The sequence below is a fragment of the Callospermophilus lateralis genome, chromosome 16, assembly GCF_048772815.1.
Source record: "Callospermophilus lateralis isolate mCalLat2 chromosome 16, mCalLat2.hap1, whole genome shotgun sequence".
NCBI lineage: Eukaryota > Metazoa > Chordata > Mammalia > Rodentia > Sciuridae > Callospermophilus > Callospermophilus lateralis.
In genome coordinates, this window is record NC_135320.1 from 38,793,252 (window position 1) to 38,937,430 (window position 144,179).

Below are 144,179 nucleotides of genomic sequence, written 5' to 3' on the forward strand. Positions count from 1 at the left end.
CCTTCTTTAATAAAAGAGGAACATCCAGCTAAATTCCTCTCCCACATGAGTTTTGGAAATGCTACATTGAGGTTAAACTTCTTTAAAAAGATATATTCATTGTTGAGAGCAGCGACTTAATTATGGGTCCTGAACTGTCCTGTGACAGAGGCATGCCTCTCTAGAGAACTCTTGAGTGTGAAGCCATCCATTGAGATAGCCCAGTTGCTATGGTGATGTCCTGTTCAACTGGAGGTTCTGTGCCAACCATGAAGCTCTTCAGTTTTTATCCTTGAGTTTTAGATGCCCGCTTCTCAGGAGGTTGAAAGTTATGGGCACAAGCTGATACTCAGAATGAGGCTGCTCATACTCATGACCTTGATTCTGCTTGCTTTGAAGAAACTTTCTAACAATAAATCATTTTGATGTTTAAACATATATAATAAACATGCCTCGCTTGCTCATGGTTAGTCTTCCCCCATCAGAGGTTAACTGAAGTACTGTGTCCCAGCTTTTTCTCTATTTGTGTATTTGTTTGTCTTTTCTCAAGCCCTTTACCTCCTAGTTAGGCAACCTGAATAAACAGCTGTACAGATCATGACAACTAATAGTTTTATAGACCATTGCATATACTTTTATGAATTATGAATCTCTAAGAGAAAATTTATATGACTTTCATCCTCCTTCCTAGTTTTGTTTTGTTTTGTTTATCCTTTTTAGTAGCATCAATAATGAACATGACTTCTTGGGACAAACTGAGAAAATGCTGATTTAAATCCACCTACAGGGGAGCGTGCTACTGCTTGAGCTACATCCCCAGCCCCCCCAAAATCAATCAATTAATCAATCAATCAATCAATCCACCTACATACATATTTCAAAGAAAATTTTCACTGAGATGAATTTCTATAATTAGAGAATTAGAACTAATAAAAATTAAATAACCAAGATAATTATAAACTAGCCTTTCACCTATACCTACCTTTGCTGGTGGCTAAGACACAATGAGAAGGGAAATACAACCATAAATGTATGGGAAGGTTTTTTTCCAACCATTTAGTACAAACGTTTTTTGCATCTGAATTTTCTCTAAAATAAAAAAATTAGGAAGAAGATTATAACAACTCTTTTAATAAGTATTTTTTTAAAAAATATTGCCCCTTATTCTAAGGCCACAATCTGAAATAATTTTTTTCAGCACTGTTAGAGAACATTATAAATAGGCTGCAAGGTTTCAGAAGTTTACCCCTAGAAAAGTAAATGTCTTCTTCCATACTTGATGGCTTAACAATAACACTAGTTCATCAAGATAGAAGAATACGACATGGTTAGTTAGATTTACCATGTTTTATTGTGGCTACAGCCTTGTTAGGGTCATCTGTAAAAGAAAGTTTTGTGAGGAATTCTAGCAAGTTTAGTGCAGTCCCTTTTCTGGAGTAAACAGTGATAATTGAACAGAAAAAATAAAGACTCAAAATTCTGTATATGGGGCAGTACAGCAAATTATGTACAAGGGACTATACAATTCTCTTCAGCTATTTGTTTTATGGAGCATGAAACTCCTTATAGGCTGGAGAAAATGAGGAACAAGAAGGTGTCACCACACATTGAAAGTGTCACAGGAGAATCTTCTGTACATCCAACAGTCTCAGTCAGCACATAACCAGATGGCAATTAAGCTATAAAAGGTCACAAAGGGTGTGAATTTAGCAAAATGCATAATGTCAGTTGTTTGGGGGCCTTGGCTGCATGAGGTTTTCATTTCCCTTTATAATTAGTTGAAGACTGATTGCAGCCTTTTCTAAACAGGATCTAAACAGGATACAAAATGTTTCTTTTAAAAGACTACAATTTAACATAAAAACTGGTGTTCCTACTTATAGTTTTGGGATTAGTTCTCATGATGATTCTTAGAAATAAGGTATTAAAGGTCATGCATTCATGAAAGTAGGGAAAGATCAGATAGTTGTGGAGTATTACAAATTTTCTAGGAATTAATTAAATCTGACAGTTTTAACACATAGGTTATTTATTATCAAAGGAGAAATGTCATCCAAAGTAAGCACAAAGTAAGAAATTTGCAATACTGTATGAAAATATTTTATATACAGAAATAATGTCAAAATTAAATATATACAATCCATTATTTAAAAGCCTAACATATATTATTCTCTTAAAATATACTCCCTAAATTGGAAACTCTTTAAGACAAGTTTTATTATACATAAATGATAAAAGTATCTCAGTACTAAGTGAATTTCTATTTTTTGAAAGTATCCTTTGTTTTCATTTAAGAATATTTGCTATACTGTTATTTTTAAAAATATTTTTTGTTGTAGATGGACACAATACCTTTATTATTTAACTTATTTTATTTTTATGTGGTGCTGAGGATCGGACTCAGTGTCTCACATGTGCTAGGCAAGCACTCTACCACTGAACCACAAGCCCAGCCCCTGTTATACTGTTATTGAAGGCACTGTATTATACATTCATATTTAATTACAATCTCTTCAGATCTCTCTTAAGTATCTTGGACTTCTTTATGATGCTGTTTTTCAAGGTATAGAATACTTTTGTTCTCTGAGCATTATCCATATATCCCTGTTAACTCTAACACATCTCCAGTATAGAAGCTGACAATTTCCACTCATAATACAGTACACATATGCACAGTGGGCCATAGAATTGCTTTAATAATAAAAAATTTTAATTTTGAATCTTTATAAACTTTATATACTTCATAGATTTGATGTTTTCTCCTGAAATATTCATACAGGTTTAGAAAGTATTATTGCAGCCAATACCTTACATGATTGTCTTACAAAATCAGTACAGTCTCAGTATCAAATGACATATGTCCACATACATATGAAATAGTTTGTTGATTGCAGCATTCAGCTTCCATTGTTTATGCACATCTTCTGGTACTACAATATGGATTTCTCAGTCCTTTCGATCATTCTTATCAGAATGCATTCAGTAACTTCTAGGAGGCTTTCTATCCTGAAAAATTGCATTAGCAGATCCATTCTTGAAATATTTTTATGTTTCTATATTGCCACTCCATACTTTTCAGTGTTCTTTATTGCCCCTCAAAATTTTATTCCAACAAGTTTTTATCTTTTGTAGTAATGTCTTTAGAAAACATGGGTCATTCTTTTTCTGTTCCTTTAATTTTTTTTCTTCCTAGAGAAATAAATGAAAAGTTTAATTTTATATTTTTGTAAAAGTATATGCTTTAAAATATTCAATCTTTAATTTCCATCATATTAGGTCATACTTAAAATTTGGTGTAATGTAAAAGGAGAATCTTGCCTGATATTTTCAAAACTACCATCATATCCATAATTGTGATAGTAAATGTAGGAAATTCAAGGTTGTTGTGCTTTCAGATTCAGTTATCATTTTCACAATTGCAATACTGAACAAAATAATACTGTTTAAACTTTCATTAAAAATTTGTAGACTAGTCAATTGAATTTTTAATGTGGAAAAAATGTATTTTTAGTAGAAGAAATACATAACACTAAAACTATTTAGATTATTTTAGCAAAGACGATCAATAAGAATATGCCTGTTGAACTTATGTCCTAGAGTCTACTCCAAAAATCTGGCCATCATTAGAGAATGGCAGATGTCTGCTTCAAAGGTAGGTTTTATTACCTGCTGAGACCCTTATAAAAGGGCTACCTGCACAATGCAGAGAAAAATGAAGACAGAGATACCTTACATGAAGCAGACACACAGCTCTGTGTGGGCTCATTACTCTGAGCCCTCCAACATGGTAGGATAATTTTTCATTTAGATAATAACTAGTTATTGCATATTTTCTAGGCCAGATATTGTACTCAGTCCTTTACATATATTACTTTATCTGCTTAATAACCCTATGAACTTTCTAATTTTACCATATTTCCCAGATGAGAAAATTGAGCCACAAAGAGTATACATAAGCACCAAGGTCACATGTCAAGTAACTATAATGGCTAAATATTAAGTTCATCTGTACTATTTTTAGTTTAGTCACAAATTCAGATCTCTTTTAATTATATAGTTAGTAACACCAGCACATGCCATTAATAGTTTCAAAGATTAGCAACAGATTTTGAGGATAAACAGGAGGGAAAATTTTTCATCCTCTTTTTAGTAAGGTTCTAGGACATGTTTTGAAAGTACAAGTTGAAGTTTACTTAAGTAAGAGGATATAATTGAGTAGTAAAAATACAGTTGCTTTCCATATCCACAGGTTTCACATTCTCAGATTCCGTCTGTTGCAAAATAAAAATATATGGGGAAAGAATGCACCTGTACTGGACACATATAGACATTTTTCCTGTCATTACTCCCCAAACAATATAGTATAAAAATATTTACATTGTATTAGGCATTATAAGTAACCTGCAGATTATCTAAAGTATACTGCAAGACATGCATAAGTTACAACAAATGCTGTGACATTTTATTAAGGGACTTGAGCATCCACAGATTTGATAAGTAGGGGAAGGTACTGAAACCAATTTATCATCAATACTAAGGGACAAGTATATATAGGTATGAAAAAAGTACAGAAACAAGAAAGTTTGATTTTACCTCTCCATTCCTGAGAACATATCACCTTTCTAAACTTTCCAATTTCTCTTAAAGACCTCAGTATTTTTGTATTACCTCTAGCTCATGTATTCATTTCATTTGTCTAACATTTTCTACTTCTGTTTGAATGCCTAAGTGTTTCCTAACTCCCAGGGTATGCAGACTCTCTCTGATTCTCTAAGAATTGTATGGAATTTCCATGCTCCCATGTATATATTTGTCAAACAACATAATAACAAGGGAAATGTGAAAGAACCTTTCACTCTCATGAACTAGTATGCTGATTTTTCTTTGTCCCACCCTAGTCAATACATCTTTTAAAAGTTGGCTTTTTTTTTAGTTGTGGATGGACCTTTATTTTTAATTATTTATATGTAGTGCTAAGAATCAAACCTCCTGGGGCTGGGGATGTGGCTCAAGCGGTAGCGCGCTCGCCTGGCGTGCGTGCGGCCCAGGTTCGATCCTTAGCACCACATACAAACAAAGATGTTGTGCCCGCCGAAAACTAAAAAATAAATATTAGATATTCTCTCTCTCTCTCTCTCTCTCTCTCTCTCTCTCTCTCTCTTTAAAAAAAAAAAGAATCAAACCTCCTTTCTTACACATGCTAGGCAAGCACTCTACCACTGAGCTTACAACCTCAGCCCTATATTTTTAAAGTTTAATCAGATTTAATTAAGTATTCTGCCTTTTAGATTCAGAAATATTTTCTATACTGCTATATAATTTTCTATAATAATACCTAATATATTTATAGATATAAAAATAGAGAAGTATATATAAGTATATATAAATATGTTATATATATTGTTAATCTATCCTAAAAATAGGTATAAGATGGGTACTCATTTAATTGTTGCTTATTTACAAAGGTGGCTTTTAAAAAACAGCATAAGCAAGCACAGAATATTGGAAATAAACTTGTCAAATCTTGGACACCAAGAGGACACTGTCTTCTATCAAGTAGATAAAGCAATAATAAACAAAACTGTCCAAGTTATATAATCTCTATTTCCACTAGTGCCAATAGGGTTCAGAGGTAATCTTACCATTTTACTTTCTATGGGAAACTTCTGGTACTCAAACAAAAAAAATTGTTTTTTTATGTCATCAAATATTTTTTAAAAACTTTAAGAAATTTAAGAAACCTTGACTTTGTATGTCAGATAGTAAAATTCCTAAAGGGAAATAATAATGACAGTAATGAATATTATATTACATTTTGAATGCTTTTTAGTACTAAGCACTTAACATGAATTAATGCCATTTAATAATTTCAACATCCTACAATGTGGATACTATTATTTTTCCATTGTGCAGATGAGGAAATTGTTGTCTAGAAGTGTCAAGATAATGTCTTCTAAACTTTGTTGATTGTTCTTAGTCCCTAATTCTAAGTGAAAAAGTAAAGGGAAATTAGCCTTAGCTTGTATCACAGTTGTTAATGGCAAAAATTAAAGAAAAAATTGACAGGCCTATATACCCCCAGTTTTAACGCATATCTGTCAAACACATGTTAGTTGCTGTTTTACTGACTAGGAATCATATGATTTTGGACATATCTGGATCAAAGTTATTAAGTTTGGGAGATAAAAATTGATCATACCCCATGCAATTTATCATCCTAATCTCCTTGCAAGTAATTATGGCAATGAAGTATTCTTTTTTAGTCCCCTTTCACAAACTATTAGTTCCCTTGCAACAAATCAATAGGCACTTTCCAAGTGGAGACTTGCTCCCAGAATGAAGTAAATATATCTCAATATTAGGTAGCCATAGCACTTTCAATTCTATGATATTGAATGGGATGGTGAGAGAATAATAGTATCCAAGTACAGAAGTAATTTATATTTTTGTTCAGACTAAACACTCTCAGCTTACCTTGCTGGGGCAGCTCAACAATTTTAATGTACCTTCTGAAATTCTTGATAAGTGGAGTTCGAAATCCTCACTCATATTCATTTTAAGAAATTGGTTCAACTTGCGAGTAGCACGATTTAGAAAAGCAGCTTCCTATTATAGGAAAAAGTTACAAGGGCTGTGGTTCAAATAAAATATTAGAACCTGCAGCATTCTTAAGGAGCCTAAAGTCAGAGCAAGTTATTAAGTAATACCCCACCTCCACCCCAGCTTTCTCTTCCTGTTAATCACGTGACTGACAAGTACAGGACTGAAACTGTTTAGCTCCTAGGTGACAGCATAAAATGCCCAGAACTTGGTTTAATGATTATCTGACTCTTAAAGTCTCTTTACTCTGTTATATGTGACCTTATCATTTATAGGTGAACGCATTATAAGATTACTCAGTTTTAAACAGAATAACTAAATGAGAAGGCTTCTGGAAGCAGTAATGATGAAAGAGGTATGTGTGTTTTTTTCTTACTGATACTACTTTCTAACCTTTGAGCTATGTATGAATAGCTAGCTGCTAATAAATAAAAAGTTCCACAGTCATGTAAAACACATTTTTTAGATACTTAAAGAAATTAAAAAATAAAGAATTTATGGGTATAATATGAGAAGCCATGAGATTAGTTTAGATACTGTGATTTAAAAAAAATTAACAAATAGTACAAGAGAGTCTGTAGCAAGAAACGATACAAACTTTTAGAGATTTTGTATATTGTAATATTACACCAAGTAGAGGTGGTATTGATTTAAAGTTAAGCAAATATTGAAAGAAAAAAATTTTCGAAATGTCTACACCTAAGTTATATCCATGACTTATGTTTGTCTATTTGCAAGCAAGCAAACACTTTAAAAAGTCTTTTCCCAAATAAGAAATTTAGAAAAAAGAGATATGTGAATTCAATAGTTTTAATATTTTGAAGGTGAAAAATAGGATGGTATATAAAAATTATTATCTATTAAGCCCAGGGCTACTTGTAAAATAATAGCATAAAAAGCATAATATAATTTAATTGAATAATGGACTTGTGTGGATAGAACCAAAAGAACATGCCATTAATATAATTGTCTAACAGGGGCACACAAAATTGGAGCTTCTATAAAATCAAGAACGACAAACTCTAAATAATTATCATTACCTTTGAATCACCACATGAATGTCTTTTAAAAAAGTTAGATTCATTGTTTACACAGTTGCTATCAACTTCTATCATTTTGTCCTGTAATAAATAAAATAATATGGTTAAACTGAGGACTTTTCTAATATTTAGTAATTATAAAAATATCCATCTTATAATATATATAATACCTGGTATTTATATGTTCTTTTTAAGGAGAATAATTTTTGCGTGGTTTAACTTACTAGGCATAAACAGTAGTTTTCTATAGCTAAAGGATAAACAAGTATTTATGCAATCCCCTCACATATTTAAAGTACTTCTTACATTCAATAATTTAATTCCAGAATTCACTAAGAGAATTTGGCTCATTTAGGGAAATAAACAACCTATTTTAGAGGTCACACTATGTAGACAAAATACTATAAAATTTGAAATCAAAAAATTTGATGAATTTAAGAGGTCACATCCCATTCAATAGCTTGATATTGATCAAACAGGGAAGGGAATTTACATTAGAATGAAGAGAAAAATTTCTTGACACCAGAGTTAAGGTTGAAATCCATTCTATAGCATTTTTAACAAGACAATTTGGTATTGTTGATATAGAATTTTGCTGAGAAATAGTGAGATTGAATATGTGTGTGTTTGTTATAAACATAGAGTGGAAAAACACTGGCACTTGCTCACTTTTCATTTCTAAGAAATGCAGTTTAAGAAGTCAGGATTATCTGAATCAAGGATTTAGTTGACATACTTGAAAGAACAAGATTTCAGATTCTCTTATGCACAAGATTGGCCTAGCTCTGTCCAGCAAACTAGCAATTTCATGCAAACAGAGCTTCTAGAAGGACTTCATGCAGTCTTAGACTACATGACATCATCAAAGAAAGAGGATAAAAGTACAACAAGGACAGGACTTAGTTGTAGGATTCTGATCTTCATCTGCCCCTCAGAAAGTGTCTATTCCTTGTCACTCTTATCATGTATAGAAGCATAAACGGTCTCTGTGTTTGTCCTGACTTTAAAATGTATACACTGTCTGTTTTACCCACAGGATATCATGTCTGAATACACAATGTTTTTATTTACCCATTCAACACATACTAAAGCCCAATGTGCAGCGTTTTCTACAAAATTCTGGAAAATACAGTCCTGGTTTCTTGTGCCATTTGATAAAAAGGGTGATTCTGCATCTCTCGGGCACATTTACATCACTTCTTATCTTTAGAAAAATATACTTTTGAAAATAGAAGATTTATTTCTGTCAATTACAAACATACTGCAAAGATCTCAAGTACAAAACGTATATTTTCTTTAACTGTCTTCAAGTTGCCATTATGCACATTCCTGAAAGGTAGTGAAGAATTAATATTTTCCTGTTAAGCTATTTTCCTATTGATTTTCATTAAATTCCAAGAAGGATAATAAATCATATATAAATTTTTCTTTGGTTAAACATTGAACATTTAATTTTTGCCATGCCACGCTTCAAGAAAAAAAGTAAACCAACATATAGCCATTAGTTATGATATTTTCCAAATTCACCAAATATATTGTATGAAAATGTGCCACATAAATTGTGATAATTTCTTGGCACATTTTAACAAATTGCATGACACATTGTGTGGATATTTGAAAAACATTAGTGCTTAGGCCAATGTTCCATGTAACTAATAAAAATTGTTTTTGGCAGATCTTCAGAAAGGTAATGTTATACCAGTTGATTTGTTGGCCAAATGTTTGATATAGATGTAAGGGTGTTACTAGAACCTTAAAATATGAACTTATATAAAGGTCACAATTATTATTAATAATTTGACTTTAGCAAAATTTATGAATATATTTAACATAGGTTTGCATGGGTGCCAATTACAATTGCTTTCTAAAACTGTTTTTAATTCAAGTCCTATCAGAGAGCACTTCAGAGTAAGACTGTATAACTGTAGAACAGAATCATAGGTCCTCATCTCTTGATTTAACAAAAAGTAGAATTATTTGACCAGTACCACAATAAGTTTCTTATACATATCTTAACATATGTAAAGATTACTTCAAATTTGTTGTGAATGTGGAAAATCAAAGAGAAAGGCCAAGATTACATTGACTGTAAGCTGCATTATTTTCCAGTATCAAATATGATGCCACGTTATTTCTAAAATACATAGTATCTTTTCAATTTGTAGAATTAGATCTTTGAATTCAGCAGTTTTATTTTATCTTTGAAATTTTTTCTATTACATATTTAAGTTTCTTCTATTGTAAAATATATCTATATCACTTCTTCTTTTATGTATTTATCACTTAAGAATTTTTTTTTCATTTTGTGTGGTTTTCTTTACTATGTATTACACATGCATGTTTTAATGGTGCATTCATTTCAGGTCTATGTTTTAATGTTCATTTATTTCCCCTGAAATCAAATCTAATCTCTTCTCTGACATTGTATTTTTTAAAATGTTTTTACTTTGTTTCTTAAAGAGTACTGATAAAAATGTTAGCTGTTTTTCCCCTGCTTCCATGGATAATTAATCTTTTGATATATATTCTTCCTTTTCCTTTTGCTTGCTTATATATTTGTGTGTTCTTTTATTTATTTTGGTAGAATCATAGTGCTTTGTTTTTTGTTTTCTGAAGAGATGCTAAAGCAGAATACTGTTCAGCTAGTATTCGACATCTGTACCCATTTCATGGAAGAATGTATTAGTTTCCCAGGGCTGCTGTAATAAATGACCAAAAATTTGGTGGCTCAAAACAGTAAAAATTTACTCATAATTCTGTAGGTCAGAAATCCAGAATCAGGTTGTCAGTTGAAGGCTCTGGGGAGGATCCACTTTTGTGTGTCTCTTCTATATTCTGATGGCTGACAACATGCTTTGGAGTCCCTTGCCTTAATGATCACACAGTTAATCTCTGTCTCTATATTCACAGTCCCCTCTTTGTATGTGTCTAGAATCTCCCTATGACTCTATAAAGCCAATTGTGAGAGCAGTGGATCATGCAGGTTAATCTCCCTGTATCAAAATTCTTGACTTCAATTTGTAGATTCCTTTATCTTATAAATATTCAGGGATCAGAATTCAATATCTTTGGGTGGCTATTAGCATACTAAAGACACAGATGTTCATCTGACCATTGATGTTGGGTTTGACCAAAAGATACACTTTTGGTAGTGGATGTTAGCAGACTGTACTGGAACAAACAAACTAGAAATGTACTTGCACTACAGATTTTGGTTCCCTTGTACTCTTAACTTTTAACATAAAGGTAAGTATCTGATAGTATTCATATCTATTACTGTATAATTAACTACTACAAAGGTAGCATAAGACAATAAAAATTTGCTGTGGTACAGTCTGTGGGTGAGAGATTTGGGAAGCATTTCTGAATCTGGGAGCTTCTGGATCTGCACATTCCATGAGGATGCAGTAAAGATGTAGGCCTTGTGTGTGGTCACCTGGGCTTGAGGAGGACAGGAGGATGCATTTGCAAGACATCTTGTGTGTATGGATATTAAAGGAGGCTTCAGTGGCTCATCACATGAGCCCAGCCATAGACTTTCTTCAGTGTCCTTACAGAATGATGCCTAGTTTTCTCCAAGTGTGCATTGCACAAGAGAGGAAGGAGGAGGCTCTATATCTTTTGCAACCGAGTCTCACACTGCCATATCTACCTTATTATATGTGTAGGGGAAGAGTCACTAACTCCAGTCCACACTTAGTGGTAAGGAATGAAACTCACCCTTTTAAAAGAAAGCATGTAAAGGAATTTGGGGGCATATACTAACACAACCACACAGTTACTCCTCCATCTTTTGATCTTTTGACTTAGAATAAAATATGTGGAGATCATCAACTCCAGTCAACCTGAATGCCTGTGAATCTGAGATATGTGTGTGTGTGTGTGTGTGTGTGTGTGTGTTGTCATATACTCTTTTGGTTAATTTTTATACAGCAAATGCTGGCAGATAGAGAAATCCTGCTTTGGGGATCAATCAGTTGTTCAAAAATAAAGATGGAAGGGCAAAGACAATGAACAGGGTGAGCTGCTCATTCTTATCCAATTGCTATATTCTTTGTTATAAGATAGTTCTATTCTTAATTTTTCCATGTTACTCTCTTCAGTAGAGAAATTCAATATGGCTCACAGTGCATCTTCAGCATCACATGTGCTAAGATGACTAAAGTCTATCAATTGCTCATAGCTGATTCTGGTCAGCAGCTACATAACTCGTTGTTGCTTCTTTTCCTCCCACATTTCATTTATTTTGTGGTGGTCTTTGTAAGGATTGGAAAGTTTTAACATAGAGAAGAAATCTTCAACCTTAAGTTTCTTGCCATATTTTTAGCATAAACATGGTCCCTATATAAAGATTCATCATTTCTGATCATACTTATCACACTACATCCATGGACAAAATATTGTGCCATAAAAAGACTCATTTGAGGCACATTACAAAACGTACTATTTATTTTAGAGAATCCATACTCTGTATAAAATTGCAAAAGTTTGCACAATTTTTGGAACACATTCAACTGGAACAAATTTTACCTACCATTTGTTAAGTAGCTTATCAGTTTATAACATTAATTGGTATTTAATTCCTGGTTAAAATGAAATCATTTATTCTTCATTAAAATACTTGTTGAGCATCTACCATGTGCCACTTAGTAGTGGAAATACTACTGATAAAATTATATATGGTTTCTTCTCAAAGTTTGGTGGGAAAGACAAATATTAATCCAGTAACCACAATCAATTCCCAACTTTATACTTTTTGTAAATAAATATGCTACCATGGAAATATATGCAAACAGATTTTTTACATAGGGACCTCAAAGGAGACTTTTTCTAGAAGAAAACACTTCAACTGGGATGTGAAGCAAGAGTATTCTAGGGGAAAAGGGAATGAGAAAATTCAAGATGTATAAACAGTTTGCATGGCTGTCTTTGAACTTAAAGGGAACATGGCGTGTAGGTGGCTCAATATAAGGCAGAAAAGGAAAGAAGGGTTGTGTCTGGCAGAGCTAGTGAAGCTCTGGCTCCTAATTAAAGCTAGAAGGTCTAGAAGAGACCAAGTAATGCATGGTCTTAAAGGCATTTTAAAGGAGTTTTTCTTAAATCCCCAAAGCAATAGAGGAATGAGTCTCACACTGCCATATCTACCTTATTCTATTTGTAGGGGATGAAATATACCTTTTCCAAGGATCATATTTATAGCAGTATGCTAGAAAGTATGGATTCAAGAAAGAGTTTCCAGATGGCTCTTTACCAGGCTATTATATAATTTATTTTTGAACAATTTTTTATTGGAGATGGTAATAGGAGAGAATCCAGAGAAAGGTTAATAGATTCAAAAAAACATTTAGGAAGCAAATTTAACATGATTTTTAGATGAAAATTGAGGAAGATTGATATATCAAGATGACTTTGGGTTTTCTGATGTACATAATAGAATAAACTATGCTGCCATTCACTGAGATAAATAACAGTAAAATAGATGGAATAGATAAAAATATGTGGTTGGTTTTAAACACATGATGTTTTAGCTGATTTCAAAGATCAGAGAGCAGTTACATATATAGATACAAAATGAATCTAGAGTGTTAGAAGAAAAACCAAGGGAATAAATTGTTTGAAGGAGTGGCAATTCATAATATAAATGTTAGCCAGAAGGTCAAATTGAGTTGTGTACAAAATTTATCTGCATATGGAAAACAAAACTAAAAAGGAAAAAAAAAGGCTAAGATAGGATGGCAAAGTAATGAGAGAATATAAAATGCAAAATTAAGCCAATATAATATTTATTTTGAGGTAGCATTTATAAATAAGTATTTATAATAAAACATTCAAATAAAAGATACTTAGAAGCATATATGGGAATGTGTATGTATGTGTATATATATATATATATATATGCACATGCACACAAACATCCGGAACTACCCTTAATGGACTTCTTCTGCTTTGCTGATGCTATCATGATCAATATTCTTTATCTTTCTATAAAAATGTTGACTACTGCCCACAAAACATAGCACTCTTGACTTGTAGTCTAATTTTCTCAAAATGTGCATGGTATTTTAACTCTAACCATTTCAGCTGTATATTTACTAAGCAAATTCCTTAATATTGTTATGCTTATTATTTAACTATAAAAATATAAAAAATGAAATGTTAGTTATGCAAATAGAGTTATTTTGAGGACTTCTAGCCCCTAGTCTGGCATGTAAGGAATCTAGAAGTTGCTACTCCATACTAACAGCACAAAGGTGAATCCATTGAAAAATCAGCTCTTCATAGATCACAGTACACATATCAGGTAAAATATAATATCTGCTTAATATTTCATTTTATGTTCTATTATGACTTTTACCATTCTATTATCACTTTCTTTTTTCCATTTCAGTTTGTTTTTATTATGCAGGTAAATTTTGTTCAAGACTCAACATGACCTTTTAGTTGGCATTTGCATAATGAACTACCTTAAAGCAATGAATTCTCTTGATTTTTCTTTCTCCGATTTAACCAAGTAGATGAGCAGTGAGGGCGAACTGCTGCCTCTAAAATTGAGAGAAACCGGCAGATACAAAGATGTGGAGATGAGAGTATATATAAATATAGTAAATATACAACTGAAATGGTTAGAGTCAAAATACCATGCACATTTTGAGAAATTGTAATTCCTTCATCAAATTGGAGAAAGAATTACAAATTACTGAAGCAAAGACTCATGAGCAGAAACCTCCGGAGGAATCAGTGTGAGAGTAGAGATATCTAAACTGTAATAGATGAATTTCTAGACACACACTATGGAACACCTCTGAGAGAAGTCTCACATTTCATGAGTTCAAATCCAGTGTTTCTAGCCACAAGATTCTCACAATGAATATCAGAGAAAAAACAAAACAAAACAAAACAAAAACCCTTATGTTTCTGGCAGGAGGAGGGGAAAAGGAACTACTATGATATAAGTCAGAGCATTCTGTTCTCTTTACCAATTCCTACTTGGGAGAAACAATTTTTACTAAAGCCTAAATTTTTAGGGCCTTCTCAGAGCCTGACCTTCCTAAAAGAAGGGAAAGACACAACTCCAGTTCTTTCTATACTCTCATGCGTTGGAATGCCATACTGTACCACCCACAGAAGAAGAAGAAAAAAAAAAAAAACTGGTAAAGTTCACAGTCCAGGAAGGAAGGCTGATCAAAAAAAGACCTAATCACAGGCCCAGAGAGATATTCTTACCATGACATCATTATCAGCCTATTTAGCATTTTCTTTCATCCAGAACATTCATGATCAGATATTGATAAACAATTACAAAGCACATTAAAAGGCAAAAGCCATAGTTTGAAGAGACATAAGAAACATTAGAACCAGACTCATCTATGACAGTGATGTTTAAATTTTCAGGCCAGGAATTTTTAAAACTCTGCAATTAACATGCTAAGGGAGTTAGTGGAAAAAGTCAGATCACAGGCTACTTAAAATTGCCGGAAACTAGGACTCTACAAAGAATGGAAAAGTATTAGAGAATAAATGAAGATAAAATGGACTTTTAGTTTTCTTCTTAACTGATATAACAGATAATACTTCAAATAATAGTGTCCAATTATATATATGTGTATGTGTGTATAGGTGCTTATGATTTTTATGTATAAGTAAAGTGAATGACAGCAATAATAGAAATAAAAGGTAGGAATTGGTAAATTTTATTATTGAAATGTCCCTGCACTACCTCTGCAGCAGTACAGTGTTCTTTGGAAGTAGATTTGGGTGAGTTGTATAGATGTATATTACTATTTTAGTCAGCTTTTTCACCTTCGTGACCAAAAGACCTGGTGAGAACAATATAAAAGGAGGAAAAGTTTACTTGTGTCTCATGGTTCCAGAGATCACAGTCATAGATGGCCAACTCCATTGATCTGAGCCCAAGGTGAAGCAGAACATTATGGTAGAAGAGTGTGGTGGAGGAAAGTGGCTCAGGACATGACAATCAGGAAGAGAGAGAGAGAGAGAGAGAGAGAGACAGACAGACAGACAGACAGACACTGACTCTGCTTACCAGGGGAAAAAATATAAATCCCAAAGTTATGCCCTCAGTGACCCACCTCCTCCATCCAAACCCTTCATGCCTACAGTTGTTACTCAGTTAATACCTACCAGGGCCCATCAGGGGATTAATGTACAGAGTAAATTAAGATTCTCCAATCATTTCATCTCTAAACTCTGATGCATCATCTCACATATGAGCTTTTCAAAGGACACCTAATATCTAAACCATAACAATTATAAATTCTAGGAAAACAACTGAAAGGGGTGAAAAAAGAAATATTATATTTGGTATTATATATAATATTATAATTGGTATTCCAAGAAAAGAGAAAAAATAGAATATAAAATGCTCAATGAAAAGAAACAAACAAAATTATGGAAGATAAAAATAACAGAACAAAGTCAATAAATAGAAAACAGTAACAAATATGGTAGGTATGGATATTAATTCAACTATGTCAATAATCATTAAGAAAATCAATGATCTAAATGCATAAAATAAAGGACAGATTCTCATATTGGGTAAAAATAAGGCTTAAGTGTGTGTTGTGAAGAAGCCAATTTTTAAATAGAAAAATGTATTAATTTCAAATAAAAGGAAGGAGATATACCTTGCTCGTGCCAATAAAGAAAACATAAGTAGCCATATTGATATGCAAAAAAAATCAGAACAAGGAAAGTTATAAGGGATAAATATAGGCATTACATATTGATGAGGGCTCAATATTCATTAATATAACAGTCCTTGATATGTGCGTGCCTAACAGCATAGTGCCAAAATCTGTGAGGCAAAAACTGATAAAACTATAAGGAGAAATTGAAGAATTTAATAATATGGTTGGATACCATGATACCTATCTACCAGAAATGGACAGATTAGCAGGAAGTAAATCAGTAATGACATAGTTGAATTCCACAGCACCATCAATCGATAGATATAATTGACATCAATAGACTACTTAATCCATCAACAGTGTAATACATATTTTTCCTAAGCTTACATGGAACATTCATCAAGATGGATCACATTCTGGACCACAGATATACCTCAACGAATTAAAGAATATAAGTTACCTAGTGTATGCTTTCAGACTGCAATGGGATTATAGTAAAAATCAATGATGGAAAGAGCTAGAAAATTCTCAAACACAGATTAAGCAACACATATGTCAAAGAAGAAGCTGGAAGAAAATTGAAAAAATTGTGACTAAATGAAATTATGAATTATCAAAATTTGTAGGATCCAGGGTAATTGATAGCTGTAGTATCAAATGCATATATTAGAATAAATGTCTAAAATCAATAACTTCAACTTTTGAATGAGAAAACAATAAAATAAAAACAAATACAAAGTGTGCAGAGCTAAAGATTGATCAGAAATCAATCAAGTTAAAAATAGGAAATCAATAGAGAAAATTGAAAAAAGAAAAGACTTTAGCCAAGCTAAGAAAAAAGAGAATATAAATATTGCTAATATAAAAAATGAAAAAGGGGACATAATTGAGGTCCCATGGAGATTAAAAGTATCATAAAAATATTATGAACAAAATTCTATGTCCAAACTTTTCACCTGATGTTACTTGAAAGACTATGCCAAATTTCACACACAAAAAAACAAATAGAAAATCTGAATAAGACTGTTTATTAAAGATATTGAATGAACAATTTATAATGTTACTAAAAAAATTTACTAAGCCCAGGTGTGTTCACTGATGAATTCTATCAGACATTTAAGGGAAAAATTCTTCAATTCTATATAATATCTTTCAGAAGATGGAAGCAGAAAGATGCTTTCTAAGTCATTTTATAAGACCACCATTATCCTAATACCAAAACTAGACCAAGATATTACAAGAAAAAAAAATAACTACAGACCAGTATCGGACCAAGATATTACAAGAAAAAAAAATAACTACAGACCAGTATCTCTCATGAACATTGATGAAAAACCCTCAACAAAATATTAGCACATTGAATACAATAAAGTACAAGAGTGTACACTTAACCAAGGATATTATGACAGGTATATAAAGATGATTCAATATTCAAATGTTAATTAATGTTATTGATCATATCCTTAGGTCAATGAAGAAGTATTTCGTGATCATATTAATATATGCAAAAACAGTTCTTGACAAAATCCAACCTCCATTTTTAATAAAAATACAACAAACAAGAAATAGAAAGTAACTTTCTTAACTAATTTTTTAAAATCTACAAAATCTATACAACTAACATTATATTTAGTGGTATGAAATTCAAAGTTTTTCTGCTAACAAAATATTTACTCTCTCACTACACATTTCAACATATTAAAATGCAATAAGACAATAAAAGGAAATAAATGTATACAGATTGTGAAGGAAAGAATAATACAGTCTTTTTAGATGACACAATTGTCTATGTAGGAAATCTAAAAGAATAAACAAAATATCTCCGAACTAATATATGATTATTCTAATATTGCAGGGTACAAGGTAAATAACCAAAATAAATTGTTTTCCTACATATAGTTCACTGGTCCACCACACATTTGTTTCAAATCTGCATAGTTATCAACAGCAGATTGAAACTATTCAGGAAATTATAAATTTGAGTTGCTGATGTGTATGATGTAGTTAGGCCTACAATGCAGTGTTTGTACTGAATATGTACAGACTTCAGTTTATTGTCATTATTCCCTAAATAAGAAAATATAACAATAATAATACATACCATTTATATTATATTAAATATCATAAGTAACTAGAAATTATTTAATGTATATGAGAGAATGTGCAGAAATATATGCAAATACTACATCATCTTATGTAAGGAATTTGAGTAGCCATAGATTTTGATATCTGTGTGTGTCCTGGAACCAGTCCCCCATGGGTATTGAGGGATGACTATACCAGTAATGAACAATTAAATTTGAAATAAAATATGTATTGCCATCTAGCTTAGCATCACTCAACGGATGTATTTAGACATAAATTTAGCAAAATATGTATAAGATCTGTATAAGGAAAGCTAAAAGACTTTAATGAAAGACATCAAAGGAGAAAAAAGAAAGGAGAGATATTTTATGTTAATGGATAGGAAGACACTGTAGTGTCAACATGTCAGTACTTTTCAACTTTATCTACTGATTAAATGCAATCCTAATTAAAATCCGATAAATTACTGTATGAACATTAACAAACTGATTGTAAAGTTTATGCTGAGGAGAAAAGACCCAACATAGCAAACTTAATATTGAGAACAGAACTAATTGGGCTGGGGATGTGGCTCAAGCGGTAGCGCGCTCGCCTGGCATGCGTGCGGCCTGGGTTCGATCCTCAGCACCACATATAAACAACGATGTTGTATCCACCGAAAAAACTAAAATAAATAAATAAATAAAAATTCTCTCTCTCTCTTTAAAAAAAAGAAATAGTCCCACATAAATATAAGTAACTGATATTCAAAAAAAAAATGATTAGAGGCAATACAATCGAGTAAATGACATTTTCAGCAAGTAGTTTTGGAACAAGTGAATATCCATGCCCCAAAACAAAAATATACACACAAAGCTTACACTTCTCATAGAAATTAACTCAAAATGAGTTATGCATCTAAATACAAAATTAAAAAACTCTTAGATGATGACCTAGGAGAAAATTAGATTATCTTGTGCATAGTGATGATTTAAAAAACAAACAAAACAACAACAACAGCAACAAAAAACCCCAAAGGCACAATCTATGAACAAAATAATTGATAAATTAGATGTCAAAAACTTCTGCTTTGCAAAAAATAATAAAGAGAATGAGAAGGCAAGTCATAGTCTAGGAGAAAATATTCATAAAAGATACATCAGGTTAAGGACCATTATTTTTATCTCAATTCTAAGTGGATCAGGGACCTAGGCATTAGACTAGAGATCGTGCACCTACTGAAGAAAGAGTAGGCCCAACTCTCCATCATGTCAGCTTAGGAACCCACTTCCTCAACAAGACTCCTAAAGCACAAGGAGTAAAATCAAGAAACAATAAATGGGATGGTATCAAACTAAATAACTTCTTCACAGCCAAGGAAACAATCAAGAATATGGAGAGATAGCCTACAGAATGGGAGAAAATCTTTGCCTACACTTAGATACAGCATTAACCTCCAGGTTATACAAAGAATTCAAAACACTTGACACCAAAAACTCCCCAAATAATCCAGTCAATAAATGGGCATAGGAACTGAATGGACGCTTCACACACACACACACATACACACACACACACACACACACAAAAAGAAAGAAAGAAAGAAAGAGAAAAGAAATGTGATTGGTCAACAAATATGTGAAAAAAAAATTAACATCTCTAGCAATTAGAGAAATGCAAATTAAAAGTACACTGAGACTCCATCTCACTCCAGTCAGAATGGCAATTATCAAGAATACAGTAACAATAATTAAGTGTTGTTGAGGATATAGGGAAAAAGGTACACTTCTACATTGCTGGTGGGACTGCAAATTGGTGTAACCACTATGGAAAGCAGTGTGGAAATACCTCAGAAAACTTAGAATGGAACCACCATTTGACCTAACTATCCCACATCTCAGTTTATACCCAAAGGACTTAAAATCAGCATACTACAGTGATGCAGCCACATAAATGTTTATAGTCATTCAATTCACAATAACAAAGCTAAGGAACCAACCTAAGTGCCTCTTACCACATACACAATGGAATATTACTCAGCCATGAGGAAAATTAAATTATGGCATGTGGATGAAACCAGTCCAAAGAATCAAAGCTGAATGGTTTCTCTGATATGTGGATGCTAGCACACAATAAGTGGGGGTGAAGGATGGGAAGAATAGAAATTTATTGGCATAGACAAAGGAGAATGAAGGGAAGGGAGGGGCGATGGGTTTAGGAAAGACAGTAGAAGGAATGAATTAGACATACTTTCCTATGTTCATATATGAATACATGACCAGCAAAACCCCACATCATGAACAATAAAAAATGGGATCCTAATTAGAATAAGTTATGTCCTATGTATATATAATATTTTGAAATACACTCTTCTGTCATGTATATCTAAAAAGAACAAATAAAATATTTAAATTAAGAAGAATAAAAAAATTATTTGTACACAGAAATCCTAAAAGTCAACAAAATAAGCAACATAGTAAAAATAATGTACCAAAGACTTGTGTAGAGAACTCACTAAAGAAGACGAATGCCACCAGTCTTTACATTTGCACTAAAGAAAATAGGCAGATGACAAAGCATATGAAATAATGCTTAACATCATGTATCATCAGAGAAATACAAACTAAAACAATGAGCTGCTATGGCACACCCATTAAAGAAAGGACAAAATCCAAAATACCACACCAAATATTCTCAAGAATATTAGTCAGTAAGAACTCTCATTCATTTCTGGTGGGAATGAAAAATGCTATATAGCCATTTTAGAAGACACATTGATGATTTCTTAAAATGTTAAGCAAACTCTTACTATACAACCCAGCAATCTTGATCCTTGGTATTTACACAAAGGATTTGAAAACTTATGCTCACACAATACATGCAAATGGATGCTTATAGTGGTTTTATTCATTGTTTCCAGAATGTAGAAGCAATGAAAATGTCCTTTGATAGACAAATGAACAAATAAACTATAGAACTTCCAGACAATGGAATGTTTTAAGTGCTAAAAGAAGCAGTCTGTCAAACCACAAGAACAGCTGGAGAAAATTTAAATGCATATTACTAAATGAAAGAAGCCAATTTGCAAAGGCTACATATTGCTTGATTTTGATAATAGGACATTCTGGAAAAGGAAAAACTATGGGTACAGTAAGAACTTTAGATAGGGAAGAGGGGTGGGAGGGGAAAGGAGGGGGCAGGGGGTTAGCAAGGATGGTGGAATGTGATAGACATTATTATCCAAAGTACATGTATGAAGACATGAATTGGTGTCAACATACTTTATATACAACCAGAGATATGAAATTGTGCTGTATATGTGTAATAAGAATTGTAATGCATTTTACTGTCATTTAAAAATCAATTAAAAATTTTTAAAAAAGAAAATTAACCAAGTAATATATCTTTTAACTGACATCCTCCAAAACTTTTTCTGTTATTTTAACAATGACCAGTTCCAACGAAGTTAGGAATATGACAAGTTTCAGCAAGGGTGCTTTTGCTTCTCAAGCTTCAAGGTCTACTTTTTTATTGTCACATAACCCTAGGTGCTGAAGAGTACAATTCCTTTACCTATGTCTTATGCACACACAACACAATGTCCTTCTTGCTCACAAAGCCTACACATGTGTGTATGAGGCATATAGCATACAAAATATAGATATGCCTGCAAATGCAGTATTTACAAGGGCATTTTCCTCTCTTGTTTTATTAAAAAATAGAATAATAGTTTTATATATATATAAGTATATCTTCAACTTGTTTTCTATTATTTTAATTTTGCTCTATATGATTACTCTTATTCTACATAAAACACATTGAGAACAATTTTTCATAACTATGTAATAATACACATTAAGTGTATTCCACCGTTTATTTAATACTTCCCACATTGATGAGTAAACAAGTATTTGCTCCTATAAACAATGCTGTAATAGACATCTTTGTATATGCAGTTGTATATGCACACATAATATCTCCTATATTAAGGCCTCCCTAGAATTGTTTTTCAAAAGTGAGATATGCTGAATAAAATGGTGTACCCATTTTTAAAGTGATCACACTTTTACCACACTTCTGCCAGCAAACAATGGATTTCTTTTGTTATGTTCTTGCCAATGCCAGATGCCATCAGTCTTTAACACTTACCAGTCTTGATAAGTGAAAAATTATACCTCATTATAGTTTTAATTGGCATTTCCTTGACAAACTTAAAAGATGAGTATCATTTCATATTAATCGACAATTTGCATTTCCTTTGCTGTAAATACTCTGTTTCTTATTGATGTTTTTATGCTGCTTGTCTTTAAGTGATCAATTTTTACATTTTATATTTTAAAAAGTTTCAAGGCTTTCCATTTTATTTTAGCTGTATTTATTATATAGCATACTCTGTGGTGTGTGTGTGTGTGTGTGTGTGTGTGTGTGTGTGTTTGTGTGTATGATCTTATTTTCAAAGTCTAAACTATATTGTCAGATATTCATTATATTTATGTTTTATAATTTTGGTATATAAATATGTTTTATTTTCCTTTTCCTATAGTGACTTGAACAGATTACAATTTTTTAAAGAGAGAGAGAGAGAAGAGATAGAGAGAGAGAATTTTTTTAATATTTATTTTTAGTTTTCAGTGGACACAACATCTTTATTTTATTTGTATGTGGTGCCGAGGATCGAAACCAGCACCCCGAGCATGCCAGGCAAACGCGCTACCACTTGAGCCACATCCCGGGTCCAAGATTATAATTCTTTTAAGCATTTTTTTTTCAAACAATTATTAATATTGTATTCTCCATCAGTTTATTTGAATACAAATATCTACTAATCATTCTTGTATAAGAGGAGGGGTTTACTCCTTTTTTACTTTCATCCCTTCTATAACCAAGTAATTTGTAGATTATTAATCTTTAGGTGAAACATGTCACTGTAGTCTTTCTGTATTTACAACCCCTATCTAAACATCACCAAATATTTCAGTATTTAATACTGATTGTGTTATATCACCATGTTTTTTTAAACAATTTTTTATTTCTATCTTTTTCAATTGGAATAATCTTAGAGTCAGGGTTTGTGGTTATTTTTCAGATAAAAATGAAGATCAGATTAAAAAAAAAAGATCTTGGGATCTTATTTTCCTTGGCATAGTGAATAAAATTTGCCTGGGTGTGGGATTATGGACCCACAGTTAGAACTCTTAGTAGTTCTCACAAAACTCAGTAGACATTAGAGGTAAACATGGTGAAAATTGATAAGTAGTCTAATTTTATTTTCTTTTGTTGTAACTCTCCTCCAGGAGAGACGTTTTCTTGAAAAAAGAAAAAATCATCTTGCTATAACTTATTGTTTGTTTTCTCTTATTGTTTTTGAGAAATAATCAATACATGACTATATATATATATATATATATATATATATATATATATATATATATATTAAAAATTAGTCTTTTCAATTTCAGAATGTTTTCTTTTATTTCATTGGTTATTTTTTTCATCAGAAAAATTTATTAGTCATAGGTTAGTTCTAATGGAGATAAACTCCCCTCATAGTGCCTGTGATTTCTGAAATTCCCATAGTATTATCTATTGAATTATCTGTAATAAACTCTGTAGGATCTTATACTTGACCTCCACAACTTCCTGCCAAAAATCTAGAGATGATGACCTTCATGAAATCACTACTTCCCTGAGCAAAGCTGTTTCTCTAGTGAAAACCACTGATAATCACACTCCATTTGTGGAGATGGAGAGACTTATTATGCCAAAAGATTTTCCTGACTTTTGTCTGATTTGGGAACTTGAAAAAACACATTGTACTAGATGTGTGGTTATCATTCCATATCGTATCTATTTCTCCCTCTTTATTCTTTCATTATCTTGTGTTTTTTTCATGAAAGTTCATCTCACTCGAAGATCTGGGTTGGGTTTTTAAAAAATTTATTACTTTTTTTTAAAATTTGAGGTTTTATGTTTTTGTTTTGTGAGATGGGGTCTCCTTATATTGCCCATACTGGTCACAAACTAGGATCAAGTGATTCTCCTGCTTAGGGCTCCAGATTAGCTGGGACTACAGACCTGAGCCACCACACCCAGCTTTGGACTTTATCTAAGATGTGTATATTAAGTCAAGAAGAGTTATTCCACTTCTCCGGCCAGAGCAATTTGCTCAACTACCCATGGTCTAAAGTGTCAGAGTTTTGTTCTTCAACTGACATAAGAATTGTCTCACATGGAATACAACCAGAATATACTTAATTTTAGGTAAGGAAATGATCATTTTTCTGGATTAAAAAAAAAAAGCAAGAAAACCTGGTTGCTCCTGGCAAGCCATAGCATGAAGCTAAATGACACAAGGAGAAATGCAGAGCCAAAAGAACTCAACTTTAGTTCTGACTGAGTCACAACTGACAGCAATCACCTGTGGGACTTTTGAATTATTACAGGCTAATAAATGCTCTTCCATGTTCTGTTTTCTTCTTGTATGGGAAATCATACCAACCCAATTACTTAAGCATCCCAGAGAAGCAAAGCTTCTTTATCCTGGAGGCTTTCATAACTGATTCCCAGGCTATTATAAAAACTGCCCTTCCCTTTTGAATGCAACCACTGGCACCAGTGAAAATATATGGCTTGCTCCTACCACACATTCATGTGTCTAGGGGGAATTTGTTCAAAACATCAGATCAGATCTAGTCCTCTTTCAACAGATTTCTAGAGCAATGTATTTCCAGTCCCAAAGAGAAGATTAAGTTTCCTCTCCTGTTTAAAAAAAAAAAAATGTCACTTTCCTATCCCAGGAATTCCTCTTTCTAGAATGACTGACAGTGCAAATAATGCCTAACAGTCATTACCACAACCATTATACTGCACGATCCAGACAGAACAGATTCATAAACAGATGAAGTGGGAAAACTAATGACTGTCAGAACTAGCTTGCAGACACAAGATTACAAAGCTCACGAGTTTTCAACTACATTAGGTTTGCCATATCAGTGATGTAAGCATGACTTTTAGTTTCAGTCAACAAAGTTTAGTAGAAGAATTGAGGATACAAATTCTAGTAAAAAAAAAATATCAGGACAAAACACATTCTTTTTTAAATTCTGAAACCTGCCCTATGTGGTAGTGTTTGTGATAATTTTTATTTTTTTTAAATTCATGAATGTGTTTACTTTAAAACATTTATTTGATATATATGCATGTTTAGATTTTATGCATAAAATATATAATGATTTCATTCTTAGTAATAATCAAGATAAACTGCTACAAAAAGCAAAAGTATTTTTGACTTCCTTCCAAATACAGTAGAACCCAAGCTTAATCTTAAATAGAACTTAGATTTCTGTACGTGATTAACTGGAAAGACAGGGTAAGGAGGAAATTCCAGAATGGGAAACACAGAGCAAAGGTACTGTGGTACAAAAATATTGAATCCAGTAATAAATCCAGTTTGGTTGTGGTATTCTGAGTGTAAGGGACAATACAGAGTGAAATACATCAGAACAGATTATGTTTCTGAAAAGCCCCCAGTTAGAGGTGAATCCTGCATTCAGTAGACAATGAGTAACAACCTCTGGGAGGTTGTTGCACAGGGATTAGGCATCATTTCAACCCTGTTTTATGATGTTAAATCTGTATGTGGGAAGTATTCATAATGTATGTCTGACTATGAAGCTTATCTACTTTGCCCAGAGCAGCAAATTTGGGGCTGGGTAGAGGTGAATGATGGGAGAAATAGAGCATGAGGAGGAGAGAAGGCAGAAGAATCAGAAGCAAGCCTGCTGGTGAGAATTGAGCTCACTGGAAGGGTACAACTGGTTAAATGAAGTCACTAGCTCCAATTTGACAATATTATTCTTAGGTAAATAGGCATTCTTTAGTTTGGAATGTCCACTGTGAAACAAATTCTAAAGTAAACAACTTCAAATTTATAAATCATGTTCTACCCAAAAAGTAGGGGAAAGAAAGAAAACACGTATAGATATTTGTGAGCTTAACTGTGTTTACTTTGCTTAATATTTTAAATTTCCCTATTTATAATACATCATCCTCTGTTAATAATTTTTTGAGAAGGTAACAGATACCAATTATTTGCAAAGACTATAACAGTAGATACTTATCAAACCTTATATACCTTGTCTCTTCTTCATTTACTGCCCAACATTGCAATTTTAATAAGAAGGAGGGGATTGTGAAGACAGTAGCTGGAAAGTTTTGGCTTTAGAATGATTTCATTGTTATGATCATAAATAAACACTATTTTCTGACATACAAAACACAGAAGATATGTAATATGGTAGTTTAATACTCAAAAGGTGTTTCCTGCTAAGTTTCATTCTCCATTCTAAGGTGAATACATACTACAATTAATTAATTAATTAATTGATTAAAGCTTTGAGTATACAAAATGTGATCTTGTTAATTTCCCAGTTCATTTTATGACAAGAGTAAGTCAGTGAAGCAGTTCTCAAAGCAATTTATTTTACCATGCTTTTCATTTAACTTATAGTTCTAAAATAGCATATTTCATATTGCCTGTCTCTATAGTACAAAAAAGTTTAAATATTTAAACATTTAACATTGATGGTAATGCACTGTAGAGGACAACAACAATAAAAGCAAAGAATACCAGTCTAAAAATGATGTTGAAAACAATTATATTCTTAATTATGGTGTTTCTGAATAGCATTATCATGAAGTGACCCTCCCCCATTTATTTAATTAAAAAAAATTTTTTTAGTTGTCGATGGACACACACCTTTATTTCATTTATTTAAATCTATGAGGTGCTGAGGATCGAAACCAGTGCCTCACATGTGCCAGGTGAGAGCTCTACCACTGAGCCACAACCCCAGCCCCCCATTTTTTTTTAACCAGAAGAATGAGAAAAGAAAACTTGAGATTGTGAGTTTCTGCTTGTGAAAATACCTGTAAAGAATTTCTTTGATAAAGTTTAACTTAAAAAAAATAATCTGCCAAATTTATTGGAAACACTAGTAGTGCTGAATACAGGAGCAAAGTAGTTTCTCACAAAAGGGTAATTAATGAGTATTAAATTCATTCTTTGTCTTATGTAAATTTACATATTCATTGGATTCCATTTTCTGGAGGTGAATGTATGTTTTCTTTTTGTGGGAAACCTTCTCCACTTTATCAAAGCACCTTAGAAACCCCTTGTGGTATTTTATTAGTTGTATTAGTTAAGATGTGGTTATGTAAGACTGGGGATAAGAAACGGTGTTCCAGGAACTATATGATTCAACAGTTGGCAGATTTCCCTAGATAGCAATGTTTGTGTAAAATACAGACACTGCATAATTATTGAGAAGCTGGCTGCATATCCACCTGCACTTGGTACAGAGCCACATATTATAAAAGTATGTGTAGTATCCTTCTGTGGGTGTGTAGAAGTGTTATTATAGGATTCATCCAGGGCATCCATGCACAGGGCCCTCTAAATAACTGCAAGCACACAGCAGTACATTGGGAAGAACCCTGAACTGAAGGTACAAACTGTGTCTGCAATTGGAATTAAAGTAATTTTATAACAGGGATAGACTTCAGAGATTACACAACTCAAAATTATTATAATAAATTAGGAAAGTGAGGCTCTAAAGTGATGAATAGGTTTGTCCAAAGTCTCATAGCTGAAGTGGCAAAGCTCTGACCCAAGCATTTTTTGTTTTCTAGTCCAATGTTCTTCCCGTGGCATTGTGCTGACTTGTGCAACATTTCCTTGGTTTTCCTCAGATGTAAAATGAGAATACTGGACTAAAGCAGAGGCTTTCACACAAAGTAGTCCATTGGAGTCCTGGGGTTTCTCAAGGCCAACTGAGAGCCACTTGCTAGTGTACATATGACAATGTAGGATAGTCAGAGTTCAGGGCCTCATTGGAGTTCTCTGTAGTATTTTATTAAAAAATAACTAAATAAAAATTTCATGACTAAATAAAAATTTGAAAACAGTTAATATTAATCCACTTCTAAATTCTAAAAATGCAAATTATCTTGTATATTTGAATTTTATTAGAATTTTAGTTTCACAAGTCCAGCAATTTATAGTCATTTTTATTATAGGTTTTTATTTTCATCTGTTTTTATGGATGTGAGATAGCAAATTTAGAAAGCATTGTTTTCAGACATATTATTTCTAAAATAGATAATATTATAAGAACTGTCACTTTTTGAAAGCTTACTAAGTTCCAGGAACTGTTCAATGAGACTTACATATAGTAACTCATTTCATCATAATAGTAACTCCCATGAAGTATGGGTACTAACATTGTCCTCATTCTAGATATAAGGAAACTAAGGTACAGAAAGATGAAATAATTTACCTAGTGTCATATAGCTAGAAAATGGCAGATTCAGGGGGTCCAGTGAGTCATGACACCAATAAGTACAATTTAAATTAATTATTCACTGACAGAATAAAACATATCTGTAGTCATTGTAGTACACAGAAAACTTACTTTTCTGTATAATAAATTTGTACTCTCATATTTATCCATACCAATGATGATCTTTGAATTAGTAACTTGCATAAATAACTATCAATAGTAGAAAAACAACTGCAGCACAAATATTATCATGCAATCTACAATGTCTTGATCAGTTGTCTGTCTGAGATTTACCTTTATAAACACAGAATAAAGAAGCCAGGTTAAAAACAACTTACAATGTCTAATGCTAATGTAGGTGTGGCTCATTACTCATATAAGAATTTTATGAAATAGCTATTAAATCATAGGGGCATTAGACATAATATTGTCTTCCAAGATGAATGCACTGACTTAAGAGAAGCCTGGCCAGATTGAGTAAAATAAGCCCTTTACAATAAAAATCAAGACTATTCAAAAAGGAGTTTTGAAGGCGTCTTTTTCATCACTAGGGATAGACTGTAATCATGGGGCCTTTGCATATTGCTCCAACTTAGAAAAGCTTCTGCTTCCTATCGTGGCACTAGAGTGATTTGAGTCCCACACTCCTTTTGGGAAATGTCTTTAAAAACTCCATTTATTTAATGAGTATCTACTGCATTTTATTTACTTTTTCCTACTGTAAGAACTATTTTGTTTTATCAATCTTCAAGATCTCCATTGTATTTTCATATAATAAAAAATTGCTGATGGAATGACAATGTCAGTAGTCACACACTCCCAAACTTTCAGTGGATGTTGGATGCCATCTGTAAATTTTACTAATGCTTTCAAAAAGTAACATCGGGGCTGTGGCTGTGGCTCAGTGGTAGAGCACTTGCCTTGCACTGGATTTGATCCTCAGCACCACATAAAAATAAATAAACAAATAACAAAAAAAGTAACATGCCCTAAGCAACTTAGCAAGACTCTGTCTCAAAATAAAAAATAAAAAGGGCTGGAGATGTGGCTCAGTGGTTAAGCACCTGTAGGTTCAATTCAGTATCATACAAACAAAAAACAACTATGTTAAATTGTGAATGATGAGATAACCTTTCTTTCAGAATGCTTCTTATCTCCGTTTATTTTATATGAGTTCTGTTAGTTATCTTTCTAAAGTCCAGATCTAATTCTACTGCCAATTAGAAATGACGGTGGATTGTGATGGACATTATTATCCAAAGTACTTGTATGAAGACACAAATTGGTGTGAATATACTTTGTATACAACCAGAGATATGATAAATTATGCTCTATATGTGTAATAAGAATTGTAATTCATTCTACTGTCATATATAAATTTAAAAATCAATTTAAAAATTATGACATTAAAAAAAAGGGCCTTCACATAAGACCTTCCAAGATCAGATCATACCCTGACTTCCAAAATTTCCATACTCTAATCTCTACCTAAGCTCAAGCCATGGGCACCACTGACTTCCGAATCTAACTACCAAGCCCCTCGGGTCAAACTATTCCCTAAACATTTACAACTACAATTATCATTATTCCATTGTGTTGCAATCCTATATTTTGAGTCTGTGCCTCCTTTAAAACTGTGAACTTCACAGGATTGTGACCAGTGTATAGACTGGTCTTTTTAATATTTGTGTTCATTATTTAACAGTTTGCATACTACAAACCACTAACACGTATTTCATAAATACATGCAAAACTGCATTAAAAGTCAAGGTTACAGGTTTTGAGTCAAGTAGTCCTTTCTGATGAAAAAGAATTCTCTTTCATTTTAGTCTTCTAAAACCTACTCATTCTTCAGTGTTCTACTAAAATTGTAATTCTCCCCCTCATTACTAGAGTTCTTGGAAAGCAGGTCATATCATTCACATTTGAACCGGTAAATTACTACTAGGAGATACCTAATAAATATTTAATTAACTGACCTATTAAGAAACAGAAGTTGAGATTTTTTTATTTATTTTTTAATTGAAAGCAGAAATAAAGTTGTGATCAGATTGGTGGAGCTGGCAGTAAAATTGTTTTGGCTATTTATTTATTTAATTATTTTTGTTCCCATTTTATTTTATTTATTTTTTTATTGGTTGTTCAAAACATTACAAAGCTCATGACATATCATCTTTCATACATTTGATTCAAGTGGGTTATGAACTCCCATTTTTACCCCAAATACAAATTGCAGAATCACATCAGTTACACATTCACATTTTTACATAATGCCATATTAGTGATTGTTGTATTCTGCTACCTTTCCTATCCCCTACTATCCCCCCAGAAGTTGAGATTTTATAGAGGTCTCGAAAAACTGATTGGAAACCTACCAACTTCTAAATGTTAATCATTTCAGAAGATTGTAATTGCTCATCAGTCTTAAGGTTAATGTGCAGTAATGGTTGTATATTATCTTAAAACTGGCAATCTAATCAGCAATTAACAAATGTGCAAAATGTGATTTTATAATCACAAGTATTTATACGCTTTACTCTCTAACTGCTTTACTATTTGCCTGAATTTTGTATATTGATTTCAACTCTAGGAACCTTGGGTTTTATTAATGAGAAAATGTGAGGATCTCAGTATAACTAGTCTGAATATATTAAAAGATCTGGTAAAATGACATGGGGTGGTCACAGGTAGAAGAAAAATATTTACTATAAAGAGATGGCAAGCAAAGCAATTAATCAAGTTTGGTAGGCCAAAGTGTCATCCAGAATGAGGAGGGAATGTTTTGTTCTGAGAGCCTAACTAAAAATTACTGACTTGTCCAGCAACAATCAGCAAGCCATTGGGTAGGCTGAAAGGGTTTGTGTCAGTAATACACAAGCCAATAGCTGTGAGAAGTCACTAATATAACCAATATGGTAAAAACTCCAAGTCATGTAATGATTTTAAATGTCACTGTTATGTTCTGAATGTTTGTGACCCCTCCAATTCATATGTTGAAATCTTGACACCCCACCCCCCACAAAGTGATGGCATTAGGAGTTGGGCCTTTGGGAGTGAATTAAGTCATGAGAGTGGAGCTCTCATGAACAGAATTAACACCCTTATGAAAGAGATATCAGAGAGCTCTCTAACTCTCTTTCCGCCTCCACATGAGGATATATGCAGTCAGCAGTATGCAATTAGGAAGAGGGCTCTCACCAGGATCCAGACATGCTGCCACCCAGCACGAGGGGCAGCTTTATCATTTCTATTGCTTATGAACTACCCAGTCTGTGTTGCCTTGAAATGGCCATCAGAAATAATCACAGTTTTAACTCATATATACCAACATCTTTACACTATAATTTAAAAATAACCTTTAACTCTTTTTAATGTAAATATATTAAAGTATGCTAATTCATTCAGTCTATCCATATTTCTTTAAGGAGACTAGACTGTCCCAGGTAATATTCTATATGCTGGGGATACAGTGACTAACAAGACAGAGTCTCTACCCTCACAGATAAAATAATTTCAGATGGCAATTAAGAGCCATGAGGAAAACAAAAGAATAAAAATGTAGGGCAGGGAGGGAAGAGGCTGCTCTGATTCTAGAAAGACATGAGCTTTAGGTTATCAATTAACCTTTCACTGCATTTCTTCATTTTGTTTTCATTTGGTTGCATTTTATGTCTAGAATTTCCTTCCTTCCTCCCTCCCTCCTTCCCTCCTTCTCTCCCTCCCTCTCCTTCCTCCCTCTTTTTGTTCTCCTTTTCCTTCTTCTTCATCCAAAGAAGGTTCATTGTTGTTCTAGTCTCTACATCCTGACACATATAATTTCCCACCTGTGCAATTCATACTAGAACAATGACTTGACTGGATATAAAATTCTTGAGATATTTTGTTTCCCTCAGAATTTTGTAAACATTCCATTATATTTTGCAGTTAGCTGTGGAAAATCTGAACCACCTTGATCTTCCCCAAAATGATTTGCCATTTCTACATTTCTCTTGAAATTTAGTTATTTCACCAGTATACAAGTTAATGGCAATCATTATATATCATTTTTTTAATATTTCATAATATGTCTTTTTACCTGTTATTTTCCTTTTTTCCATAAAAAATTCACTTATTATAAGTCATTTTACAGTTCCATTTGATAGGTTCTCTTTTGTAAAAATCATAATGCATAAATTGGGTTTTTAAAAAATTTTTATTTGTCAGTTTTCAGTGGACACATCTTTTTATTTTATTTTTATGTGGTGCCGAGGATCGAACCCAGAACCCCACGCATGCCAGGTGAGCGAGTTACCATATGAGCCACATCCCCAGCCCATAAATTGGTTTATTATTGTCTCTGTATATCTGATTGTTTTGGCAACTACTTCGTGTTTGTTTTATTACATTCATGGTGAATATAGAGAATTTATTTTACTTTGTTTTGTTTTTTATTATTTGTATTACTTCTAATGCATTTGTTTTTTCTGAAGTGAGGAAAGGGTATATGTGGGGATTTTAATGTGTTTCCTTGTTTCTGCAATACTTTCTTCTCATTCTGTTCTTGGGCTGTGCCACCTTTCACTGAATCCATATGAACTTTAAAAAACTATGGTGAGAAATATTAAAGAATATCTTTATTCTGTTTCTTGGAATCTATCTCCTTCCATAGCGGATTGTTCTACATGTTAGGTTTCTTGCATTTTTTTTTTTTACTTGGCTGTGGTGTATCTGTGTGGTTGCCATGTTTTTTTCACCTAAAAGTGGAACCATACTGTGCTGTTATTTGACTCCAAATCTTACGGGTTCCTATCTATCAGAATCTTCCTTTGGAAATTTTCAAATTTTTAAAATCTTAAACAGATGACATTATATGTATTTATTATGTACAACCTAATGTTTTTTTGGGAAAAAAAAAATATATATATATATATAAAATAGCACTGTGATTAAATATAGCTACTTAACAACTGTAGTACCTCCCATCATGATTTCTGTGGTGAGAACATTTAACTTTGTATTTTTCCAGACCACAATACATCATCAATAACTTCAGTCATCTTGCTGTAAGAAAACAAAAACATCTTTTGAATTTATTCCTCTTATTTAACTGTAATTAGGTATCCTTGGTCAATGGCTCCCAAGCCTCCTCTCTTCTACCCTCCCCAGCCTCTGGTAAGCACCATTTTACTCTCTACTTCTATTATATCAACTGTTTTAGTTTTCCCATATGAGTGAGATTATACATTACTGTGTTTCTATACATTACATCCTGTCTAAGTTCATCCAAGTTGTCAGAAATGACAAGATTTCATTCTTTTTTTTTTAAATTAATGAATAGCATTCCATGTGTATATATACCACATTTTCTTTATTCCATGTATTTGTTAATGGACATTTAGGTTGATTCCATTTCTTGGCTACTGTGAACAGTGCTAAAATAAACATGGAGTGTAGATATCTCTTCAACATACTGATTTATTTTCCTTTGATATAATATACTCAGTAATGGGATTTCTGGATCATAGGATAGTTCTATTTTTAATTTTTTTAAATGAAAACTCCACATAGTTTTCAGTAATGACTGTACTAATTTCCATTCCCATCAACAGTCAGTGTGAGGGTTCCCTTTTCTTCACATCCTCACCAGTGCTGTAGTTTTTTTATCTTTTTGAAATTAATTATTGTAACTGGATTCAGGTGACCTCTCAATGTGGTTTTGACTGGCATTTCCCTGATAATCAGTGATATTGAACAAATTTTTTCTGTACTTATTACTATTTATATATCTGCTTTTGAGAAACATTTCTTCAAATCTTTTCCCATTTTTTTTTTCATTGAGTTGTTTGTGCTTTGTTAAGTGAGCAACAGTGTTATGTACTCTGCTTGTTAGAAAGTCTGGGCACTCAGGCTATGGAAAATGGGTATATGGCACTAGTGTGCTGCACTGGGAAGTGGGTAAAGCCATGGGTGATCACATTGCTGGATGAAGACTCTCTCTCAGACTTATTTTTAGAGAAGCTTCCATTTCACAGTAAAATTGAGAGGAAGGTACAGAGATTTCCTGCGTACTCCCTGTCCCAATACATGCATACCCTGCCTTGTTATCTATACTATGCCCTCTTTTGACAATCCATTTCTTGTTAAAGTGAGTCATGAGTGTGGTGAACTGACTCCCTTGGTGAGACCAGGGTCACTTTGCTTTTGAATTTCCTTGCAGTTGAGACTGAAGTGTTTGCTTCAGAGAGAGACCATCACTTCTGAGCATCCCCTCACTTCACCTGCCTTTCCCCAGCAGGCATTTCCACCGACTCTGTGCAAAATGGAATATCAGAGAGCCATTTTTCAGAATGTCATCCATTTTTGGCACCATCTGTATGAGTTTCCATGGTTGATATAACAAATTCTTACAAAGTGGGTGGCTTAGAACAAAATAAATTTATTCCTTCACAGTTCTGGAGGTCACACTTCCAAAGTCAAGGTATTGGCAGGGTTGGTTCCTTCTGGAGGCTCCCAGGGAGAGCTCATTCCGTGTCTTTCTCCTAGCTTTCAGTGGCTGCAGTAGCATTCTCTGGCATTCTTTGGTTTGCAACTTTGTAACTCCAGTCTCTGTCTTTGTCTTCACCTGACCCTTTCCTGTGTGTCTTGTTTCTTTTAAGAAAACTAGTTATTAGATCTAGGATCCACTTAATCCAGAATGACCTCAACTAGAGAGGCTTGATTATATGTGCAAAGGCCCTTTTTCCAAATAAGGTGACACTGGCAGATTCCAGGTGGACATAACTTTTGGGGTACCATTGTTCAAACCATCGTGCTATCTATATCATTACCTTGGGAGGAGTGATGTTTTAGGAGATACTGTTATTTGGAACATTTTTCTTCATTCTGTGGCTATCACTTTTCAATGACTTTTTAGATAAGGAAGTATCTTTTCTTTAGTTTGAATTTCTATTTTGTACTTCTTTTAGGTTTAAGCTTCCAATTTTGACTCATTGTAATATTTCCTTCAAACATCCCAGAAATACATTTTAAATAATGAGTAACAGTGGCACATGTAATTTTAGTATCATCCCTAAAGCAAAGGGGGATGGTAAACCATCATGTCCCTGAATGCCTCTTTTCAAATTCCAAAAACCTAGCCAAGCCAAGGGAACAATGAGAGCAAGCCTGGGATGCAAAGTCCAGGTACATATTATCTTGAAGGACACTTGCTTTCTCTTATGCACACTGGGAACTAGGACACTTGCTTTCTCTTATGCACACTGGGAACTAGGACAAGTTAGTGTTATCTGTAGAAAGTTACTTTCTTGCATGTGTACCCAGACAGTTGCTTCTTGGAGTATTGATCAGACAAGCAAACTAAGCCAGCTGATACTGACGATGTTACCAGTTCTTTCGATCTAATCTATAAAACCCCTGTAGGCAAAGGGGCAGAGGCAGAACTGAGGGCACTATGGAAAGGATATGTGTCACTTGTCTAGTGAACTACCATAGAACAAAACACCATGAGGAAAAGGAGGTGATGCAAGGCAAAGCCCGTGAGGGGTGGAGGTGCTCTCTGTCAGCCTGACCCGAACTCTTCTTGGAGCAGTCTTGATCTCTTATAAGTTTTCCCCCAATGAACCAAATATCTCCCATGCCATCTCCAGGCACTTTCTTTGTCCTGCCTGCAATTTACCCCTCTGCCCTATAACCAGGCACCTTTGTACTATTGTGTGACCATGTAATGCAGCACGGTAAGGTCCATTACGAAGTTTAGAATCTGTCTTGTTATCTTTATGTTGTAATCAGATCATACTACTCTATAAATATAAACAGGTATGTCATGCTCCAGCAGATTGAGAGTCCACAACTTCAGATCTTCTCCGTTTTTCATTTAGACTAACTTTATCACCAGGTAGACTAGTAGAAATCTCTCATCACAGTCTTCTGAATTGCCCAAGAATGTACAGAGTTTATTTAGTTCAAAATGAGGAGGTTTCCTTCCAAATAGAGAAAATGGGACTATTTTACCTATCCATATTTTGTTTTATGTTTTTTCTTTCTGCTGTAGCCACAAAGTATCAACACAGAAATACAGCACAGTGTGGACACATATTCTTGCTGGATTCAGTTATCTGTACAAACTCCAATATTGCATAGACCTGAGTACAAGTTTTATAATTATTAATTCATATTTATATGTAAAGCATTCTCTCCAAAGAGATTTGTAATGGAAGAGTACTTGGATCAGAAAGGGAGGCTAATCCTAACATTCTTTTCCAGTTTAAATAACCAATTTGAACCTGTTGTTCAGTTCATGAAACCAACCAAGAATCCTTTTCCCCAAGAGGAACTCCTCTCTCTTATCAGTGGATACTAGTTAGGAACAGTTCAGTCTTCCCTAAAGATTCAAGTATTTTGGAGACTCAAAAAATAAGGGTTGGGTTCTTCAATTCATTCTTCATGGAAAACTATCTATGGAAATATAATTACTTCCTCCCTAGCAACTAGCTGTGCATGCCAACAGATGCTGCATGTGGAGAATTTATATAGCTACAAAATAAATACTGCTTGTTTCCTTTAAACTTATTTTGTTTCCTAAAAATATATTCAGTTTATGTTCATTTTTATACATATATTTTAAAAACAAGGTTAGCTTTCCAGAACAGTTTTCCTGTCCTTATAGAAAAAAGTTCAGAATTTATATATAAATTCCTATCCTTACGCCCCAGTTTCCCCTGGTTTTAATGTCTTACATTAGTGAGGTACCTTGGCTACAATTTATAAACCAATACTAAAACACTACTTACTGAAGTTCTTGATTGTATTAGGGTTCATTCTTTGTGTCATAAAGTTCTATGAGTTTTTTAAAATGTATTGCTATTATCTAGATATGAAGTGTTCCCCCAAATCCCATGTGTTAGACAATGAAAAAATTTTAAGAGGTAAAAAAATCAGATTATGAGAGCCCTAATCCAATCAGTGGATTAATCCCCTGAATTGGATTAACTGGGCAGTAACTGTAGGCAGTGGGGTGTGGCTGAGGAAGTAGGAGGCAAGCCTTTGGGCTTTATATTTGGTCCCTGGTAAGCAGAGCTCTTTCTCTGCTTCCTGATTGCCATATTCTGAGGTGCTTTCCATTCTGCCATGATGTTCTGTTTTACCTTGGTCGCAGTGCAATGGAGTGGCCATCTATAGTTTGAGACTTCAGAAACTGTGAGTGCCAAATAAACTTTTCCTCCTCTATAATTGTTCTTGTCAGGTCTTTTATGCACAGTGGTGAAAAGCTGACTAAAACGTGTATGAAGTCATGTATCCACTAGGACAGTGTTACAGAGAGAGTTTCACTGACCTGACATTACCCTGTGTTCGACTTATTCGTTTCTTCTTCTTTCCTTCTGAAACCCTAGCAACCACTGCTTGTTTTAGTGTCTCTACAGTTTGCCATTCTAGAATGTCATATAGTTAGAATCACAGTAAGTAGCCCCTTCAGACTGGATACTTTCACACACTATGTATTTAAAATTCCCTCCATATCCCTTTATGGCTTGATAGCTCATTTCTTTTTATCATTGCTTTTACTGCATAGAATGAATATATCAGTTTGCTTATCTGTTCAATTATTGAAAGATGTTTTGGGTCTTCCATTTTTGGAAGTTTTGAAAAAAAAACCTTCCTATGAAGGTAACTATGAAAATTTTAGTATATATGTGAGTTTCAAACCCATTTGGGTTGCATGGTTGCGACATTACGTGATTATGTTGAGATGTGTAAGAAACTGCCAAACTGTGTTCCAAATCGGCTGTGTGATTTTGTGTTCCTACCAAAAATGAATGAGAATTCCTGTTGCTTTACATGCCAGGATTTAGTGTTGTCAGTGATTTAGATTGTAGACGTTTTAATAGTTGTGTAGAGTTAGTTCACGTGTTAGTTTGCAATTCCCTCATGAAATGATAATTGAGCATTTTTTCATAGTCTACTTGCTATGTATGTTTCTTTTTTGGTGAAATGTTTGTTCATATCTTCTGCTCAGTTTTATTGCATTTTTTAAGTGTTGAGTTTAACAGTTCTTTGGATATGTTGAATACAAATCTTTCATCAAATATTCATTTTACAAATATTTCCTACCAGTTTCTGGTTTATCTTTTCACTCTACTCACAGTGTCTCAGAGCATAGTTTTAATTTAATGAATACCAATTTATCCTTTTTTTTTAAATTTTTGGTGCCGGGAATTGAACTCAGGGGCACTCAACCACTGAGCCACATCCCAGTCCTGTTTTGTACTTTATGTAGAGACAGGGTCTCACTGAGTTGTTCAGCGCTTTGCTTTTGCTGAGGTTGGCTTTGAACTCACAATCCTCCTGCCTCACATCCCCAGCCACTGAGATTACAGGTGTGCGCCACCATATCCAGTAATTGTTTTCTTTAAATGGTTTGTACGATTTGGTAATGTTTTCAAGAAGTCATTATCAAATGAAAGGTCCCTGAAATTTTTTTTTACATTATCATCTATTGCAAAGTTTTGCATTTAGGTCTATGATCCATTTTGGGTCCACTTTTATAAAAATTATAAGATCTGTTTTGTATGTGGATATTCAGTAGCAGTGTTACCCACTGAAAGAGTTATCCTTTCATCATTGAATTGCCTTTGCTCCTTTGTCAAAGAAAATGTGGTCTATATACACCATGAAGTATTACTCAGACATGAAGAAGAATGAATTTATGGCATTTGCTGGAAAATGATGGAACAGGAGATTATATTGCTACGTGAAATAAATCAGATCCAGAAAGTCAAGGTTTGAACGTTTTCTGTGATATACTGAAGCTACACCAAAATCAAAGGGACAAAAGACAAGAAAAAGTTGGCAGTGATTCCAAATTCCATGAAAATAGAAAAGAGGTCAGTGGAATGGGGAAGGGACCTGAGAGGGAAGGAAGAGGGATGGGAAAAGGAAAGAACAGAAGAATGAATCTGACCAAACTTTCCTTTGTATGTATATATGAACATATCACAGTTAATCTCACTTTTATATGTATCCAAAGGGCATGAATTTTATACATATATAAATAAATAGAAGAAAGATCAGTGCATTAGAAAAGGGAACAGGGAAGGGGGAGGGAAGGACAAGGGAAATTACTGGGGTCTGAATTAGAGCAAATTATATTCCATGCTTATATGTCAGAATGAACCATAATATTATGTATAACTACAATGAACTAACAAAAATGCAAAAAAAGAAACAAAAAATAGATTAATTTCTCTTGCTATTTGATCCTTCTATTCTTTCATCAATAACACATTACATAGTTATTGTAACTTTATAATAGATTTTAATCTTAGGACTTTATTCTCCTTCAGTATTGTGTTAGTTATTTGAGGTCTTTTTATATTCTGTTTGATACTTTAAAAATCAGATTTTAGAAATCCATAAAATAACTTGAAGATTTTGACTGGAGTTAAACAGAATCTGTAAATCACATTGGAAAGAATAGGTGTCAATATTTGATCTTCCTTTCCATGAGCATGCAATATCTCCTGTTTTCAATTTCATCTCCAATTTTTATTATCTTTTTCATTCTACTTAGTTTAGTTTTGACTTTCTCTATTTTACAAAGGTGGAAGCATTTATTGATTTTATATTTTTCCTCTTTCCTAACACATGCATTCAGTGTTCTAAGTGCTTTAATTCTTTTGTTCAAAATAGTTATTAAATTTCATTTGAGAACTTGTATTGGACTCATATATATATTTATAGGTCTGTTGTTTAATCTAAAACTCTTGAAATTTTCATCTATTTTTCTGATTTTATAGATTTTCAGTTTAATTGGTTTGAGACCACACTCTACATGACTTATACATTTTTAAGAATTTAATATGTTTAAGGCCCAAGATCTAATCAATTTGGTGTGTTTCCCATGTGCAAACTTGTGAAAAATGTGTATTAAAGTAGTTTTGGATGAAATATTTTATAAATGCAATTAGATCATGCTGATTTATGGTTCATTTTAGTTCAACTATGTCCTTACTGATTTTCTGTCTGCAGAATCTGTCAATAACTGACAAAGACTATTGAAGTTTACCACTTTAATGGTGGATTTATTTATTTCTCCATGCAATTTATCAGTGTTTACATTACAGATTTTAATGCTGATATTAGGCACATACACATTAAGGATTCTTATTCCTTATTAGAGAATTGACCATTTTATTATTATGTAATGTTCTGCTTTATCCCTGATAATCTTCTTTACCCTGAGGTCAGCTTGTCTGAAAAAAAAATATGGCTACTTCAAATTTGATTAGTATTAACATGGTATATCATTTTCCATTTCTTATTTTTAATCTATATATACCTTAGTATTTGAAGTGAGTTTCTTACAGACAACATCTACTTAGGGTCTTTTTTTTAATCCACTCAGATAGTCTCTTTTAATTGGTGTAGTTCCCTTCATTTTTATACCTAAAATATTCATAAAGCAAAAAGACTCAGCTCTTAAAAGGCAACATACTTTGTGAAATTGCAACATATGTTCCTATACTTTATATACAGGAAACATGTATATACTTAGCATAACTTGATGTAATAATAATTTAATTTTTTATTTTAGTCAACTTAAATCTTTTCTCTGTTAATTACACATATTTGAACATAGAATATTCAGACATTTTAAAAATTGTATTTTACAAGATTTTTATCTTTTCCTCAGTCACTTCTGTTCATAAACCAATTAAACGCAAGACAAAATCCTCACAGGTATTAAGGAAGAGAGATTTCAAGGTACAAGAGAGCTTTTTCTCCCTGTTTTTAAATTTTTTTTAATAAGTACATTATAGTTGTACACGATATTGGGGTTCATTTCACATGGAATATAATTGGCTTCACTTCAGTTTCTGGTACTTCCTCTTTCTCTTCTGTCTTCCCTCTATTTATTTTATAGATTTTTAAGAATTTGTGCTTTATAGATATACATAAAGTTGAAATATACTACAGTATATTCATACATACACACAGCATTATTTGGTGAATTTCATTCCTCCATTCCTCCCTTTTTCTATCTCTCCTTCCTCCCCCTCTGTCCTCTTCTTCTACTCCACTAATCTCTCTTCTATTTTCATGGGCTCCCCCATCTTTTCTTCTTAATATTATTTTGGTAGAGCTTCAGCATAGGAGAGAAAATATTCAACCCTTGACTTTGTGAGTCTGGCTTATTTCACTTACCATGATGTTCTCTAGTTCCATCTATTTACCAGAAAATGCCAAAATTCATTCTTTCTTATGACTGAGTAAAATTTCATTGTGTATATCTGCCACATTTTCTTTATCTAAAGGTGCCTGTCGGCAGGCGCCTGGTCTGGTTACATAACTTGACTATTATATATTATGCTAATAGAAACATTGATGTGCCTGTATCACTATAGTAGGCTTATTCTAGTTTTTGGATAAATACCAAGGAGTGGTACATCTGGGTTACATGGTAGTTCCTTTCCTAATCTTTTAAGGAATTTCCATACAGTTTTCCAAAGTGATTTTACTAATTTGTAGTCCCACCAACAATATATGAGGATACCTTTTCCCCCACATCCCTGCCAGAATTTATTATTATTAGCATTCTCATTACCTTAGAGAATAAAAAAGCAAGGACAGTCTAAAAGCGATGAAGACATTATTTCACCATTATGAGTGGTATGCCGCAATACAATTGGGTAGATATTTCTAGATGTTATTTGAAATAAATGATTCTTGAGTTCACGGGGAAAGTGTAAACCTGAGGCTATTTGAACCCATCAGAGAAAAGATGGAAGTTGAATCTGTAAGGGCCCTAGAATAGAGAAAAAGCCAGAAGTTTAAAATATGGGATATTTTACAAGTCTATTATAACCTATCAGTAATTAGATCATATAACAAGACAATCTTTCATGTGACTGTAATTGGACTGTCATTCCTAGAAAATGACCACATCTAGCAGCCATTATATTTTGAAACAGCCTCTGTTTTGGTGACTGAGTTACATAATGCAGTCGTATTAGCTAGGCTTAGACCAAATAAAATATAACATCGTAAATATTGTAAAATAACATTATATAACATTCAAATAAGTTAACATAAAAAACTACCTGACATTTGACTCATAACACATTTTCAAAGAAACATGTTCAAGAAAAAATACTTTCTAACCTATTTTAAACAAATTCTAGGTCCTTGTTAATTTATGTTAACGATTTTCAATGCTTATAAGATTTGAAAAAAAAAAAAAAACCTGAAAATACTGTGCTGGGCATTCTGAGAGATTAAAAACAAATCAAACATATAATTTGTTCTTACAGATTCTGGTAGGGTAGTATGGAGAAAAAGATACATAGGTACATAAGTATGCAAATATGTACAGAAGTAGGAATCACGGGTTATGTTAAAATAAAATTATGAAAGCATAATATAGGATGTAATAAAATTCTTAGAAATAAATATAAGAAGAGATGTATAAGTCTTATAGTCTGAAAAAAACAAAAGATTGTTAAAAAGAAATTTGAAAGGGCCTACAAAAATGAAAAACATCCTGTGTTCACAGATCATAAGCAGTTTTAAGAATTATTCAGAAGACAATGCTCCCCAAATTTCTTTACAGTTGCAACACTATCCCTACCAGCTTCCCAGCTGACTGCTTTGTAGGAAGCAAATGAGGCAATGAAGGAAAAGAGGGTAGAAAGAGAAAGGAAGAAATTAGTGTAATTTTTTTCATTCTCACAACATTTGAACACTAGGAAGGGCTTTAGAAATCATCCCTCTTCCATATTTTATAGGAGATTCAAGAGTCCCAAAGAGCTTAAATGAGATATTCAAGATTCAAACAGATTGTAAAATTCACTTGAAATCACAAGGCAACTGAAATAACTAAAACAATCTTGGAAACAAAGAACAAAGCATAAGGATTCACACTTTCTAATTTCAAAACTTTGTGGCTTAATGGAATAGAACTTGGGAATCTAGAAATAAACCTATGTATTTCTGGTCAATTGATGTTTGGGGAAGGTGCCACAAGTATTTAAGGAGGAAGGGAACAGTCATTTCTTTTCAAAATATGGCTTTTGTTTTTTAGCCTTATAAGACAAGTATTTCTGAGTAGATTTCACATTGGCTCCTTGAATATATCCACTGAAGATACATTACGAAGTCCTCCTTCTCTTTCTTCTTCTCTTCCTCTTGACACAGAGCAATGCACACAGCAGAGTATCATAAGAAAGGAGGTAAATGAGACAATAAAGGAAGGGAGGGTAGAAAGAAGGAAAAAAATAAAGTAATTGTTTTCATTCTCAAAATATTGGAGCACCAAAAAGGACCTTAGAAAGAGTCTCTGTTCCATATTTCATAGAAGATAGAAGAGTCCCAAAGAGGTTATATGAGATATTCAAGATTACAGTGATTGTTAATAACAAAGCTAATAACAATTTAGGTCTTCTGATCCTTTACTAATGTCACTTACACTATGCTTCAATGTATGTTGTTTCACAGAAAGTAATCTAATCGAGACTATCATTGCAAATATAATACTTATTGTAAAATATTGCTTTACTGATCTTTAATGGATATGTAATCATATATTCTAAAAGAAAATGTATCATTTCAAAGAATTCTTAATTGAATTTATGGTTTGGGCAGTTTTTTCTTCTGTATTATTTATACTTTGTTACTGTAGTGGAAATAAATACTGAAAAACTGAAAAACAAAATAAAACAGCTAATACCCACAGTATGCAATAAATGGTTTTGTAGATCTGATGCAGAAGAATTCAGAAATTAGACTTCAATTAGAGGCTGTTTGAGTATTTCCTCTACATTTATGAATTCTTTTCATATGAGGAAGGGAAGATGAAATGTGACCTAGTGTGCCTCCAAGACCGTAGAAATTCCTCAAAAGTAGGACACTCTGAGGGTGGAGCCCAGCCATCTGTTTTAAGAAGGCTTTTAGTTCATTCAGAAGCATCCTACAGATATGAGTCTTGCTCCAGGCCCAGCGACAAATTTTACTTAAATTACTTCAGCTGCTTACTATTGTTTTTAGTCCTGCTCCACAAATTATCTACAAGTTTTCCAGAAAAAGTTATAAGATGAAAATCTTGATGATATCATTATGTTCTTTATCATTCATCATTTATTAAAACTTTTAGAGACCTCAGAGTATAGCAGTGAACACAAAAGACAAAAATTTCCATTCCTATGGTGCTTGTATTCAGTATCTTCTCTTTATCCTCCCACCGAACTCCTCCATGACTCTCTGATACCTAAGGAAGTGTTCAAATTCCTTTATATGGTAGGAGTAGCACTGAGAGGTCCAGGCCTCCTCTGAGGTCTTGGTTCTTCTATTCTACAATCCAGTGGCACCCTGCCAGTATACTTCCTGGTTTCATTCCTTCTATCTCCTTTCCCTTTTTGTAACACCCATGTGTATTTTAAGATTTAAGAATTGTGTCCACAGTGTAGTTTTATCTGGCCTCTTTCCTAAATGGGAAGACCTCTCTCACCTTGGTGCCCATTTTGCATCCTGTGTTATTCTATCACATAAATGTGATTACATGAAAAAAATGTGTATATCAAAAGTGAGAGAAAAAAGGTGAATAACTGGAAAAATTGTCAACAATTATGGAGATATAAAGTAATATATGTTGCACTTACCAAATAATGGGACTAATCAGTGAAAGTCAATGGGAGAATGAAGAAGGATCTTGAGCACTATAAGGGAAAAAATATTCTTAAGCTTCCCTTCTCTTTTCTATATTCTGTCCTTGCTTCTGTCCATGTTAGTGGTTGAGCATTGCTTACTTATGGGTAGTGGCTGTGGTTTAATGCTTGCACAGGGACATAACATCACTAGGGTGCTTTATATTGCATTTAAATTATAAAAATTTGCACGAAAGCATATATTAAAAAGTAGGTAATACAGAGAATAAATATGAGAAATTGCATCTATAAACACAACAAGCAAACATAATAGTCAAAACAACCTCAAGAACAACAACAAAAAGCATTGTTGGAAGAAAATCTTCTGAACTGAAAAAGTACAAAGCTACAGTGATTAAGTTTGTGTCATAAAGCTAGACTGTGTCACAAGGCTAGACATGTAGATCACGGAAATAGAATTAAGAGTCCATAAGTTAACCCAGATATTTAAGTTCAATTATTTTCAACAACAGTGCCAAGACAATTCAATGGGGAAATTAATTTTTTCAATAAATGATACATGTACAACTGGATAGCCACATGAAAAATCATCTGTTTGGTCCACTACATCCCACAACGTATAAAAATTAACTCAAAATGATCAAAGACTTAAATGTGAGACTAAAACTATAAAACTCTTAGAAAATTTAAAAAAGCAAAGGATCTTTGTGACCTTGGGTTAGGCAATTTTTTTTGAATGACATCAAATACATGAACAATAGAAAGAATAGATGAATTGACCGTATCAAAATAAAATAGCTTCTGCTTCAAAGGACACCATCATGGAAGTGAAAAGACAGCACATGTGATGAGAGAAATGTTTTAAAATTTAAAATAGCTTATAAGGTTCTCAACTCCAGAATGTATACATAATTCTTAGAACCAAAAAATAAAAAACAAAAATAATCTGGCTTAAAACTGAGCCAAAGGATTTATATAAACATCTGGTAATAAGGAACAGATTATTTAGACTGTGCCTCTAAATAAAGGATGTGTGACATCATTAATCATTAAGGAAAGAAAAATCACTGTCAGATACCACTTACCATCTAGAAAAAAATGGCTAGAATAACAAATTCACAACAAGAAGTTGTGGTGAAAATGTTGGTAAATTGTAACCTAACACACTGGTGGGTAAGATTGAAGTGGTGCAACAACTTTGAAAACAGTTTGATAGTTATTCAAAAAGTTTGACATAAAGGAGTTGAATACAAAATGGCTGAAGAGAAGTGCCAGGAACTCCAAACAGCAGAGTCAGAAAGGCAGCACAGAAAGAAGGACAAATCATACTGCAAAACCTGGTCCCCTGGCTGTAGTGAAGCTTCATATTTCTGAGATAAGGTAAAAGGAAAGGTATACATGATTCCCACAATAGCAGCAGATCAGCAGTTTGGACAGCAGAATTCTACAGTTCTCAGAGGTTTCAAAGCTAGTTTGGGGAGCTAGCTGGGGTCTGAATTACTGCTTTGTATCAGAGAAGCAACTTACATTGCCCTACTTTCTAGTCCTCAGAATCCTAGTTGCTACAACCCACTGCTAGATGCCATTCTGCCTTAGGGGCCAGTAGCCAACTCTCTGATGTCAACAGAAGCCTTAGTCCAGAGAATACCCCATAAAGTGAAGGACAGAACCCTCAGTGTTTTATAGCTACAGGACCTCAGCTACCAGTGTCACAGCCAGGTGCAACTCATACTTGCTCTGAGGGGCATACTTCTATCCACATTCTTCAGCTCCAGGACTAAGACAACCAGCGCTACAAACTCTGGAGTCACCTGCACTCATCCTGTGGGACCCATGAAAATCTCCATAGCCCATTTCTTTGGGACTGCAATTCCTGGGGCCAGATAACTCCAGAATCACCCACACTTGTTTCTCAGAACTGGGGAAGTTTGCATCATGTCCTACAGCTTCAGGACCATTGCTGAAGTCCAAGCATCAACTATACATACCATGTTGGTCCTAGGGAAGACCCAATGTATATATATCCTGCAGTAAAGAATATAAAAACTCACAGCATCAAACTGCACTTGTTCTGTGAGACCTTGTGTAGGACTTTTCAATATCCCATGGCATTGGGACTATGGATGCTGGTGTCAAATTCCTTGAGTTACCTTTGCCTGTCCCATGTAATATGGAGAAGTCCTCTTTGTGTTCCACAATCCCAAGACCACAGTTGCCTGTGCCATGAACACATACCAGCATTAGCTATGTTCATCCCACAGGATATGGGAATGTTCCCTTCTATATTCTGTGGCTCTAGGACCACAAACGAAGGTTGCACAACACCAGGCATCAACAATAGTTGCCCTGTTAGACCTGGGGAAAGTTATCTCCATATCCCATGCCACCAGGACCATGGCTGTTGCTATCATAATCACAGAATTACTGACACTTAACTCTGTAGGACTAAGGATGTGCACCTTTGGAAGCCCACATTAACTGCAAAGTCACACAATTATCTTCATGAATAGGTGCAACCTACATTATTGCATCACTAGTAGACACTGGTGACATTGTCTATACTTGAAAAATCACATGGAGGCTATATTGTTGAGCTCACCTAGAACTAAAGTCAAAATATCTTTTCAGTTGACACCCTGTATCTCAGGTAAATAAAGTTATTTCCCTACAAAAGCTATTCCGGGAACAGGGGTACATGCCTGTAATCTTAGCCGCTTGGGAGGCTGAGGCAGGAGGATTATGAGTTTAAAGCCAGCCTCAACCAAAGTGAGGTGCTAAGCAACTCAGGGAGACTGTGTCTTAAATAAAATACAAAATAGGGCCGGGGATGTGGCTCATTGCCCCTGAATTCAATCCCTGGTACCAAATAAAATAAAACAAAATAAAATAGAAAGAAGTGACTATTCCACCAGATGTGTAGACATCAACATATGGACCCAAGACACATAAGAAAGAATGGCATCTCTAAGGAAACACAGTTGTTCTCCAGAAATAGATCCAAATTTGCAGGAAATCTATGAAATGCCTGAAAAAGAATTCAAACTAATGATCCTAAGGAAACTCAGTAAGATATAAGAAAATATAGAGAGGCAATGTAATAGAATGAGAGAAACCATTAATGATATGAATTAGAAATTTAACAAAGATAGAAATCATAAAAATAATCAGAAATCAGAGCTGAAAGCTTCAATTAATTAAATTAAAAAATACAATTGAGAGTTTCCACATCAGGCCAAACAGAAGAATGAATGTCTGAACTAGAGTATACAGTAGCTTAGACAATTAAAGAAAAAAGATGAATAAGAGAACTGAAGAGAAACAAAGAATAAAAAAGAAAAATAAAATTCCCTTGAATGTAAGTTGATTAAATTTAGCAATCAAAAGACATAAATTGACAAAATGGATTAAAAATAGCAAGACCCAACCATATGCTGCCTACAAGAAACTCCCTTCATTAGTATATACACAGATTTAAAACTAAGGGTTAGAAAAAGTTATGCTAGGTAAATAGCAACTAAAAATAAGCTGGAGTAGCTATGCTGATGTCAGGTAAAATAAATTTTATATCAGAAACTGTAAAAAGATTCAAAGACACTCATATATGATAAAAGTTTCAATTCAGCAAAAGACATAACCATTATAAACATATATGCACCCAACATTGTATCACCCACTTATATAACGCAACTATTATGAGATGTAAAGGGACAGGCAGATTTCAATACAGTAATAGTTGGGGATTTCAACACCCATTTTCATCAGTGAACAGATGGTCTAGACAAAATTAACAAAGAACATAGGAGTTTAACCATACTATAGAGTAAATGGATTTAACAGACATTTACAGAACATTTCATTCAATAGCAGCAAAATACATATTCTTCTCATCATCACATGGATTTTCCAGGATAGCCCATATGTTAGGTCACAAGTGAAGTCTCAAGTTTTAAAAATCCAAATCATGTAGTATATTTTCTCAGACAACAATGGAATAAAACTACAACTCAGTGAAAAGAGGAACAATGAAAAATATGTAAATATATGAAAACTTAACAACATTCCTAAATCAATGAGGAATTTATTACTGTAAAAGGGAAAAATTCATAAAACAAAGGAAAACCCAACACATCAAAAATTTGGGAATCTAGAAAAAGCATCATTTAGAGTTTATAGCAATGAATGTATGCATGGAAAATTCTTTTTCAAATATTATAGATATTTTAAATAAACAACCTAGTAACACATCTCAAAGCAAAAAGAAAAGAAAAAAAAAAAAAACCAAGAACAAACAAAACTCCACATTAGCAGGAGGACAGAAATAATGAAGATCAGAGAAGAAATAAATGAAATCAAAACCAAAACACAATACAAAAGATCAAAGAAAAGGTTGCTTTTTTTAAAGATAACAAATCTTAGACTAGCTAAGAAAAACAGAGAATATCCAAGTCCATAATATCAGACAAGACAAAGGAAATATTAAAAGGGATGCCATGGAAACATAAAAAAAATCATAAGAAACTGCTATGAGCAATTATATACTAACAAAGTGGCACACTTAGAAGAAAGTGATAAATTTCTGAATATATACAACCTACCAAGACTGAATCAAGAAGAAATAGATAATCTCAACAGACAAATAATGCATAATGAGATCAAAGCAGTAATTGAAAAATCTCCAAACAACAAAGGCCAGCTGCAATATGACCCAGCAATTCCACTCCTAGGTACAAATTAAAACAAAAAAACTATATCAAAATTTGCATACCAGTATTTACAGTAGCATTACATATTACAGCAAAGAAAAAGAAACAAATGTCCAGGAGCAGATATGTCATATCCATACAAGATACTTTTATTGAGCTATAAAGATAAATGAATTTTAGATACCTGTTATAACATGAATAAATCTTAAAAACATGTTCCATCAAAGAATCTCAATTAAAGAGCTTCATATTGTATGACTCCATTTCTATGAAGTATCCAGAAAAGAGAAATCCATAGACAGAAAGCATACTAATGGCTGCCAGTGGCTAATGAGGAGGAATAAAAAATTACTGGTAATGGGTACAGGATTTCTTTTTGGGTGATTAAAATATATTGGAATCAGTAATGATGATTATACAACTTCTGAATATACTAAAAGCCACCGAATCGGGATTTTTTTAAAAGGATGAATTTTATCTCAATGCCAAATAATTTTATTAGTGCCTTATGGCTGGTTGTATATCATATTGGAATTCTTTTTTACATGATCATACAAGCATGAGATATAATTTATTCCAATTCAGTCTCCTGTACTTCCCTTTTCTCTCCCCTTCCCCCATTCCCTTTCATCTGTTCTACTGTTCTTCCTTCTATTTATTTATAGTTTTTAAATTAGAAGTTTATAGATATAAAGAAAAAAACTTTAAAAATATTCAATGCACTAACACTGGAAGAAAAATAAATTCAAACAAGAGGTGAATTTTCTATTGCCTTGGCAGGTGGTTTTAAAAATAAAAATAATAAAAACTGACAAGAGTGATGATCTCATATGCAGGATGTATAAGAATTATAAACTTGTCCATACTTTCCATAAAATAATTTGGCAACATGTATCAAGAAACCTAAAATGCTGATTTTATTTAATTTAGTCACTCCAATTCTATGAATCTGCACTCCATGCTTGGCAGATCATATAGAGTAAGGTACCTTATCATATATTATGAACCTTTCTTTCCCTCTGCATTAAGTAGAAAGAATGAATCTCATTCTGTTCCCTGTTTGGACTTCAGATTAGAGTTAGAATAATTTCCATATTTTTACTACTATAACTCTATTCTATGTCCACTTGAAGAAAATGTTAGCAATTTTATCTAGTTTTTTTACTTCATTTTATATAAATTTTTATTTCTGTGTATATCATTATTAATGTACATAGAAGTTACCATGAGAATATTATACTAAATAAACAAATACTTAATTTGTATGGGAAGTGCAGGCTCAACAAATTTTACTTAAAAGGTATACTATCTAAATATATTGGAGATCAGCTCAGTATGCATCAACATGCACTTTCCCTTCAGCTGAAACTGATCTGTGTTATACCACAATGTATGTCTATTCATTTCCAAATGTGGCTTACAATCAGTATGTTTGAAATAATAGGGTGGTGGTTGCTCTTCCTCCTTTTAAAGCTATTATTTGCATTCTTTACCACCAAAACTTACGCACCACCCAAATGCAAGCTTCTTAAAAGGAGGATCTATCCCTGGTTCACACATATAGTAATTTGTAAATGTGGTTGAAATAATGCTTTTTGATCCTCTGCCCAGCTAATAAAATTGAATGGGAAATGTTACTTTAAATCAAAATATTACTAAGAACACTTAATACAATGTCAAAAATAGTATGAGATATAAATTGCATGTGTATTGTTTAGTGTGTACATTTTTTTCTTGTCAATGGGCAAAATCAGGGATCTTCGTGGTACAGCATTCAGCATTACCTTGAATTCCCCAAACTCTTCCAAGAGGCAGAATTCTCAATTTCCCAGAACATCAAACTATTTCAATATAAGTATGTGGAAGAGAAAGTGTAAGGAAAAGACAGATAAGACAATTTGTGCCATTTTATGAATATTTGAGAGAAGGTTTATCTTTGTTATGCAGGGATTCAATCTAATTGTAAAAGAGTGATTATATATGAAATCAATATATCACATTGTATTGATGTATCTCTTAAACCATAAAATAAAATTAACTTTTGCAAATGGCATGATTGTCAATGTAGGAAATCTCAAAGACCATCATTAATAAACTTCTGGAACTAATAAACAATTGTAACATGATTTCATGTTACAAAATTAATATAAAAAACCATCGCTTTTCTACACATCAGAAATAAACAATTGGAACTTGAAATTAAAAACACAACATCATATTTCAAAAGCCTTAGAATATGAAATAGGTATAAGTCTATCAAAATAAATACAGGACCTATATAAAAAAGTACAAAATTCTGATCAAATAAATCAAAGAAAGATATAAACAAATGCAGAGCTGTTATAGGATATGGCTAGAATACTCAGTATTGTTGAGATGCCAGTTCAGATGTGAGTTCATATACATTACCCATAAAGATACATAGATTGAAGTAAGAATCTGAAAAGATGTTCAACATCATATTACTAGGTAACTGTAAATTAAAACAACAATGGCAAAAGTCCCAGACTCTACAATACCAGATGCTGGCATGGGTGAACAACCTTAGGATTTTATTCACTTCTGGGAGAATGGTACAGTCACTTTAGAAGGCACTTTGGCAGTTATATACAGAGCTAAGCATAATTTTATAATCTGTTATAGTTTGGCTCTGGAAGGCCCCTCCAGAGTTCCATAGTAATGTCCAGAGATGGGGCTTCTGAGAAGTGATTGAATCTGAGGCTCTCACACTATCAGTTGATTAATCCATTTCATGAATTAATAATTTGAATGGACTACTGGAAGGAGGTGGAACCTATAGGTTGGTGGGGCATGGTTGGAGGAAGTAGGTCACTATGGGCATGCCCTTGGGGACTATATCTTGTCCCTGGCCCCTTCTCTGTCTTCTGTCTCCTCCATCCCTCCCTTCCTTTCTTCCTCTCTTTCTCCCTCCCTTCCTCCCCTCCTTTTTTCTCCTCTTCCTAGCCACCAAGAGCTAGGCAGCTTTCCTCTGCCACACCCTTCCACCATGATTTTCAGCCTTGTCTCAGGCCCAAGCCAAAGAAGCCAGCTAAGCATTGACTGAAACATCTGGAACCATGAGCCAAAATAAATCTGTCCTCCTCTAAGTTGTTCTTGTCAGGTATTTTGGTCACAGTGAGGAAAAGCTGAGTAACACACCATATGATTCAGCAATCAGACTCCTAGATACTTATCCAAATGAATAGAAAACTAATGTTCTCACCAAACACTGCACATGTATGTTTACAGAAGCCTTTATTTATAATTGCCAAAACTTGAAAGCAACCGGGATACATCCTTACATCTGTGAATAGATAAACTGTAGCCTATCGATTGAATGGAATATTATTCTACAATGAGAAAATAAATGAGCTATCAAGCCACAAAAAGCATGGAAGAACTTTTGATGCACATTTCTAAGTAAAGGAATCCAGCCTAAACAGGCTACAGACTGCATGATTCCAACTACATAACGTTCTAGAAAGGGAAAAACTAGAGAGACAGTAAACAGATCAGCGGTTGCCAGGAGTGCAGAGGGAGAAAGGGAAGGATGAGTCAGTGGAGCATAGGCAATTTTTAGAACAGTGAAATGAATTCTATGTGATACAATACTCATGGATACATGATATTATACCTCTACTAAAATCTACAGAACTGAATAAAACAGTGAATCCTAATGTCAGCTATGAGCTTTGATTCAATAATGTATTAATAATAATTCCTCAGTTTTAACAAATGTACCACACTAATGCAAAGTGATAATAATAATAAGGAAAACGGTGCAGAGGGAGAAGTACATGGAAATTCTCTAATTTTTGTTCAAATATTCCATAAATCAAAATCTGTTCTAAAATATAAAATCGATTAATTAAAAACAGTGTTTATAGAAAATAAAAATTAACTTTCAGGATATTATATATAATACATACGTACAAAGTATATATGCATAAATATGCATGTATACATATTCTGATAAAATAACTACACACTTTTTTACACCTTGACTTTTAGATGTTGTACTCTGTTATTCAACCTCTCTTTATGTAATGTGTCTACAAAGACTAACACCATAAAGGTGAGATGGGGAAATGCAGGTAGTAATAATGAATTATGCTAGTGAGAAATTTGGTCATAAAGGGTAACAAGACTGAAATGGATAGTGAGAGTCTCAGGGTCTAGGAAAGATTTATTTTTAAAGGACATTAAAATATAATGATGGAACTAATAAAATATATAGTTATTGGTACATTACATTTTATTTAGTAGTTTTTGTCCATAAATATAGATGGATAATTGATTATAAAATGGCATGCCAAAAATATATATGATATTTTTCCAATGAGCAAAAAGGTAAGAAAAACAAAAAAAGCACATACCAATTCATTGAAGCTGATCATTAGAACATGCTCAAATTCTTTACCTTCTTTACCTTTAATATCACAATCAGATGAAGTTACTGGTAACAGAGCAAGGATCAAGGGAGGAATTCCAAAGATATACCTAAAAGAAACTAAATTCAACAGTAAATAAGAATGAGCTAAATGTTATGTCATGTTATATTTGATCGTGGTTTTACAATGAGCTTGACCACTTATTTTTAATAATTTTAAATATGTATCTCAATTCCTGACTAATGGGGGAAGAACTCTAGACACTGAAATTATATAGCAACCAAACTAGAAATACATTTTGGAATTTAGGTTTCATTCTTTGTTTTTTTTTTTTTGTAGCATGCATTGAACTCAGGGGCACGCAATCACCAAGACACATCCCCAGCCCTATTTTATATTTTATTTGGAGGCAGAGTCTCTCTGAGTTGCTTAGTGCCGCGCTTTGGCTGAGACTAGCTTTGAACTTGAGATCCTCCTGCCTCAGCCTCCAAACCACTGGGATTACAGGCGTGTGCCACCACACTGGGCTTCATTCACTTTGTTAACATAGAAATTTCTGTTAGGAAGTGTAGAACAGGTGTGATGAGATCAAAGAACACTTCAGAAAGACACTTTAGGGGTAATGATGATTTAGTAAATGTGGATTTATGTTGAACATCCTTGTAAGAGAAGGTATCTGCAGGCAAAGAGGTATGCTACAGTTTTAAAAAGCTACACATTATTAAAATTTTATGATGTATGGCATGTGATTGTTTATGTGAAAACTTGAACATGGTACACTTAAAGGAATATTCATTCACTTCTCCTTGGAGGGCAACACTGTGGAAGGTTCATCTCCACAACACTATACTGTGATCCTGTTCTTTCTTTTTAGTGATGGAACTTAAAGGGTTTACCCTGCCCCCAATTCTTACAGAATTACACTTGTATTTTGATACTCCCTTTTCTTCTTTTCATTATTTTCTGAATTTATGAACTCAGAGATCCACATTTTATTCAAACACATCTTTTCTCAAATTCTTGCCATGTTAGAAAAACCCAACAAATGAATTCACAACCTGTGAATTCATTATGTCTGTCTGTTTTAGATAAGTCTTCCCCATTAGAAGCAGCTATACAATAAAAAGAAATGAAATTTTTAATGGTGTGATTTGGGGCTGTAAAAATACACAAACTGGAAATTCAGTGATTCCCAGAAACATTAAATTTGATCTATTTCTTCACCAGCCTGCCATAGTGTCTTGTTTGCATTGTTCCATGAACTCTGAGTTATATTGAGTTCTTGGGAGTTTCACAAAAGAACTTTAATTGTGCTTGTTCAGTGCAAGGCATTTCCACATGTGTACCTTCCTTAATTAAGAGTTCAATTAACATTCCTTCCACTCAATGAACTAATATTGTGACAACTGCCTAAAAACTGTTAAGGATATCATAAAATTTCCAATAACTGTATTATGTTATCATCTGTCTTTAAAAAATCAGTAACTCTCCCTAATAAATTATGCTTTTAGTGACTGATATTTTTACAAATACAGAAAGTAGACTAGGCAAAAGTTAAGGAACACGTGTAAATCATACTTCTTATCTTCCTGTGACACTTGATATAAAGAAATATAATGCAGGAGTGAGACACAAAATCTGTTCATTGATCTAATACTAACTACCTGTATGCACTGTAACTAAGAATACATTTAGGAGACAAGTGATTATTACCCTACTTACTTATAATCAAATATCTACCAGATGCTGGTTGCTGGTGCTAAGGACTATTAGCAGTATTTATATATATATATTCCTGCAAGTAGCACAGAGGTAGTAGGTGTCAAGTTTGGACATTCACCTAAGTTTACTGTCTTACCAGAATTTGATAAAAAAAAAAAAACCATAAAATTTTGATAACATGTAATTTTATTGGCCTTCTGCATAAAAACTGCTTCCATGTGATAATATTCAGTTCAACCTTTCTCTTCTTCTATCATTTCTTCCTCCTGAAGATCTTCAAACAGTAATTAATTGCTCATTAATTACTGGCAAATAATTCTGACCTGGTATTGGATATGTACAGATCGTAGAGAAACATACTTTTAATTTCTCTTTTCATTTCCAGGTATCCTAAAGTTATGCTTTTGGAGAAATAGACAAAGAAGGAAAAATTATAAAGCCCATAATTTAGAATGAACTTTAAGGAGACTATAGTAAAATAATTAAATACTAGAGTGAAAGGGAGATATGTTTACCATTATACTTAAATGTTATTTCAGAGGCCCATATTTTATATATTAAAAATGAGGTGTTTTATTTTCCATAAGCACCGTCTTTTTCACCCCAATTTTCAGTTATAACTACTCCCAAAACTCATATCAACCTACTATTTCATTGAATGGCATTTTATCAATTCTTTCCAATGAGGTTGGATGGATGGAAAGTTCAGTCTTTGGGATGCTACAACTAATTTCTCAATGCTAAAACATCATTTATCTTGCCTGTAAAGAGAGTCTTCTGTTACTACAGATGTTGTGAAAAAGCTAGCCCCATACACTAGGACAATATAAAGCATGAGACTTTGGAAACACAGAGACCTGGGACTTCTGTCCTCATAGGATAGTGGGTTGTGTTACTGAGTGAATGGCTTCATCTACCTGATTTTTAAATGAAAACATTAGACTAAATGATGTTTTAAATCTTTTTCAGCTCTTAAGCCCCTTCATTCTGTCTTACCTGGCCATTCAAATAGAGAAACTCTTCAGGTTTAAAATTGCTTTCAGGACAATTCTGCAAAACTATCTCAGGCCTAAGATCCACATCTCAATGATTCTCAGCTCTCTCAAGATCTGGTTTGTTTTACAATGGAAATCTTTTCTTCCATACTATATACTTAAGTAATATATGAAGATTGTTTGGCTTGAGGGGACTTTGAACAGTGTCACAATGGGAAAGAGACTCAGCTTTATTTTATTTTGTTTGCATTTGTTTCATACTATATAGGTCTCTGCCCTTCTCCCTCCCCCTGAACTTTTCATTCAATTACAGAAAAGACAAACCCTAAGGAACAATGCAAGGCAAGTGTGGGCTTGTGGAATTGTCTTCAAATCTCCTGAAGGGACTGAAATTGGAGAATTTGTTTTCAGTAGGGAATTTGGTTAAACAGAATGATAGCAGTTTAAGAATTCTTGTTGGTTTTTAATTTAAGCCAAATAATACATTCAATTCTTAGCTGCTCAAGTTATGGGGTCAAAGTGAAGATAAATAAATTGTTTCTACACCCCTCCAAATCCAGTCTTTTATAAGAATTCAAGAACAATAATGTTTATTGAATGCCTATTACACAAACCTCTTTTCACTGGGAATATAATTCCAAAATCATTTCATGAAGTACTTAGAAATTATTTACATTTTTCTGGGTGCAGTGGCACAGGCCTGTAATTCAGAAGCTGGGGAGGCTGAGGTAGGAGGATCACAAGTTCAAAGCCAGCCTCAGCAAAAGCAAGATGCTAAGCAACTCAGTGAGATCTTGTCTCTGAATAAAATACAAAATAGGGCTGGGATATGGCTCAATGGTCTAGCGCCTCTGAGTTCAATTCTTGGCCCAACCCTCCCAGAAAAAGAAATCATTTACATTTTACAGGTGTAGAATCTAGGGCCCGTAGAACATTTTTCCTATATAGAATGTGCCTAGGAAGAGCCAAGATTCAAATCTGTTTTGTTCAGGTTAAGGAATCTAGAAACTCAGCTTTTAGCTACTGTGGCACCCGACTCCCTATAAAAATGTATACATGGGTTTAAGAGGAAGGCAAAAGAACTCATTTCCTTTTCTGCAAAAACTTCACCAAGGTAATTTCTGGCCAAGCTCAGAAACTGTGTCCATATACCCTTATTTCAAAAAAACATTAATATTTGCTTTTATTTGAGTAGGTAATGTGAGTGAGACTAGGAGAAAAAAAGATCTCAACACATAAATATGATTAGACATCTGAGTTGGTCCTACAAAATAATCTTTTCTATTTTTAAGTTATTTAAACACTGAAATGGTTCAATTTGTAAATTCTCTTTGTACCTATTCTAATCATTTTGGTTTTCTGCTTTTATTACGATTCCATTTTTTTTTTGTCCTCAAATATGAAGAATTCACCCAAATCCAATTCCATAGTTGAGGATCACATAGTGAGTCATCATCTACTTAGAAACTGAGCTGTTTCCATGTTTTATTTGCAATGCCCTTGGTTCTAATGCAATTACTTTTTTCTGGTTCTCCTCCTCATTCTAACACATCTTGGGGTGTTTCTTCTTATTATTTTTTTTTCTTGGTACTGAGGTTTGAACCCAGGATTGCTTTACCATTGAGCTACATCTCCAGTCGTTTTTATTTTAATTTTTTTAAATTTTGAGACAGGATTTCCCTAAGTTGCTTAGGATGGCCTTGAACATGCAGTCCTCCTGCTTCAGCCTTTCAAATGGCTAGAATCACAGGTGGGCATCACCACACTGGGCTTATCTACTTCACCTCTCAAAAGAAAGAGCAAAGAAAGAGATGTAAAGGGTATTCCTATGTACAGTCTTGGAGTTTGAACTTCTCATAAAATCACTTGGAACCAAGATGTAGAAAACCACTCAATATAATAATTACATTATAACACATTAGAAGTTTAGAATTTTAATATTTTGTTTGCTATTAGTAGTTTATGATGGATGTATATTCAGAAATAAAGTTTCCTTACTAGAAGTATACACCCTGAGTTTCTTTTGTCTTTTTATGTCTCTACTTTTGATAAGAGGTAATACAAGGATTAGAATCAGGAGAGAACCAGAAAGAAGTAATTGCAGGTGAAACCAAGGGCATTGCATAGAAAGCACAGACACAGCTCCATTTCTAATTCTAACTTATGGAGCACTTTTCTAACAAATCATAATTGTCTTGGATATTATCTCACGCTCCTCCTCTCCTCTTTTTTTTTTTTTTTTTTTTTGTTACTGAGCTATTTCCCCTAGTTATGTCAATTCTAGGTGTTTTAATATCTATGAGAGGGGAAATGAATCTTGATCTAACAGAATAGTCACGGAAGTACACAGACCATCAAAAGGAAGAGCAGAAAGCTGGCTCCCTATTCTTCCACCCTCTCCCACAGGTCTTCTAGCTTAATGAAGTGCTTATAGTAAAACATGCCAATTTCCCTAAGTAGATCCTCTCCCCTCACATATCTTTCTCCTCTGTTCACTTCCAGTATTTTTAATTTATTTATGTTAGCTCCTTACATTAGCCACATGGCTGCCAAATGGGATCCAACCCACGTTAATTCTGTCCTTCTCCGTCTTAAGTCCTTATTCCGCGGAAATAAAAATCTAGCAGATATCATCAGGGGTTTAGAATTTAGAAGGAAATCTATTTAATCCTGCCTCTATCAAGGATCGAGCATATAGGACAAAGCAACGTCTGGCTATTTTCAATGCAAATTGCAGGACAAGAGTTCCCAGAAAACAGCGCAGGGTACAACCCCAGATGGAAACTCCCAGCCCTACTGAGGGGGAAAAACGGGGTTTTACGGAGACCTGTCCCTTAGGGCTTAAAAGCGCGTCCCCAGGGAGCTTCGCTTTCAGTTCTCTAGGAAGTTCGGAGCTGCAAGAACCCAGCTCCTCACTCGCTGAGCCCAGGCTGCCTGTAAGTAACTTCGCGCTGCCTGGAGCACGGGTAGGGCTAGTTTGGCTCAGTGTTCGCCCAGGGCAACGCTGGCTAGGGACAGACAGACTTTCGTTGGAAGTCACAGACTACCTCTGAGATCTGACTGTAGGTTGCCCCTGCTGAGCGACGCGGAGGTTGCAGCGCTTAGTCTCGGGACAGAAGGTAAGCCTCGGGACTGCTTTTCACAGCTCGCTAGGGACAGCAAACCCAGATGCAAATGACTAGGGACCATTGTACTCAGGAGTGGGTAGCGGCTGACCACGGGAGAGGCAGTGTTCTCTGCAGGTCCAAAGTGCAAGCCGGGCTATTCCCGGACGTGCCTTGGCTCTGGGGGGTGGGGAGAATCGCAGCGCGTCCGGGAGTCCCCAGGCGCGCTTGGCGCGCGAACTTGTGCGCCCGGGAGAAGAGCGCTTACCATGGAACATTGTCTGCGGGAGGTGGGCGTAGTCATGATGACCGCAACTGCAGCAGGAGCACGCTCTCACCCATAATCATTCCCAGGACCATGGTCTTCCGCGGAGTTGACACAAGTCCGCGCTGGATAGGCCAGTCTCTGCAGCTGGTTTCTTTCACTCGCGGCGCGCCTGTTGTTTCATCCATCCCAGGAGGGGCGGCACACATCACAGCCTGGCTCTGTGCTTTGCCTTTTCCATAACTTCCGTAGGATCAGCTGGCAGTGTACTTTCAGTTTCTTCTTTCGGCTTGGTCTGTAGGATCAATATTTAAGTTTATCCTCTGGTCGCCTTTACCATCTCCTCACTGTTGGGCGCCCGTGTTCTTCCTTAGCACTTCCCATGCAGCTGGACCAGGACCAGAGGGCGGTGCAAATTTGCCAAGTACCGCAGGAGAAATCAGGTGGCCTTCTGATTCAGAGCGATTCAGGGTAAAAGACTTTTCAGATGACTCTTAACCGCCTTGGCAACTCTTGGGCCACCGAGAGCTAAAACCATTGGTTGCTAATGTGTCCCCGAAAACCACAAATGTGCAGGGCGAAAGCTGGGCAATTGCAAGCGGACGCCACAGAGGAGGCGTCGCCGCTTCTGCCGCGGATGTGACAAACGTTGCCAAGTCATCTTATAAAAAAAGGAAGTGAAGAATGATTAAGAGGATCACGCCCTCTGCCTCTCCAATCTCTCTAATCAGTTTCTTTCTCTCTCTTTTGTACATGTACATGCTCAGGTGGGACCTTAAGGAAAAACAATTCTGCGGCCCCACTAGTCGGGTAGGTAAGTGCTACCTTTAGATAATCAAAACTCAACTAAAGTGGAGGACATGGAAAATTACTATAACTTCCACATGTGTATCTGACATGGATGGCTAATAATTCCAACTATCCATTTTGATTGTGTGTCATTGAGGAGTTAATTTCTTCTTAGACCTGAATTACCTAAGTATTTCCTGCTATAGTTTTGTTTCTGATAGTATTTTGCAGAAATCCTGCTTAAATGAAGGTGGGTTATGTAAACCAGTAATGATAGGGATAAAGGTTATTGTTTATTTAGCATTTGCTCTGTGCCAAATATTGTGTTAAGCATTTTACATATATTGTCCCATGCAAACCTTTCTATGAGGTAGGATATTTTCTTATTTGCACTTCACATATGTGAATCAGACACTTCCTTAAGTGATATGCCAGTTTACTTGGAGAGAATCAAGACAAAGAAAACCTGCTACATTCTGGCTCCAAAGTTCATGTTTCCAATCCTTGTGTTAGAAGGAAGACCTTGCTAACAGTACAAGTAAATAGAAATTGATGCTGGGAGGGTGATGACATCATGTGGGCGTGCCCCTGCCCCACAGTGGGGAACTCAGGAGAGGTTTCTGGAGAGTTGTGACTTCTAAATTGACACTTGAGCAGGAATGAACTTGGATTTGGTAAAGAGCTTCTGCAATAGTGTAGCAAGGAAAAGAGGCAAAGAATAAGGAGGGAGATAAAGAAAAGAGCAATGAATTAGAGAGTTAGACAAGTGACTCAAGCCTGAAACTTGGATCTTTTGATTCCTCTTATCTTTTTTCCCACAGCCAATTTATTGGCAAGTCCTGTCAGTGCCACCTCCAAAATAAACCCTTCCAGATGACTACAAAGGCTGTCCAGGGAATCTTCCAGCTTTCTCTCTCTCCCAAAACCCCTTCTCAGAGAGGCAAGATACCTGATTGCACTTCTCACCCTCTGACCACTTCCCACTGTGTACCAGGTCCTCAAGGCCCTGTGTGATGGGATCCTATCACACTCTCTGTTACCCATTTCCACCTCATTATGCTGCAGTCATATGGGCCTTTTCTTCCCTGTGCCCGGGGAAGCTTGCTTCCATTTAAAGCAGTGTGTAAGCACATGGTTGGCATTCAGTATTGCTAACTGACAACATGAGAGAGAATGATGGCATGAAAATTGCTCTGTGGCAATATTGTGCTAAGCATTTTACATATATTGCCCCAAATATGCAAAACTTCCTGTGAGGTAGAACATTTTCTCATTTGGCTTCACAGGGGTGGAATCAGAGACTTCCTTAAGTAAATGTGAGAGTTTACCTAGCAGAATTAGGACAAAAATAGAGAATGTATAATGAAGGCAGAAAGGAACTAGAAGAGAAGTAGAAGAGACAAGGGAAACAAATGAGACCAGGAAACAGAACTGAATGGGAAAAGCCAACTATTTCCATTTTTTTTGGGGGGGGGGGGAACTAAATGAGGAGTAGGGAGTAGGGAGAGATGAAGCTGAAGTGACTGTTGAAGATAAATTCTATAACAAAGCATGCCTGGGTTACTAATTAGTTATTTAAATCTCTGACAGAAGCATGGAGGCATGTAATGACTCATGGCTTGCTCTTCCCCCCCCCCCCCCTTCTTCTGTTTTCAAACATTTCAGGGACAGAATACAAGAGCATCCATCAACAACTTGCACAGGAGGAAATCTGTCTTCCTTTTTGCAATCACCATAAAGCCTGGCAGAATAAGGGCCTTTGCATAAGCAAACTTTAGGGGAAAATATTTAGAGTTCCAGGAGAGATGTAAATTTATCACTGGACACTGCCTTTTGAAGAGAATATTCTGAAAACGTTTGGGATTTTTATGATTATGTTAATAGATGCACCTTCTAACTACATCAAATTATAGAGAATTCTATCACAAAATCAATATCATTTGTAAAAATTCCCAAAGTCTTAAGTTAGCTATTGTAATTTTGATTAACTGAATACAATTATTTATCTGACAGGTGGGAAAGGATAAAGGGTTTTTTTAAAATTGCTAAATTGCTAATGATTTATGATTAAAGAAATGGAGCAGTTATTATTATGCTTGCTCATAGAACCAATGAATTGTGCAAAAAAGCCAAAAAGGAGACAAATATAAATTTTATGAGTTATTATCATTAGATTTTAAAAGGGAAGATAATATTCTTATAATACAAAAATATTGAAATGAAATGATGTCAACCTAAAGAGAAAATAGTTGTAAGTTAACCAATTTCTTTTTAATGTTCTACAATCTGCAGTCAAAATGGTCAATTATTATTTTTAACCTGAAAATATTTTCCTATTAACTGTACTATCTTTGTCCAACTTAGTATGACTACTTTTTTAGGCTGGAATCTGAATTCTACATATTGTACTAACCCTAGATATTTTTGAAGTTCCTGTGATTTAATTTTCCAACCAAATATTAAACTTGTTTCAAATACACACATGAATGTACACAGGCATGCTCACGCAAAGACAATGTTAGGGACATGGGCTCTATGTAGTTCTGCAGGGTCCTGTGCTTTGAAGGACTCCTCTTTTGTTTACTGCTCTGCTGTCACTGTGTTGAAATTCTCAATTATTTTTTAACATTTTCACTTTGCACTGGGTCTCACAAATTTTGTAACTGGTCATGCACTCTACAAATGTTGTTACACATGAATAACGATGTATGTCTTTAAGGTGGCTTCAGTCTGGTGTGAAAAACAAATGTTAAATTTGTAATTCCAAAAATGAAAAATGTTTGACAAGGAAAAGATGGCATGTTATTTTAAACCAGAGATTTAAGATAATTTTAATCCATTCTGTATTGAAATAAGGGCCCAGAAAAAGTTAATTGACCTGTTCAATGGAAACAAAGCAACTATGGGAGTGAATAACCTTTAACTCTAGATCTGCTGTGTTTGATTTCCAAGTCTGAGCTTGGGAGAAAATTTGGAATCTTATCAAATGACTACTAGGCATTTATTTACATGGTCATGTTTTTTTCTTGTAGCATTACTGAACAATCCATACATTTAACATAATGCTGAATTTAAATTGCTCATATTGGGATTTTGCAATTCTACTTAGAGTCAGGGTATGTTTGTACTTCATATTCAACTTGAATTGGTCTAGTTTTGTCAGATTTTGCTAACTTCATAGTAGGAATTGGAGTATCATTGTTTGTAAAAGTTGCATTAAAGCTTTCTATAAACTATTTTTCTCTGGAAGACTTACTGGAGAATTCCAAAATAAATCATACTTCATTTTATGGAACAAAATTCAGCTATAGGATGGGACTGTCAGTTTTGAGTATTATAAGAGTCAAAATGAAAAGGTTTGTTCTCAAGGCTTAATCAAAATGGCCGTGTCAGAATGTCAGGAACTCTGTTGGAGATGTACATGTCAGCATACTGGTGATGGCCAGAGTCATGGAAATGAATGAAATTACTCAAACTGAATGTTAGAAAAAGAAAACTTGTGCCTGGAGGAATATTGAAATACAGCACCACAGGGTAGATGGGGACAGTGCCTACTGGCAAGTAGTGGCAGAAAAGTCTGAAAGTCAGGAGTCAGCACCCCAGAAGGCAAGGGAGGACAGAATTTCAAAACAGAGTAAGCAGTTAGTGTTTCCAGAAGTCACAGAGAGGTTGAGCAAGATAAATGTTGAAAAGTATGTCTACTAAATTTGGCAGAGCAGAGATTATCCATGATCCTCATGACAACAGTTTGAGAAGAGCAGTGTACATAGATTTGTGGGGAGCGAGGGAAGAAGGAAATAAAGTGAGAGGGAACAACTTTTTCAAGATGTATGGTAACAATAAAAGGAAGAGAACAATGGTTTGAAAGGTGAGTAAGGCATAATGGAAGCTTTAGTTATCAAGGAGTACTTGAGAATACTTACTAATTAATTAATAAAAAGGTTTAGTCCAAGTAGGAGAGGATGACTTTCTTTTCTTATATTCTCTTCATTTTTGGTTCCTTTTTAATTTTTTCCCTTAAACTTTATAATTCTAAAGTTCTACCCAGTGTCTAATTTTATACTCTTTTAAAGTGATCCTTATGATAATCACTTGTATATTGCTGGAATAATTGTCTAAAAGAGAAATCTAATATTTCCCAAGTTGCCTATCTGAGTGAACAGTAGCTATAGCTTATGTAGTTTGCATTATGTGACCCTTTTGTATGTCAGTAATGTGTTGTTGGCAATCAAAGCTTTCTTTTATATGCCAGATTTTAGAGGAACTATGCTCTTAACATTTATAAAAAAAAATAAGTAGAGAAGATTACACCTACAACAATTTTCTTCATGCATAGTATTTGAAATAAATGGAAAAACATTTTGCTTAAGTGCATGGACAAACCCCTTTATATTATAAATTCACTATGTGAGAACGTTGGGTTGTTTTGGGGAGACAGCAGTGACTATCTCACTCAACTTAAAATTCTCTGAAATCAGCAGGATGCCTTTCAAGTTACAGACTCTATCCAGGTATGACCTGTGGAAAACAGAGACATCAAATACACAGATCTTGGCACGCTTCCCTTATAGATAATCAGTATCTCAGTGATGTTAACATCAAAGAATATTACAGTACCAATTACTGACTGACATGGATATGGCAAAATTCTAATATTTAATAGAAATTTAGAGTATTTGTTCAATGTGGAAAGTCATCTTTTTTGAATCCCTTTATTGTTAGATTAGAAAATTAGTGCAGTCTTCTTCCCCTTCCAGCAGATTTGTTCCAGCATATTTCCTATTACCTTGGACTCTTAGTTACATCCATTAACTCATTTTTATGACATGGAATGATTCGATGTTTTGCAGAAGTAATGAAGTTAACAAACATCAACCTAAGTGGGATGTGGTGGTACATGTCTGTAATCCCAGCTATTCTTGAGGCTAAGGCAGGAGGATCATAAGTTCAATATCAGACTAGGCAATTTAGGGAGACCCTGTCTCAAATTAAAAATAAAATTTTAAAAAGGGACTGGGGTGTAGCTCAGTGGTAGAGTGCCTCTAGTTCAATTCCCAGTACTATAAAAATAAATAAGTAAATAAGTAGATAAATAACAATCTAGAAAGATTTTTGTACCTTCCTGAGTTCCTGGGGTACTGGTTTTGCTCTGTGCCAATTATGTTTTAATTAACTAGCAACTGAAAAACCTGGAACTACATTCACATGAGCACAAAAATTGTCAAGAGACTTAAATACTAAGCCATTGAATACGGTGTGTCAGACAATGATTTCTTCAAACAAGGGAGTAGAATGTCATTATTTCTTGAGTAACATGTCCTATTAAATGGTAGCGGTATCCTGTGATTTTTCTTATTCCTTTTACCTTGTCAGCAATTCTCCCTAATTTTTGACCCAGACATTTTCTTCTCATGTCTCTTTATAAGATTTTTTATGACCAATTAGTATTTTTTGATTTTCTTTTGTAAGACATTACTTCAAACAGTGAAATGTGAACTTTTCTATTTCTTCTTATTTGTGTTTTTCAAAATAATACACCATTTTCATTCTCTGAGACCTTTAAACTTTTATCTAGATTGGATAAATAGAATCACTTTGATTCTAATTCTAAATTAACCCAGATTATAACTTTTCAATTCTAAAGTAAATTCCATGAAATTAAGGACCACTTACTAAATACAAATAATGTTTTTACACATTTATCTAATAGGTTTTCTTTTTAAGCTTTTCAGTATATATATTTTTTTCTCTTTGTTTTCTTGCTCTTTTGGCCTAAAATGACACCTAATCAATAAATAAAACGAAACTGAATATTTTTGCATGCACTGTGTATGCATTCAAAAATGATCTAACAATTGGGACTAGAGGTATTTTGCAGGCATTCTTCAATAACAACCATATTTAAATCAGCAACTTTAAAATCCAAATGCATCCAAACCAAATCAAAACAAAACATCAAAATTGAGGATTTCTAACAGTCACAAAGATCAGTATCCAAGTACAAAAAGAAAAAAAAGTTTGCAAAGTTCAAAGAAATCTCATGATATTGAATCTATAAAAGCACCAGGAAATATCAATTAATCAGGTCAAATTCAGTTTTGTCCCTGTGCTGCTTTAATCTCTGTAGAAACTACTGTCTTTTTACTTTAGATTTCCCTAAATCTTTTAGGCTCTTGATACCCTTAATAAACTCTTGTTTCATTGAATTGATTTTTATTTATTTTAGTGTGAGGCAAGCACTCTACCACTGAGCTGCATCCCCAGCTATTTTGACTTGAAAGTGACTTAATACAAATCCTTTTTTTATTTTTCATATAATGTCTTTATTGAATATTAAATTGCAAAAGGAGATAAGCTTTATGGCAAATCTGTTCTTGCAAATAGACCTTTTTGGCAGATCATTTTGCTAATTTCCATTGTTTAAGTGCAGCTAAGTCACTATACCATATCAGTAAATGGAATTATCTGAAACTTTGCTTTTCCATGACAATAAGTTCTGACTCAAACAATATGTATCACCTCTCCCACAAAAGCTAATGTGTTTTAAGCATGATCCCCAGTACAGCAAGGTCAGAGGTCAGAGCTCTAATCACTGTAAAAGCCTCACCTTTGGAACTTACTGCACTGGGGATCATGTTCTCATAAAAGGAGCTTTTCAGGGGACACTTCATATCTAATCCATAACAGTCCCCTGTGTGAAATAGGTTGACTGTGTTGAAACTATGTTGTAATTGTTTGTACAGTTTTATCCCCCACAATGTGAAATCATTGAAGGCACAAGTGACTCTTCTGTGTGATGTGGTTTGAGCCTTGCACAGTGCTTGTCTTGCCTCAGATGTTTGCTGTGTGGTTTCAGGATAAGTGGATGGCTTCTTGTGTTATCATATGAGTCATGTGACTAAGCTTTCTGATTCCTAATGACAGATACCTATCTTGGTAGTTTTATTCTTAAGCAATGTCCCCAGACATCAGGGACACTCACTAAGAAAATGACCAATATCACATTAGAGGGGAACACATTTATGATTCTGATTTCATCAACTGGTAAAGAAGATATAGATTAATTAGAATACCTCACTCTTCAGAAATTCAAGTTGTGAACTGACTCCACCTTTTAGATACATTCAATCTAGTCATATATTTAAAAAACAAACCCACCATTAGGATTATATCATTCATATTCTATATCAACAATGGTTAAGTAGCATATAGGGATATGTTCAAAACATAGTTCTAAGTATGTGGAACACCCTATCATAAGTTGTTTAATATTCACAAACCTCATAAAATCTTGATAGAACAACACCATATAGATGAGGCTTTCTTTTTTTTCTAACATGGTCTTCAGATGGATCTAATATTAGCCAGACGTGCTTGTGTATGTGTTCTACATTGAGAAATAGATATGCTAAAATAGGACCATGAAGAAGAAGGTTATTTAGTTAAATATAGATAGCCTCTTACATGAAACATTTATATCAACCTTTCCCTTTAAATAATACGATTAAATTGAAAATGTTTTAATTTTTATTGTAAGATCAGCTTTAGTTGCTTTGTGTTCCTCTGATACTTCCCCCAAACAAACAAGACATTTCAAATTGAGGAAAGTGACTCTAAATAGTATTCCAGAATTGCTTGGCTTTATTTGCAACATTTGGTTGATGGGAATTATTTGGTAACAGCAATATTTCTGATGACTAATAGTGGTTTCTAGGTGGCATTGTAAATAAAATTTGTAAGTGTCTTGGAGATGGAAGGTTATGTTGCATAAATTGAGTCCATAAAATATGCTTTGTACACTAGTGTAGGTGTCAGTTTTCTTGTTAATTTTGAAGTTTATTTGTGCTTTGTAATTGTGAATTTGAAATACATTTTCTATAAATTGGATGAACAATAATTTAATGACTTCCATACTATATGAATGGACAAATAAATATTTGTACTTATTTGTAATTCATGTTTTAACTCCTCCATGTTATTCAATATATTTTTAATACTTTAAAGTATACCCTGAATATGAAATATGAAATATTTCAGTAATGCTGATAGGGTAGAGGGTCACAGGAGGAAACTGTGCTCTAAAACTAACAATTTATGTTGGGCCAGGTACACACTGAACAGCAGTATGAGTATTTGTATATTATGTATCTCACTTATTAATATAAGATGTTATGAATATTTAACAAGGTGGAAATTTTATTTTCTGATTTTTTTTTCATTTCAACATTACCTAGGGAGTTTATGTACCTATTTTATAATCATGCTAACATTCCTCAAAATGTTCCTTGGAAAGTTCTCTTACAGTAGGTTTCAAGAGTCTCCTGCACACTGTATTTAGAATTATTGTAGTTTAATAAGGTGTTTGATTTTTGAAAACATGAGGAAACAATTTTGAAACAAAAAATAGATTTTAGAATTGGAGAAAAAATTATGACCCAATTTGGACAGTTTCCCAAGTTCAAATGCCTCCAAAAGACAGGTAGGTAATACAAACCGAGTGCCTTGAGCCTTCTGGGGACTATAGTGGCTAGAGAGCTCAGGCCTTGTGTAAAGGTCACTAGAATGCAAGATCAGCATTACCCAACTTTCCAGTCTGGCAGGCTAGGCTGAAAATTGGCATATTTTACTGGACCTTCCCAATTGTCAAACGTTGGCTCAGTTCTTTAAGTACTTGATTTGTAATCTCTGCTTTACAATAATCCCTTTTCATAGAGTTTATACCCTGCACAGGTTCTACTTGAACTTTCCATGCATTCAAATTTCTGTGCAGAGAGTGTTTTTCTCACTAGTTTATTTATAGCATATGACAAAGAGTGAGAGCAGAGTACACAGAAATCATATGGTCTCCCCCAAATGAAATAGCATTTGCTCTCTATCTTAAACTCAAATGATTTTCTTTATAGCATTTATCAACATTTGATACACTGTATCTTTACATATTCATTTATTGTTTTTTTTTCCTAACACTATGGCATAAATTCCAGAAGAAATTTTAACTGTTTTTTTTAGTTCCTAGAACATAAATGAGCAAATAACAGACCATTAAAAGTCTATTGAGTGTGGAATATGAATATTCCACAGATAACCAACTATAGGTGAGAAGTAACCAAAGAATTATGCATGCTGAAACTGACTCACCCTGGCTTGTGAGAAATGATTTTATGAATATATTCTCAGCTCTGCACGTAGAAATGTCCCATTGGTTGCTAAGGTCATCATAGTGTGATTAATTTCACCAACGAAATTAGCAAATGATACAAATATTTTATCATGTACAGCATAACACTGGATACAAAAGTTGTGAAATACTGATCAAAAGAAGCCCTTTCTAATATTTAAAGCTTTCCAGTAAAGGGATGACCTGTCTGACAAGGAGTATTTATCCTGGTGAAAGAGTCACTTTTTTGAGACTACACATGGTAAAACTTTTTCAGGCAGTAGAATTGCTGGATCATAGGATATGTTGCTCTGCCTCTCTTCCTTTGAAAATAACCAGCCCCTCTTCCTGTGGCTACTTTGAAGAATTTTCCAACTGTCAATGGTTTTTCTAAAGTTTTACTATGGTATTTCTTTTTGTTTTTTTTAATATTTATGTTTTAGTTGTAGTTGGACACAATATTTTTATTTTATTTATTTATTTTTATGTGGTGCTAAGGATCAAACCCAGAGCCTCGCACGTGCTAGGCATGTGCTCTACCACTGAGCCACAGACCCAGCCCTTAGTATGGTATTTCTAACTATGGATTTCTTTCTATTTATACTGCTTAAAATTTATAGACCTTCTTAAATCTATGGTTCAATATCTTTTAAAAGTTCAGAAAATCTTAGCTATTATTCTTTAGATATTTTCTCTACCACATTCTTTGTGTTCTGTTCCTGGATTTGTCCTCTTTCATTGTTCCATCAAAGTCTCCTATGTGTCCCATATTTCTATTTCTTTGTTTTCTAATACTTCACACTATTTAGTTTCTTCTAATCTTTCGTCCAGTATTATCATTTTTTACCATGTCTAATCAAGTAATAAATACTATAGACACTTTTTTCAAAGTTACATTTTTTTTGTCTTTGATTTTGATTTGGTTCTTTTATCAAATCTTCTGTTAATTTTAATAGTTTTAAAGTATCCTGTTGAAATATTTAAACTTTAAAAATAATTTTATTGAATAAAATAAACTTATGCTTCATCATGTTAAATTTTATTTATTATAAGATTAGGGTATCCAATGTCTGTGGATGTTTCTTTCTGCTTTTGTTTCTGTTTGGTTTCACTCACAGGTTCTTGTTTCTTTGTATGCCTGGTAGTGTTTGCATGCTGGACATTGATTTTGAAAAATTATTTGTAAAATTAATTAGAGTTTCTAGGATGATGGGTATCTTCCTCCAGAGAGGAATTTTGTTTGCTTTTTCTGTGTTACTGGAGGCACTTCCAGTCTGAGGCCATCTTAATCTGAATTCATGCTTTAGTATTTCTCAGAATGTCCGGAGGATGGAAAGGAAGCTAAGTTTATACAAGCATTGGTTTATTTGGTTACTTCTTACAATGAAGGTATAGCTTTTTGGTGTCTCTGTTTAAAACAGTGAATAATTAGTCATTTTTGGTAGGATCAGACTTCAACTTTAATTCTATAGGCTCATGAGATCAAAAAAAGTTCAGCTGAACTTTAGAGCTTTTCCTTTGTATTGTTAGCCTTACCACTTTAGCTCTTGTCTTCTCTCTCAATTTATCCACTTTCTTGTTAGTGTAAAGGTGCTTTGAAGATTTTATTTTTATTTCATTTAATGTTTATATATTTCTACATTTGGAAGATTTTTGTGGACTCATTTTCTCCATTACCCTAAGTAAGAGATCAATATTTTGAGAATTTCCCTTAATATATTCTTATCCTTATTTTGCCCTTATACTTATAAAGAATAGTTTGCTTGGGTATAGAACTCCTTGTGAAAATAATTTTCCTTAGAGATTTTTACCTTAAGGCATTTTCCCAGGTCTTCTAGACAAAATATTCTTGAGAAGTTTAATTCTGATCTTATTTTCAGATGTGACCATTTCTTGTCAGTAATTCAGTAAAAATTACTAGAATCATCTCTTTATCCCCAGTATTCTGGATTTCAAATAATGTGCTTTTCCATGTGTTTTACTTTATTTGTTGTATGTTAGTCTATCAAGCCTGGAGACTTATGTCTTATAATTGTGGCAGACTTTCTTTTATAATTACTTATCCTTAATTTTCTTCCTCTCTGACCCTTGATCTCCCATTAATCAGATAATGGACTTTCTGAGATAATTTTCTGACTTTCTCATACTTTGTCTTTCATTATCCACTCTTTTTTGTTTTAATATATGAGAAACTTTTTAATTTAATTTTCCTAGCCTTCTACTGAATTTTAAATTACAACTTATATTTTTTATTTCCAAGAGTTTTTATTCTTTGTTCATTCTTTTATATAGGGCCCTGCTCCTTTTTGGTGGCTATAATGTTTGTTTTTTTATGTTGAGAAGATTAAAATGTTCATTTAAATGACAGATTTAATGTTCATTTTCTGCATGGATTATCTTCATTTATTTGAGTCCTCCCCTTTTAAAAATTGTGTTGTCTGTTCCTCTTGTTAAAAGAAGAGAAGGTTCTTCCAGTTGCTATAAGCCTGGGTAACCAGAGGGAGGTATAGAGGTCTAACCTTCAAGTGCTCAGACTTCTCCTTAACCCCTTAAATTTCTGCCTTCCACTATTGTCCTTCTTCCTCTTTGCTTTCTGTTCCAAAGTTTACTACCTCATTTTCTGGTTCTCCAAAAATTAAAATTTCAGACCCTTGGAAGGGGATGGGAAGATGAATGAAATAGTCTTGGCATATTTCTGTGTGATAAGGCTGTGCGACTGGGCTCAAAATAAGCTATGAATACAGTGTCTGGACTTTTAGCTACACCCTTTACTCCTACCTTCCACAGAACTTGAGAAAAGGCCTTCTATTAAGGAGAACCTATTCTCTTCTAATTTCTATCATCTCTCCAGGTACTCTTCTGCTTATAGTTTCCTTCACTCTGCTAAGTCAGTTAGCATGTCCGATATTTCAAAAATTTGTCGACATGTCTCAGGTGTTATGTTTCCTCCTGCTTTCAATATTTTTGTGGAATTTTTGTAATTTTTTTAAAAGAAATTTTTAAAAAATTTAGTTTAGTTGTTGATAGACCTTTTATTTATTTATTTATATATGGTGCTGAGAATCAAACCCAGTGCCTCACATAATGCCAGGCAAGTGTGCTACTGCTGAGCCACAGCCCCAGCCTGAATTTTGTAATTTTTATGTCTATAAATTTTGGGAAATTTTTAGTCAGTCATAGCAGAAATAAATGCATGCTTCTACCTGTCATACTTAAGAAAGCAGGTGAAATTATAGGTTTCTAAATGCTGAGATCTCCCAAACTTTGTCATGTTCTTTTATAGCCACTTTATGCTTATTTTTAGATCCACATTTACAATTCAATTTCAGTTCTGCTACTACTACTACTACCACCAACACCACTAGAAATGATTAAAGGAAAACATTTAAATAGCACTTATTAAATGCCTGCCTTCTTTTAAGCACTTGGCATGTTGTCTCATTTAAGCCTTCACCCTCTGAAATAGTGTAATAGTTATCTATTGCCACAATAATGCTGTGTAATAAACCACTCTAAAACTTAAAATACATGTAAAAATTGCAAATTACAAAAGTCATTGTGCTGATCTGAGCCAGGTTCAAAAGACATCGACTGGGTTCCCTCCCCGGTCCACTGACTTGTTGGGTGGGAGTGGGGTCTGTAGGATGCTTTGTAAACTATGTGACCCATCTGTGTATGGTCCATTTTTCAGAAGGCTGTACTGGGTTTACCACATGGTTATAGCAAGGTTCCAAGGAGAAAGAGTGGAAGCACACAATGCCTCTTGAAGCCCAGCCTCAGGTCACCTAACTCATTTCTTACATATTCATTTTTTTTCAATGTCTATTTTTATTTATTATCTTGCAAACATATTATACAAAAAGGAGTTAATCTGAATGTCCTATGTACAGAAGTCACAGTTCTTACCCTCTAGAACTTTACATACCACTTGGGATATAACAAAGTTAGAAACTAAAACTGCACATGAGAAAAAAAATGTGACTAATCCTTTAAGTAATTTAACTCAAGACTCCCATTTTAACACTGCATGATTTTCACATATAATATTGTTTTAAAGATTCAATAATATGAAAAAAAACATAAGAATTCAATTCTATTAGAGAAATGGTGGAATAATAAAGAAAGGAAGATGATGAAAGTGGCAAAAGAATATACCGGAATTCACAAAGGTAAAAGGTATATGAACATCTTATTGACATATAAGAGTACATAAATCATTATACAATCTCTTCAAAAGTTACTAAGACAATCCAATATCACAACATTATTTTCCCTAAAATTACAGGATGTTGATTTTTATTTTACACTCATACAACTCTTCTTACAAGATAGTGCAAATTTTAACATTTTAACCACAACTGGTAATTCTACTCCCCCTCAAGAATTATAATAGGTACTATTTCACATAATTTAAAAGAGGAAAACTGCACTATTTATTGAATAGTTTTATATCTCTGATAGCCACTATCTGAGTGATTACACTACTGAAATTTAACTTCTAATGTAGTGTAGGCTTCTTTTATCAGTAAAAGTACTTCCTGATCTATTTTCCCTCAGTGACTTATAGCTCTGTAATAACTTGAGTAATATTGCTGCCATTATCTTCTATGCTTTTGTATGTCATTTCTCACATATTCTATTGGAAAAAGCAAGTCAAAACACTAGCCCAAGTTCAAGGGGGTGGGGGAAAGACTGCTTCTTAATAAGAAATTCTACAAAGTCAATATACTAAGTATAGGAGTAAAGAACTAGGGCCACTTTTTACATTTCTCCCCACGATGGGTATTATTTTTAACCTCCTTTTAAAGATAAGGAGACATTAAGATAAGAAGACATGACTTCAAGGTCATGAACTAATGAAGTTGTGCCAGTCCAGTGTCAGCATGTGTTCTTCACTCCTTAGCTGTATCTTTTCCCTCTCTCAATTCAGATATCAAATCAGTTCAAAGAGTGATAGAGGAAAGGCAAAAGATGGTAAAAATGTTTTGAAGTTACTCTGCAGAAAGAATAAAAAGATCCACACAAAGAAGGAAAAACAGTGTCACTACCAAAAGATGATACTAACAATCCTACTCCCTTTGTGAAACCAGGCTTGGTCTGCATGTAGCCTGTACATGTCTGAAAGAGAAGTTCTACTATTGAAGGTGGTTGACTTACTGGAGGCTGCAGCTTGTGGGAACCCATCTCATCACTTTAACTGGAAGGAGGCCACAGTATAGAAAGAATTTGCTTACATGGATAAGATCTTGGTGGTATGAAAAGCTAAGAAAAGGGCATTTGCAATTTCTTCTACCAGCTGTAATAATAGCTTTAAATTCTGCAGCTTGGATGAATAAGTTGGTTTATGATACTTAGTTTTTATAAGATGTGCACATGATATAAAGCACTTCCCCTCCTGAGTGAAATAAGAGATTTTCTCAAATGTGTTATGTGGTTGGTATTCTTTATATTTAACATTTTTCCAAAATTCTACTTTCATTATAGTCTGTAATAGCATCTTCCTTGAACCCTCACTTCCCAATTTTTCTACCTTCATTTCTTTACAGCAGCCATAGTAATCTGACAAAATGCATATGTGATCATAGTACTCTTTTTGCTTAAACATCTTCAGAAATTTCCATATGTTCAGAAAATATTATTTCACTATTATTTTGAATATTCATTCTTGGCATTATTAGTGAATTGGAACTTTCATATATTTATTGATCATTTATTTTGTTACTTATGATATTTAGTATTTCTTCAATAAAATGGCTATTCAAAGGCTGCCTATTTTTGTATGAGGCTATTCATATTCATGTTCAGTGAGAAACTTCAGAACCTTAAGGACTTTTTCCAGATGGCTTCTTTTTATCTTTCTTATAGTTTCCCATCCTTTCTCTTCCATATAATTACCTTGCAAAATTCCAAATGCCTCATACACTCACAGGTCTTTCTGCCTTTGCTCACCTGATGTTTTTATAAGAAATATCTTAACCCAGTACATTTTTGCTCTCTCCCTGCTCCTTCCCCTCCTCCCTTCTCCTTCCATCCTTTATTCCTTATTCTCTCTCTTCCTCCTTCTCTTTCTTTCTTTATTTCTTTTTCTTCCTTTCTTTCTTATTTTTCTTTCTCTTTCATGTTTGTCAGTTTGAGAGCTGGGAAGAGAGAGCAGTGCTACAATTGGAAAAACATGTGACTAGTGTCAGCCAAAGTGACTGGGAACAAAATGACATGTCATTTCTGTACTAAGGGCAGAGAAATGATTATGTGACCTTTTGGTCTTCTCTCATACCTCATAGCTGAAAAGGTTGCAGATTCCAACTGGAAAATCTATAACTTGGTAGGATACTCCCTCAGTTTGTATCCCTTTTTGACTCTGAAGCAAATTCCTCCACCATTCCTGCGATAAACTTGTAATATGAATAAAAAGTCAATTTTCTTGATTTGGGAAATGATGTAGTGCCACATCATAACCTAAACTATCATAAAATATTATGTCACTATTATTTTGAATATCCATTCTTGGCATTATTAGTGAGTTGGAACTTTCATATATTTACTGAGCATTTATTTTGTTACTTTTGATATTTAGTATTTCTTCAATAAAATGGCCATTCAAAGGCTGCCTATTTTTATTTGAGGCTATTCATATTGATTTAAGTTATATTAAACTTTTATACCATTGATGATAAAATAATATTTCCAATTTATTAGTTGCCTTTTAATTTTTTGATATATTTCAATACTCAAATATTTTAAAATAATCTATAAGTGTTAAAAGTATTTTGGTTTTCTCATTTTTATAATAAAATGATAGAATGATGTTTCTGTTTTTTTTAATTTCCTCTTTTTAAAGCATGAAATTCTGCAGTCTATTTTGATTTGTCTGTTTTTGATTGTTTTCTTTTTTAATTTTTATTTTTTCTAATATACATAACAGCAGGATATATTTTGATTCATTTTGCAAAAATGGACCACAAGTTTTCATCTCTCTGGCTGTACATGATGTAGAGTCACACCTTTTGTGCAATCATGCATGTACCTAGGATAATGACATCCATCTCATTCCACCATCATTCCCACTTCCATGCCCCCTCCCCTCACCTCACTCCCCTCTGCTCAATCCAAAGTTCCTCCATTCTTCCCTTGCCCATCTCACCACCTTGCATTATGGGATCAGCATCCATATATCAGAAAAAAAAATTGGCCTTTGGTTTTTAGGGATTGGCTTATTTCACTTAGCATGATATTCTCCAACTGTATCCATTTACCTGCAAATGCCAGAATTTTATTCTCTTTTAATGGTGAGTAGTTTTCCATTGTGTATATATACCACAGTTTCTTTATTTATTCATCTATTGAAAAGCATCTAGGTTGGTTCCACAGTTTGGCTATTGTGGATGGAGGTGCTATAAACATTGATGTGGCTGCATCACTGTAGTATGCTGATTTTAAGTCTTTTGGTTATAGACAGAGGAGTGGGATAGTTGGGTCAAATGGTGATTCCATTCCAAGTTTTTAAAGGGATCTCCATACTGCTTTCCAGAGTGGTTGCACCAATTTGCAATCCCATATTGTGATTTAACTTGGTGCATGCTGTTTAGTAGGGACATAGTAATGAATATGTTCATCTTAAAATTTAACTTGACTCCTCTTCCTAATTAAAAGACAGTTTTAGTGGTGCATTTCTGAATTATTTTTTAATCTGCCTTCTTGGGATATTATTTCACTTGGTTAAGTGAAATAATCTAATAATTTACAATTGTGGAGACTTTCATTATGCTTTGACATAAATGGTACAGTTAGTGAAAATTTCTCACTATGTTTTCAGTTACATGGTACAGGTTCTAATATTTATACTAGGATGTATAATGTTCAGTTCTTTCACCAACACATGTAGATGCTCCTCCTTTGCCACAAAGATCTGATAAGGACCACAAGATCTAAAGAGTCTACAAGACAGATTTTACACATTGTAATCAGAAGTGTGTCTGAGTAGTGATGTCTATGTGTGAATGGAGGGGAGAAAACAGAGAAACAGAGATGCAGGGGGTGGGTTTACTTACCAAATCAATAGTCTTCTGCTTTAATAGAAGGTATTTCTCTTTTTTAAGATAGATCACCCATCCTGCTTTTCCCAAACTCACCTTGAAAGAATTTTTAGTGCTTCTGGGTTGTAATGGTTCTGGAAAGAAGGTATATGGGTCTACCTACTATTAACAACAAAGAAAGCTGGTAAGAGCAGCCATATTATCAGTTTTCTATATCTGTAGAAAATACCAAATCCTATAGTGCTAGCTCAAAATCCTTCTAATCATTTGAATTTCCCAGGAAAGCATGGTTGAAACTATACCGGGAATTGGTCAATTGGTTTAATATAAAACCTTTAAGGACAAATTCTTTATGCTTTAAAGATAGGTCTTCTGAATATTGACAGGGTAACATTTCTAAACTTCTCAAGACTTAGAACATTTCTTTAAATAATCTATTTACATTTCTTTAATTTACATGTTTGAAGATTATTTATTAATTATTTAATGTATGCTAGATATAGTTCCATTGTGATAGTGATTTATAACAGTAATACCCTTGTTGGTATGTCATTTTGGAAATATATGAGTGAACAAAATACCAAATATTTCTGCCCTTATGGAGCTTCTATTCTAGAAGCTATAAAACATAATAAATAACCTAGTTACATGATGTATAAGACGGCTATATGTACTATGAAGAAAAGTAAATATATGTACAGGATCTGGGGAATACCTAGAGCATGAGAAGCTTCTATGGTACAGTGATATGTGATCAAAGAGAGACCCTTATGGATAAATGGAGCAAAAAAAAATGTGAGAACATTTTGCATTAAGAAAAGGTATGATTCTGGAATTAACTGAAGATAGAGACATCCGCATTTGCTAACAGATTGGATAGAGGATTTAGAACAGTAAATGCAATGGCTCTGAGGTGAAGAGTTTCATCATTCCAAGAATACCAGGAAATCCACTGAAGCTGAAGTCAAAGGATCATCAGGATAAGAACAACAGGAGAGGAGGTCAGACAGGCAATGATGGGGCAAGATGTGCAGGGCTTCATAGGCAATTGTAAAAATTTGAAATATAAAGTGGAAAACCATCTATTTAAGGTTGTAAGTTTACAATTTAAAAAGTTTACTCTGGCTGACTTGTTGAGAACAGACTGGAGTGGGTTAAGGGTGAAAGTAGGAAAACCAGTTTGGAGAATGTTGTAACAATCCCGGTGAGAGAATTTAGTACTTAGTCCAGGATGCTAACAATGAGGGTGTTAGGGAGAGGTTAGATCCTATATGTAATTTGAAGGTACAGTCATCAGTATTTGTTAACAGATTGGATGTAGAATATGAAGAAAAGAGACACATCAAAGAGAAGCTTAAGGTGTTGTGTCTGAGCAGCTACCTAGATGGTAATTCCATTAAGTGAGATGGGAAAGGGAAATAGCAGTTAGAAGAGAATCTCTGCTATGGGGATGTTAATCTAAAGTGCAGTTGTCATGTTAAATCCTTAGATATGTGGATATGGAGTTCAGAGGAGAATAGTAAGTTGCAGACATAAACCCATGACTGGGTGATATTGAAGGTAACGAATCTCTATGGAATCACCTTTGCCAGTGAAAGCAATTAGAGGAAAGTTGCACTGAGGCACCTGGGTATTGAAAGGTTTGGAAGAAGAGGAAGGGCTAGCAAAAGCAGCAGAGGAGGAGAGTCAATGGGGGAGGGAGAAAATCAGGAGCAAGTCTTGAAAGCCATTCTGATTCATTTCCACTGCAGCTAACTCATGGAATGAAGTGAAAACTGAGAAATCTGTAAGTCCTTTTTAACAACCTGGAGGTTATTGGAGATTTTATCTATGCAAGGTTCAGTGGAGGGGCAAAGGCAGGAGAAAGAGGAATATCAGTGTACTAGGGCAGAATCTGAAGGGAGAGATGGGTCCAGAGAGTTGAAGGTGTGTGTTCTTTTTAAAAAACTTAATATGTAAGAAATAACAACATAGTTGTATGATAATGGATATGACCCAGAGCAGAGAGGGAACTGAAGGTTCAAGGGAAAGAAGGGACATTTGAGGAGCTGTTTCCTTGGGTAGGCTAGGTTGAAGGCATCCTTGTGATTAATTGGGGGTTGGCTTTAGATGAGAATTTGGGCAGTTTGTCGGTAATAACAGGAAAATAGATCATGTGAGGAAGTTGTTACTGCATATATAATGATGGGAACCCGTGAGGGTGTCTTCTGATGTTTCATTTTTTTTCCTACAAAGTAGGAAGCACATTTGTCAGCCAAGTGTGACAATAAGCAGATAGAAGAGGCTTGAAGGAAGGAGGAGAGAAACGTTCCAGAAAAGAGTCATCTAGGAGAATGGATGAGGATTGTGGGGTGGGCGTGCAGGAGAGGTGTCCCCATGGCTTGGGGAAGCTGGGCACTCCATGACTAGTCAAAATCACTGCAGTTCTACCCTTAGATTCTCCCTTGCCCCGGTTTCCTGGGAAGTCTAACCAGGATTACTCCCTCACTAAATTGTGCAGTTTTTTGTTTTTTGTTTTTTTTGGTGGGGCTGGGGATTGAACCCAGGGCCTTATGAATGCTAAGCAACCACTTTACCAGCTGAGCTACATCCCCAGCCCCAAACTGTTCTTGTTGTACTTTTGTGATTCACTTAGTATTCTTGTCGCTAATAGTTTGTACTTTGTAACTTAGTTCTTTAACATATTAATAATTAATGTCGACCATTGAAGCAATGTTCAACTAACCTTGCATTTTATAACCAGATTTAAAAGAAGGAACTGTGTTTCTGAATCAAGTTCGTGGATGGGAATTATGGAAACAAGGTTATAAGTTAGTCTAGCTATGTGATGAAGAGAGTAATATCTGAACTCGGGCCATGAAAACTTTTAGTCTGGACAGTTTTATGAATGGGCAAGGAGGATATAGATTTTATGAATGTGGAGGAAATGTATCCTTTAGCAGTTCTGTTTTTGGATAGATAGGGGGGACATCAGAGGGCAAAGGGACCCCTGAAAAGGGAAGCATATTCTTATATCACCTTAGCCCAAAATACCATCTTATGACTATTTCAGAAATGGCTGTATCAGGTGAGAAAAGCTATGTGCATTTTCAATGTTCAGCTAGTCTGAATCCCAAAGTCACCATTGACAGATTTTGACTCTAAGCAGAAATTCTTACAGTAAGTAGTGAAGTTTTATCAATATTCCATAATATGCCAAATTAAACAAATATCATTAATAGCTAAGAATGACTCTTTTTAGTGTAACAAAGTATGAAACAGATAAGAAAAGTGAAGAAAAAACAAAAGAACTATACACTCAAAATTAGAAGTTCTTAAAAAATATAACTAGAAATCCCGAGCTTTAATCAGAGCTGAGCCGATGATGGAAACCTTAAACAAATCCTATAATATGAGGCCCTAGACTTCTTATTTGAATAGGCAGGCTTGAGCCACATGTTTTCAAAGGGCTGTTCTAGTACTAACAAATAATTCTATGAAGTATTTATCACTTATTAAAATAGAATGAGAAAATATGTTGATGTTTATCCTAATGTGCTTTATTCTCCATTGCTAAAAAAAATGGATCTTTATTTATAATAAAATTAATACATTTTAATAAGCAACAGACAACTGAAAAAGAAGAAAAAAACCACATTTAATTTAATCTTTCACAAATAATGTTTTGATGTACTTAAAACTATTGCATAACACTTATTATTGGAAATGGAATATATTTATTTTATTTTAATTAGATTTTTGCTGTCGGGAAGCTAGAAATAAAAATATTAATTTCTTAACTGAATATCTTTGCTGAACTCTTATTTTAAATTATTTGTAGTCAATATATATTTTTCTTCTGCAGAAAACTATTTTATCAGCAAATAAAAATTATTTTATAAATTCTGATCTTTTTAGTTAACTATACTCTGTATTCATAGGAAGCAATTTTCAGCAAAATTTTTGCCTAAAATAATAATAATAATAATAATAATAATAATAATAATAATAGAAAAATTCTCCCTGCTAGTTCAACCATTCAAAACTCTTATTAAAGTTTTTATAAAGAAGTTCAGAAAATTTTAATGTAGATGTTCTATAGATTTTTGGTATTTATGATGATTACAGAATTTCCTTTGGTTTATTTGGGAGAAATTATACTAACAAGCCTTCAAGCACTGAGCCATTTTTATATTCTGAGGTTGAGCATAAGTTGGTCATGTAACAGAATTTCAGTAAAGGACTGGATTACAAATGTTTAATTTTTTTTTTTTTTTTACCAATTTTGGTTGAGGTAGGTCTGTGGTTTTATTATTTTGGGGCTATTCTGGTTGGTTTTTTTGTTTGTTTGTTTTAGGGTTATATTAACTTTATGTAAAATAGTGTGAATATTTTCTCCTTCCTGTGAACTCGTAAAAAAAAATCATACTTAAAATCTGCATGAATTCTCAGGTAATATTGTGTGTGTGTGTGTGTATAAAATCTTTTATTTACATACATATATATGTATGTTTTATGTATAACATATCACATATATTTTTGATATGTACATATCTTATGTATATATAGTGTGTGTATATCTTTTCAGTGTTTCACTCTTGATTTGTCTTAAGACAACTTGATCCTATTTATTTATTAATTATTGTTTTACAGTAGAATGCATTATGACATATGATGCATAAATGGAGCACAACTTCTCATTCCTCTGGCTGTACATGGTGCAGTCAGTTTAGTAGTGTAATCATACATGTATAGGGTAATAATGTCAGTCCCATTCTACTGTCCTTCCCATCCCCACAGCCCCATTCTTCCCCTTACTCTCCCTATACAAACCAAAATTCCGTCATTCCTCCTCCCTCACCCCACTATAGATCAGCATCCAGCATCTACTTATCAAAGAAAACATTCAGCCTTTGGTTTTTGAGGATTGGCTTATTTCACTTAGCATGATATTCTCGAGTTCCATCCATTTACCTACAAATACCATAATTTCATTCTTCTTTAAGACTGAGAAATATTCCACATTTTCTTTGTCCATTCTTCTGTTGAAGGGCATCTAGGTTGGTTTCATAGTTTAGCTATTGTGAATTGAGCTGCTATAAACATTGATGTGGCTGCATCACTGTAGTATGCTGATTTTAAGTCCTTTGAGTATAGATGGAGGAATGGGATAGTTGGGTCAAATGGTGGTTTCATTCCAAGTTTTCTGAGGTATGTCAATATTATTTTCCATAGTGATTACAGCAATTTGCAGTCCTACCAGCAATGCATATGTGTACCTTTTCCCCCACATCCTCGCCAACACTTATTATTGCTTGTTTTCTTGATAAATGCCATTATCACTGGAGTGAGATCAAATCTTAGAGTAGTTCTGATTTGCATTTCTTTAATTGCTAGAGATGATGAACACTTTTCCACGTTTGTTGACCGACAATTTGATTCTTCTTTTTCTAGGAAGTGATTCTTTCAAGCAGGTTTTCAAATTTATAAGCACAAAATTAGGAACTTTACATATAGTAAATAATTTACCTGGGAACTTGAAAGGGAATTCCCTATAAATAATATTCTGTATTATTTTATAGGTTTAGAATACTCTTGACACTATAGTTTGTCTAAATTTTTCTTCTTTTCCAGGAAGTAAACATTTTTGTAAAGAATATGAAAAATCTGTGTTTCACATGCTGTGCTTTCTTCCATATTTTTTAAACTTTTTTTTTTTTTTGCTTAAACTTACCTTAAGACAAAGACTATGAAAAACAAATTTTGCTCCCCAAATAGCATAGAATGATTATTCATGGTTCCCCACTTTCTCCCTGGCTGCCATTTTGATTCATTCTTAAAAATGAATTATGAATTCAGTTATGCTGCACCTCAGGCAGGTAGGAAAAAAAGCTCTTGTCATGGGAAACTTTATTTTTGCTTTTATTTTCTGTTCATTTGGGCAGGGGAAGAAATGTACCACATTACAATTGTAGAATAGCTGTGGGAGCTCCACAGTATGTAAATTGATGAGGGAAAGGACAGTGTTGTGTGTTATGTCTTACACTGATGTGGGGAGGAGTACCCCTTTTTTTGTGGATTATTCACCTTTTTAGGTAGATAAGTGAGAGTGAGCTTGGAAAACAGTTTCAGGGCTTTTAGATTGATGGCCTATGTTTCCTCCCTGTATTTTGCACAATCACCTTTGCATTTGTGAAAATTGCTCACCTTTGCTCCTAGAGTATAAAGATATTGGGAGGATTCCTTCCCTACTGCCATATGGAGGAAAAATATTTCATTTTTGAAAATAGTGGAATATTGAACAAACAATAACAATATACTGAGGAGTGGCTACTCATTTTCTGGGTGTTTGTTTATCTTGGGACTGGGACAATCTAGGACAGAGCTCATCTTTCCCAAGGCTGCCTGTTCTTCTACCCTTGTTCCCCAATTATTCACTCAGTGAGAGTTGGCAATATTTGCTTTACTTACTTCCCTGAAAATGGCACATTTTCAGGAAAGGAAGTTGCATTTCAACTTTTGATGTTTTTTTCTTCACACTGATTCAAATTTACTGTATTTGGTAGTACTTCCTGCCAAAACTTTGTAATATGTCTTGGCAATATTTACTAGTTTCAGAACTGATAAACATTTCTGATTTTTGCTTCTTTTTGGCTGTCTCTTTTTGAATTGCATCTCAGTTTCTATGAAGAAGATTTTATGTTTCTCATAAGAAATGACCCATTTTTTTTCTGTCCTATTAACACAAATGAGCGAAACTATATAGGATATTGGATTATTTGAACAACGAAACAGTTAACATCTCATGTTGCCATTTTCACCAAAATGTGTTCCTCAGTCCCAATTCATGTTGACCGGAATTGCAAAAGAAAAGGTTTCCATGGTCAAATGCTAGTAAATGAAACTATTAAACAGGATTTTTTTCTTCAGGACTTTTCAGTATCAAAAGAGCATTGTAACTCTGCAAGACAGACATGATGTGCAGTATACTCTAGAACTTATTTAGGTTTAGTATCTTTATTTATTTATTTTTTAAAGAAAGTATCACAAAGGAAAAATAAATTAGTAGAGCAGACTCTGGAAAGTACTATTTGTGTTACTCAGTTTTACATGGCTGTGACCAAAATATCCAACAAGAACAATTTAGAGGAGGGAAAATTTATTTTGGTTCAGATTTAGTTCTTGGTAGGCCAACTCCATTACTCTGGGCCCAAGCTGAGGCAGCACATCATGGTGGGAGGGCATTGTGGAGGAGTAATGCTCCATTCATGGCAGCCAGGAAGCAGAGTGGTCAGGGAATGGGCCACAGGGAAGATGAACCCTTCCAGAGCATATCCTTCCATGACCTGTCTCTTCCAGACAGGACCCACCTGCCTACTGTTACCATCCAGTTAGTCCATTTGAACTAGGCTAGAGTGATTAGGCTACAGCTCTCTCAATTCAATCCTTTCCACCTCTGAACACTCTTACATCAACCTAGGATCTTTTGAGGGTCACTTCATATACCAACCACAACACTGATATAAAGGCAACATTTCTTAGTTGTAAGCGAAGCAGCTTAAAAGACTGGACAAGTTTTCTAATGTTAGCCTTGCAAACTCAATCTTAAAAGTGTCCCTCCCTCTCTTCCTCTCTTCTTTTCTGTCTCTTCATTTATGCATCACAGGCTTAGTCCACTATGCAGGAAAGCCATCCATGCAGAAAAGACTTGCCCACAAAGTATGCAAAACAGAATAGCTTGCTTGAATTATCATTTCTTATATGTTTGAAAACAATAGTTGATATGAGGGAAATAGTATCTTCATCTCCCACCCTGTAAGAATGTTATGAGAACTGATTAAAGAATGCAGGTAAAGTGCAATAAAAGTCCCATTGCCCTACATTAAAACCTATAGAATGACACCTAAAGAATGCTCTTGTAACACACAGTTATTTTTAGATTCATTGTGATGTACATTACAAGTTCACAGTATTTTCAATTTTGTGCTATTATGTAGTTTTTTAGAAGAAAAAAATTTGTGTATTTATAGTTTCATTTATAATAATATTGTTGTTATTCATTTGCTTTCTGAAATGTTTTCTTCGGTGGGAGAAAGAAGGAAAAAGTGCTCGTAATCTATTAGAATTTTTCTGGTAATGGACTCTCTCTGTTATTATTTGGCACATTCATTGATGTAAACAGGTCTCCTGAAGTTCATGTGTTAGAAACTTAATCTCCAATGCAATAGTTTTGAGGGGTGGGATCTTTAAGAAGACATTAAACCAGGAGGGCTTTGCCCTGGTGAATGGATTAATGCCATTTTCTTGGGCGTTTGATTGTCATAGTCAGAGTGGGTTCCCTAGAAAAAGATGAGCCCCCTTCTCTCATATGCAAGAGTGCTTTCTTGATCTTTTCCCCTCTGACATAGGATGATACAGGAAGAATTTCCTCATCAGATGCCACAGTCTTGATATTAGACTTTGCAGCCTTCTGAACTATAAGAAACAAATTTCAAAGAATTGAAATTTGTTTCTTATGGAAGATTCTGTTGAAGAGTCTGAAGAGAACACTGTACGGAAAATCTGAGTCTTCTTAAGAGATTACTTAGGTGGCTGTGACCAGAGTGCTGTCAGAAAGATGAACAGTATAAGGCAACTCTGGTGAGATCTGAGAAATGAGGAACAGGTGTTGGAAACTAGTAAAGACCATCCTTGTTATAAAGTAGCAAAGAATTTGGATATATTGTGTGCATGCACCAAGACTTTATGGAAAGCAGAATTTAAGAGCAATGAACTAGATTACCTGATGGAAGAAATTTCTAAGCAGAAGGTTAAAGGAGCTACTGGCTTCTTTTAACTGCATACAGTAAAATGAGAGAAAAGAGAGATGCTTTAAAGACAAAATTAATAACTCAAAGGGAAACGGAATGTCAAAATTTGGAAAATTCATAGCCTGCCTATGTAAAGAATGAAGAAAACAAAAAGGGAGCAAGGACACAGCCAAGTGATGCTTTGATAAAGGGATTAGCGTGGCTAGAAGGGAGCCAGGTGCTGTTCATCAAGATAATGGAAGAATGACCCTGAAGGCATTTCAGAGATTTTCAAGCTGCCCTTCCTATCACAGGCCCAGAGCTCTAGGACAGAATAGTTTGGGAGGATGGGCCTTGGGTGCCTTCCATGGGCTTGCTGCCCAGCACCAGTGCCTCAGGATTCTGCTCTGTATTTTTTTTTCAGTGCAGCTTGCCCAACCCAGTTTTGGCACAAGTGGCCTCAAGTGCACCCTGGGCAACCTTTCTGGAGGGCACAGGTGGTAAGCCTTGGTGGTGTCCGTGTGGTTCTCATTCTGCAGGCATGCAGAGCACAAGAACTGTGGGCACATGGCTTCTTTCACCTCTTCGAAGGATTTCACAGACAGTTTGGGAGCCAAGCAGAGACTTCTTGCTACAGGGACATAACATGGACTTAATAGGATATATTCCTCACATTTGTTCTCAATGTTTTGGAATTCAAAAGAATTGAGTTACCTGCTTAAATGCAGGTATTGCAACTGGAGCTCTGGGATTATGCTTCTGAGGTCTGTTTGGAAGCTATCCAGTGAGCCAGAGCCAGGTCTGGGGACTCTGACCTTGCTGTTAAAGCTAACTCCATGGAAAGCCGTTAGATGGTGACCTGAGTGACTGGACTATTGAATCCATCTCATTTTTAATTCTAGAGGCATACCAAGCCAACAAACCTACAGTCTTAAAGGTGGTGTCTGACACTTTAAATGATTGATTCATTTCAAAGTTGAAGGCCAGGTGGTCAGTGATTTCTAGAGAGCCAAGTCTTGGTGGAAGGACCCTCATCATAAGGCACAGACATACAAAGTAAGGGACACAGATGTATTTCTCAGAATCCAGAAAAGTCTTCATGTCTTATAGGAAAATTTAATTAGAGGGACAGGTGGAATCACTTCGGGGTTTGGATTTTGGCTAGTGTTAAGTCCCTCCTGTCTCTCTTTGCTTTCACTTCTTTTACCACCATTACTCTTGTGTCTTCAAACAAGCTTTTAGTGAATGAAAGGCATGGTGACATTTCCTCAAAAACAGTGGTGGGCAAGAAGGGACAGGACTATGGATAGAAAGTCAAGGAGTTATTACCCAGAAAGGTGCTTCCTTTGACTATTTACCTTAAGTCTGCAACTTAGGGCTACCCAGATGCATCTAAATATATCAGTGTTTGTGCCTCTCCCCAAATCATTATTAACAGGATCTCTGTGTGCAAGGCCCAGGTACTTTATAAAGCTCCTTAGGTCATTATACTAAGTAGCTGGAATTGAAATCTAGTGATGTCTATCAACCTAACCTCCCTCCGTCCTCCTCATCTTGCTCCTCTACCCTTTCTCTTCCTCCTCCTCCTTCAATCCGTGGGAGACATAATATGAACCATGTTCCTAAGGTTTTTCTCATACTGCTCAGTAGAGCTTTCCAAGGAAAACGGAGCCCCAGGTAATATAACCTTGTGAGACAGATAATCCTTCATCTCTCTTCGTTGTGTTTGCCCATAACATGGCCTGGACTACATAGAGAACAAAGTGTAAGAAGATACCCTTGTATAAATATCCATGGCCTCAGAGGTGAAGGGCAATGTATTTTCTTCATATGACTTTGTTTGACAATTTCTGAGCATGCTCAGATTCTGAAAGTTGATTCTATAAACCTAAGGTAATGATTTTGTTTTCCTATATTTCCTTCTGAACTTTTCTTCTTAAAGTACAAAAATCAAAATTTATTTTAATCAAGTACAGAGGAAGAGATAAACGTGGCTTATTTTCTTTATGGTGTCCCCAAGGATACCATGTAGAAAAAAGAAGCATAAAAAATTTGGGGAAGAACAGAATGATGGGCAGAGTTCATGGTCTTCACGTTTCTGTAAGATTTTCTAGAAATTAGAACCATTGTCCCTCTTCCTACTCTACTTCTGGAACATCCATCCCCATACCCCATAGCATTGAGTGCTCTGTATATCATCAGCTGAGAAAACTTACTTGAAAAAGAACCCTGACAATATCAGGAATGTTTGATGCTTCCAAGAGTTTTGCCAGATGAGAATTTTTGGGTCCATTCCATATTTCAGAAAACAGGGCTCTCACTTTATTTTTTGTTATCTCTGATAGAAATAATAATCCATCCCATCTCAGTGGGAAGAAAAGAAAAAGTAAGGAAGAGTCAAGAACCAACCAACACTCATTCTTTTATGAGAAATAGGAAAGAATGATGGAGAAATAAATTATTTTACCAAAGAAAGCTTCAAGTGAGAAAGCAATTCTGTTTGCTTTGAGCTAACAAAGAACAAATTGGTCTAAATAATAAAGTTCTTGAGACAACATATTGGTTATAGTAATGAAAAATGCTGTTAGTATCTTTCTTGTTCTTAATGCCACATTTGTTAGTAGTTAGGCACATTGGAAGTTTTATACTGTTTGGGAATCTCAGAATATTTTTCCAGTTTCCCTTTTGCTTTCTAGAATTTTGTTCATTTTTTAAAATTTTGTGCTTTTAAAAATTATGTGTAATATGTTTTTAACTAACGTTGCCTTTTCTGGTTGTTTTGCCAGGTTGTTTTCGATCACATCCTCTATGACTGTGGCAATCAACATGAGTCAGATTTCATACAATCCCTCTTATCCTCCTCATCACCGTCATCATCATCACTATCATCAGCATGCAATCATAACTATTATATCTTCAAAATAAAAATAAATCAAGACTTCCATATTCTCTAGGAAATTTCAATGTAGATGATAACTTTTTGTTAGTTTATTTTTTTGGATTACTAATATAAAAACTATATTTTATTCAGCCACCAGAGGGAGCTCCCAAATCTATGGATTCTAAAAGAAAATAAGGCTGAAATACATTTGGAAAAGTTATATTATGGTTGACAATCAAAAATTCAATCAGCTGAGACTCACAGACTCACAGTGTTATTGGTTCATCTTACAGGTCTTCTGTACATTGAGTGCCTAAAATCCTGCCCTTCTATATTGCCACATTATTTTAATGCAGTTCTTAAATAATAGTCTTTTTCTTCTTCTTCTTTTTTTTTTTTTTTTTTTTTTTTTTAGTTTGAGTCATTGTTATTTTAACCCTATTTTTTTTTTTTTGGATAGTATTGACTAACTTTCTTGTTTTGAATGTATAATTATATGTTATATGTCTCCTACTGCTTCTCTTTTTGGTCCCAAATTTTCTTAAATTGTACCTTTACATTGTCAAACTTACAGTACTTTACTGTAAATTCAGTGCTTACTGTGTATCATGCCTTCTCCTTCCTTATTCCTTTGTTTAGATTCTTACTGACTAGACTTCATTGTCAAATTTTATTTTTATTTATTTATTTATTTATTTACCAGGGATTGAACCCAGGGACACTTGACCACTGAGCCACATCCTCAGCCCTTCCTACTTTATATTTTTATTTTGAGACAGGGCCTCCTTAAGTTGCTAAGGTTGGCCTTGAAGCTGCTGGGATTCCAGGTGTGTGCCACCACATCCAGCTAATAGCTAATTATTATTATTGTTGTTGTTGTTGTTTAGTTTGTTTTTTTAAAGAAATGTTGTGATCTGGAATCCTCGAAGTTTTTACTTTTGGGGATGGATGACTGCTTGTTGCCTCACCTCTGCATGACAATGAAGCTAGTTATGATATTGTCAGGTCATGTTTCCTCTCCCTCATTTATGATTTGATTTTATTCCAAGAAGAATGGGGTGTTTCAATTTTTTTTCCTACAAATACTATGCGGGTGTGGGATGGGGAAGGAAATTATCCAACTATTTCCTGAAGGCAGAGCAAGTTCCTACAGACCTGGCTCTCTCATTACGATGGGTCCTGGATCTCCCAGAACAAGCCTCCTTTCGGATGTCAAGCATCTTAAAAGTGAGCCTCTCAGCTACATTTCCTTGGAGCTTGCCAGGACTTTCCTCTCCTAGCTTCATTGAAATATAAATGGTATATTAAAAAAGCTGCACATTTTATAATTCGGGTATACGCATATATCTGTGACACTATCACCACAATCAAGGAAATACACATATCCATCATCTCTGAAAGTTTCCTAGACCCCCAGCACCTCTCCCCACCAGATACACACGTGTGTGTGTGGGGGGGGTGGGTGTGTGAAGAATGCTTATCTTAGTGGGACAATTCCTGGGAGGGACAGTGCCTAAAAGAATTTTGTGTTTACTTATTGCCTTTGTACTCTACTTTAAAGTGTCCCAAAGTTTTCTCACACAGACACGTAATCAACCCCATTGTGTAGCTGTGGAAATTGATGAGCACAGAGGTTAAGCAAAATACCCAAGGCCATGGAGCAGATGAGTGAGAGACCTGGGAGAGGATCCAGGACTCTGAACTGCTGGGTTGACATATCGTCTTCCACAGCTTCACAATGCTGTGAGCTGGCCTACTTCTTCCCATCACGCTCAGTCAGAATCACCTATTCTAATTCCCATTTTTTATTTGAAATCGATGGTATTTCACCACAGTTACTAGAATATTGTCTCAACAGAAAACTGAATTATAAATAATGAATAGAGGTGAAATAGATTCCTTAAAAGTCAGTGTTGATCTACATTCTTCCTCACTTTCTTTAACCTCTTATTCTCTCCAGGCTACTTATAAACATATCCAGGTTGCTAACAAGAAGTTTTAATAAAGATACTGCCTGAATATCAATATTTTGGACAAAGAAAAAAGATATTCTATTTGATGTTGGCATAACTGTATTTTAACTAGATATTTATTTCTCTGTTGATAATTAAAAAGCTACTTATAACTAAAATTAAAAAAATAAATAAAATCACCATTTTGATTTGTATTTTTCCACAAAGGATAGCCATTTTCTAACAAATACAAATATGTATTTAACAGAATGATGGATTCATGTTTTTTTGTTGTTGTTGTTTTGTTTTGTTTTTGGTACTGGAGATCAAACTCAAGGGTGCTTTGCCATAAGCTACATTCCCAGTTCTTTTTCTTTTTAGGAGGCTGAGATAAGAGTATTACAAGTTGGAGGGTCTCAGAATTTTAGCTAGACCCTCAACAACTTGAGACTCTGTCTCAAAACAAAAAATAAAGTGGATTCTAGTTGTTGATGAGTCAAATGGGCTCACTTTCCTTCCTACTGAAGAAATTTAAGCAATGATCTGGTCTCCCAGACACAAAAGGAAGTCAGCAAGCTTCCTACACTGCTGTGATTGACTCCTGGGCTATTGCTGTTTTGATCTAGTTTTTCGAGGCTATGACCAGAAGACCTGATCATCATAATTATAGAAGAAGAAGAATTTGAGGGCTCACAGTTTCAGAGGTCTCAGACTATAGACAGCAGACTCCATTCCTCTGGGCTCAAGGTGAGGCAGAACATCATGGTGGTAGAGTGTGGCACATGGAAGTAGCTCATGTGATGATCAGGAAGCAGAGGAGATCTCCACTTGCCAGATACAGATATATACCCCAAAGCCATGCCCCTAATGACCCACCTCCTCTAGCCACTCCCCATCTGCTTTCAGTTACCACTCAATGAATCCCGTCAGGTGATTAATTCACTGATTGGGTTAAGGCTCTCATAACCCAATCATTTCTCCTTCAAACCTTCTTGCATTGTCTCACACAGGAGCTTTGGGGGTTCACCTCACATCAGACTGTAACACTGTTTTCCCAGCTGCAGTCACAAATGTCAAGGAATGTACCAGAGTAGGGCCCTTGATGCTGTGGCTACCCTAGAAGCATGGGACATCCCAAGCTCTACCTCTACCTTCCACTCCATCTATTAGTCTACTGCCCCTCCACTGTCCAGCTACCCTTCCTAAGAAAGTCACAGGACTGGTTTGGTACAGAGTCCCTCATCACACACATTCTGTCCCCTGCACTAATAAGGACCAGGACTGCTGCCTCCTCAGCCTACCACAAGGGGCAGACACTGACTGATAAAGTGTTTATAAAGAAACAAATTCCCAGGGAAAAGCAGGCAGATATAAAAATATAAACAAACAAACAAACAAAAAGATTAAAAAAAACAAGAAAATTTGACGTGTCTCCATTGTCACCTTTAATAGCACATCACATCCCTCTTTTAAAAATAACCAACTCTTTATTAATGTTGAAAAAAGTATGAACTTAAGCTTTAAAATGGGTGTAATTTACATTTTTCTAGATAGCATTCACTTTCTTATATTTTGTATTTCAAATTTAATAATTTTATAAATATGTTTCACTCAAATGTCCCGGCTTTGTTATAATTCTCTCAATGAATAATGCATTCCTTAGAAAGCACCCTTTGCAAAGGAAAAAGCATGATGAACATTCATTTTAACTTCCCTTGCCAGTCAATGGTTTTCATCCTTTGCATTTTTAAAAACCTGAGCCAAGGTGCATAAAACATTCTTATTCTTAATGAGCAGAGCTACATGCAAAATTCAAAATTTTCAAGACTGTGGAAAGCATTATGAAGAAATATCATTCCTGCTGATGGCTGAGCACACTCTTGCCTACATAATCCTACCTTCAATTTTTTTTATTTTTTTTTTTATTTATTTTTTTTATTGTTGGTTGTTCAAAACATTACATAGTTCTTGATATATCATATTTCACACTTTGATTCAAGTGGGTTATGAACTCCCATTTTTACCCCATATACAAATTGCAGAATCACATCAGTTACACTTCTAACTTCAATTTTTAGCATGGTAGTGACAAGTAAGAACTTGAGCTCAACTGCCGGGGTCTGAAATTTGGCTTTCCTACTTATGGAATTATCTTGGGCATGTTATGTAATTTTTCTGTATCTCAGTTTCCTCATTTATACAGTTATAAAATGGAAATAATAATAGTATTTACCAGTTTGTTAAATAAGATCTAAAAATTTTGCATATTACTAAAAAAATATAACAGTGCAGGACACTGTTTGTTTATTTATAAGGATTAAACTCAGGAATGCTCTGCCACTGAGCTACATTCAAAGCCCTTTTTTACTTTTTGAGACAGGCTCTCACTAAGTTGTCAAGGCTGGCCTCGAAATTACAATCCTCCTGTCTCTGTCTCCTGAGTCTTTGGAATTATAGGCATGGATGATCACACCTGGTTGTTAACATGTTTAAATAAAATAAAACACATACTTTTTCACTGCATCATGAAGTTCTAGGTTGACACTATATACCAAATAATTGAATCGTTTCCCCCTGACCTACCCAGAATCTTGCAGTAGAAGTCCTGAGAGTGGGATGCATTGTGGAGCTGTTGGGGGTCCCAACTTTCTCATCTACAAAATGGTGACTGTGATTTTCCTTGGAGTTGTGATGTGAAATGGAGGGAAATGGCACATGTGGAGTGGGTAGAAAAGGATCCAATTGGAAATAGGTACTTGCTAATTGCACATGCATAAATAGAAATAACAGATCAGCTCAAACAAACCACAAAGATTCAAGAAGATAAATAACTACCACAGAAACGGAAAAAAAAAATTGTTCAGAGGGTCAGATTGTTTGGGCCTTTTATTATCAGATTCAAATTAAACTATTTCAACCCACACTTTTTAAAGTAAAGGAACTCTTCAGGAAGAATTTCTAAAAAATGTTATCCCTTCTTTGTTTTATAAACATTTCTTGAGTTAGAATTTTAAAATTCAATCTTTTCATAATAATAATAATAACTTTCTCTTTCTGTTACGGTTTACTTAGATGTACATAAAACAAATGGAGATACTTGTGTGTGTCTTTCTTCTTGTGCAATTCAGTGGTGAAGCAATAACCACTCGGGGCTTTTTTTGTGAAGATGACTGGGAAGAAAATGAAAAGCATGGGGTCTAATTATAAGTCAGTGATTTATATGCAAAAGGGAGGTAAAATTGTGTAGTGCAGAGTAGGCACCATCTTCATTTTGACAAATTGGGTTTTATGAAAATATGACTGGGAATGAGCCTCAAAAATGCCCCTCAAACACTGTGGAATGGTTGATAGATAATTTTGAAGTATATATTGTGGTGGCCTGAGAGTTTAGTGACACAGATGATTTCAGATCATTTTGAGAATTGCATGGTGACGCATAACCATGTTAACTGGGAGCTTGGTGGATGGTGGGAGAGACTGGATTTAGGAATCTGCGCACACAGAGGGTACATAAGAGCACTGAGATAGGACAGGCTATCTGGGAAAGTCTCTGGAGTTGGCCACTAGAAGGAACCAAACAGGCCCTGATGTGGGGCAAAATCAATGAGCAAATGGTGCTTGCAGAGAAGGGTGCTGAGGAGTGTTGTATGGGAGACATTTATGTCAGGGCAGTCCCTTGAGTACCAGATAGGCATCATCAGTCTATCATAGGATCTAGAGGACAGGTAAGGTCAAGATAGAGCACAGACCTGCTGGGAAAGACATAGTTGTACTAGAACAGAGCTCAGTTGATACTGAGTTATAAGAAAATAGGATTGTTTGGGGAACTAGGACATCTTATGTAAACAGGATTTATAAAATTTCCTTGCTTAGAGAAAAGATAGATTTTAAAACCTAGGTTTATGTTGAAGCTACAGGTGACAACTGTACAACATAATTAAAACAATCTGTGCCAATAACTTATAGTGAAAACATTTGTGAATTTCACAGAATGATTTTATTTACTATCCCTCACCAAGGCACATGAAAACCAAAGAGCAGTTCTGTAAAATTCAAAGCAGGGCCACCGAGAGGAATTATTCCATGGATCTATGTGAGCTGCTCTCTGTCAAGAAGTTTTTGTTTTGTGCTGGTGGTACCAATCAATACTCAAGAGTCTGGGCCACACAACTTTTCTTATGAAGAGAAAAGGTGGAATTCAGAAGTATAAATAAATATGAAAGTCTAGGGATTTCTGGATTTCATCACCTACAGAAGTGAATGATGGAAGCAAGGTGTACTTCAGAGGGCATGCCACCTGGATTGCTTTTCTCTTCTTTAAAATATTGTTTTGGGCTCAACTCATAGAATTAGAGGCTACAGGATTTACTCCTGGCACGGGCAGTCCAAATCAAGCCAAGATGACAACATGGAGGACGGCTCCTAATTGATGTAGGCTGGCCTCTGTGGAGCCATGCCTCCTCTCTGATGTGGGCAGACAGGCAAATGATAAGCCACATCACGTAAAGGCTTGCTTCTTTTTCAGAAGATAACACAGGAGAAGAAAAGGAAAGACCCTGGTTGAAATATGTTAGCTTCTACTACCTTCACTGTTTATCCAAAGACAATCAGATCGTTGACCTATTTTTTTGTCCTAATAATCAACATTATTTAAATGTTGATGTGAGAATTGTTCCTGCATGACTAACTGTCTGGGGGAAAAAAACAGAATTGTTTTTCTGAGGAAAAATGTTACCATCTAAAAACCCTATTCCCTGCCAACTATTGGTCATATACTTTAGAAACAGAAAGTTATTTTCTCAGGTGCAAATTCTCAGAAAATATAATGCACACATTGAATTTGGAAGAAAAAAATCTCTGTTTATGATCTGTTAAAATACAGGTCATAAAAACAAGAAAATTATGGTATAAAAAGAGATAGTAAGCACTGAAACTATTTGAACATTGTTTTATTTAATCAATAGATATAGTATGTATGGAAATACAAAAACTAATTATTTAAATGAAAGATACATAGCATGTGTCAATACCATATTGGACATACGAATCCATATTATCCTTTATTAAAACCAACGACTGGGGTGGAGTTGGTAGGTAGACAAAGTAGATCATGCTCATTTTTCATCTTTCATGAGGGAAATCAATAGATGACCCTTCTGTACTGATGTAGAACATTGTAGAGGTACACAATGCAGCATAATTTTAAAATCTTAAATAATGAGTTAAAATCTTAAAATCTTTTTAAATAATGAGTAGAAGTATAAAAGAGATTGACTTCTAAATAACTATAGAACTTGAGCAAGCAAAATACCCATTAAGGAAACACACACAATTAAAAGTAAACAGAAAATCCAAAAGAAATAGCACAAATACAGGGATGTTTATATCCTTAAATATTTCCTGTGCAACAATAAAAGAAACAAAACTTGAACTCATTGTGAAAACATAATGATTAAAATTAGACCACTCCAAAATATATAAATATCCACTCTATGCAAAAAAAAAATAGCAAAAAGTAAACAATAACTGGATGGATGAAGATACATTTGGCAAACAACTACTAAATAAAAGGGTAGCACTAATAATATCCACTGACATACAATTCCAAACAAATCAAAATTCCAATGATATTCCTCATAGAAATAGTAAAAGCAGTCATGAAATTCATCTGGAAAAATAAGAGACCCAAATAGCTACAGCAATCCTTAGTAAAAAGAGTGAAGCAGGTGGCATCACTATGTCACACCTTAAACTATACTACAGAGCAATGTTAACAAAATCAGGATGGTACTGGCACCACAATAGACTGGTAGGCCAATAGTACAGAATAGAGGACACAGAGACTATTCCACATAATTATAGTTATCTTATATTGGACAAAGGTGCCAAAACACACACATTGGAGAAAAGAGCCTCTTCAACAAATGGTGCTGGGAAAACTGGAAATCCATATGCAACAAAATGAAATTAAACCCTTATCTCTCACCATGCACAAAATTCAACTCAAAGTGGATCAAAGACTTAGGAATTAAACCAGAGACACTATACCTATTAGAAGAAAAAGTAGGCCTCAACTTCCTTAGTAAGAGTCTTTTGCTGCAAGAATTAAAATCAAGAGAAGAAGGGGAATAGCTAGGATGGTGAAAGGAGAGGGTCATCATAATACAAAATACATGTATAAAGATGTGAATTTGATGTCAACATATCTTATATACAAACAGAGATATGATAAATAGTTGTATAAAGGTGTATTAAGAATTGTATGCAAAAAAATAAGAGAACTCATGTATAATGGCATAATTTGGTGTGAACATACTTTATATACAGAGTTACAAAAAATTGTGCTGTGAATGGATAATTATGAATGTAATGCACTCTGCTATTGTCATGTATGTAAGAAATAAAGAAAAAAGAAGAAAAAAAGAATCAATAAATGGGAGATATTCACACTAAAAAGCTTCTTCTTGGCAAAAGAAACAATCAGAGAGGTGAATAGAGAGCCTACATCTTGGGAGCAAATTTGTACCACTTGCACATCAGATAGAGCACTAATCTCTAGGGTATATAAAGAACTCAAAAAGCTTAACACTAAAAAACAAATAACCCAATCAATAAATGGGCCAAGGAACTGAACAGACACCTCTCAGAAGATGATATTCAATCAATCAACAAATATATAAAAAAAATGTTGAAGATCTCTAGCAATTAGAGATCTTCAAATGCAAATCAAAACTACCCTAAGATTTCATCTTACTCCAGTCCGAGTGGCAGCTATTAAGAACACAAACAATAATATGTGTTGGTGAGGATGTGGTGGGACTGCAAATTGATGCAGCCAATATGGAAAGCAGTATGGAGAATTCTTGGAAAACTGGGAATGGAACCACCATTTGACCTGGCCCTCCCACTCCTCCGTCTATACGCAAAAGACTTTAAAAAACAGCTTACTACAGGAACACAGCCACATTCATGTCTATGGTAACACAATTCACAATAGCTAAACTGTGGAACCAACCTAGATGCCCTTCAGTAGATGAATGGATAATGAAAATGTGGTATATATACACAATGGAATATTATTCAACATTAAAAGAGAATAAAATCATGGCATTTGCTGGTAGATGGATGCAGTTGGAGAAAATAATGCTAAGTGAAGTTAGCCAATCCCAAAAACCAAATTCTGAATGTTTTCTCTGATATAAGGAGGCTGATTAGATGAACTCTAGATAGGACAAAGGGGTGGGAAGGGAAGGGAAGGATCATGGGGGTAAAAAAGATGGTGGAATAAGATGGATATCGTTACCCTAAGTACATGTATGAAGACACAAATTGGTGTGAAATACTTTATATGCAACCAAAGATATGAAAATTGTGCTTTTTATGTGTAATATGAATTGTAATGCATGCTGCTGTCATATATAACAAATTAGAATTTTAGAAAGACAAAGGAAAGACAAAGTATCTGGGCACAATCAAAATATGCAGATCCAAACTCTAAGGAGCAAGTAAAGCAACCCTAAGAGATGCAGAGCAGAAACTGCCAGAGAAAAGAGGGAGGAAGTAAAAACTATAGGTTCAGACATGTAATTGGTAACCACATTCAATTTCTGATAAATAATTAGATATAAAAATGAATGAGGATCTAGAATATCCTATTTAATACTTTTATTTACAAAGATGAAAATATACATTATTTCCTCTAGTAATATTTTATGCTTTTCATTTTCTGTAAAACATTTACTACCGACATGATGAATAAGCCACAAAAGAAACCCCAATAAATTCCCCAAATGGGGAAATTTCAGGTAAATTTTAAAACAAAACTCAAACTTAAATAATAGAACTAACAACTTTTTGAAAATCAAAGATAACTCTCTAAGGAACTCTCGAACCAGAAATGAAGTTCAAATTTTCACAGTTTCTATTTCTGACAATAATGTGGAGTACATGCCCTGAAGAGCCACAGCACAAGTACATTTCCATGAGGACAAAATATAATAAATCATTTTTTTAATGTGTTCACTATAATGGTAAGGGAATTCTTCAGGGTAAAAAGCAAAGCATTAGAAAGCTGATTGAGAAATAGAACAAAAATTCAAGATTCCTCTGAAGAATTGTTTCAGAAAAAGAGGAAGCTTTCCCAGGAGACCAGGCTTTGGCTCAGTCAAGGAGATGGGGCTAGGTTGGAAATGAAGCTCCTGAAGAAATTTGAAAATCAAAAGGGCTAAATATTAGTGAAAGAGAAACGGAGAAAAAAAGTAAAACAAAACAAATGACACAGAAAAAAAACTTCTTGTGAATAAAAGTAGAAGATATACATATTTGTTTTGGCTTGGACTTCCGGTAGATAAACAAACAAAAATGTTTCCACTGAGAATGTGTGACCATATTGGCTTGGAGTTCAAATTTACACTACTCATGAGAGTTGGGGAAGTACAAGCTGGGAGGTGAACTTAAGTTGATACACAAGTAAATTGTAGCATGCACAGCAAAAGTCAAGTAAAATGAAACAGAAAGGAAGGATCAAGTCAACAGCATGACTTGAGCTGCCAGATTATGTGGGAAGGACAATGTAAATCCTGTGCAGATGAATATGCCCTTCTCCCAGGTCATGTGAAAAGTCCACAAAGTCCTCTAAATATAAATTCACTGTCAAAATTGAAATGCACTAAGAAGTTAGCCACAGTGAATGAGAACTGAATGCAGAAAATATGAGAGATAAGCTTATATGATACAAGGAATTAAAGGAACTTATAATGAAAAATAAAATCAAATACATGCTTAACAGGACTTTCAAAAGAGGAGAATGGAGACAAGAGGAACTATTTAAACAGATAAAACCTAAGATTTTCCGTAATTGATGAAAGGTGTGAATCCTTGTCTTCAAGGATAAATGGATCTTGAGCAGATAAAATGAAGATGAAATCAATAACTAAATGCATCATAGTTTCCTAACAGAGTACCAAAGATAAAGAAGTCTTTAAAAAGCCACAGAAAAATGAAAGTACATATGAATAAAGCTGATAGTGAATATCTTAACAATAGAAGCGTGAAGAGAGTGGAGAGATACTTTCAAAGTGCTGAGAAAAAAATAATCTGACATTTTTTGCCCTATTCGAAGAGTGAGGGTGAATAACAACAACAACAACAACAAAGAGTTTATTACCAACTGCATTCAAGGAGCTTAGAAAAAATAATACTTCAGAAAAAATAAAAATTATCAGAGAATATGAGATGCAGTATTGAAGGGAGGAAAAAATAACGTTGCTTGCTATACGTATAAATAAATAAAAATAAGTATAGTGCACATATTTATATTGAACACATAAAACTATAATGGCTACATTTTGGAGTAAATAAACAAATTAGTTATAAAATCTTTCACAACAGTGGCATGAGATATAGGACAGAATTGATTAAATGTTGTACAATCTCTGTTGTTGCTGGAAAGGAAAGTAAAAGAAAATTTTACTTTTTCATTTCAATTTTTAAAATTTCAGAATAATTATTAGAAAAAACACAAATAAGGTCTACAAATCTGAGAGAATATGAGACAGAAATGAAATAAGAAGAGAAACATTTTGCTATCAACGTGGGCATCAAAGGAAAAGAGAAGCCACAAAGTCAGGACAAATAGTAAGTACAAAATAACAAGGTAAAAAATGTTCCAAATAAGTCAATAATTAAAATAAATAGAAATGGAACATAATCACCTGCAAAAGTTGATTCTCAGATTACATTAAAAAAAAGTCTGCTATACACAATTTAGACTCAACAATTTAGATACAGAAAGATGGCAAAAAAGGTCCTGAGAATATACTAACCCAAAGAAGTATTATTAATATATTAATATCAACAAATTACATTTTAAGATAAAAGATAGAAATCAAAAGAATCACTACTTAAAAATTAAGTGCTTATGTAAATGGGGTTATTATATTTTTTGGACACTTCCCTGTATGCAATTACAGTAAATATGCCTTTGCTTATTGTCTTTTTCATAGTTGATCTTTCTCTTATAAATTATAGAAAATCTTTTTTTCTACTCTATATTTAATCATTTATAGTTAAATGCATTGCAAATATTTTGTACTGGTATGTGTCTGTATTTTTGAACAGTTATATTGTCTTTGGGGATTAGTTCAGATTTTTTTCTTGAAATTAACCTTGAATGTAGTGCTGGGATCCTGCTAGAAGGAAATGGGATCCATATTCATCAAGGTATGGTTTGAAATAGCATGTGATTCGCAAACTTACCAGTTTTTCAAGTGCCCAGTGAAAAAGCATTTGGACAACTGAGGGACTACTCTGTTTAACTCTCATGGCTACAGTGTTGACAAAATACACTATGGAATAAGATGGTTGCTCCTCAGTTCACTGAAGCACTTCAGAAAGAAAATGTCTCTTGAAAGTCTTTAAACTTTCAAGGGATGGGATTCTCAGTCAAATAACATTAGAAGAATCTGGTGAATTTTAGAGTAAATCTAACATTATCTCTTTGTTTATTCAACTTCTATGATGATATCTCTGAAAAAGCAGAAACAAAATTTAATTGTATTGATGACAGAGGGTGAATTCACAGCCTCCTCAAATTTCTCTTGCAAAAGTTAAGAGTGATTGGGAAGGAGTAGAATAGATATATTTGGGAAGACTTATATGAAGCTATGAATATTGAACAACAGAGTGACTATGAACATTCTTTGCTTGTGTAATCAGCCCTTCTTCCTGTCTTTGAGGAGATCAGCCATTTCTAATGAAAAATTCTTTAAGCACCTTCCTGGTGGAATTGTCTTAGAAGAAGATGCCTCTTCTCAAAATTCATCCCAAGCATCTAATAACTAATGCCAGTTCTCAGCATGCTCCAAGAAAATATGTACAAAGTGAGAAGGAAGAAAATAGCTTGTAATCCAAAACTTCAAAATGTGTATGAATGGATGAAACTAATTTTATCATCATGGGTCCTCCTACCAGACAATTTGAATTTAATGTATTTGTTTGGCAGGTGAAAGGAGCTCTGGCATTTTCCTGGTTGTTTGGATAAAGCTTAGATTCAGTGGGAGGAAACATCTATTTATTCATTTATTTATTTATCGATCTACCTATCCATTTATTTATTTTTGTAGTTGTATATGGACTGCATGCCTTTATTTTGTTTGTTTATTTCTATGTGGTGCTAAGGATCAAACCCAGTGTTTCACAAGTGCTAGGCAAGTACTCTGCCACTGGGCTGCAGCCCCAAGTGGAAGGAAACTTAATGAGATTGAGATGCAAGAACATTGTTGGTATAATTCAGAGAAAAGAATCCAAAGGCTTAGGAAAATTGGCAAGTTGGAATGGATTTTTCATGCATGACACCTTTGCACATTGCTTTTTCTGAGACGGCCCAAAGGGCTTTTCCTTCGCTAAGTCATTGAAATATTATGTAACTGGAGGAAAGGCCCTCCTCCTTGAAACCTGGGGTTGTCCTTTAAAGGCTAGATGCAATGTTGGAAGAAGCCATGATTGATTTGGACTTTCCTTGAAGATAATGCAACATTTACTTGACAGAGACTAAGTAGGCATATTGACTGTAATGGATATTAGAGGTTAAAGTTTTGACCCACAGAGATCTTTACCAGGAATAATCAATCTTATGTTCCTAAAATTGAAGTAAATATGTAGTTTACTAAAACATTATTTTACCCATATAACAACAACAACAAAATTCCAAGTTGAGGGACAAATTAATGATTTGAGTTACCACAATGGGAACTCATATCTTCTCCCCTAATTCTTAACCTAGTCAGTTCACAGACCTAGAGCCTACCAATTGATGAAGAATATTAGGTTCCCTGCAATACCAGGTGCCCCATACTTTTCAAAAGAGATGTTAAGGCAGCTAGTGGATAATTCTGCATTGGGGAAAGAAAAATATCTAACTTTTGGGCAACTGACACAAATTCCTAGGGATTCAAAATGCCAATGTGGGGTTTATAATAGATAATGGAGTTATATGTTATATATTAAATTTGAAACACCCAATCTCCAATATGTTTTCGGACTCAGCTGTGGTTATTTCTTTACTTCCTGGATATTAAAAGGAATGGACATATATATCCTCTGGAAGAATCCCTGCATTGAAGTGAAGGTTATTATGGTAGGAAGGATAAGTGGAAATCACTGAAACTTTTCATTCCTGCCAGCTCTTATGGGTAGAATATTGAACCTATCGAACATGGCATTTCTTTGGGGCAATTGTAGAAGTATTTGTCACCATGAAAGACCTCAAAGATTCAGGATAGTAATAGAAATCATGTCCCCATTGATATCTCTCTCTCTCTCTCTCTCTCTCTCTCTCGTTTATTAGAAGTGGTGAGTCTTTAAAAAGAATTGCATTGTTTTAAACTTTATCAGGTGGTAATTTGAATTTAATCTTCTTGGTGAAATTCAGATCTGGATTTTTTTTCTAGGCTTTTTTCTTTAGAAATTGTAAACAGTCACCATTTTGAAATGATGTGCTCCAGGATGAAGTGGGCTCAATGTATGATAGGAGTAGATTTGAGAAGTGCAAAGCTAAGAATAAAGTGAATAATATTGGTACTCTGCCAAGAGCCCCTCAAATCTTTATTTTTACATCTTATTTTATTTTTAAAATTATTCTTTTATGCCAAGGCTTTAGAGTGCGTTAGCCTCTAATCACCTGAATTTGTGACGTTTGTTTTTTTTATAACTGTCCTTAGGTTACTGGTGCTTATGTTGTCTTAATAAACAGAGAGAGTGTCAGGAAATGTATATTTCCTGGATCTATCCACTTACCACTGACTGACATATGAAGGTATGAAAGGCCTAGCTTCTTTTCCATGAGTCTTAGCTTACATTTCACAGTTCTTTGTGAGATTGGTTAGACGCTACTATTTGCATGGCTTAGTCTAAGATTGTGACTTTGTTTGGCTTGGAGTCTTTCTTCCCTGGTTTTCCCTGGGAACTCTCCCTTAATAAATTACTTGTGCATGATTCCTTGCTTCAGTACTTGCTTTGGGAGGAAACAACCTGATACATCAGCAATGCCATGTTAGAAATATATGTTGGAACAATGATTTTATTCATAATGAATTGCAGCAAAACTTGTGAAATATGTGTGAATAACAATATGCAGTAATCTATAAAATGTCAATAGAGCAATATTAAAAGAAGGCTTGAAAGTGGAGAGACAGGCCAGGTATTATGTAGGAAGACTAAATATCACGTAAATATTTTCTCTTAAATTTGTATAATAATTTAGAAGTGATTCCAAAGTGATTCTATACAAATCTGTAAGAATTAGAAGTCAATAGTTACTACTCACCATGCTGACATTATCATGTTAAAATTTTGCTGACACTATGATATTAATTTTACTTCTAATAAATTTGATTTGCTGTTTTAAAAAATATACTTATGTTTAAAGGTATTATTTACAAAGATTATAGTAAAATAACTTCAGAGAAATCTCTTTACCAAAAATATGAAGAGAATTATGGTCTATTTATTAACTATAATAAGAGTAAACATTTATTTAACATTCCATATGTGCACATTGATTCTAGCCACATGTCCAAATATAAATTCTCAAAACATCCCTGAGAATTGTGTATAGAGTTAAAAGGAAGGGCTAAATAACTTATTAAAAGACTCATATGCACAAATTGGTAGTGTTGGGATTTAAAGCCAGGTATTTTTTTCATAGCCACTTTGCTATAAATATATGTAAATATTATAGGTAAATATATAATATTGCTCTATACATATATATTGCTAACTGTATTTTATAAAACATAAAATATTAGGACTCAACACAAACAGATAACCTTGTCATCATATGGAAGATACACATCTTTACCAGAAAAATGTTTCAAAATTGTTTTAAGCAATAGCAAAGACTGAAAATATTGGCTGTTCAATGTAATTGCCCCGAGGAACAGCACTCACATGGATGTCTGAAGTGAATCCAGTTGGGCTTGTTTCTGTCATCTTCTCAGGATCACGTACTGTACCAGTTATCTCTGTTTCTTCACTGCCATTACTCCTCAACCTGTGTTTTAAGACTGGAACGAGTTAGTCTTTGTTAACCTTCATCTTCCATTTTATCTTCTACAATATCTAACAGCTTTCAACAGAGATTTATTGATTTATTAAAACTTGGGTCAAATATCAGATTGTAGTGTTTTACTGAAAAATCTCTCTGCTGCTTTCACTCAGATGCAGAATTAGAACTACTGTAAGATATTTCCTTCTCTTCTGTTAGCCTAAATGATACATTTTCATTGTGGGTAGTTGAATGACCTACAGAATCATCATAGACATTTAACCTGTTTCTAACATTTAGACCATCAATTGCTAAAATGAAATGAGTATTCATACAATAACCAGTTTAGACTAGTTATAAAATTTTAATTCCTTTCTGGATAACTTTTTCAAAATACAGTACTGAAAAGAAAAGTACATTTTTATTTCAGACATATACCATCTGGGTATGGTGCTGCATGCTTGCAGTCCCAGCTACTTGGGAGGCTGATGCAAATGGATTGCAAATTCAAGACCACCCTGGGCACTTTAGCAGGACCTTTTTAAAAATAAAAATTAAAACGGCTCAGGATATAGCTTAGTGGTAGAGCACTTGCCTAGTTTGTGAAAGACCTTGAATTTAATGCCCAGTACTGTAAATAATATTTTATTTTAAACATATTTTGATATCAGGTTTTACTTATATGTTTATCATTATTATTATTATTATTATCCTTTTTATCCTAATCATCAATAAATTAAATAACATTGGCATTCTTTCTGAAAATAATGAAACAATGATTTTAGTTATATCAATTGACCATAAAAATTATACTTAAAAGTACACATTATAGTCCTCTACATATATGATGCTATAGTTATATAAGTGCATTTCAATATCAATTATTTTCTACCATTTAACTCATGAAAAATAAATCCACAGCTAATAGTTACTAAATCTCTTTTCTTTTTTTTTTATGCACACTGACTTTGTTATACTCGGTGAGTAGAAAGACCAGAGATTAACCAACCTGTATCAGTTCTCCTTATCTGATCACTTTAATCTTCAAGCCAGATTTGCTGAAAAGTGATAAAGGATGGAGTTAAATACAGCAACAGAAATAAGTATGTTTTTCATTTGGTGTGGTGGGAGGATTACCAATGAGTGTGATGATTTTGTATCTCTACTGATGAAAAATGACTGACTGGTAAGGAGTGAGCATTCTGGCAGAAAACAGGAAGCAGACACATAATTCACAAACCAGACAGTGAGAGAGAAGCCCCTGAATAAAAATAAGCGTGGACGTATGTGTGGATGACAGAGCACAGTGGTGGAGGCTGCTGCCCCTGTAGGAAGGGCAATGGCATCCAGGCTCTGAGCACATTTCATCAGCAGGTTCTACAGAGCTACAGAAAAGTTATGATTTTTTTTTCAGGGAAGAATAATTAGTAGAGACACTTTAAAATGAGAAAATAGAGCTTCACTTTCTTCTCATACATATTTAATAAAATTTGTACCTAGCCTGGCATTCAATATACATAAGCTTTAGAGAACCCATTTAGTCTGTCTGCATTTGTATACCACTGGAAATACACAGAAACTGAGGTCCAGAAAACCTAATTGGCTTTACAAGGTTCTGAAGTTCAGCAGTATCAAAGCTGAGACAAACACCAACACTTTTTAGATATCAGGTTATGTTCACCTATTTGCATTTTAAATATTAATATTCTCCTCAACTTCTTAATACAAATTAGATATGTATCAAGTACAGCATGGACTTAAATACTTACTTTTAACTCCAAACATTTATTGCATGCCCATTATGTGCAGGCAGAATATTAGAAAATACAAAGTTGAAAGAGACACTATCTCTGCACTGAAGAAGAGCTTAATTAAATTAAGAGAATCCAATATAGAACTACAGCCAATCTGCTAATAGTGTGTTTCCAACTCTACCTGATCATAAGATTTACTTATGATGCTTTAAAAATTCAGACTCATATTCCTATGTCTTGGAGATATATACTATGTGTGTGTGTGTGTGTGTGTGTGTGTGAGAGAGAGAGAGAGAGAGAGAGAGAGAGAGAGAGGCACACAGACACATTTAGGTGTGGTATAAGGCTTTTAAAATTACTTAATTACTTAATAGACTTTTCAGGTGATTTTTATGATCAAGCAGTTTGGAGAGATATTATTGTATCTCTACTGCTTGCCTCGTGGGTGTGAGGCACTGGGTTCAATCCTTAGCACCACATAAAAATAAATACATAAAATAAAGGTATTGCGTCCATCTACAGCTAAAAAATATTAAAAAACAAACAAACAAACAAATTCCTCTGCACATTGGAATCACCTGGGGGAACTTCAAAAATCACAAGTGCCCTGTTTCACTCAACCCAACCCCACTCCAGAGACTGTGACTTGTTCTGTGATATGGCAATGGAGTCTCTGAGGGACTGTCACTTGATTCTAAGATACAAACCAGTTTGGGAACTACTTTACTCTGCTTGTGGGGATGTGGTGCACAAGCAAAGTGCCATGATGTAAATGTCACCCAAGAAACATTTACTCTAATACATATTGAAAACCTACAATGTCACAAGCATTTTTGGAATGTTATTTATTTTAATCTTCAAAACAAACCTATTGGATTAACACAATTATTACCTGTATTTTATAGACGAGAATGTGATGTTTAGAAAATTATTACTCAGCCTCATATGGTTTGAAAGAGGCTGAGCAGGTATTTGAAACTAGAGCTGCCTGTCTGGAACATGAGCCTTTGTCACTTCGTCTGACTGACTTTCACATACGGTCAGAAGGATAGAAACATTTATGATGGATAGAAATTGGGGGAAAAGGCATTCCAGAAAGAGACACCAGTGTTAGCAAAGGAAGAGCTGTGGCAAGAGAAGTGGGAAAGTTTAGCTTTAGATAACAGAGGCTTTGAATGCACTCACTGTTTTTGTAACCATCAGAGAATTGATTCATTCACTCACTTGATTGCTACTTTATTATGACAAGTATTATATATATAAATGTTCAAAAATAGCCATCTTTAGATTGAAAATCAAAGGTTAAATATTTACCTAGACTTCAGAGGTTAAACTTGTTTCAATTTTTATTTTGCTTGTTTCTGTTAATGTATTACCTCAAATTATAAAAGACACATTGAATCCCAGGCCATAATTGGACAGAGTGCTGAGAAGTGCAGAACAATCATTTCCTCTATGCCTTTAAAAGACCAGGGATAATGTTTATCTTTCCCAGCAAGTGGGACTCCAGAGATTTCTAGCCAAGACAAATGGTACAAGCATTTATGTCCCCCCATCTACAAAAATGCTTTACATCTACAAGAACATTGTATTCAGTCTTTTATTTCAATGCAATTTAGGTTCTTCTTATTATGAAAGAGAAAAAGCAGTTGGGTACTTGCTGTATAAAAATGGCTAATCTCTCTCACAGGAAGGAAATGTCATCTTAAGACCTGCAGACAAAAGCCATCATTAGAACATGAACATTCTGGGACTTTGAAGAAGGGATCCTAATATCTCTGAATCTTGAAACTTTGAGAGGAGTTTTTTTGAACACTAAAACATATTTTCTCTGCTGACTGTGAACTTACTGTTATTTATATTAATTATATGATTAGCGGCTCTGTATTTTATCAGTATCAATGAGAAATCACAAAAGTGTGTGAAACAACAAAGGGACTCTGTAAAATGTCTTTGCCCATTATTTATTGCATTAAAAGGAAAAAAAATGGTCATAGTATGATTTTAATGTTTGGTATTATATTCTTTAGAATTTAGGAATTGGGGAATTCAATCATTGTTTATTCATCATACATGTTTTAAACATCTATAATGTCGCAGTCAGTGCAAGTATGTGGTAAGGACATAGAGCAAGCAAAATGGAAAATTCTCTGACCTCACTGATCTCACAGTTTGTGGGAAAAATAATTGAATAATAATAATATACAAATATAGCTGATAAGTGTTGGATGTCAATTATTATATTATGTAATAAATCCAACAGTGTGCCCATTAAGGAATTTTCAATTTAGAGGGGGAATATATTTCAATTAAATAGTTTCACACTGCTCTGTTAAAATGTTATATGTATGTGTGTGTGTGTGTGTGTGTGTGTGTGTGTGTGTGTATATATATATATATATAGAGAGAGAGAGAGAGAGAGACTATATTTAGGATAATGTATATAAAGAGAGGTATGTATCTTCCAGATGTGGAAATGACACCAGCCCAGGTTTAGAGGCATGAAAGTCCATGTTCAGACTATGGTGAATAGTTTGAAACAGCAAATTGTAAGAGGTTTGAATTAGAATTATAAGGCATAAAAATAAAAGATAACTACAGGCCAGAATTTAAAAGACATGAAATATCATGCCAAGAAGTCTGGGATTTATTCTTGAGATATTTGCAAACTACGCAACATTTCAAGTAGAGAATATTGAGATCAGATCTTCCTTTTAGAACTATAACCTGGGTAGGAATACAGGAAAAATATTGAAATTGATTGGAGAGGGGAGTGAGAAGACAAGACTGGAGGTACATGCACTAGTTAGGCAGCTACGTACTGATACAGGTGGGAAATAAATACGGTGATCTCATTAAGGAGAGGTGCACATTTAAAAAAAAATTTTCAAAAGTAATGTAGAAAAGAATCATAATTTGGAAGAGAGTGAGGATGAAAGGGAAGCAAATAAAATGACTCACAGTTTCCTACTATAAAAATCAAGGATGAGTTTGTCATAACTTCAAAATTTGGCTCTGGAGCTCTGATAAGAAAACCATTGGTTAAATAACTATTTAAAAAGATATAGAGAATAAAAGTTAATCTATGCACTGTGTAATATTTAAAGTATAAAATCTCTATGTTCTAACATGGCATATAAAGCATCATTAAACATAAGGGTATGTATAAGGTAAGCCAAATTACCTATCTACATAAGGCAAGGACTTATCATTTGAGCTCTTTGTCTAGCATAGAGAAAGTATCTCTGCAGAGAAGCCATCATCTAAGAGATATGACAAAGCAATGGCCTTTTAAAGTCTCTCTGTTAGTATCTCTGCCAGATATTTGGTTCATTTCTTTAGTAGGGAAGAGTAATGGGAAACTATTAGAAGAACTATATTTTGTAATGCTAGATATAGATCATGTGTTAACCTGCACTGTGAACTTAGTTAATACTAAATTTATTTATTCTTTACAAAAAAAAAAAACTACAAAGAGTTTGCACATTCTAAGGATATATATATATATATATTGGATTTGTTTTTTTTAAAGATTGATTTAAAAAATCCAACTTATTTCCTTAACCCAACAAGTACAGTGGAATGTAGTTATAATAAAAATCTCCTTAGAAAAGGCCATATTTCTATGTTATTGGGAATCTGGTTAAATTTAACTTAACAACCAATTAAACTGCATTTATTTACCTAAGGCTTTGCAAACACATAGGAGAAAACTATTTTCCAAGTTCAAGTTTCACTGTGGATTTCAAGGGAGTTTCCACAAAGCAATTTCCCACAAAAATCTCTCAGCCAAGTTCTATAATGTCAAGTGTAACAGACTCAATAATTGAATCTTTATCCAGCATGGAGATGAGATGGCTTCTGATCTAGTATTACACCAGCTAGAACATGTCACAGGTCAGTAAGAGCAGTTAAATTAGATGGAATGCATGCTGTGTGTGTATTGTGTGTGTGTGTGTGTGTGTGTGTGTGTGTGCACGCTTATACGTGCACTGGCTTTATGATGCTGAAATACAACCTATAGTGTTCACCAAGTTATCATACATAGCTACAAGCTGGAGTTAATGGGGAGTGATATTTCTATCTCAAATGTGTTGTGGTATACTTTGTTGTAATGTAATGCAACAGGATATTTCCAGGTTCCTTTGATAGTAATCACTGGTTTATTAAACTTTCACTATGTAAAATAGAGAGGTTTTTAAGAAATAAGAGAAGAGCAATCATAGCAGAGCTGATGAAAATAACTAAACTTAAAAGTGGTGCTATGAACAGTTTGTCTTGCCACTGTGAGTTGAAAATGTCCTATTTTTTTCATCTCTTTAATTGTGAAAGTAATAATGCTTAAAAGGACTTTATTATGAATTTATTAAATTAATACATTTGTATTAAAATACTAGGAATTGAATAGATGCGATGTTGTCAGTTTTTCATAGAAGAACTTAAAGGTCTCTTAAGACTGTCAAATTCTTTAGGGACTTTTAAAATATAATATTTTAATTCATTCTCAAAAGTCTTATAACTAAGTTTTTGGTAGTTGAGGCTGGATTATGGAATTAGAGGGAAAGAAATACAGGTACCCTGGGGGAGTTCGCCAATCTCTGACCTTTGCCTGGCTTACTCCACGGCTACCAGATTCTCCTTATGTGTTTGGGAGAGAAAACTCTTTATACTTTTAATGAATTTTTCTCTTAGGTCTCTCCTTCCATCAATTCCTTTCTTCTTTTATTTTTTTCTGTATGTGTTTCTTAAACTGGTTTAAACTTAATTTCTGTTTCTCAGGATAGCAATACAAATCTTCATTAAAAGGGAGGCAGTTTACCCTATTAGTGATTATCAATTAAAAAATTCTCTTTGAATCCCATATACAAAAAATATGGAGAGTCCCTCTGATGGAAGGAGCTGGGTGTTTTCCCAGGGGCTCTCTTCCAGTTTCTGCTATGTTCCTTGCCATCACCACCACATGAGTACCCTGCCACCCAGGGGTTCTTTCTGGAACCCTGGGACTTTCTAAACCATAGCCTGAAAATCATGCTGGTGTCTCCTGGAGTTCACAATAGTGGGGCGTGTCTTTTGTATTCCTCCCTCTGTAGCCAAAGAAATCCATTGATTTCATTAGAAAGTGAATGAATTTGAGAAAATAACTTTCTCTCTAGGGATCATCCTTAACAAAAGTATAGCCCCCAGACCTGGGTTATCTCCCAAGTGGTTCAATGTGTGCTTAGCTGTGCAGATCCCTGGGTTCAATCCCCCCAGCACAGAAAAAGAAGACAGAACAGGGACAATGAATTCCCAAGTAGATAAGAACATGCCTTGACATGAACTGTAGTTAGAAACCCAGGAGCACAATTTCTCCAAATTCCCTAAGAGACCAGGGATTTCGAATTTCTGACTGTTCATGTTCATTCAAATTTTCAAGCGTTACTTTTCATTTTCAGTAATGTCGAGTGTGATAAATGAAGGAAAGTGGATTTGCATTATAAATAATTGAGAGAGGAACAATTGTTTGAAAGCATGTGAAGGGAACTATTATTAACTGAACAACATATGCTAACAATTATTAGGATCTTTACCTTAATTTTTTGTGGAGCAAGTTAATGTAAGTAAACTGAATGTGTGAGTATAATGTATTAAGACTTAGAACATGCAGGGGAAACATAAGAAAGACTAAAATGATCCCATTAATGAGGCCTAGTTTTCATTCCAAAATTTCAAACATTAGTACTAAATAAAAATCCTGTGCCTGAATGAAGTATGCATGAAGGGTTGCATATAAAGGGGTTTTTAGAGTCTGGATGTGGTACAGGTAAGGGTATGTTAGTGAGACATAATTAGCATTTTAGGAAAACGTCCTCATCCTTCAGGTGATCCTGATTTGTTCTGGGCACTAATTTTCAAGAGCAATGTGCCACAGTGTTTTACCTTTAGTTGGTTATTCTCTCTTGATTAAAAAAAAAAAAAAATTACTAGTCAGAAATCAGGAGGTCTGAATTTCTTTTAACAATCAAAGCCAACCCTTTTTTTTTTTTTTTTTAACTCTATGAAACAGAGTCGAAGCTATAGTATCTTGTAGTTCTATCAATTTGGGAAAGTATATGCTGCAAGTCAATTTCTGCTCAGAGATGACACGTTTTATGACTCCAGGTGGCTCTCCTCACGTGGAACACAACAGTAGCCCAGAGCTGATGAGTCAATATTTTAATCAATCCTATCTTATTTTCATTCAAATTAATTAGCATCGTGGCTAGATTTTTACTAAGCATTCCAAATTTAATTTACAGACACATAAATCACTGACAGATTCCTCTGGCATTTCTATAAGAGAGATACTAACCTTCTCAATGGCTTTTTTGAATATCATTTCCATTAGCCAAGAACCAGAACGAAACCTAAAACCAAACTGTAAGTAGTGAGGAAGAGAATATTAATCCGTGCTTTTCCTAGACTGGGAAATATTTTCTTGATTTTTTTTTTTTTTTTTTTGGCCTGTGAATCCTTTTTCATCTAAAGGCAAAAGTGAATAAACAAAGAGCAAAAGGGAAATTACAGGATATCAGACCATCTTACAACAGAGGCCTTCTCTTCAGTTTCTATCTTGCTTTAAATGGCATCCTTCCTTGATTAATTTATAGCAGATGCCAATTGCTTGTAATCCTATTTTTTGTTTGCTTTTAATTGACACATAATAATTGTGCTGATTGCTGGGGTTCACTGTGATATTTTGATAAATGTATACATGTGAAATAATCAAATCAGGATATTTAGCATATCTATCACCTCACACATTTATCATCTCTTTATGGTGAGAATAGTCCCTTCTTCTAAGCTATCCTGAAATATTCAAAACAATATTGTTTTAATTCTCCCCATAGATTTGTCACAATCCTGAGTTTTTAGATTAATCATTTTTTATATCTATATCTCCAGTAAAATAAGCTTCATGACTAAGCCTATGTTACTCTCTTCAATATCCTCAATATTTAGAATATTTAACAAAGATGCAGTTATTTGTTAATGAATAAATGCTAACAGTTCTCTGCCTGCCTCAAGAGAGAAGTAGCGGAATGCTGTGATCAAGAGGAAGTTCACCAGAGACCTACCACTCTGTTTTGAATTCAAGTTGGATTAGGTACAATTTGTAGGACCTAATATAAAATCAAAATCTAAGGCATTTTGTTTAAAATTCATTAAGCATTTTGTGATAGCAACTATTGAGTATTAAATCAAATGTGAGCCCTTCCAAATGTGGGGTCTTTCAACATAACTACACAGGTTGTTTGTTCAAGAGTACCTGTTAAATAGCAGAGGCTTAATAAATTGTGTTGAATAAGAAAAAAGAAAAAATTCTTATCACCTTGAGACCATTTGCATGTAAAGGACATGGCATACTGAAGCATAAGTGATTTAGGTGATTTAGCTTCTTTCAATTGTCAAAAGATATGAGTGCAGATTGCATTACATGTCTTTAATTCAGAGTATCATAAAAACAGAAAAGGAATTAATTGAGAATAATTAAAGTCACAGTTCTTTAACAAAGTTTTATTTATTTAAGACAATTAATTTTACTATGCAGACACACATAGTAACAAATTTTATAATGATATTAGATAACACACAATAAGGTGATATTAATTTCTAATCGCTTCCTTGTAAAGAACTAGTGGATCTATTTTTGTCAGATGAGATTAAAGAAAATATTTGTCTGTCTGGTCTCATTTTGCCTTTTAAAAATTATTTTATCTTTTCTACATTCAGACCATTTTTAGAGTAGGTACGGTCTCGAATAAAAGGTCTTCCTTATTTTAAATTACTAAGAACAGCAAAATTCCATGATAACAGCATATAAATTTATGAAATCTAAAATTTTATCATGTTTGTTTTAGACTTAAAAATGTACATATTTGGTACATTTAGCCCATCAACAATTTTGTTGTGCTTCTACTATGTGGCAGGTAACACTGTAGTTGCAGAAGGCACAGCAGAACAATGAGCCAAAACCTTTGTTCCTAGCAGTTTCCATTCTAGTGGGAAGAGTGCCCAAATACCAATGCAGAACTGCTATATAATATGTCAGGGATAAGAAATGCCATGGAGAAATTTTTGCAAGGAAAAAGAAGAGAAGGGCAAGGCAGGCTACTGTAGGTAAAGAAGTCCTCTCTGATAAGGTGGCAAAGGAGCAAAGGTTAGAGGAGAGAACAATCCATGTGAGAGATGCTCCTGAAGGGTAGTCCAAGGCCTGGCGAGGGGGAAATGTGCTTAGATTGTTAAAGGGCCATGGAGGAAATCAGAGGAGAGATTTTTATCCTGAGTCATTCAGGAAACAACGGAATGCTTTCAGCAGAGTAAGGATATGATGAACTAATCTTTTACAAGAAACAAGTCTCACCACTGAGTGGAGAACTGATACTAAGGAGCAAAGGTAGAAGCAAGAAGGTGAGCAAGATAACTACTATGAGGCCAGATGCAGTGGGAACTGTAACCAGGATTGTGGTGTGATGTAAAATTAATGACTCAACTCTGCACATACTGCATCTTGATATTAGAATCATCAAAATTGGTCTATGAGGGTAACTTGCTATTGGGTCCCTCTTTCACCTGCAAGAGTTCTGTTTCTATTCTTCACATTTGAATAAATCCTATTCCTTTCCAAAAACAAACAAATAAATAAAGGCTGATTGGTTGGATGTAAGGTGTGAAATATAAAGAGGAACTAGAGATTTTTCCAAGGATTGTCATCTAAGCATCTGGATGAATGAATTTGTCATTAATAATAAATAATTCTAGGTAAATCCATGAAAGGAGTGGTTTTTATATTTTTAAATATTTGATGTGTGTGCGCATGGTTCCTCAGAAAACCAAGTACTCACTTTAAAAATGTTAATTTCAAAATACTGAATTTCAAAAGAGTTTAAAAGTTGAAGTTTTCAAAAGATTTTGAAAAGTTGGAGGCTCCCCATATGATCCAGAGGAAATTCCTGACCTTTATTTATTGCTTAGCATTCCCTCCTGTCTTTTTATATCATTACTGCACAATGATGCATCAAAAAACAATGTTTATTTTGCATATTTTTAAACTTTATATAAGGACATCATACTAGATAGAGTGTATTGCATTGTTTTCTCCCTTAACATTATATGGTATAAAATTTATCCAGGTTATATATGTATTTATTTAATTAATTTCAGCTACCAGATGCCATACCATTGAATGACTAATGTTAATACCTTCTCCTTATGATATTTAAGCAGTATTTTTTCTATCATAAAAACTGCTGCAAGTATTATTGCATATATATTCTTGTATACATGTGCTAGAGTTTCTTTAGGACTTCTATACAGAAGATAAATTACAAGATTGAAGGATGGACATCTTCAGCTAGATCTAATCAAATTTCCCTCACATGTGCTATATCAATTCATTCTCCCATTAGTCTCCATGGTGCTTAGCCATACCTTTATCCAGATGATTTTAATATTATCAGATATTATTTTCTCTTGCCATTTTGATGAATGGAAAAATGCTACTCATTATGTTACCTTCAATTTCTTTGATTTACAATGGGTTGTGTATTTTTTCATATTCATTTTCATATACATTCCATGAGTATATAATTTTTACAAATTCTCTGTTCCTATTATTTTGCTGATTTTATATATTAGATAACTTAGAGTTTATTATCAGTCTTTGAGGACTTTGGCTGTCTTGCAATTTCTATGTCTCTCTCTTTCTCTATTACACACACACACACACACACACACACACTTTTTTTTAGATGTTAATTCTTGATTGGGTCGGTTTTTCACAAATAATATCCCAGAGTCTATTATTTCTTTTATTTATTTTGTATATCTTTGTTGTGAAGATCTGCAGTTAACTTAACACGTATGAAAATGATTTAAAGTGTATAATGTATAGTGATTTTATACAATAAGAATTCCAGCCCAGCATGGTGGCACATACCTGTAATCACAATGGCTCAGGAGGCTGGGGCAGGAGGATTGTGAGTTCAAATGTAGCCTCAGCAACTTAGGGAGGCCCTAAGCAACTCAGTAAGACCACGTCTCTAACACAATATTTTATAAAAGGCTGGGGATGTGGTTCAGTGGTTAAGCGTCCCTGGGTTCAATCCCTAATAGGAAAAAAAAAGAAAAAAGAATTACAGAGTACTTGTGTTAAACATTTTGTCAATTCAGTGGCTTCAGTAATCATTACAGATGCAGGGTTTTTCCATCTTTCCGATGAATCATGTTTCACATTTCTGTCTTTTGACTTATTGCTCTCTTTGTCACTGGGTGACTACCACACAGGCATTCACATACAAACATGGAAAAAACTAGTAGAAAAGTTACTGGCATGATCTTTAGGAGCAGATAAATCTGAGGAAGAACATCACATTTCCACTCTATCTCGATGGTTACCCTGAAATTAATGACAAACAAGGCTCCATCTGGTAAAAATCAGTGATTGACTTAGGCTTTTTGGAATTGACCCCTGCACTGGATGGGAATGGTGTTCTTTTATTGGGAAATAGGTATCTGCTCACCAACAGACTTCTGTTAGAAAAAAAGAATAGATCTCAACTTTGCAGACAAAGCAAATAGATCCTAAGGTCTATTAATAGTTTGTGAGTATTGTAAACATAATCCCCAGTCAACTGCATTTTCTATGCATTTATTACTGATTTATACTGAATTAATGATTGTTGATCTTTTTATAAGCAACTGTTGAATTTTCTTATGAGCTCAAATAACAGATTAATGTAAAACTTTTATGAATATTTTCTTATTTTAAGGGCAATTTTGTATTTTCTTGTCATTTTTTTATTCTCCTTACTTTCCTTGTCTTGGCTAGAGGTTTTGATATAGTGTTGAATATTATTAACAACAGTGACAACATCTTTGTCTTGTTTCTTAACATAATGGAAATTAATTTTTTTTCTGAAAAGATTCACATACCAGAACTAATATCAATGTGTGGACATTTCTAAGAACATATATCAGCTAAGAATATTACATAAAAGCTATAACAGTTGTACATAAAATAAATGGAATATTTTATAAGGCCTTAAGTTTTTCACTTTAAAAAATTTTCAAGCAATGGATTTCCAAGTTCTTTTTTTTTAAATTTATTTTTTTACATACATGACAATAGTTGAATGTGTTACACTCATTATTACCCATTTACAGCAAAAGTGTTCATAACTCTGTATATAAAGTTCGTTCACGCCAAATTATGCTATTATACATGTACTTTTTTACATTACAATTATTAATACACATATATATCTCACCTTTTCATATCTCTTTTTGTATATAAGGTATGCTGACACGAACTTCAAATCTTCTTACATATATTTTGTATAATGATGACCATCACATTCCTCCATCCTTGCTATTCCCCTTCCCCCTCCCTTTCCCTCCCACCCCTCTTCCCTATCTAGAAATAATCATCCTCCCATGCTCTCCCTCCCTATCCCACTTTGAGTCCCCCCCCCCTTATATCAGAGAAAACATTCGGCATTTGTTTTGGGGGATTGGCTAACTTCACTTAGCATAATCTTTTCTAACACCATCCATTCCAAGTTCTTAATAAGTATATTTGTAAGAATAATTCAAGATTATTTCAAAGATATAATCTCAGCCCTGGGTTGTACACAGAGAATTTGATATTTATTCTAGTCCCAATACTAATCAACAGGGATGTATTTGTTGACAGTTTTATTCATTCATTTTCTTCACTCAACAAACATTTTTTTTTAAATCAGCAATTCTGTGCTATACTTAGGAATACACACACACACACACACACACACACACACATACTGTGGGAAGATAAATGTATTTTAATTAGTTACAGAATTGCAGAGTAAATGCTATAAGAAGCTAAATACTAAGTGCCAGGGAAAGTAAATGGAAAAATACACCCACAAGAAAAATTTAAGGACGCAGAGAATGTGAATCAGTGGGTAGATCCATTATAGAAAGAGTACAAATACAATTAATATCAGCTGCAGAGTCAGGGGTTGCAAGCTTCAGAAGAGGGGGAATGGCATTCATGTTCTTTAGCAAAAGCTCGAAGTTTCTTAATTCCATCCAATTCCTGAGGAAAACAAAAGCCTTTGTGTGTCTTATTCTAATAACTATTTTTCTTCCTCTGCTTGTTCTGTGTTTTCTTTCCTAGAACAAGATTTCCAAATTGGTTGATGTTTTTGAGACAGTGTCTGAGAATATAGCAGAAAGAAAAAATAGGATGGGAGAGTGGATGGGAAGAGATATTGTACTGCTTTTCTCCCTTTTTCTGTGTGGATTGATTTTTAGCCTGGAGACCCAGTACTTTTGTAATAGATTCTGTCTTAGTAGGTAATTAATGCTGTTCTATTCTAAGTCACTGCATTCAAATCCGTGTACAAATGCTTTATTCTGGAAACCCACAATCAACCATGAATTCTGCTGCAGCAGAGTACAGCCTTGAGCATCCCATAGTTTCTATTCATAGTGTGCCCCATTCACAAAAGAGGAGGAGAGGTTCAGACACGGCCCTGCACTTAAAATTAAAACCCAACTAGGGTTACTTTCAGAAGATTTCTCTTCTTGTGACTCCAGGTCCATCTGCACCGAAAGATAAAGCTTTTCATAGATCATGTAAATGGCATACAAGGATTTCATTCCAGAATTGTCTAAAAAGCTTTTAAGGAGTTGTAAATGCTCAGTGTTATCCAAAGTTTGTCATTACCCTGTGACTCCTTAGAGAGTTAAATTACAATCTGAGAAGCTGAAGAAGCCAGTGTTAAATTAGCACCTTTGTTTGTTTTACTTCTGTGTTGTCAAAAGAAAGATTAATGTGCAGTTTTTCTGCACTCCATACAGCTTTTCTTACAGGAATGTCACATCTAAATCAAAATTCCATTTAGAGGTAGTGAAACTCGCTAGTGTGGGTCATGATCTTTTTACCTTTCCACAGGTTTCCCCCTCTCTTAATTTTTTTTTTTTTTGCTAGTAAGCAAACATTTACTTCTGTTTAACCCTTCTTCTACACCTTCCCCAATCCTGTGATGCCAAATACTATAATCTGAATCTCACTGAATAAGGTGGGAAAAGGAAAAAAAAAAAAAAAAAAAAAACAGTTTCACAAAGGTGGAAGCTGAGAGAAAACACCTGTAGGGTCATTTTACAAATGGAATCACTAAAAAGCAGTGCTTCTTGCTGGGTAATAGCACAGAACCTTTAAATCACAGAAATTAGAGACAGGAGACTTGCCAGGTCACCTGCTCCACCTCCTGCAGTAGCTTTATGTATTTCATGTGAAATGACATGAGTAGTGAAGCATTTACAGCAACCCTGGGGAGATTTGACTTCTCAGTAATACATCTCCCTGTTGAGAAAACGTCCCAGGGTTCAGTCCAGCTTTTTTTTTGCCGAATTTTACATTGTTGGGCTTTGGTATATGCTTTAAAATGCAACCACCCTTTCCTTTGCTCCTCCGCCTTTAAAACCTACAATCTTGTAAACCTACAACATTATTTTTGTCTTCCTATGTGATTATTTGAGCCAAACTATGCAAATTTGCATCTTAAAATACCATGTCATAAATTAGTCCCCTTTGCTAATGCTTTTCTAAAAGCTTATTCATTGCATCCCTGTTCCTTCTGACCAGAAGCTGTGTTTCTTGTCATTTCGCTCTGTATGCATGCATGAGCTCAGTTCTTACAGAGATTGAAAGTGGTCTTCAAGCCAGTGACAGGACATCACAAGTCCATTAAGATTCAGATAACTCCTACAGCCATGATTTTTCCCCTAAAGCCACGAGTTACCAAGACATCATAGAATTTAGTATCCCACAAATCTAAATGTTTCCTGGTGTGTCTGGCAGTCCATGTGTATATCTGAAGAAACACAGGCATTTAATAATTCTTGCTCTGGGCAAAGACCTAGCAAAGTTGTAACTGTTTCTTTTTTGAATGTTATTCTGTCCACATGCATCTCAAAATGTCAAGCATTCTACTACTTCCCAGAGGATAAAATTCCATATTTTGCAGTTACAAAACCCTCACTACTTTTGAAGTTACAAAAAAACCTCATCCTAAATCAGAAATGCAGAGGAAATCGCCACTCAGGTTTCTGGGCTGAGCAAAAGCCAGTTGAATCTTAAAGATATAATTCCAAGATACTCTACCTCAGAAGGTGGAGGGCTTTTGTTACCATTCCTCCTAACCTACCACCAGCAGGACCAACACAACCTCCCTGGCCTCGAATATACTGCTCTTTGCTTACCATCTTGACCCAGCTGGGGCAGGCAGTCTTTCCCATGATGCTCCAAGGAAAGGCTACAACATTTAATCAGCGCTGTCACATAGGCATTTGGGCAACCACAGGGACATGCATAGAGAGAATCTGGCATGCATGGAATTATAGTTCAGATGATTAGAATTCTATGTCTCATCCCATTTTAGTTTTTGGCCAATTTCCACTCACAGATTTTTTTTCTCCACCCAGAAGCCCAAGGTCTAACATCTTAAGTCTCAAACTATAGACTCATTTTAACCTAAGAAGAATAATGCTGAAAGTGGTGAGTCATGTGTCCTACACCTAAGTACTTTGCTGAAAGCAGGAGCTAGGATTGTCCAGACTATGCCAGTTAAACAATAGTAAACTTTTATAATATTTTCTCTCAGAAGGAATCAGAATACTTTGGGGCCAAAAATTCCCCTTGAAAAACACAGAACCCCATAATCCCAATAAACTTGTCTTAGCTTGAACTATCATAGGATAAGGGAGAAGGAAAAAGGAATGTCAGAGAAGCAATGGCTGGTAGGAGAGACAGAGAAGGAGAGAGAATTATATGTACAGTGCTTACCATGCAAGAAAGTACTTTATGCACATTATCTCATTTACTCATTTCCTAAATGATTTCCAGGTAGGTAAATGGAAAACAGGTCTGGCTGACTCCCCCCAGCTCATATGCTTCCATCCACCCACACTGCTCTATTTTTCAAAGACATGAGGATTAATGAGACAATAATGTTGGTAAAGTGTTCTAATTTCCTTTGAGAAAAAGAGCTATAAAATTTTATTGTTATTGTTACTCTTATTATTGAAACTCAATGAATGCTTTAGTAGTGTCATTGATGTAACTAATATTACTCTCATTTATTTCATTTAGGGAAATAAAGTCTAAAAATAAGAACAAGCAGATTTATTGGGTTTTGGATTCAGCTGATTAACCAGTGCAGCTTTGCAGTTGGGGACCTTCAGAACTGATTCTACAACCAAGGTCACAGATCATCTTGGGGATAGAAATGCAGACTAGGATCCAGTAGGTATTACTTCTATTGCTTGACTCACCTAAGGAGAGAAAAGGGTAAATTAAGATGAAAAGTCAGAAATACTCTGTGTTCTCAGTCTGCAGTTGTTAAAGAGACAATGTAATAAAAATTCTTCCACATGTTTATGGAAATAATGGACTCAAGTCAGATAATTTCCTTCTCTAGGAGGGCAGACATATCCTCCCTTTCTATGAAAGGGAGTTAATTGTTTTACTAATGAAAAACAAAATTATGTAAAGGACAGGAAGGCATTGCAGAAGGACATGGCATCACGCACATGTGCAGGTACAAACAAGAAACCTGACATAAGCAGTTACAGTTTTGTCATTTTAAAAAGTCTAATAGACAATAATTTAGTTTTTTCCCCAGTAGCTACATTTATACTCAAATAATCACCGGCTTGAACTGTAATTGAAGATTGGAAGAATGAGAATTCGACCTCAATTTTTATGTGGCAATTATATGTTTAGCTTTCATTTGCCTAAGCTTGAATTTTATTGTGTTCAGATTTTTTTTTCATATGTACTGCCCCTTTCCCCATTAATGGAATTCTGCACTTTGTTCTGTCTGGCTCTCGGACTGAAACAGAAAAGAATGTCCCTATGACTCATCCTCTTCAATTTTGGAGAATAAACTGAGGCCTGGAGTAAACAAGTACCCTAGTTTCACAGTTATTTAGCAATGCTGGGAAATTTTATATGGGTCCAATTCCACTATAATATCCTTTTATTTCATCAACTACTAATTTGTATAGATGAATCTTTTTGCTAATCTATTTTACCTAGAATTCTCTAACCTTTCCACTGAAAATCAATGCAAAAAGGGGATAAGAAATTCCTTGCTGACTGTCACTTAGGATGAGAAAATGATAGTGCCCAAGAGCTACTGGAGTATCTTTTCTGTGCCCTTGAAAATGGTACTAATATGTAAAAGCAGAACAAACATCAATGTACATTGCATTGAAGTGCATATATGTCTAAGATAAAATTCTCATTGGTTGATGCAAAATCTGGTATAGCAAATTATTTTGCCATTGTAATCTGGAAAGTTGTGTTCTGCTACTAACCTCCAAATCCCTTCTTTTTCTTGCTCTATCTTGATTTGCAGCTAAAACTGTCCAGCACTGAGAATTGGAGTCAAGGGAGGGGAAATATAGGAAATGGACAGGAGGAATTGAAAATAGACATTAGCAAATGACTTTAAGCTAGAAATAAATTGCATTTTCTTGCGCTCATAGTACTTACATTTTATTTTTTGATGATCTTACTTATTAAGTGGAAAAAGAAACAACAATAGCCTCATTATCACCCCCTTTTCACACTCTCAGCCAACTTCCTGGGAATGTTGGTCTCTTTAATCCAAAGTACTTCTGTAATTGAAAAGAAAAGGAAGAAAATCTTTTTGTTTTATAGTTTAGAGTCACATTTAATTTAGATGGGGGAGCATTTACTTTGCCAAATTAAAATTTGATACAATATCTAATATTTAGTTTAAGTTAAGAATACTGTTAAGAGGATTAATTCCTTTGGTGATGGGTTTAATTATGTTTTTCTAAGTACTTACAACTGGTCACTCTTTGTGGGAAGGAGAGACAGTCCCTGCAATAAAAATGTTTACTATGGTCTAATAGAAGAGGCATACAAGTAAATAACAAAAATAGTGCAACATGATAAGTGTCATTAAGAGATAGGAACCAACCCTGTGGAATCTTGGAAGGGAGCATGACAAACTTCCTGTGAGAAGCAGCAAAGTCTTACCACTGTGTTAGCACATGCGTTGCCTCTTAAAAGATAACTAAGTCTGCCCCCAAATCATAGGTGGAAAAAAGCTTCCAAACTTGTATAAAGTCTTGCAGGTTAGGGGAAATTGGCACATGTGCTGAGCAATTAGAAGTTTAGTGTGGCAGAAGCATTGAGGAAAGTGGAAAAACATGATATAGAATGATACCAGAGTCTAAAGTATCTTGCCTATCATTCTGTGAAGCTTGGATTTTATTCTGTGCGCATCAGGCAATCAGCAGAGGTTTTCAATCTGGAAAGTAATATGTTTTATTTATTTTTTTTCTTTTTAAGAAAGGAAAACTAGAGATACTATCTATAAAGGTCTTGTCAGAAACCAGTTAAGAAACACTTTCAATAGCCCAAGTGAGATTTTTGTCTTAGTTCAGATTGCTGTAATGATACATCCTAGGCTAGGTGTCTCATAAAAAACGGGGTAAAAATGGGAGTTCATATCCCACTTGAATCAAAGTGTGAAATATGATATATCAAGAACTATGTAATGTTTTGAACAACCAACAATAAAAATTAAAAAAAGAGCAAACAACAACAACAACAACAACAACAAAACAAAACAAACAAACAAAAAAAAACCAGAAATGCATTTCTCATAGTCCTGGAGGCTGGGAGACTAAGATCAGTGTGCAACATGGTAGGGTTCTAGTGAGGGCCCTCTTCAGGTCTCAGATGATGTTCTCCTTGTCTCCTCACATGTTGGAGAGAAGAAAAGCTAGCTCTCTGGTGTCTACTCACCAATGCCATCCCTGAGAGCTCTATCCTTGTGATCTTTATCTCCTAAAAGCCCCAGCTCTTAACACCATCACTTTGTCATTAGGGTTTCAACACATGAAATCGGGGAGCACACAAACTTTCAGTTTATTATGATGTACTAAGAACTCTCAATGGCAGTGGTGATAGGACAGAGGTCTTCAAAATAGACTAAATGGATGACTGGGTAGGGATTTGACAGTATATTTGAGGTCCTTGTAGTAGTAAGTGATTAAATTAAGAACACAGGGTACAGGTGAGATTTTCCTTCATTCAAAACTCCTTCCATTAAGTGTCTTTCATATATCAAAAGCTGTGTAGGAGCCTGGAATAAGGTGAGTGAGAAATAATTCCTACCATTAAGTTGAAGCTATACAATAATAAAATTCAATGTGCCAGTGGACAAATGAAATGGGTGGTTTATAACCAAAGAAGTCATAGTTTGTTAAGTCAAATAATCAAACAGAGTTTGGAAAATAGTACCGAGGAGGGAGTGGACACAGTAGATCATTGAAGCTCCAATTCTTTCAATGCATCCAAAGGAACAAAATGGCCCAGGGAACTGGGGCGATCATTCACAGTGCCTTTTACCTGCACTCCAACTCCATTGTGTCATAATTTAACAATAAAACCCGTATTTTACTTTTATTCACTCACCCATATATTCATTCATCTTTTCAATAAATGTTATAAGCTCATGCTAAGTACTATGCATACAAGATGCATGCATGTGCAAATATGTTAGTGTGTGTCTGGGGGAATGGCAGAGAATGGAAGAGGACATAGGTGACAGGATAGAAGACTGACATGGGAAGTTGGAGAATGCAAAAAAGAATTGCCCATTCTCTAAGCTACGCGTAGTACAATGGAGCTAGAGTGTGTGCATGTGTGGGTATCCACAGGAGTATCATTGTCAGACAATGGGAAAACTCCAGTCATATCTTAGGATAGAGGAGTAGTTTTGTATTAGATTTTATTTATAAAAATTTAAATACTATATATTGACATTAAACTGTAAGATTAGTGCCAGCAAGAGTAATAATATCCTATATTTCCTCTCTGAAAATATGCCTCAACTTCATATTTATGAATATGGGGCACACATCCCACAAAGAAATAATTTTATTAGTATGTTAGCATTTTTAAGCTAACATCTTAATCTTTTACATCTTTTCATTTATTTTTTATTGATAAGAGTTGTCAACCATGCATGGAGATGGCATTGATGAATATGACTTCCTGTGCAAAGCTGTGGGTAGAGATCATTTGAGGAATAACAGATTTCTGCTAGGATCTTCTTCACCCAGCTCATGTGCTACCTTCTAAGCCAATTTACTTCCATACACTGAAGAAATGGTCTAGACTGCAATGAAAATAGCTCTTTGAACTCTGTATGGCAGTCATTTTTTCAGAAAGGAGAATTGAAAAAATAAAGAAAAAAATGTCACAGGAAATTGCAATGAATGGAAATCAGGGGAAGGCTAAAAAAGAAGGGAGAGAAGGCAGGAAGGGCTGGCAATACCAAATGAGAACCTCTGTAGTAATTGGCTTAGGTGCGGTGCGACATATTTGAATGAACGGAGGCTTATTTTTTTCTCTGGTTTTCCTCTACTGTGACACACTGTATAAGAAGTGTTAATCTGTTGCAGAGTAAAACTTAAGACACCAAACATCATGTATTGTTTTATTTTCCTGTGACATCCCTTGTTCCATAAAGATAGAAAACATCGGTGCTCATGACTTGATTTTGGACCTTCAGTGCAAAACAGCAGAAAATCAATACAGAAGGTTCAGCTTCTAATGTAAAATCTGTTTTTGTGTGGTTGCAAAATGAGAAGTTTCCCTGAGAAACATAGGGAAGAAAAGCTGACATGCTGTTTAATGGGGGTCATCTCAGAAGCTGCCAGTCCCAGGCCCTTGCCCTGTTTGGAGATGGGAAGGGTGCTGTCTCAAGGTGCACCCAGACTTCATAACTTCTCACAGAGTTTGACTTGTGTCACTGTGATTTGGAGCACACAGAAACAGGTAGCTGACTTCTAGCAAAACTGGTTTGTTGGGAGCCAGGCTCCACTGCATCAATTCAGAATGATGGAGGATGAGGATGTCCTAAGATGATCCCATCTCTAGAGGGCTTTCTGCCACAAAAAAACTGCTTCAGAATGAGCCTGGGAATAAATTTCTAGACACAGAAGTTGAAGGCAATGGAGCTAATGCAAGTTTCCAGCCAGATGGAAGGAGCCATTTTCAGCTCCAAAAAAATATATAATCAGAGGTCCCTATTGAGATGGGTATTTCTAAGGAATCCATAAAAGTATCTTAGGAGAGAAAGAGTCAGAAGATCAGATTTAAATCTGGTATCTTAATACTTTACTGCCCCAAACATCCCTGTGCTACCCCAGTGACTCATTCTGAAAGGGCCAGAAAGGAGAACAAGTAGGGTTGAAACAGCAAGCCAGTACCTTCCACCTGAGGAGTGAAGGTGCTTTTAATTGGCCGAAATTTGACATTTTCTATTGTATTTTTGATGATCATGTTAATAATTTTGTATTTCTCAGTAGCTAGTATTAACAGGAGAGGTAAGGAAAAGTAAAATTGTCTTCTGTTAGTATCCTTGGCAAGTCCACGTATAAGACAATAATTCAGGATTCTCTTACTTTATATATCTGTAAGTACATTATTTTACAACTAAAAGAGTGTTACAATGCAAAGTTCTCTCAAATTCTCTCTATATATATATGAAAAAAGAGATTAGAGTTTTAATGTTACATGTCTTATTATGCTTCTCTGTGACAGTATTCTCTTATGTAAAAACATAATCATTCTGTTTTACTGAGTTGCTTTACTTTTTAATTTTAGGTTATGTTTTCTCATTAATGTATTCACATATGTTTATGAGTTTTATTTTTTATAAGGTATTATTAATTAAAATCATCCTCTAGTCCCTCTATGTGTTCTCTTTATCCATGAATCTACTATACTGGTGTTTTGTAAAATTGGACCACATTTCTTCTTTATACTCTGTTTCTACATGTATCATTTTTTTTATTTATTTGAGCTCCTAATTATTAAATATGATGGGAACTTAGGCTTTACCTGGGCATTTTCAAAATGATGAAAATGGTGTGTGTGTGTGTGTGTGTCAGTATGTTTATTAAAACATATTAATCTCTAACTTACTGGCATCCATCTCTCCATCTCCATTCATCTCTTCCCTCACCCCGCCCCCATGGACTCAACCCTTTTGGTATTCAGCATCATCTCCAAAAGGATAATTAGTCACTAGGACAGATGTGCTTTCCTCAGTTTTTTTTTTCCTTATCTAGTAATTTTCACCAAATTCTTCATAGAAGCTGATATAACCTGTCTTCCCTCTCACCTCATCAGTTCTTTGTATCTCATCTAAGTTATTACTGTAAATCCTAATGCACATTCTCATCTCCAGGCTTTCACACTCCAATCTATGCTGCTATCTGTGAACTTTCTAAAATGCACATCTGGTCCTGTCATTTCCAGGTTTAAAATCCTCATATTATTCCATATGATCTACAGGGGATGATTTTCAATTTCCAATTTAGTTTGACATTTGAGGCTGTTTATAATGTGAACATAATTTGCCTTACTAATGGCATCTCTTATTCTCCATGTTCTGTACAGAGTGTTTTTTCCCCCCATAGCAAATCATGTAGATTCACATCTCTCAGCTTGTCCTTCTACAGGGTAACCTTTGACTTTCTTCTCTAGTTATCAAATTTCTTCCTTCACATTCTGCTCAAATATCAACTATCGAATACCTCTCTGTGCAGCTTTCCATACTACTCTAACCAAAATTAATAACCCATGTTGTGCTTTCATACTCCCTCATTTCTCATTTTTCTTTAGTTCATAAACTGAACAAGGACTGAAGTCTTCTTGTCTTATTAACCCCTTATGAGTGAAGTGAATGCTCTGGATTAGTCATTAAGTGGATTATTTAATAGTTATTAAGGTTCACCTTGCACCAGACATGGAGGGCTTTATATATATTTATTTTGTTTAATACCAACAACACTACACTGTGATTTCTTTAAAGGAAGAAATTGCTCAGTTTGGATTCCCAGTTTCTAAACCATGTCTGGTCCCAGCAGATGCTCAAGAACTCTGTGTTGACTGATGGAACGAATTAATGAAAGAATAGCTCTATGAGGGATGGACTATCACAATTCACATGAGAGATACTGAATTAGTGAAGTGATTTGTATGATTATTACATACAAAATATGTGGTAATTAAAATCATGTCAGCTAATACCATAGCCAATGCTTTTTAAATATGAATGCAACGCTGTTCTCTCTAGTTGGGCTGAGAAACAACTGTTACTTTAGAAAGAGCCTTCGGGAAAATGGCAACACAGAATTCAATTTGTGTGCAAAGCAAAATAAACAAACACCAACAACCACAGTAGTCACTACCACCACCTAGCTCTTTAGTCTGCAATGAGATGTAAGTGCAGAGAGGACTGTTAAGGAATTTAATTAATACTTGAAGAAACTCAAAATTAGAAGAATGAGTGGGATTTCAGACACCCCCACCAACCATAACCCAGAACATGTGATCAGGGTTTGCCTGAGCTACATGAAGGAAGCAGTTGTAGTTGTTCCCTTTACAATGAAAATTATTTAGTTGTATTTTACACATATACAATAAACACATAAAAGACATATTTAATTATGTTTTCACACTTTGACTCTATTATATCCTTTACATACTAATGGTTTGAAGTGGACTGGTAGAAATATTGCTTAAAAATATCACCCCAAAAAAATAGAGCCCATCTTACATTATGAAAGGTATTTAAAGTTTCCAGAGCTGATTGTTGAAGAAAAATGACTTATTTTAATTTTGTTAAATGTTGTAGAAGTTCTAGTTAAACATTAGTAAATTGCTCTCAGGGAAAATCTGTGGTAATTAGGAGATAATCAACTTGTTCCACTGTGAAATTGCTGAAAGATTTTGAAAGGGGTCAATTGCATGATTCTCCTTTAAACTTACCTGAACTCTCTCAATGGAGTAATATGGTGATTAATAAAATCCATCCAGGTCCAGGCTGTATCAGTTCAAATCATGGCTCACCTGCTTAGTAGCTACAGTGTCCTGAGAAAGCGCCTGAATCTCCCTTGGCCTCGGTTTACTCATCCGTGTAGATGTAAGAGTAGAAGCTCATAGGGCTGTTGTGTGGATGTGATAAATAGGAATGCAAGGGATTTAGGATTGTGCCTGTCATCTGAAATAAGTTAATAAGGTTAATTATTATTATTTGTGAAGAGGGAAATTCAAGGCAGAAATAGAATAAAATGCAGTTGTAAATCTCAATGCCTGCTTTTTTCTATTCAGATTTGTGTAAATATTAATAAGCAAAATAATTCTATGAGCAAGGTACCATGGAAGGCAGAGGGCATGCAAAAACAAATAAGAACTGGGCCTTGTTCTCAAATGACAAGCCGAACAGATGCAACAACCTGTGATAACATGAGCACTTAAAGCAGGTGGGTTTGGAATTGTTTATAAAATCCCCCATGAAATTCTATCCACTGACATGAAAATAGCATTCTCTTAATTTTGATAGCATTGAAATCTCTTTCCTTTCGTATTCACAGCAGGCAGTGCAATGGAAAGAACAAGCACTTATACCGGCTATTGGCATTGTTCCCCATTTAATTTACAGTTCCAGAAAGAGGGGGCTCTTACCAGCTGTCTGAATAACTCTGAAAGTTCTTATGAAATAATCCTAAACTGAAATCAGAATTTCCATCAATTCATAGCAAAAGATTGTTCCTGAAAACTTCCAGCAAACCAGATTGGTAAGCAGATCACATATTCTACTCCATGGCATTAAACTTGCCTTTGAAACTCTGAAACATTGATATGCACCCTGCACTCTCATTTGAAAACCCTGTGATTTAATGCTTTACGTTTCTGACAAGATATCAACCTGATGAAAACCACGCCAATGACCTCAGTAGTGTTCAATCAGACTGGGCTTCTTGATAGTGACTTTTGGAGTCCCTCAAAAGAATGGTTTTCTCCTACTTGACAGCACAGTGATAGAATTGTGTGCTTCATATCCAAGCCAGGGGGTTTTAGTTGTGTGGTGTGCTCTGTAGTGGGGCAGCCTGAGAACCTTTAGTTTGAACATGAATGAGGACCTTGGAACTGTAGTATTGCCTGTGACATTTCAAAAATAATAAATTACACCAACTACATTTCTCTCATATTTATGGTAGTGTATGTTTTTCTTTGTGGAGGAGGGGCTAAATATTTTTTCTGATCCCACTCCATCACTGAAATTTTAATTATTTCAGCCTTCTATGATGTTGTGATTTTATATAGTATAATACCTGTGCATTTTATTGTGAGTGTGTAACCTGATTTCTTTGCAGAGTAGGGACACAGGGAACATTAAAGCCAAATGTGTGTAAGGACATTTTACATCCTCCTTCAAAATTAATATAATTATCTATAAATTTTTCATAAAAATCCATTCAGCAGAGCAAGGAGAAGCCTCACATATCATATTTAGCTACTGCTGAGAATATGTGAAAAGCTTTTTTTCTTAGACATGCTGTCATTTCTATGAATGCCAGGCTTCCATACATGACATGCTTGAAAAACTCACTTCAATTTGGATAGTAGCTAAGAGCTTGTCACGTGCTAAGTCACTGGAACTATTTCCTGCTCAGTCTTGTGGTAAAGAAAACAGCAAGCTATCTCCAAGATTTCTTTTATTTTCCTCCTCACCTCCCATTAGCAAAACACTATTTTCTGTCACACACAAAAAAGGTTTTTTTTTTTTTTTTTGAGTATTGTGTTCTGTCATGAAACTTTATTGTGTATCATTCTATTCCTATTATCAGAGGCGTCTTCTGACTTGTTCCTTAGTATTACAGCTTGACTATGCATAGCTTTTTTTTTTTTGAGAAAGCATGAAATTACTGCATTAATATTTATTTTCAGAGACAAACAAGATACCAAGGAGAGGCTGAGCCAGCATTACAGGTAGATAATGTGCAGAAGCTCTGTGCCTGCCATTAAGCTCTGTGTAAGTTTGATGTTTCTTTATGATGGCCTCAGGGAAATGCTGGCCTGAAGAGAAGGAGATGTTAAATAAATAAAGGGCTAGTATTGATCCTGGGTTTGTGTTGCTGACAGTTGTAAATTGTTTTGCCCTCAATTAACCATGGTCAGTGGGGAAACAACTATTTCTGAGTCACAGGGAATTACACACGATCATGTTTGATTTCCCACGAAACAGTAGACAGCTTGTGTTTTAGGAATATCTCCTTGATATTAGGTCTCCAACTCTGGTTCAAATTCCTTCAAGATCTTTAGTGACTACCCTGAAAACTTCTGTTGACTCATTTGCACATAAGCAAGTCCTGGCTCTTAGAGAAAGGAGAAATAGCATAGATGGACAGACATTGGTGACAGATGACATTCACAGGCCTTATAAGCATTGGCAGAAGGGGACTTTGAAGATGGATCTTCAATTGCTTGGGCAATAGATATTCTAACCTAGTGGCTTGAATCTGGAGGGATTGATGTAACCAATCAGGGATAGGGAAGACACTTTTCCCAGCGACCCTGTAGGTGTCTGACAACTGACTTCTTGAGGTGTTATATCTGGTTACATGAGGACAGTGGTGTCAGTAGTGATGTCAGTGGCATTCTCTCCACCAGAATACCACCAGTGGTATTCTGAGGCCTGATTTTAGTGGTCCCCTGGTCTTTAAGTTTCCTTTAGTTCCTCACACATATCGAATATGAAACTTCACCCAATCACATGCATTCTGGAAGCCAGCCAATAATAAGCCTATAACACATTCATTTTCTGTTAAAGGAATATTGAAAAAGGTCAAACAGATCTACTCAAACAATTCATGGTGGTTCTTTTCTTTCTTTCTTTCTTTCTTTCTTTCTTTCTTTCTTTCTTTCTTTCTCTCTCTCTCTCTTTCTTTCTTTCTTTCTTTCTTTCTTTTTTAAAATGTCTAATCTGTAATAGCCTTATCCTTCCATTAAATTAAGAAAAAAAATAATCAGGGGACTGGGGATGTGGCTTAAGCGGTAGTATGCTCGCCTGGCATGTGTGTGGCCCGGGTTCGATCCTCAGCACCACATACAAAAATGTTGTGTCCGCCAAAAACTAAAAAATAAATATTAAAATTCTCTTTCTCTTTCTCTCTCTCTCTCAAAAAAAATTAGAAAAAAAATGAAACTAAGAAAAAGTAATAGAAAATAGAAGGTCTGTTTTTATTACCAGGTTCATCAAGTTTAAAATTACATATTGCAGTAATAGTCCTTGGTATAAACATTTCTATGTGGTTGCTCTTAATTTATGTCTTCTCAACCATACACCAGTTGTGCCAGGGCAGTGGGTTAAGTTGCAGACAGGCCAAAGAAAATGCCTGGGGACTGCATGGGAGATATATGGTTTACTGGGAAAGCTTACAAGAGATCAGGACTGCTCCAAGAAAAGTTCAGTGGCGACAAACTGACAGTACCTCCATCCCTCACTGTGGTCTGCCAGGCCATGCTTCTTCTCTCTCATGGTGTTTTAAGTCCAGGGGCTGCTGGATGCATGAGTGACATGTATCATTTCCAGAGTGCCCTCAGCTCCACCCCTGTCCCCACCCAGATAGGGGTTTTATGTTAGGTTGCAAAAGCAAAGACATCAACAGGGTTAGCTTGCTTAGTTTGCTTGTCTAATCAATACCCCAAGGAGCAACTGTCCTGGTACACGTCAAGAAAGTACCTTTCTGCAGGTAACACTGACTTACCCAAGTTCCCAGTGTGCATAAGAGAAAGTCTATGTTCTTTAAGACAATATGTATCTGGACCTTCCTGCCCAGACACGGTCTCATTGTTCCCTTAACGCTGTGAGGATTTGGGGACAGAAAGGAGACATTCAGAGACATGCTAATTTACTGTTCCTTTTGTTTTAGGGATGACTCATATATTTTTTACTTACGTGGAAACAATCTACAGACTGGTAGACCACTAATCCAATGATTATTACTCTGGAAAGAGGGCGAGATTTGAGTCTGTGTTAAAATATCCTTCTAAATATTTAATGAGCATGAAAGATGTAAGGGAATCACGAGGAGGAAGTTCATGGTCAAGAGAGGAAGACAGATAGTTGAAGAACCTTAGGCCAGACATTTATGCATAGAAGATTGTCTTGGTCCTTCAGAAGATGACCATAAATAAGTTAAAAGTTCTGTTTTAATATAAATCCTAAGACTTTGGGAAATAAACAAGAGTTTTGCATCCTTCCAATAGGTGGAAAGGAAAGTATTCTCCCCAGCTTTGCCCCATAAAATTCTTCAAAGCTTTGGCACTTTGAAGACCTGAACACAGAGTGGAGGTTCTTACAAAAGGCAGAGGTCCTGTGGGTGTGGCAATGCCCAAGAGAAGAGAGAAGAAATGAGTGATGCTCCTCCTGAGTTGGGAATGCCAGCTGAACTAGTGTCTGTCAGCTAGTGAGACACTAACCCAGGTAATGCGTTTAAGAGGAAGAGGAGAAAAGGAATAATGTACCCCAGTCGGTCTAACCAGACCTATTTATTAACCAATTTAGACACCAATTGGACATTCAAAAGTAAATTGGTGGGATGAGGAGAAATTTGTTCTAGTTTTTCACCCCACATTTTTAGTTTCAGTGCTTCACAAAAGCTGTGTTTCCTTTTTCAAGTATTGTATTAGAAGACTGACAGGTATTATTAAAAAGAAAAGCATAACTCACATGAATCAAATGTATGAAAGATGAAAAAAAATAAAAAGAAAAAAAAGAAGTCTTTGAATATTGTGGATCCAACTGTTAATAAATACTCAACATCTTATGCAAGAATAGGAAGATTGGGAAGCACACCTGTTTCATTTGGCTGTGATGTCACAAAGAAAATTAATTATATGCAAAAAATATAGATACATATGTAGATACAATGATATTTTTGTCTCTCTATAGACTAGGTAATCACAGTTAAACCTGGTTTGCTGATTGAAATATACATGTGCCAAAATGTACAGCATCTTGGGGGTATGCTGATGAGCTAGTGGTAGGGCTTACAGGAATCAATTTTCATGAGGCATTTTGTTACTGCTTTTGCTTCTAAAAAGAGATATTATATGAGAAGAAAGGTGGGGGAAGGGAGTTAATGGCGCCATTTCAGAAGTTTCAGATATTGATCCATTTTGTTCCTGCTTTATCTGAATGGTGAGAGGAAAAACAAAATGATGATGAAGAAGCCATTTTTGAGGGTTCCTGGGGGAATAGGCATGATACATGACACTGTGCAGTCTATGTTGTTCTATATTTCTTATGTCCTAAAGTTATCACATTACTAAATTAAATTTAATTAATTAATTTTTGAGGTGCTAGGGATTGAACGCAGGAAGTTGTTCTTTCTGGGTAAGTGCTGTACCTCTGAACTATATCTCCACACTTATAGTCCTAATCTGAAACCCACCAGGAGTAAGTGCAGAGGTACAGCACCTCTTATGATCTAAGCTAGTCACTGCCTTAGGGTCACAACATGAGAGGTCCTATTGTATTCATTCTATTTGTCTAAAGTAGCTTTGTGTCTCTTGAAAACCTGCAAGTTTAAAGGTATATATTGGTATTCCTTCCCCAATTTTGTTGCTAGATAAAAAAAAATAATAAGTCCAGAATAATAGGTATATTTTATAGAAAATAAGTACCATTGGTAGGCAGTCTCTAAACATGTAAAAAGACACCAATTTTAAAGCAATAACCTAATAAAATAGTCAGTGCTTCACACAGGAGAAATTTAGAGGTAAATTGCTTCAAAGATGGCATGCTGTGCTAGAAGTGGGGTGTGCTGCTCCAGGTGCTAGACTTAAATGGTAAATAACTTTTGCAGTAGTCCCCACTCCCTCTTTTTCTAGTTATAATCAAGGAATTCAAAATTATGCCTCAATGCAGAATGATATTGAGCATCTTAATATTAATTTGCTTTTAATTTGTTTTTTTCATGTTTTACTCTGTGCCCTACTATTTGAATGAGACAGTTCTTCACTGTGTAGGATTGTGATGACAGGCTATTTAGCATCTCTGGCCTTAGAATGTTGAGTACCAAGATAATACCATAACAATTATGGTGATCAAAATATTTCCTCATCAATTCCCCAACACCTTATTGGAGAATTTTTTTCTAATTTATTCTATATAATCAGCCCTTTTAAATATAGCATTTATGTCTATGATACTTAAATACTGCTCAAAATAATGATAAGTAATACTTATTGAATACTTATCTATGTAAGTATTGTGCTAAACCATATACCTATTTCATTTTTTATATCTGCCCCAAAACTCTGAACTTCATGTTACTAATTTCTTCATGTTATACAGTTGAAAAACTTAAAGTTTATAGATGCTAAGAAAATTCATTAAACAAATCAAACTAACAAGTGTTTATACCCAAATTTAAGATATCAGAGTCTAGACCTGTAGAGTAGCCTTTGAAGAATGATATGCTACATGAAAAACTAGGGGTATTAGTTTATTTTCTCTTGCCATAACAAAATACTTTAAGGGTGGATATCTTATAAAGTAAAAAGGTTTGTTTATTTCATATCTTTGTGTGTGAGAGCCTCATGAAAGATGACATTATGACTGGGTTGATGCAAAAGTGATAGATTACATTGTGACATGAAATCAAAGAAACTGGAAAGGGGCAGTCTTGTTCTTTTATAACAGTGCTTACTTCAGAAGTAATTAAAGTTCCATGAGAACAATATTTTTAATTCCTTTCAAGGGCGATGTCTCCCAGTGACCCAATCATTGTGCAAGAGACTGCCCCTCTTAAAAGTTCCACCACCGCAAAATATTTTAACACTGAGGACCAAGCTTCCAATACATGATGATTTGGGGCACATGCCTAAACCATGTGCAAACCATATCCAAATCTTCTCCATAGCAGTGAGGAAATAAAATCTGAGAAAGGAAAAGCATTAGAAAATCCCTTTTAGATGTCCTTGATTTTCCATATGCCTTGATCAACCCGTGCTTCTCATGTGAGCTGCAGACATGCTATTGTTGGGGCCTTAGGAAACCAACAGAGGACTGAAGTTAGGGGAGAAGCTCTGCAATCTAACAGACCACAGTCCAATCTAGCTCTTCATGATTTTTCAATGTGAAACTATCTTGCTTTACCTTTTTCATCTGAGAAATGGGTAAAGGAGAAAATATAAAAATGAGAAAATACATATGAAGTTCATAACCTTGAGGCACAAGACAGTACAATATTGAGACTGAAGTGGAAGATTATAGCGTTCTTACTGCCTTCACATCTTACCCCCACACCAACAAGTCGCCATACAGAGAATTATAGTTGGAAGAGCTGTATGATGCAAATTTTCAAAAGAACTTGGGAATTCCAAACTAAAAAGGGAATACTCTCTAGCTCATTCTATGAGTCCTGTATCACCATCCAACTTAAAACAGATAAAGACATTAAAAGAAAAGAAAACCACAGACCAATATCTTTTATAAACATGAATGCAAAAACCTGCAACAAAATATTTTTGCATCAAAATGTCAACATATAAAAAATTACATGGTACCCCAAAGTGAGATTTATTCCAGGTATGCAAAGATGTTTGGAAAATAATAAATGCAATCCACCACATCAGAAATCTAAATAAAATCATGGGCTGTAAATATAGCTCAGTGGCAGAGAGTTTGCTTACTATAAATGAAGCCCCTAGTTCAATCCCCAGTATCACAAAACAAACGAACAAACAAATAAATAAATAAAATAAACAAAAATAAAAACCACAAAGAAAAACAATTTGATGAACTCCAATATCCACTCATGATGAAAACTGTCAGAAAACTAGGAATAGAAGCGAAAATTCTCAATTTGATAATGTACATCTATAAACAACTGCAGTTATGTCATACTCAACAGTGAGAGACTAAATATTTTTCCCCTAAGATTAGGAACAAGGCAAGAATATCTTCTCTCAGCAGTCCTATCCAACATTTTATTGGGAATTCTAGTTAAGATGTATGATAAGAGCTGGGGCTGTAACTCATTGGTAGAGCCTCACATGTGTGAGACCCTGGGTTCAATTCTCAGCAGTGCATATAAATAAATAAAAATAAAGGTTCATGTACAACTAAAAAGAAATTTAAATATGTACCATAAGATATAAATAATAAGTTAAATATAAATATATTGGAAGGGAAGTAATAAAACTATCTTTATTCAGAGATGAATTTACAAAAGAAAAATCCTGGAACTAATAGGTAAATACAGCAAGATGACAGCATGCAAGGCAAATATGAAAATGTCACTCATTTTCTTATATAACAGCAATGAAAAATTGGAATTTGAAATTAAAAGGAAAATTCACAATAGCACTAAAAAAAATGAGGTACTTTGATTCAAATCAAACACATAACTTTCCTCTATGTAGAAAACTACAAGACACTGATGAAAGAAATAAAAGTTTATTTAAATAAATGGAGAGATTTTTTGTGTGTGTCCTTGGATTGGAACATGGAATACCAATATTAACATACCATATTTTCCCCATCTTGATATATAAGTTTGGTTTAGTTCAACCTGACATCTCATCACAGTAACTTTTAGATATCATCAAACTGACTTTAAAATGTGAATGGAAAATCAATAGGCCTATAAGGGCAAACATAACAGGGAGGGAGAATATCAAAGTTCAAAGAAATTTCACACTTAACAATTTTAAGACTTAGTTTAAAGTTAAAATAATTGGTGAAAAAATAGACACATACATTGAAGGAGTAGAATGGAGAGGCCAGAAACAGACACACAAGTAGAGTAACTTGAGTTAGTCTCGAGGGTACAAAGGCAACTCAATTGAGAATCCATTGTGGATTCAATAAATGGTTCTGGAGCAATTGGACACCCACCTTTCAAAACAAGTCAACAAAACAGAACAACCTTGGAAAGAATTTGCAGACAACACAAAAAATTAACTCAAAATGGACGATCAACCAGAATGAAAATGCAAAACTATAAATCTTTTAGAAGAAAATATATAACCTTTGTTTGAAAACTGGTTTTTAGATAAAACACTAAAATTACAATCCATGAAAGAAAAAAAGTTGGTAAGATGGACTTTATTAAGTTAAAAACTTTTCCATTAGGAAATCACATTGTTAAAAAAGTGAAAAGACAAGCTGAAGACTCAGAGAAAATATTTGCAGAACACATACTTTATAGTATTTAGATTCAAAGTAAAGATAAAATACTCTTATAACTCAATAAGAAAACAAACAGTCTAGTATACAAAATGGTTCAAAGAGCTGAATTGATATTTTACCAAAGAAGAAATACAGTTGTCCAAAGATACAAAAAAGATGCTCAATGTCATGTGCCATTAGAAAACTGTGAATTGAAATCATGATTCAATGTCAATGTACTTTTATTAGAATAACTACAATCCAAAATAGCTGACAATTGCTGGTTAGGGTATTTAAAAAAAAAGATAGGAATTGACATTGCTGGTCAAAAAACAAAATGGTACTGACAATTCAGAAGACCATATGGCAGTTTGCTTTTGTTTCTGAAATCTAAGAAATCTTATATGATTTAGCAATCACAGTCCAAGGTATGTCTCCAACTGACTTGAAAATTTATGTCAACAGAGAAACAGATGAAAGAGTGCTTATAGCATCTTTATTTAAAATTACCCAATACTGGAATTAACCAACAGATCCTTTAATGGGCAAATGGATAAATTTATAGTATATTCATAAAGTTGAATACCACTCAATTGATAAAGAGAAATGAACTCCAAGTCATGTGAAAATAGAGCTGTCTTAATATTTTAAAGAAGTCAATATGATAAGGCTATCTAATATAGGATTCATGTATTAGAACTCCTGGAATAGACAAAACTATAGGGGCAATAAATAGATCAATTCTTCCCGGGAGTTTGAGAATAAATGGTTGAATAGAAGAGAAGCCCATAGCATTGTTAGCGTAATGAATTACTCCTTGTGATTCTGCAATGATATATAGATGGCACTCTACACTTGCTATAACCCATGAACATGACAGCACCAAGAGTGAACCTTAGTGTAAACAAATTAAAATTCCTTCAGGAGGTCAAGGAATCTCAGCACAGAATAAAACATATGGCAAAATAATTTAACTGTGTTATGACACCTTCACTGAATAGAAAGAGGGAAAATGTGTGGCCCAAAGTAACTTTGGAAATGAGTAGAGACTGTGAACAAAGGCAAAAGGAATTGTACGTAAACATTGAATTCTAGTGGATAAAGTTCTTTTTTTCCCTATGATTGGTACAGATTAACAATTCTGAAAGCACTATCTGTGTGTATTGGAATTGAATAAATTTAAATAGAAATGGGAATTTACAGACAAGTGAAGGGAAATGGTTAGAATGATTTCTGAGGCAATGGATTAAAGTTGGAGAGATCAGTAGGAACTCACTGAGATGAATACAGATATAGATCATTACTGTCTTAGTGAATTCAGACTGTGATAACCACAGACCACAACTGAGTAGCACAGAAATTTGCTTCTCATAGCCCTGGAAACTGGGAGGTCCAAGAACAATGTACAAGAAGATTTGGTTTCTGGTAAGGGTCTGCTTCCTGCATTTTAGAAAGTATCTTCTTGTTGCACAAAGAAGCTCCCTGGGGCCATTTGAATAAGGGCACTAATCCCATGCCAGAGGCCTCTGCCTTCATAACCTGATCACCTCCCAGAGTCTCCAACTTCTAATATCAGCATATTTGTGTTAGTTTACACATGGATTTTGAAGGAACACAAACATTTGGACTCCAGAAGTTACACACAGAAATATTTAGAGATATGTGTACATAAACAGATTAGTATACAAACATACATTTCCTTATTCTGTAATTTCTGAGGGCCTAGGAAAAAATTTCAAATACAATGTGCACATCTAATACCCAGGTCTCATTTTCAGATCCCAGAATTCACTGGAAAAATAGCTGTTTCTGGGATTGGGGCAGGGGCTATACAAGTTGAGTCTACTGACAACTTCAGTGGTCATTGTTAAAAATATTTGAACAACAAAATAATTGGAGTAATATTAGATTTTTAACCCAAAGTATAAAATGAATTTCCATTATTTCATAAAAAATTGAAAAAATAACTGGGACAAAATAGACAAATATTCTGTTTAGATCGACTCCAAAAAATTTACAAAGATATTCTACTTCCCATGAAGTGAAATATAATTTCCTACTCCATACATGTGAACATATTTTAATGATTTACTTCCAAAGGGGAAATGGGAAGTATAACTATACAGTATAGAAATATGATGAAAACTATTTCAGTCATGTAGTCAAGGTTAGCATCAATAGACATGGGTCATATTGATAGCACTCACCCAACACATATGAGGTCATGAGAATAACACTTTACTTCGGTGTCCTTTCTCCAAACCCATAATTCCAGTCTACTCCTGAGAAGTGCATAACAAAAATCCCAACTAATGGACCTTCTTTAAGCTGCCTCACCAGTATTCCTTGGAAATGTGTTGCACCAAGGAGGATAATAAAGAGACATGATAGCTAAATGCAACTTGCTGTTCTGCAAAATTAAAAGGAGAAAAGGCCAAAACAAACAAACAGAAAAACAAAAAACTAAATAATGCATGAATGACTTAAGTTGTTAATAATAATAATAATAACAACATCGATATTGGTTCATTAATTGTGACAGATCACTCTAAGGTTAGTTATGGATAGCTGAGGAAACTAGGTTCAAAGTATTTATATGTAATTTTAAGATCAGAAAAATATAAAAATATTTTAAAGATCTAGCATAATTTCATTCAGTGGTAAACATAACTCATTTGTTATCTTCATTTATCCCATTTTAATGGGAATATTTGTATATTTTAATTTGGAAATTATCATTTGATAGCCACGCCCTACTCCAAACCTTTCTAGTCAGGTTACAAAATATAAGACATACGCAACACACACATACCCGCCGCATTGCCTTTCTAAATTCTAAAATATTTGGAATTTTGGAACTCAATTTTCTCCAAAGATTTAGTCAGTAAATCTGGCACATAATATATAATACCAATACTATGTAATAGTCACCATCAGTTTTATTTCCTTACATTCCATGAATCAAACAAAATTTCCATTATGCATTCTGAAATCCTAGGAGGCCTTAGTTACTTGGAGAAGTTGGAAGAATTCTGTTATCCAAATTAAGAAAGATAATTTTTCCATGCCCACCCTGCCCATCGAATCATTAGAGAGACATTGGCTGGTACTTATGCTATTGACTGAATCTGTGCAAGAATCTGATTGTTTGAACTCATCTTAAGGATGCTCTAACTCTGTGGCTTAATTTCTGTCACACAAATTGTACTCTCTCCACTCAGATTCCTTGCACTTTGATGCATACTTATCCTCAATCCATGAGGGGTTCTGCTTGTCATCATGATCTTTCTGCTCTTGTTTTTAATGATACAATTGTGCACTCACAGCTTTTTTATTTTCCCGCCAGATTTACAAGAGAATAGAAAGTGGAATAAATCCATCTCTAGATCATCACCTTGTGCTGGGGGTGATCCAGGTGGCACCAGCTTTGTTTTCATTTAGAGATAACCAAACACAGAGAGGACATGCACATTGTTGTCCTTTTATGGAACCTTACTCAGATGCTTCCTTCTCTTCCTGTTTGTAAGCCCCGGTGTTTAGGAGGGCTTGGTAGTGACCCAACACCCTCATTTATGGTTCAGTTTCCAAGGGTGACTGGATGAGGGAACATATTTTCCACATGTTTTTGACTGAACCTGGCAGTCTTGTTCTTGTGATTCTTCCTGCCCTGAAAACAAAATTCTTTTATTATGACTCTTTTTTTTTTTTTTTTTTTGCTTTGTGTCATTGCCTTTTCATTCCTTTTGCTGGTATTGCCATCTTTCCCTTGTCATTAAGTCACATTTTGACTCCAGGGCTTCCCTCCATTTGGGAGGCAGCCATAGTTGTGTCATGGAAACACTCTGAAGCCAGCCCTGATGTTTTCTTTTAAGAGAGGAATTCTTCCAAGGTGTAAATGTTGGTTCTTACCTTGTTTCTTAAGACAAATTAGTGAAGAAGATACATTTTGCCTTTTGTGTCCTTCATGCCATTTAAAATGAACCACAAAAACTGGTGTTACTAATAGGTCCATATTACAATGTAGCCATATGGTTTTGGCTAACTGTAGAAAGAAACAGAGAAAGGAGTAGTTACATGGATTAATCTCAGCCAAATGTCTTTGTTCTCGTTTCACACTCCTTTTTTTTTTTTTTTTTTCAAACCTCACTACATTTGAAAGTTGAGAACCTCAATTTCCACTCAGTAGAATGTTAACCTATGACTTTGGTCCTTGTTGCAAGTTATTT

The 144,179-nt window shown here is 34.5% G+C and overlaps 1 protein-coding gene and 1 long non-coding RNA gene across 4 annotated transcripts; one reads left to right on the forward strand and one right to left on the reverse strand.

The window, feature by feature from the left end:
- Positions 1 to 2,212: 2,212 nt before the first annotated feature.
- On the reverse strand, positions 2,213 to 61,013 carry Il7 (interleukin 7). Of its 3 annotated transcripts, XM_076835956.1 has the most exons (5): positions 60,489 to 61,013; positions 54,385 to 54,518; positions 7,620 to 7,700; positions 6,454 to 6,585; positions 2,213 to 3,168 (listed from the first exon to the last, which is right to left on the reverse strand). In XM_076835956.1, exons 1-5 carry the CDS (start codon positions 60,496 to 60,498, stop codon positions 3,055 to 3,057), a joined length of 471 nt encoding a protein of 156 aa, XP_076692071.1. In that variant the 5' UTR covers positions 60,499 to 61,013; the 3' UTR covers positions 2,213 to 3,054. The 3 variants fall into 3 exon arrangements, with proteins under 3 accessions (XP_076692071.1, XP_076692072.1, XP_076692073.1); XM_076835957.1 differs by lacking the exon at positions 60,489 to 61,013 and having other exon boundaries at positions 54,429 to 54,517; XM_076835958.1 differs by lacking the exon at positions 60,489 to 61,013 and having other exon boundaries at positions 54,438 to 54,496.
- On the forward strand, positions 60,008 to 90,176 carry LOC143382083 (uncharacterized). Its single transcript, XR_013088930.1, has 3 exons — positions 60,008 to 60,235; positions 61,253 to 61,299; positions 90,019 to 90,176. It is a non-coding gene; the product is annotated as an uncharacterized LOC143382083 (long non-coding RNA).
- Positions 90,177 to 144,179: the final 54,003 nt, after the last annotated feature.

Coding starts and splice junctions, on each gene's coding strand:
- Il7 (XM_076835956.1), bottom strand. Junction 7,701..54,384: donor TGATCAGCTTCAATGAATTG/GTATGTGCTTTT, acceptor TATTTATTACAG/GACAAAATGATAGAAGTTGA. Junction 3,169..6,453: donor TGTTGAGCTGCCCCAGCAAG/GTAAGCTGAGAG, acceptor TTATTTCTCTAG/GAAGAAAAAAAATTAAAGGA.